Genomic DNA, 118,391 nt, shown 5'->3' on the forward strand with positions numbered 1-118,391 from the left:
CTACAGTTTTAAGCCGATTCCGAACGGCAGATATTTTTTATAAGGAGCTTTTTCATGGCAGAAACACACTCGGAGGTTTACGACAATGTTCAAGCGTTGCATTTCTTCGCAATAATTAAATTTTACACAGAACATTTGTAAACATTTTCGACATCTTGTTAGTTATTGTGTTAAATATCTAGGTGTTTTCCAAACTTTAGCTATTTTTAATAATAATAAATATATTAATACATCTTTCAGTTTAAATATTGAAATATCAAGTAAAATATTATCAGCTCGAAATGTCCGTTGATGCAATAAATGTAATGGGACCAGTGCTCAAATGATATGAAGTGATGAATAGATTACCTTTCTGCATGTTAACGTAAATATTAAAAATAAAAAAATAAAGAGATAAAAATAAATTAGAGAAATGAATTGTGTGCACAAGCAGAGATGTGCTCTATCCTGACTACAAGAAACTGAAGAAAGACGTTAATAGAGTTGTTTGAAGCTAGCAAGCGGTTAAACTCTAAATTAAAAAGGGTGTGACTTTTCGCCTTTACTACAGTTTTCGAAGTGCAGTTTTTATTTAGGCACAACTGAATTTATATAACATGTGTACATACAATTATAGTGTAATCTATTTAACTCTTAAACCTGTGCATGTTCGTTAGTTGTTATTGTGGCATATTTTGCCGTTATCGGTTCACTTAGTAAATAGATAAAACTAATTGTGAAGCATACATAGGTGAACGAGGAGAGTAACGATAAATAACTGAGCGAAATGAGACAACTGAAGCGTGGACCACTGGATTAGACCATTACGAAGCAAAGAAAAATTACAATGTGCAAGTTAACAATAGCCCTTGACTCTCAATCATAGATTTACGGGCATTATCAATTAATAATAACAGTAATAATACATTCCATAGGTATGTAAAACCGATTTTCCAAATACGCCTGGTGATGACTATAAAAAATTTGTTGAAGCAAAGGGCCGCCCATGTCCTGCATTACAATCATGGCTTACCCCCATTTATATATTTTATCCCGAAATAATGTTGGAGTACTATTAATTGATGAGCTATCCCAATGCATTTTCATCACTGTGTCATCGGTCCATCGTATACCAGTCATTTTGACTGGTGCTGGTATAAGTGTCAATAACAAAAAATATATTTGTTACGAATACGAGTATACCTATACATATGTATAAAATAATATAAAGTTCATAAAACTGATTCTTTAGTTATAGCTAGTTATAGCTATAAAAGTCATGATATCATTATGGAAAGAAAATGTTACATGCAGCAAGAATTTTTAATTTTGGCTGATAAATGTAGTGTTAATAGAAATTGCAATTGAAAATGAAATTCAATATGCCTTGAAAAAATCCAAGATCCAATTTGAAGGTAAACAAATTTTAAAGTTAGAAATATCTAGCAAGAACTAGAATTAGGATAAAAATATTGTAAGCTATTAATAAGATGTTTTTGGAATAAAATAGAAATCGATTTCATATGCGGAAAAAGGTGGTCGTTTCTATTTTTTAAAAACGTTCACCGTTCTCACATAAAGTTAATTTGCAGACCTAGCGGGCACCTTCACTCTTTAGGTGAACGCAGCATCGTTTCTACGTTAACCCTTAGGCATACTCCCCCCCGTTGATAGCTTTAAGCGCTTTGAACTTCCTATACTAGCAGCAGGCAAGGCGAGAACAAAAGAGCCAATCGCTCTACGAAGATGATATTTTGTTAATTAATCGTTTTAATGTGGCTAAGAATGAATCCGTTTTTAGATCCTTGAATAGCTGAAAATGAGTAGCCTTTTGAGAAACATCTGAACACGCAGATGTAGCATTTCGTAGGTAGCCTATTTCGCACTTCGGATTTGCATAAATTTGCGGATTTTAGCCGCAAAAATCTACCCCGGTAGAGTAAAATGGCGTTGAATCCGCACTCGCTCAATTTGTAGATTACCCATAATATACCGCATGAGTATTGGTTTTGCGCGAAAAAATCGCAGGCATCTGTTGTGTCAGTCACGGCCAAAGTGGATAGTGGCTAGCAGCGCTTGGTGACCAGAATGTAACGGCTTCTGATGAAAGTGTTCAAAGATAATACTTGTTAGTGGATGATGCTTTGGTAGCATAATGACGGGCCTTGCGTTCAAACTAAGAACTCGAACTTACGCGGCCACGAGCCAGGCAAAGTGGAAATTGTGTGCTCAGTTGGATTGTTGACGCTTTAAAATTCGTCCTTTCGAAGAAATTGGCAGCAAGATCCCACGAAGCCAAATATTGAGTAGGCGCTTCTTTTTCCCATATCGCTTGAATGCCAGTATCCGCTTTACTGATGACTAAGTACGTGAATAAACCGTCCAGAAATTCTTCATTTGTAGCGACAGTTTGTAATGCGCGCAAGTGACTGGTGGTCTTGTCGCTCACCTCCCGTAAGCAAACTGCCGAACCATCGGCATTACTTTATTCAACCCGAAAATATCTACCTATTTTAATGTCAAATCGTGTCTTTAATAGTTTTACCACCTTTTCGTAGTTGGAATCATTTATTTCCAAGGAGAGGAATACATCCAATACGATGCCTCGATGGCAAGATCTCAAGTGTTGGAACTTCTAGAAGTTGGTCGGTGTCGATTCTTGATCCATGATGGCATGAAACATGGCCCAAAATTCTGGCCATTCTGTAATCATTTCGTTAAATAGGGGCATCTGCAAAACCGGCTAACTCGACTTAACTGGACTCGATGATGTGTACACACCTAGTTCATGCACCATAGAATACTTGCGCGTAGATCGCCTAGCGCATGAGACTGAACGCGAACCAAGTACAATAGTTTGGTTATGTTCGCTTCGATGGTCAGAAATGCCTCCCAAAATTTCACACTTCATTCGCCTGCAATTTTCATGAGGTCTTCCCTCTCAAGTTGAGACTGCGTTTCTTCGAATCAAGTCTGTAGCCTGTTAAGTTGCTCCAACTTCACTACCAATGTTGACTCATCGAGGCGTTGAAAGTTGTTCCCGTCTGCTTCAACCTTTAATGTGTGGATTTGTTTGAGGACCCTTAAGCTCTTTCGTCTTAAGAACATATCGCTCTAGTTTCCTACTGGATCACTTATATCACGCCTTTTGTGAGTTCTTGGCATTTTACTCGCACTTGTATGTAGGCTTCAAGCTCCGCTACCTATCGCGTTTAAGAAGAAAAAAACAAAGCGATTGATAAGCTAAGAGGACTCGTCAGGACCAGAACTCAGATTACTTTCTTTGTTTACATTTTATTTTATTTGACAGCGCAAGCATGGGGTGAAAGTGTCACACTACGGCTAAAAATTGTATTTTCTCGTTCCCTTCATAGTGCGTGATTCTGTAAATATAGTTGATCTGTTGGTCAAGGTCTGGCCCACTACGTGGCTGGATTTTTATATCTAAAAGTGTGCATTGCGTACATAGTGTTTACTTTGATTTTATACACGTTATGATATCCTGCTGCATCCAAAGCAACCAACAAAGTTTTTCAAACAATTAAGAACTCATAAAGAACTTTGCTTTTATTGACGCACAATAAAAAGAAACACTTAAATTCAAGACAAAGGCATTTGTGCTTACTTATGCACATGAATACAAGTATTATACATTTACGCTGGCACTAGCAGATTAATTCGATGCTGAAAAGTAAGCGAGTTGGTAATGGGTTCCGCTAAAGGAACTGGGAAATTTTGTTTTAAACCTGCAATTTTACCATACCATCTTTCATATGAGAAAAGAACAACAAAAATCGAACACTTTCACAGATTATGTATGTATTGAATTTAATAAAATATGCATAAATTGAACGATTTTTTTCCATTTTTTGTTACAATTAAAGTTTTTTCACAACTATTTTGACAAACTTTTGTACATAGATAATTTAAAATAAGCTGTTAATTTAATTGATAGTTTAAAATTAGTTGTTCACCTTTAAACTTCCTAGGTCATCGCTAAGTTAAAATTCAGCGATGATTTCAGCAGTACAGGTAGTATTCCACACCTATCCTTTAAGTTTTTCCCGCATTCGCCCCCTATGCGTCAAAAGATAAATTAGTGTAACTTTGTGAAAACACCTCCATAAGCGACGTTCCAACGCCCAGAAGGCTGAAATTAGCCAAATTTTTTAAATGTGCTCAGGCGTTGGTGGCTACACAGATATTTCGAACATTAGTTCTAGTTTGATGTAATCGGTAACTGTTCCTGCACTTTGTACAAGTTTTGGATAAAATTGAAACAACCAAATGAACAGAAACATTGATTATTAAGCTAGTACGTACTTGAAATTGTTTGGAATAATAGTTTTATTCTTATCAGATTCATAATTTTTTTATTCCATAAATTACTTGTCTGAAAATTCTTCTCTACACTTTTGTACCGTTTGGTTATTTGTACGTTTCAGTATTTTGTTTGATATTTAAGCGTTAAAATGGAGAGCAAATTAATATTATTATTAAATAACACTAAAAAGTGGCAAATGCGTAGACATTTATAACAAAAGAAAATAAACTTTGCGAGTAAATGTCACGCCTGAAAATTATCGTATGGAGTTGCCTATTTCTTATGCATGCAACGCTTATATGCGTCGAACAACTTCAAAAGCCACAACGCCTGAAAGGACTGATGTGGAGCACAGGAGAGAGAATTAATAAGGTGTGGTCATCAGACCGTTAACCGACTCTCAGCGATTTTGAAGGAATCAGCTGGTTTGCTGACGTAACATGGGATGTGGCAAAACTGAGATTGGTGATATACGAAAAAATCAACGTTGCTCATTGCACTTCGTTACCTAAACTAATTACTACTGGCTAAACTAATTAAAATTGTTGTAAATACGAGTAAGATGTTTTATTCTTATCCAATTCAAATATTTTTCGTCTATAAATTACTTGTCTCAAAATTCTTATTTACATGTTTTGCTAGTATACATTTATATCTACAATATGTACATACATTTTGGTTATTCGTACGCAGCGGTAGTTTAATTGATATTTAAGCGTTAAAAATAGAAATCGAATTTATATTAATATTAAATATAACCATTAGCCTTAATATCTATCACAGCAAAGTTTTTCAAACAAATATGTAATAAAATGGTGTCAACATCCACAAATATTCGTTGCAAAAAGTAAACATATTGAAGAAATGCTTGTTCGTCCTTCTAACGCCAATAACGCCTGTAATGTCTGAACAACTTCGAAAATCACAAAGCCTGAAAGTGCTGGTGTGGAATTGTAGCTTAAGCCCCTCCTTTTAGTGCTTATCAACCAATTTTCATTACCTTTTTTGCTACTGGGATAATGCATTTTCTAACACTTAGGGTGTCAGGAAAATTGCCAAGGCAGAAGTGCCACGCGTATGGATGTTTTTCTTAGTTTTTTAATTAATTTGCCGACATATTAAATATTGTAAGTACATCTGCATGTGGGATTAATGCAAATAAGTTTAAAACTACGTTTTTTGAGTTATTTACAAATAATATTAGCTGCACTTGTTTCATAGAATCAATTGACACATGTATGTATTTATCATTTGACCAGTAATCGGTAATAGCAAGGATGACTAAATTTAATTTTTTTCATCATTGGTAATCAGACGAAGGGGAGATCAATACTTTCATATATCACATACGAGTCTATACAGGAATGGTAGAGTATACATAAAATAAACAAACGAAAATAAGAGGATGAATAAACGAAAGGATGATCAGATTGGAGATACTTTTTCCAATAAGGTTCTTTTGACAAATCACGCGTGACTGCTGTCAAACTAAATACATAATTTTTTTCAGTATTCATTGATACTCGTACTCGTATTTCATCATGGGAATACTTACTTCTCAAAGCTCTGTGAAAAGTGTTCATCGGCACATATTTCTTCAAAGACGAGGCTGGTACCAATGTAACAGTGAATGGCTATAACTATAACAACATTTGGTTCCAACAAGATGGCGCTACTTGCCATACAGCCCGTGAAACAATAATTTTACTGCGTTGTCGTTTCAGTGAGCAATTTATCTCTCGTCTCGGACCAGTGAATTGGGCACCAAAATCGTGTGATATCACACCTTTGGACTTTTATTTGTGGGGAATGTAAAGTCTAAATGCTTTGTAGATAAACCAGCTTCGATTGAAGCATTGGAAACCAACATTAGTAAAGGTATTCGCAAGATACCGACGGAAGTCCTCCAGCGAGTCAATCCAAATTTGTTTTTACGGTTGACCGAATTACGGCGACGTTGTGGCTAACATTTAAAAGGGATTGTCTTTAAAAAACAAATGAATGATGATTTACAAAAATAATAAATATTGCCCAATTAATTTAAATTTTTATTGTTTTATTTCAATTTAAAATTCGATACCTCTAAATTGACCAGCCTTTAAAACGCTAGAAAAAATATGTCACACATCTATACTAATATTATAAAGAGGAAAACTTTGTTTGTTTGTTTGTTTGTTTGTTTGGTTGTAATGAATAGGCTCAAAAACTACTGGACCGATTTTAAAAATTCTTTCACCATTCGAAAGCTACATCATCCACGAGTAACATGGATTATATTTTATTTTGGAAATAGGGCTCGAGATATAGGTCAAAACTTAGACCCGGGTAACCTTCGGATGTGTATGTACAATATGGGTATCAAATGGAAGCTGTTGATGAATGCTTTAGTCCAGAGTATTTTTCATGCCGCTCCGTGACTAGGGTCTCGAGATAGAGACCAAAACGTGGACCCTAGAATGTGTTTGTACAATATGGATATCAAATTGAAGCTGTTGGTGAATGCTTTAGTACAGAGTATTTTTCATGCCGCTCCGTGACTGGGGTCTCGAGATATAGGTCAAAACGTGGACCCGGGTAACCTTTGGTTGTGTATGTACAATATGGGTATCAAATGAAAGCTGTTGATAAATGCTTTAATACGGGGTAATTTTCATACCTATTGATGACTAGGGTCTGGAAATATATGCCAAAACGTGGACCCGCCGTGTCGTTGCACCGAATTAAACCAAACTTACACACATTGTTAAGGAGGTATTGAAGATGGTGTCCGTATAGTTTGGATACCTATTGGTAGATAGGGTCTCGAGATATATGTCAAAACGTGGACCCGGGTAACCTTCGGATGTGTATGTACAATATGGGTATCAAATGGAAGCTATTGGTGAATGCTTTAGTTCAGAGTATTTCCATCCGCTCCGTGACTAGGGTCTCGAGATAGAGACCAAAACGGGGACCCTAGAATGTGTTTGTACAATATGGATATCAAATGAAAGCTGTTGATAAGTGCTTTAATACGGGGTAATTTTCATACCTATTGATGATTAGGGTCACGAAATATATGCCAAAACGTGGACCCGCCGTGTCTTTGAACCGAATTAAACCAAACTTACACACATTGTTAAGTAGGTATTGAAGATGATTTCCGTATAGTTTGAATACCTATTGGTAGATAGGGTCTCGAGATATAGGTCAAAACGTGGACCCGGGTAACCTTCGGATGTGTATGTACAATATGGGTATCAAATGGAAGCTGTTGGTGAATGCTTTAGTTCAGAGTATTTCCATCCGCTCCGTGACTAGGGTCTCGAGATAGAGACCAAAACGTGGACCCTAGAATGTGTTTGTACAATATGAATATCAAATGAAAGCTGTTGATAAGTGCTTTAATACGGGGTAATTTTCATACCTATTGATGACTAGGGTCTCGAAATATATGCCAAAACGTGGACCCGTCGTGTCTTTGCACCGAATTAAACCAAACTTACGCACATTGTTAAGTAAGTATTGAAAATGGGTTTCGTAAAGTTTGGTTATAATTCGGAGCACTGGCTACGGGTACAGCGTTCTTTTGAACCAGCCATAATGTCGCTTACTCTTTTAACGCTTGGGGCGGAACTGAACTGTCAAATTGACAGTGTGAGTTACAATGTGTCAATATTTCTTTCTGATTTGGATGCCATAAGGAAAAAACGTAAGTGCAACATGTAAAAATTGTTTGTGAATTTTTTTGGAGTGGATTTTGGAACAGTGAATAATTTCTTACGAAATTTGAGAATTTAATGTGAAATCCGAATGAAATTATGTGTTCGTGGAAAAAAAAATTTTTTTCGTTTTTTTTTTTGAAAAATATAAATGGATAATGGTTAAAAAAGCTCCAATGCTTAATAAAACATATAAATTGAAACGAAAAATTCATGGATGATCAGGAAAAAAGACGATTGTTTATTCATATGCGTTGATTTGAAATTTAAAAACAATCTTCTTTTTTCCTGATTTTCAATTTATATTTTATATTTACTCAAAAACAAATAGAAAAACAAAAAATATTGCTTGTGCCAAAGCGCTTGAATAAAGAATAAAGAAATAAATAATATGAAAATCATATATTTTCTGTTCTAAACCATATCTATTCTATTTTAGTGTGCCCAGCGAAGGGGGCCGGGTTTGCTAGTTAGATATACGTACATAAATATGTAAGCACATGTGAATAGAAGCTTTACTTATTTTTTCCATATTCATTGTAAATGAGATCAAAAAGCCAATGCATTCAATTAAAAATAATTTGTAGCTGACCATACACGTACAAGAATGATAGAGTAAGAGATGACGCCTTCCGAATTCGATGCGTATGATTGGTTGTAATCTTTACTGTGGAATTTTAAAATTTTATAGTGTGAGTTCCATCCTGGTTGTATTTCTACTATAGCAGATATTTGGTGACTTGACTTCATTGAACAGCTTGAATTCAAACTTCTTCTTCTTAATTGGCGCTATAACCGCTTACGCGATTTTGGCCGAGTTTAGCAAAGCGCGCCAGTCGTTTCTTTCTCGTGCTAACCGGCGCCAGTTGGACACACCAAGTGAAGCCAAGTCCTTCTCCACCTGATCTTTCCAACGCAGAGGAGGCCGCCCCCTTCCTCTGCTACCACCAGCTGGTACCGCATCGAATACTTTCAAAGCCGGAGCGTTTGTATCCATTCGGACGACATGACCCAGCCAACGTAGCCGCTGGATCTTTATTCGCTGCGCTATGTCTATGTCGTCGTAAAGCTCATACAGCTCATCGTTCCATCGCCTGCGATATTCGCCATTGCCAACGTGCAAAGGTCCAAAAATCTTACGCAGAATCTTTCTCTCGAACACTCCAAGCGTCGCTTCATCGGATGTTGTCATCGTCCACGCTTCTGCGCCATACGTTAGGACGGGCATGATGAGAGTCTTGTAGAGTGTTAGTTTTGTTCGTCGAGAGAGGACTTTACTGCTCAGTTGCCTACTTAGTCCAAAGTAGCACTTGTTGGCAAGAGAGATTCTACGTTGGATTTCAAGGCTGACATTGTTATCGGTGTTAATGCTGGTTCCTAAATAGACGAAGTCTTTTACAACCTCGAAATTATAACTGTCTACAGTGACGTGGGTGCCGATACGCGAGTGCGCCGACTGTTTGTTTGAAGACAGGAGGTACTTCGTTTTGTCCTCGTTCACCACCAGACCCATTCGCTTTGCCTCTTTGTCCAGTTTGGAGAAGGCAGAACTAACAGCGCGGTTGTTAAGGCCGATGATGTCAATATCATCGGCATACGCCAACAATTGTACGCTCTTATAAAAAATTGTGCCTGAGCGATTAAGTTCTGCGGCTCGTACGATGCTCTCCAACATCAGGTTAAAGAAGTCACACGACAGCGAGTCACCCTGTCTGAAACCTCGTTTGGTATCAAACGGCTCGGAGAGGTCCTTCCCAATTCTGACGGCGCTGCTGGTGTTGAGCAACGTCATCTTACATAGCCGTATTAGTTTTGCGGCGATACCAAATTCAGACATCGCGGCATACAGATAACTCCTTTCCGTACTGTCGAATGCAGCTTTGAAGTCGACGAAAAGATGGTGTGTGTCGATTCTCCTTTCATGGGTCTTTTCCAAGATTTGGCGTATTGAGAATATTTGGTCGATGGTAGACCTTCCAGGTCTGAAGCCACACTGATAAGGCCCAATCAGTTGGTTGACGGTGGGCTTCAGCCTTTCACACAATACGCTCGCTAGAACCTTATAGGCGATATTTAGAAGACTAATCCCGCGGTAATTGGCACAAATTGCAGGATCGCCCTTCTTATGGATTGGGCAGAGTACACTTAAATTCCAATCGGCAGGCATGCTTTCATCCGACCATATTTTGCATAGAAGCTGATGCATGCACCTCACCAGCTCCTCGCCGCCATGTTTGAATAGCTCACCCGGCAGTCCGTCGGCGCCCGCGGCTTTGTTGTTCTTTAGCCGCGTTATCGCTATTCTCACCTCGTCATGATCGGGCAGCGGAACGACAATTCCGTCGTCAACGATTGGGGTATCGGGATCTTCACTTTCTCGGTGACATGCGCAGCTGTCACTGTTTAATAAGTTCGAGAAGTGTTCCCTCCATAATTTAAGATTGCTCTGTACGTCAGTCACCAGTTCGCCGTCTTTGTTCTTACAGGAAAACGCCCCGGTCTTAAAACCTTCTGTAAGCCGCCGAACTTTCTGTAGAATTTTCGGGCGTTGTTCCTGTTGGCCAGCATCTCAAGCTCTTCGCACTCACGTATTTCGGCCTCTCGTTTCTTCTTTCGGATAATACGTCTCTCTTCCTTTTTCAGCTCTCTGTAGCGATCCCACATGGCTCGCGTTGCGCCCGATCGCAGCGTGGCTCTATAGGCGGCATCCTTTCTTTCTGCGGCAGCATGACATTCCTCGTCGTACCAATTGTTTTTTCGGGCTCGCCGGAATCCGATTTCTTCTTCGGCGGCGGTACGTAGAGAACGAGAAATGTTGCTCCATTGTTCGTGGATGCCGGTTTGTTGGGCAGTACTCTCTGAGAGCAGGAGTGAGAGTCGAGTGGCGAATCTTCTGGCTGTCTGTTGTGATTGCAGCTTTTCGATGTCGAACATTCTTTGCGTAGGTAGATGCACGTTTTTTGCTGCACAGAGGCGTGTGCGCAGTTTGGCTGCAACAAGGTAGTGATCCGAGTCGATGTTGGGTCCTCGGATCGTACGTACATCTAATACACTAGAAGCGTGTCTTCCATCTATCACAACATGATCGATCTGGTTTCGTGTTTTTCGATCAGGCGACAGCCAGGTGGCTTGGTGAATCTTCTTATGCTGGAATCTGGTGCTGCAGACTACCATGTTTCGGGCCCCGGCGAAGTCGATCAGCCTCTGTCCGTTACCGGATGTTTCGTTGTGCAGGCTGAATTTTCCGACTGTGGGACCAAAAATTCCCTCCTTGCCCACCCTGGCGTTGAAGTCGCCAAGCACGATTTTTATGTCGTGGCGGGGGCAGCGCTCATAGGAGCGTTCCAGGCGTCATAGAAAGAATCTTTGGTCGCATCGTCCTTCTCTTCCGTCGGGGCGTCGGCGCAAATTAGCGATATGTTAAAAAAACGGGCTTTGATGCGGATTGTTCCGAGACGCTCGTCCACCGGAGTGAACGACAGTACTTGGCGACGAAGTCTCTCTCCCACAACAAATCCGACACCGAATTTGCGCTCCTTTACATGGCAGCTGTAGTAGACGTCGCAATGTCCTATGGTTTTCTTACCTTGCCCCGTCCATCGCATCTCTTGGATGGCAGTGATGTCAGCCTTTACTCTCACGAGGACATCAACCAGCCGGGCAGAGGCACCTTCCCCATTAAGGGACCGGACATTCCAGGTGCATGCCCTCAAATCATATTCCTTATTTCGTTTGCAGGGGTCGTCATCAGCATAGGGAGGTCTCATCCGAGGCTTTTTCAAACTTTTCATTGGGTGGGGATTTTTAAGTGGCGGGTCCCAAACCCAACGCACAACCAGCTATCCTGGAATGTTTCTCCTTCTCACGTTAGCTCACTCCCGAACGGGTGTTCGGAAGCTACCCAGAGGATACGTGGGCTAATCCCGGCCGTTGTGAGCTGCTTGAACCATATGCAGAAGAATCGTCCTGGCCATTCCCAAGTGAATGGCGATCAGTAACTTTCCCCACTTGCGTGGACTTCTACACATGGAACCATCCTCCAAACTACTTAATACATATTTCAGGTATGAATTGATCTTTTAATTATCGTTCCTTTATTGTTCCTTGATTAAAATTCATTAAGTTATTACTAATGATTTCTGGGTCCTCATGGTCTGGGACCCAGACTAGTATATTTTATTAATATATCATTCTTTATGGAGTTTAAGGGTTTCAAGGATTTCAAGGCTTTGAATGGTTTGATGCTTGATGATTAGGCAGGTGGCCATTGCTGGCAGTCTTTGTAGGGGGAATAACGCAAAGGCCTTCGTGGACTTTGTGCCGTAACTGCAAGACTGTCGGAAGTGCGACTATTTCCTCCCCGTGGTGGCCACTGGAAACAGGATACCCCAGCACGGTCATGTCTCTGTTGGGGTCCTGGCTAATATAGTCGGGCGGGAAGAGTAAACTTCCTTGGGTAAGTATAAATCCCCAATCCAAGGTGGAACAGCATACGCCGAGGGATGCTTGGCTAGAGGGGGATCTAGTCGCTAGTATGCGGACTTGGGGCGCCCTGGCGAGGCCCCATTTCAAAAATGCCTTCCTGCGCTACCGGGGCACTGGCGCAGGTGACCGATATACCCCTTTACTCGTGGGAACAAAATGAATACCAGCAATCAAAACCAAAAAAATGGCGGAAGCGGCCAAGAAGGCTTCAACCAAGAGGCGAACAAAAAACCTCAAAAACCAGAGGCGGTCACACCTCAACAGGAAGAGGCCACCAAGCCTCAAACTAATAAGGAGGAACGGTCCGCAGTTGAAGGCGTGAGAACTGCCGAGACGACTCCAAACACCGATGGCGAAGGGCCGAAAACGGAACAGTCAAAAAGGCTCAGTGGTGCGGGCAAGAGAAGACTTGTACACTTCCTAAAAAAAGGGCTAACCAGAGAAGAAGCTTATGCTAAGGTTCTGGAGCCCATGTGCAAAAACACAGGAAAACCAACGACGGGGCCGAAACGACTAAGGTCGGTTGAGGACACACCACCCGAAGCAACAGCAAAAAAGCGGCCTAAAGATGATGGTCCACATCGAAAGACGCAGCTCTAAAGAGTAAAAAGTGGCAGCCCACTGCCACATACAAAGACATAACAACAGGAGTCAGGTTGGCAGTACTTGCTAGGGACTACCCCAACACGGTACTGACAACCGAACAAATGGACTCCATCCAACAACTCCTGTTAGACAAAATACTGGCGGGGAAAAACATGGCCACAAAACCAGCGTTCTTGGGCACTACTTACAAGGCAGGATACCTTGTCCTGCATTGTAAGGAGAGCACTTCGGCGGAATGGGTCAAGGCGGCCATTTCTAATGCGTCGCCGTGGGAGGGTACAACACTGTGGGCCACAGAGGAATCCAAAATTCCTCACTCTCGGATCGCAGTGGGGTACTTTCCCAACTCAGTCAAAGTCGAGACAGCCAAGATACTGGACTTTGTGCAGGGGCAGAATAAAGGCCTCAATGTTGATTCCTGGCGCCTGCTAAAAAGAGCCGAAAGAGGCTCCAACGTAACGCTAGTCGTAGCGGTAGACCAAAAATCAGACGCCAGCCTGAAGGAGTACAATGGTAGGGTAAACTACCGTTTCATACAAGTGACCCTCAGGCTGAAATCTGAAAATATAACGACCGAAGAGTTAGTTGACCAAATGGAGTCAGTGGAGTTACAATAAGAGGACGAAAGTCCTCCCAAAGACTCCGAAAACCAACCGGCGAAATGAGGTGCCTCCAGGCAAATCTTCACCATGCTAAGGCTGCCACCACTGAGCTTAGCAGAAGACTTGCCGGAGGAATCAACATAGGGCTGATCCAAGAGCCCTGGATCTACAGAGGCCGTCCTCAAGGCCTCAATGTCCAAAACACACAGGTAATTTATGACAAAAGCGCTGTCAAACCTAGGGCTGCGATAATCATAGATACCAATATTAAATTCTTGCCATTCACAGAATTCATGGATGGCGACACATCAACAATACTGGTCGAAGCGGAGTCTGGCGGAAGCAAGAGAGAGGTCGTAATCGCCTCAGCTTATTTCCCCGGAGACGCCGACATAGTACCACCAGAAAAAATAAGAGGCCTAGTGGAGTATTGCCAAACCCACAATCTAACCCTCGTAATTGGATGCGACGCCAACTCCCACAATGTGGCATGGGGAAGCACAAATACAAACAACAGAGGTGAGTCACTCCTTGAATTTTTATTACTTAGTAATATGACAATAGTAAACAGGGGTAATAAACCCACTTTTGTAAACGCAATACGACAAGAGGTACTCGACTTAACTCTAATTACTAACAAATCTTTGAATATGATCAGTAACTGGAGAATCTCGGATGAGGACTCAATGTCTGACCACAAACACATACTCTTTGACCTAAATGGGGTAGTAAAGTTCTCCACATTTTACAGAAGCCCAAAAACAGCAAACTGAAAAAGATACAATGAATGTCTTTCAGCTAAGCTTAATAACAGCGTAAGCAAAATAACATCAACAGAGGAACTAGAAGAGGCAGTAACAGAAATGACTGACTCAATCATGGCCTCATATCAAGACTGTTGTCCACTAAAAATTAAATCCTCCACGAAGAGGGTCCCCTGGTGGAACAACGAACTTGACAAACTTCGGAAAGCAACGAGAAAACTATTCAACACTTCAAAGAAAACAAACAAATGGGACGAATATAGGAAATCCCTAACTAACTATAACAAAGAACTAAGGAAATCCAAACGAAACTCTTGGAAAAACTTCTGCGAGGATCTAAAAGATACTCCAGCAACAGCTAGAATCCAAAAATCACTTTCCAAAGGTGACTCAAGTCCCATAGGCACACTAAAAGGTCCAAACGGAACTATTACCAACACATTCGTAGAAACACTAGAGCTTCTTCTAAAGACTCACTTCCCAGATTGTAAAAGTCATGACCCATCAATCGACAATAGTCTAGACATGGTAACTCACCATCAACGGAGATCTACGGACTCATTTGTCAATAAAATCATAAATTTCGAAAGGGTAGAGTGGGCAATTAACTCCTTTAAACCCTTTAAATCACCAGGGCCGGATGGAATATTCCCAGCACTTCTATCCAAAGGCACTGTGGAACTGATCCGAGTCATGGTGAAAATCTTTAGAGCTAGCCTAATATTGGAATACATTCCAAAGATATGGAGGAAAGTGAAGGTAATATTTATCCCTAAGGGAGGTAACAAACCCCCTGACTCTCCAAAATCTTACAGACCAATCAGTCTATCATCGTTCATGCTAAAGACAATGGAAAAACTACTCGAATACCATCTAAGAGAAGAAGTAATCTTCAAAAAACCCCTTCATAAGCTGCAATTTGCTTACCAAAAAGGGAAATCCACAGTCACAGCACTGCACACATTCGTTGTCAATATAGAAAAGGCCCTAAATCAAAAAGAAATAGCCCTATGTTCCTTTATGGACATAGAGGGAGCCTTCGACAACGCAAATTACAAATCCATGGAAACAGCACTCGAAAAAAGAGGTGCAAACCCAATATTAACTCACTGGATAAGCCAAATGCTTAATCAGAGGATTATTAAAGCCTCGTTAGGCCAAGCTGAACTTAATGTCACAACAGTAAAGGGATGTCCGCAAGGAGGAGTTCTTTCTCCACTGCTATGGTCCCTACTAGTTGATGACTTGGTGCAGCACCTAAACAATAAGGGATTTATAACCATTGGTTATGCAGATGACATATCTGTTATAATAAAAGGCAACCATGAAAGGACACTAACAGACTTAATGCAAAATGCCTTGAACGCAACATGGGAATGGTGTAAAAATGAGGGGCTATCGATCAACCCTAACAAAACCACAATAATCCCCTTCACAAGAAAAAGAAAGTTAGAGTTTCCTGCATTGAAACTAAATGAAACAGTGATAGAACTAAAGGAAGAGGTCAAATATCTAGGTTTAACCTTAGATAAAAAACTCACTTGGGAATCACACATAAATAATATAACAAAAAAAGCCACGAAATCCTTGTGGACAACCAAACAACTACTAGGGAGATCCTGGGGCCTCAGCCCTAGTATGGCCCTCTGGATATACACCCAAATGGTTAGACCAATCATACTGTATGGGGCACTAGTATGGTGGAGCAAATCTATCCAACAAACAGCGATAACCAAACTGGGAAAAGTACAAAGGCTTGCTTGTCTATGCATCACAGGGGCTATGAGAACTACCCCAACAGCTGGCATGGAAGCACTCCTTAATCTCCCACCACTTCATATAGCAATCCAAGAGGAAGCAGCTACGCAAGCACTCATGCTACACATGAAAGCAAATTTCAAATTGGGCAACCTCACCGGTCACCTAAATATCCTAAATAAAATCAAAAACACCATAAGCATGGCTCAAGTTTCAGACCACATCGACCCAATCCTCTGTTTCACAAAAGGATACACAGTTACCTTTCCTGAGAGGATCGAGTGGAAAACAAACCCAAAATGGATGAATGATGATTCACAAAAATGGTACACTGATGGATCAAAAACACCTTATGGTGTAGGAGCAGGTGTAGTGGGGCCCAGAATCCACAAATCATACACTCTCACCAGGGACACCACTATCTTCCAAGCGGAACTATACGCAATAATGGAAGCAGTAAACATCATGCAACGCAGAAACCACAAGAGAGTAAGGATTAAAATACTCTCGGACAGCCAATCAGTCCTAAAAGCTTTAGATAGCTATACATACAACTCAAAAACCCTCTTAGAATGCCACAAGGCACTCAATAATCTGGCATCCAAAAACAATGTATCATTAATTTGGGTACCGGGACATGAGGGATATGACGGCCACGAAAAGGCAGACTTTCAAGCCAAAAAAGGGGCAGATGAAAACTTCATCGGACCTAGTCCTATGTTCGGATTCAACAAAAACAACCTAAAACAAAAAATAAAATACTGGGCCAAAACTCTATTAAATCAGCATTGGAACAATGTAGAGGGTCTTAGACACTCCAAAAAGTTCTTAAGTTTCAACGCTAAAAGAGCCAACATGGCCCTCACGTTAAACAAAAAGAGCATTCGCACTCTCACAGGCGCCCTCACGGGTCACTTCACCTGCAACAAACACTTACATAAATTAGGCATAACTAACACCAGCACCTGCAGATTCTGCTGCGAAGATGAGGAGTCTATGGAACATCTCATTATCGAATGTCCGGGGTTGACGCACAGAAGGAAAAGGTTTTTAAACAAGTTCATGCTTACAGATGAAGACCTTCAATCACTCCCTCAGAAGGAGCTGGTACAATTCATAAGCATACTTAACAGTCAATAGACAGCATAGGGTGCACAATAGATCAATATGGTCGCAGTGCTAAAGGGCTACTCCTTAACCCTTTACAACCATTAACCATTAACCATTGATGATTAGGCAAAGAAAACTGGGCTTAAGTAGTTTTACGGTTATGTGACTGTAAATGTTATGTGACTGTAAATCAAAATCAATTAGGTGAATGAACCGGTTTATGTGTGTATGTGTTTGGTTGTATCTACACAATGTTGCCATTGATATTTTTGCTTACACACTTTTTCACACATCCGCGTTATCAGTTACAATTTTTCATTGTTTAATAAACTAAAGCCAAAAAACAAACAAATGCAAACATTTATCTATAATTAACATTATTCAACGGTATTTTTAAGCTATTTTAACAAAAATTATAATTTTTCTAAGCCTTATTTTGTAAATGATTTCGAAATGTACTGCTTGGCAACACTATGTGGTGAGAGAGCAATCAGCTGAGTCGGTATTGCGGGATTTTTTTAACAATCGTGAAATAAGATCTACGGTACTACGATACGGAAGGAAGGAACTTTTCATTTACATGGGGTGTGTTTATGGTGTTCACTGTTTTCAGCAAAAGAACGCAGTTGTTCTCTACGGGATGACTGCATACGTCAGTCACTGTTTTCAGCATTAGATTTGGCAGCGGAAATTGCGTATGTAAATTTTGCTGCTGTTCAAAAAGTTACCAAAAATGGTAACTTATGACAAAGGTGGCAGCCGTGCTTAATCATAATGAGAAGCAGAGAACGTTTATGTATACATTGACCCGATTTACACGAGGAGACATCTGGAAGGGAAACATTTTGTTCGGGGGTGAAGGACGGCCGCGGAAGAGAGAAGGGATTTTGTCTCCCGTACTCGGCGACACGCTTTGCTCTTCTTATTCGTATTTCCAATCTTTCCAATTTTTGACAGTTGCTTCATTCGTTTTTTTCTTTTGTGGGAGAAGGTTCTGAGTTATGTGTTGGTTTTCAAGCAAACGGAAGATAACAAAGATGACAAACATACGAACACTGCTTGGGAAATGCACGATTATTTTTGCTAGTAAAGTAGGTATAATTTAAAATATATTATGGGGCATGTTTATGTTGAATTCTAATTTTCCTCGCATTTCTAGTTACTCAAGTTAATTTTAAGTTAATTATTTACATATGAAGTATTTTTAATTCAATTTTTTTTTATTCAAGTATAAGAATTTATAAATATATTTCAATAAAAAAACAACAAATTATTTATTATTTAACCAGTTTGAATTTTTCATTCATATATTTAAGAAACTGTTGTCGAACGCTCTCTGCTTTACATGTAAGCGCGTACTAGAATACATCCGAACCAGACGATGCTAAAGTGTTAAATGTCAAAATGTCGCGGAAACATTTTTGCCCGTGTGAACGCGAATGAAACTTTAAAAGAGAATTTCCAGTGTCTCCCTTCCAGATGTCTCCTCGTGTAAATCGGGTCATTAACGTTCTCTGTGAGAAGAGTGACCGAATGTCAAAAGCGTAAGCGAAGGAAGAAAACACGAAAAAGGCTGCTGAGCGTGACGAACTCTGCACTCTTATATATTGCTCGCTAACCCCTCAACGTCAGCTTGTGAGCTCCAGCAACAGAAGTTGTTTGGTATGAACTGGCCTTAAAGCGGCCGTTTTCGTATTGACAAGCAGATGCCGCTCTAATAGCCGATCTGAAAGCAGTTCTGCCAACTTGGTTTTGTTCTCATTGAACTCGTTTTGTCAAATTTTCTTCAAACACCGAGAAAGGTTGGAATTTTATTCAGGTAAATAATCGTATGAAATAATAGGCATCCGATTAGATATTTATTTAATAATTGTGATTTGTGAAGGCCAAATTAGAAGCTATTAATTTACTATATTTATTCTCTGTCTAATAGGCTATATACCAATTGTCTTCCCAATTAAATTATTTAATGAATAGCTTTTGTTAAAATTATTTTTTTCCTATGTAGTAATTTTAATTTTTATAGACTAAAAGAAGTACCATCTTTATCATGACCGCGGAAGTTACTGAAATTAAAACTGATGCTGCTGCTAGTGCTAGTGCTTGTGAAATAAAACCCCCAGAGGTGCGCATTGAAGATGATGCTAGCGATTGCGGGTCTGAAGACAGCATCCCTGAACTTGAGGATGCCGCTGGTGGTACAACACAGTTGGGCGGCGGAGCTACTGGGCTCCCAGTCGATTTAGTCTCGAAGGCTAAGCAATCCCGAGGCGAAAAGAAGGCACGAAAAATAATGCTTAAACTTGGTCTGAAACAAATTCAAGGTGTTAATCGTGTTACAATTCGCAAGTCAAAGAATATTCTTTTCGTAATCAACAATCCAGATGTGTACAAGAATCCACACAGCGACACATACATCGTATTCGGTGAGGCGAAGATAGAAGATTTGTCTCAACAAGCTCAAGTTGCTGCTGCCGAGAAATTTAAAGCACCAGAAGCAGCAAATATTGCAGAGACATTGGGTACAACTACATCTGTAGCGCCTATTGCGGAAGAGGATGAGGAAGAAGTTGATGAGACTGGCGTAGACGAGAAGGACATTGAGCTGGTAATCACTCAGGCGAATACAACTCGCGCTAAGGCCATAAGAGCACTTAAGAAACACAATAACGATATCGTTAATGCAATTATGGAGCTTACGATGATTTAAGCGCATGTGTGTAACAACACGACGTTGGCATCGCACGTAGTCAAGAGTACCCGCCTTACGATACATTTGGAAAGAATACGCAACAACTGTAATACTACATACAAAAAATTTAGCTACAGAAAAACATTACGACCAGGCCAAACAGAAGAAAGTTACAAATGAATTAAATAGTTTTAGTTTAGAGTCGCTAAGCTAATAACTGTATTGCTGTTTATATCCTATTGCATTGCCATAAATGCAGAGGTAAAATGCAAAATATCTTTCTATCAATTAAAATCTAAAATACCAAAAGTTCATTAATCTTAATTGGGCGTCAATGTGGTCGAATACGAATATAAGAGAAAATACTATACATTAGCGAAACTGATGGTAAATCGTTCTCTAGGAATATTTTTTACTGTGTCTTGTAGTGTTTTTCGTGTGACACAATTTTATCGCAGTTACATATCAGAATAAGATGCGAAACTTTTTAAAATGATTCGTCATATTAACTATTTTATATTGACGCTTAATATACCCCGAGAAAAACATGTGACTCGTTACTCCTCAAAATATTAGCTTTCGAGTTTAAATATTTGGAAAATTTTGAGAAATTAAACAACAATTCTGAGCTCAATGACGTATTATTAGAGAGCTTTTAAGGAAAACAAGTTCTCCGATTTTTGTTGTTTTTGTAGCAACTCACCAAGCCCGTTCGGTTTGGTGTAGTTACCAGTCGACATCGTCTATCTCATCTAACGGATACCCAAGAAACATACCCACAGGGCTGGTGCTTTCTGTATCATCCCAGCAGGAATTGATTGCTGAGGATCTTACCATGCCTCTTAACTGTGAGCAAAGTAGCATCGCTGTGGAGAGCAGGCGACCAAATCGGCGTTGCATAATTCTGAACCGGCCGGCCAATTTATCTAAATTCCGTCAGCAACATTTCTTCGTTCTTGTCCCAAGTGCCAACGGCTAGTTATTTGAGGACCTTGTCACTGTTTTATGCTCTGGTCTTTTAAGGAAAACAAGTTCTGTGGTCCTGGTTGTTGTTGTAGCAGCAATACTAATACTAAAATACAGTGTAGTGTAAATCAGCGGACTTCTTCGCCTAGCTCATCTAACAGTAGGTCCAGGGAACTTGCTGTTTCGACAGGTTAGGGGCAGAGGGAGAGAGGTGTTAGATGCGTGGTTCTGTTGGGGTTGGTCCACATGCTGGAAATATGTTTGGTATGTCGCGGCTAATTCTGGGTAAGTAAGAGTTTAACCTGCTACAATATCCAGAACGTAGTTGTGCCAAGGTTACGCGGGTCTTTCGGGCTAGCTGGAGCTTTTCATCTACAGTGCGTGATGATTGGAATAGTTGAAGAGGTGCCTCCTGACGTGCCTGGAAGGCGGCTCAGGCTCAAGCAGGTGTCTACATGGGTGAGACCTACGGTAGCGCCCTAGCAGAAACTATTTGCTGAGCAGTTCGTTGGCATCCCGTTGCTATCCGAATAGCAGCGTTTTGGCAAGTCTGAAGCTTTATCTACTGCGTGTCACTAGTTCCAGGCGACCAGACAGGCGCAGTGTGGTTTAGAAAGGCCGGCCAATTGCCTTAAATGTCGATAGCTACAAGTACTGCCGGCAAACGGTTTGAGGACCTTTTTGCGTTTTTGGACTTGTGTGCGCATAGAAGGAAAGCTAATTGTCGAAGTGTACACCCAAAATTGTGTGGTTGTTAACAGTCGGAATTGGTGTGTCGTCCACTTTGACCTCTTTTGTCCAGATTGTTAAGAGGGTCGTAGTGGACTTTGTGGGGGAAAGTTGTAGATTCCTTGCAGTGAAAAAGCGAGAAAGATTGGTGAGATAATCGTTCACTTTGGCGCACAGGCCATCAATGTCTAGTTCTAGTTCAGTATAGTTCTCTGGTCCTGTTGTTGTTGTAGCAGTATCTTCGCCCTGTCAGTGTAGTGTAATTACCGGTCGTCTTCGTCTAGCTCATCTAACGGTAGGCGCAGGAAACTAGCTGTTTCGATGGGTTGGGTCCAGAGGGAGAGAGGTGTTAGATGAGTGGGTTTGATGGGGCATGTGAAAAGGTGGTTAGTGTCGTGCGGGGTGCCTTCACATGCTGGACATATATTTAGTATGTCGTGGTCGATTCTGGATAGGTAGGAGTTTAACCTGCTACAGTATCCAGAACGTAATTCTGCCAAGGCTACGCGGGACTCTCGGGGAAGCTGGAGCTCTTCGTCTGCAATAGGTGGTGGTTGGACTCCGATAACGGCATTCGGAGGTCGGGAACTTAAGAAAGTGGTAAGGGTCTCCCGATGAATGTCGTTAATGGCCTGTCTGTACACTGTCTGATCCTGGAGTGGTCTGTCTGTTGTGTTTTGGACCTCATCCACGTAGTTGAGGAAGTGTCTCCTGATGTGCCTGGGAGGTGACTCAAGCTCGAGCAGGTGTCTGCATGGGTGAGTGCACACATTAGCCGTGGTTATGATGGCAGTCTTTAGTTCGGCGAACACGAAATGTGAGTTTTAGTGATTTGCGATATTTATACCCAAGGGTGATAGAATACAAAGTTTGACCATCCGATTTGTTTGACCACTCACACACTGATCTACATATATTGAATATATTTCAATAATTTAAAGCACTTAGATTAGTATGTTTTACAAAAGCGAAAACAAGCGAAAATTTCAATCATTCCTTTTTTTTTTTTTTTTAATTCATGAAATTTGTTGTTGTTGTTGTTGTTGCAGCAGCATAAACATTCCCCGAGCGTATACGAGAAATGCTGCTGAAGTGACAGTCCTCGGCCGGTTACAATCTCGAAGTTTTGATGATGCATTTCAAGTAAAATAAGGTGGATTTTTGGAATATAGCAGCGTTGCAATTATGTACATAATCAGTAGTGTTCACATGTTTTAACACAATTCAGGTTCCATTAATCGGGCATTAAACAAACTTCACTTAAAACATTAATACTTAACAAACAAGAAATCAAAATCGATAGTGTTAAACTAGAACTTCAGCCGACAAATCTTATAACTGAATAAAACGCTGAAATACGAAGAGCCAGGAACACTTGCATGTTGTTGTTGCATCATATTCCATACAAATACGGAAGTAACAACCATTGTGTATATACATATATTATATAATTTGCGCGTACACCCTTTTTGGGTGTTTGCCGAGCTCCTCATCCTATTTGTGGTGTGCGTCTTTATGTTGTTCCACAAATGGAGGGATCTACAGTTTTAAGCCGATTCCGAACGGCAGATATTTTTTATGAGGAATTTTTCATGGCAGAAATACGGGGTTTGCCATTGCCTGCCAAGAAGCGACGGCTATTAGAAAAACTTTTTCTAAATTTTGGTGTTTCACCGAGATTCGCACCGCTCTTAATTCCGAATGGTGGTCACGCACCAACCCATTCAGATCCGGTTACAAAGAAACGACGATCGTGGAATGGTATGGAGTTCTAGCTTTACACAACTTTTACACCTTTAACTTATATACATTAAATACAAATATTTTATATAAGCATATTTGTTATATTGTTAATACAGCCATAAGTCACAAAATACTTTGAATTTGAAATGTGAATTGTTATTAATTTAAAATTTAATACCACGAAATTAATCTTTAATATCATACTTATGCATATCTATAAACAGATATATATGTAATATCGTGTAAATTTGACACTTATGAGTCGAAGCCTTATATAAGGCCTAACATAGATAAGTTCAACACAATTGCGTAACTATTTGACTTTTTAAGTACTTGTACTAGCTTTCAAACCTAAGCATACGTACTTGGCTGCGTGACTGTAAGCGTATGTCGGCCGGAGCTTGCATCCAAGGCTCGCCATCAGATTGCATGGGACAGGTAGCCCTAACAACAATCTGACAGACATGAAATGAAAGTTTTTATTAGCACATTTTATAAATTTTATGTATGTTGCATATGAATACAAATGACTTTCTTACTCGTATTTGCTTGGCTTGGCCAATGCGCACCGGTTTGCTAATGCCGCACTGTAACTGTGCCATGTGAAAAGAAGACACAAGTCCAAAAACCTCCATCATACCATCCGAAATAGAGTTATATATTTTCGTCTTTGCATCTGAGTTACTAAGATCTGCAAATACAGACATTCCGCACATTTCAAGTACTTATAAATTTTTAGTCACAATAAAACGTACCACATAGTTTACAGCCAGCTCCCCATGAATCAATATTAAGGAAGATAATCGATTGCAATTCAGGCAGATCTACAAGGTGACCGTCCAAATATATGTCCAATTTCTGTTCAATACGCTCACAATCGCGTTGAACAATTTGTTGCGTGCCGAAACCGAAATAAATTAGCTGAAAATTTAAAATTTACTTACTGCATAAAACAGATAAACAAAACAAATTATAGTCTACCTTATTAAAAATACGACTACTTAGTACGTAAAATCTAGATTCACGAGTTTTGTGAAAATTATATGTGACCAGCGCATCCACTCCAATGCTAAAATAGTTATAGACATGTATCGTTTTGATCGGATGTCGTTGAATAGGCAGGCGATAATGCAGTCTCTCAATTTGTAAATCGAAACGATCCAAATTAACAGAGCGCGCCTGTTTTATCTGAAAATCAAAATTTTTAGATTGCTTAAAGAAAATAAGAAGATAATACTTACATTCCTAAGTATTGTAGTTGGATCTAAAATTGAAGGGGGTTCCGGTCCCCAACCCATCACACGTGAAAGATCGTTACCCGTACCCAGTGGTATTATGGCAACTGAGGGCATAGGCTAGAAAACATTGTATATTTATGTATTTTTTATTAATTTCTTTATAATATGTATATAGCCATACAATATATTCATACATAATGTTACCTTTATATTGAGTGCGTATATTGTATTTAGCACCCAACCCACTGTTCCGTCGCCACCCGCCACCAACAATCGGCAAGGCCGTGGACTGGCCTTTGCTGCCCATTGCATGGCATCTTGGGGTCCCCGAGTACCCAATTCCATTACTTGGAGAGGATGGAGAAAACCGCGAAGCAAAGATACCACATCCGAACTTGTATTGCTACCAGATTTTGTATTGGCAATAACTATTAGAGGCTCCCATCCTTCAATGCTTGGTGGTTTGATGCCAGCTAAGTGCAATCTTACCGACTCACGCGTACGTGCAGCAACAATGCAATATGGTGGAAAAATCATGTCCCGGAATTCACCTAGATCACATTCTGCACGAGTATCTATATGTTTGTAGCAGTTGTTATGGTAACAGCGTTGACACCATGCACACCTCCAGCCATAGAGGCCCGCAGTAGCATGGTAATCGATTTCGTCGCTACAGGCAGCGCAAATCACCGCCAAAGGCAAATTGCCACGAACCCATAGATGGCGCATAGATTTTTCATTTCGCAGCCATTTATCTTTGCAACGATAAGTGATATCTATTTTTTTGGTACAAACGTTAGCGTTATGGGTACAAATGCCACAGCAATCACAAAACAGACCAGCCGAAGGGGTTAGAAGGACTTCGCAAGCATTGCAGTAACAAGCCTACGCAAATAAATAATATTGAAGTATATGTATAAAAAGGTATGTTATGTTGTATGTATGAATGTGCACACTACAGAATGTAGCTCGTATATTTAGCCCGCGACAAGCAACACATCAACATTGTGACCAGTTTTTAACCATTTTTCTTTCATGTTTTATAAACATTTGTTTTATAAAAGTATATTCCTTATCTTTCAAAAACCATATAAATCTAGAAAAATCTGGAAAAATTTTTGGTATGCAGTTCTTTAGCTTATTAGTTTTTTAATTACATATGTACATCCAAGAAGTGTACTTCTTAATGGATAAAATGCTCAACACCGTCAAGGAAAAAAATTATAAAAAATCAAATTTAATAAGCTCTGACCGCATAGCAAGTTTTTTCTTTACTTTGGCATGAAATTTAAAATTTTAATATGATTTTTACTAGAAAAGTAAAATGGTCGAAACTGGGGAAAATATTTATGTGCTCTTGTTATGTCGCAGGGTGTGCACATATTTTGTAAACTAGCCTTTTCTAGGATTTTGATAGACTTCCAGCTATGTTTAGTTTTCCCTGGTATGCAAATAACGTCTTCCACCAATAAACTGCGACAAAAAACAAATAATGCGCATAATGCCAATAATGATCCAATTAATGCCTCCGAACTTAATTCAAAGCTGGTGAGTTGTATATTCATTTCGAAGTTATATTTTACTCCCGCATGTATTTGGTTAATTTATAACTTCTCCGGGACTGGAATTTCATTTTGAGTAAACCATTAGCCCTTTTCTGAACTATTTTTATCTTCCTTGTATTTCGTGTTTTTAATATGCCATGGAAATTTTATTGATTTATGCTTCAAAAGCATCAAAAACTGGCAGCTGTCAAATTTCGCGTAAGGATTCTCATTAAAAACAAAAGTAGACATATATCAAGGCGAATTCTTGGACTCATATGTCGATAACCAAGGCGAATTGAATACTGAAGGTAACGTCTTCCGAAAATGTCACTTTGTTTTTCCCGATTTTGACAAGTCTGACTTGAGACTCCTTTCCGATACAAAACCAACAAAAGGAGAAGAAATTACATGTTTCTCAAAATTCAGTAAATGGTTTGGTAGTATTTAAAGAGATTTAAACTAAGAGATTTAAACCAACCAAGCTAATGAAAGCGAAATGGCGCATGTTAAATTGCCAAAGCACAAATGAATATAAAGCCTCTAATTGTATTTTTATTTCGTTTTTATACGGATGGCGCCGTGACAAGAAAGTGTGTGTGTACATATGTATACAATTTCTAGTGTTTAGAAGTTTCTATTGCTTTCGCCTACTCTTCCTCTCACAAACAAGTAATTTCCTTTCCTTTTATTTGTTTATTCATGGGCTCTGAGGAAACAGTGAATTCGGAAGGCAACATTGTATTCCACCATTCTTGATCAGAAATGCCACAAGAAAAGAAAAAGCCGAACTATGTTGTATAGCCCACATTACGTTGGAGCTAGAAGCAACCGACTATGGTGCGAATGGAACTACTTTTCGAAACTTTATTTTAGGCTGACATCCGAATGTACACGCCAAAGAAAAAAAAACACAAATCAACCCGTCTACCGCTACTACCTTGAATAGATTTATCTTGGTGATAACAGTAGTACAAAAATAAAAAGTTACATGTATTTTATATTTCCTTCCGGTACTCAAATGCCAAACCGATTATTTACAAGGCGAATTGATTGAATTAAGAAAAGAAGACATGTAAATAAAGTATTTCGAGATTGAAATAACTGTTAATAAAATCTTACACGAATTAGTAAGTAAGCAAGAAGTATGGGGACGTTTCATTTAAAACCCCACCCATTGGAAAGAGGGTAGTCTATTACAAATCTGTTTATATGTGATGGCATACGCATATAAGTAAAAACATACATGCATTTTGTTTTTTGCTTTCTGGATCCAGACCACTTGTCAAGGAAAAGTCAAAAATTAATGGCAACACAACTTGCTTTACTTTATTTCCAATACTTAGATGCCAACCAATGTCAGCAGCACTAGTACTTTCAATTTGTTTACTTCATTTGAGGGTCTGACTCAAGGATCGTCTTGGGTCTTGCTCATAATCAAGCAAATCGCTTTGATTGTCGAGATTCCAGCACTGATAATTATTTTATCTGGCCAATGATACTGTTGCGAAATCAATACGTTTTTATCCAAACAAAACGTTTGACAATAATTCTTCTGAGTTCGATCACTAGATTGCTAAATAAAAGTAACAACTAATGGAAACACAACATGCTTTATTTAATTGCAACAGTTAATCGTTTTACCCTACTTTACACGTTCTCACGTTAACTTTAGACTGAATACCCTATGCGCATGCACCTCTGCTTAATAACTCGTAATATGTATCTAGATTTGGTATAAATTTGGTATCCCCACAAAACGAATATGGCTTTGCAAGATGTCGTTGCTCAACACCAGCAGCGCCGTCAGAATTGAGAAGGACCCAAGGCGAATTTATTAAGGTGACAGCATTCACCCAGCTGAATTTTTCACCGTAGGTATGGCTTATGTCAAAATGATATGCTTTGTTTGTATGTATTGGTATTGTGGGGGACTAAAACCCCCACATATGCTTTTTATTTTATATTAACACTCTTTATTTGTGATGTTTAATTCAAGGCAGTTAAAATAAAACTAATAACTTATAAAGGAACTCTAGTTTTTATATGTCTTGTCGTTTGCAAGAACGCTTCTCGAATGATCTCTTTCTTAGAGCGCATAACGACGTTAAAATTAAATTGAATAATGAATAATGAATTCAGTGTGGCCAAAAGGATAGGTATAGGTGTGTTCCCGTACGACACTTTCAGCTGTGTTCCCACACGACTCCCCCCAAATGAAAGCCTTATCTGGGAACCAATAAGGTTGAGTTTAATGCTTATGATTAATCCGTGGAGCGGGTTTCCACCTAGTGTTGTACGGGGAGGCTCGTTTTGGCGCAAGGCTGCTGCGAACTCCCTGATCTGATGAGAACGCGTCGGTGGCCCAGTGGTTGGTATTACAGTATTTGACGGAATGCTTGGCTGCCGTGAGGTTGGATGAATTACCCAGCAATTCCGGAAAGGCTTGAGCATGGCTGTAAATTTGTTGGAGGTGAGCTGAAGTCTGCGGGGGCGGCAGATGAGCTTGAAACTGCGGCTGCGACAGATGAGCTTGAGATTGCGGCTGCGGCAGATGAGCTTGAAACTGCGGCTGCGACAGATGAGCTTGGGTCTGCGGGTGCGGCAGATGAGCTTGAAACTGCGGCTGCAACAGATGAGCTTGAGATTGCGGCTGCGGCAGATGAGCTTGGGTCTGCAGGTGCGGCAGATGGGCTTGAAACTGCGGCTGCGACAGATGAGCTTGAGATTGCGGCTGCGGCAGATGAGCTTGGGTCTGCAGGTGCGGCAGATGAGCTTGAAACTGCGGCTGCAGCAGATGAGAGTGGGTCGGCAGATGAGCTTGAAAGTGAGGTAACCGAAATATCCGCGCCGGTATCGACGAGCAATTTCGTACCTGTTGTACGGTGATATAGGAATCATCGACGAGGAATTGTCTTGTCACCAGTATCCACCGTGTCTACTGAGGGCGACTGGCGTTTTCCTGGAAGGCACAAGGCTGCGTGCACTTGTTGGCACGTGCGCCGAATCTCCGATGATAACAGCACGTGGATGTTGGTTTTGCATTTTCCATGATGCGTGTTGGTAAGTCGTAGGGGTCACCAATTATGTGGCTTTTTCCATGATGCGTGTTGGTAAATCGTAGGGGTCACCAATTATGTGGCTTTTTCCATGATGCGTGTTGGTAAATCGTAGGGGTCACCAATTATGTGGCCTTTTCCATAATGCATGTTGGTAAATCGTAGGGTCACCAATTATGTGGGGGACTAAAACCCCCACATATGCTTTTTATTTTATATTAACACTCTTTATTTGTGATGTTTAATTCAAGGCAGTTAAAATAAAACTAATAACTTATAAAGGAACTCTAGTTTTTATATGTCTTGTCGTTTGCAAGAACGCTTCTCGAATGATCTCTTTCTTAGAACGCATAACGACGTTAAAATTAAATTGAATAATGAATAATGAATTCAGTGTGGCCAAAAGGATAGGTATAGGTGTGTTCCCGTACGACACTTTCAGCTGTGTTCCCACAGTATGTTTACATTCGTATGTTTACATTTGCTTGCTGATTTTGACGTGATGGTTGCACCAAACGCAACAACAAATACATGTAGGGTTTTACTTATATGTGTTTGCTGTCACCTGTAATAAATTCGCCATGGAAGGACCTCTCCGAGAGGTTTGGTACCAAACGAGGTTTCAGACAAGGTGACTCGCTGTCGTGTTACTTCTTTAACCTAATGTTGGAGAACATCGTACGAGCCGCAGAACTTAATCGCTCAAGCACAATATTTTATAAGGGCGTACAATTGTTGGCGTATGCCGATAATAACATCCGTTGAAGCGACGCTTGGAGTGTTTGAGAGAAAGATGCTGCGTAAGGTTTTTGAACCTTTGCACGTTGGCAACTGCGAATATCACAGGCGATGGAACAATAAGCTGTATGAGCTTTACGACGACATAGACATAACGCAGCGAATAAAGATTCAGTAGCTACGCTGGCTGGGTCATGCCGTCCAATGGGTACAAACGCTTCGGATCTGAAAGTATTTGCTGTGGTACCGGTACTAGTTAGTGGTAGCAGAGGAAGAGGAAGGCCTCCTTTGCGTTGGAAAGATCAGGTGGAGAAGGAGTTGGCTTCACTTGGTGTGTCCAACTAGCGCCGGTTAGCACGAGAAAGAAACGACTGGCGCGCTTTTTTAAACTCGGCTGAAATCGCGTAAACGGTTATCGCGCCAGTTAAGAAGAAGAAGAGTTTCTAGATTTGGCAACCCGAATCTTCTGGACACTTCTACCTAGCCTTGTTCTGTCTCGTCATCTGGTGCTAAGGCGAACTCACACCATGAAACTAATGAGGGCCCCGTGTAAATGAATTCCCTCCACCATTCCGTTCCGTAGTATCATAGATCGTTGTTTCATCGTGTCAACTGATACGGGTGTACGTTTACGTTGGTGAGTGTGAGCACCATTAATATCTCATTCGCCCGCTATTGTCAGTGGGTTCCCGTAGTTTCTTGGTTCGCTGCAATATTACAACGCATACATGTATGTATTTACACAAGATTAATTAAAAGTAGAATCCGAAAAGGATATAAAAGACTTTGGGGAATTCTAAAAACTCAGTTTACTTTGAATTTTTCAATTATAAGTATTTAAATAGCGAAATTTTTCCATTAACAAAAAAACGAAGTGTTTTCGTCAGTTATTTTTGGTGCCCTTTGTGCCCATTTACACGATGTCTCCTCTGGAAGGGAAACATTTTGTTCGGGGGTGAAGGACGGCCGCGGAAGAGAGAAGGGAATTTGTCTCCTGTACTGGCGACACGCTTTGTGCTTCTTATTCGTATTTCCAATCTTAAAGCAATTTTTGACAGTTGCTTCATTCGTTTTCTTCTTTCGTGGAAGAAAGTTCTAAGTTATGTGTTGGTTTTCAAGCAAACGGAAGATAACAACGATGACAAACATACGAACGCTGCTTGGGAAATGCACAATTATTTTTGCTAGTAAAGTAGTATAATTTAAAATAGTTATGGGACATGTTTATGTTGATTTCTAATTTTTCCCTGCATTTCTAGATACTCAAGTTAATTTTAAGTTCATTATTTACATATGAAGTATTTTTAATTTAATTTTTTTTATTCAAGTATAAGAATTTATAAATATATTTCAATAAAAAAAAACAACAAATTATTTATTATTTAACCAGTTTGCATTTTTCATTCATATATTTAAGAAACTGTTGTCGAACGCTCTCTGCTTTACATGTAAGCGCGTGCTAAAATACATCCGAACCAGACGATGCTAAAGTATTAAATGTCAAAATGTCGCCGAAAACAATTTTGCCCGTGTGTCCGCGAATGAGACATGAAAAGAGAATTTCCAGTGTCTCCATTCCAGATGTCTCCGTGTGTAAATGGGGTGTTACATATTTCAACAAGAAGTACTGCCAGATTTCTGTAAAAGCAAATTATATATACAAACCATATATTTATATATCGCACTTGTTACGTTAAAGCGTAACAACTCAAAAAGAAAAGGAAAAGAGTAACAACTCAAAAATTTGTTATTTTAGCGCAACTACTGAACAGAGAGGAATGAAACAACCGTTATATTGTTTTTAATGATATTTTCGTGCAATTACATATTTTTTTCCTTGTAATACCTATATTATTAATATTTACGGAAACAGTTTTTCGTCTCTACTGAAAATGTTCAGATTTTGAGTTGTTACGATTTAACGTAACAAGTGCGATATATCTATATATATCTATATATATATATATATGTGTATATATAATTTGCTTTTACAGAAATCTGGCAGTACTTCTTGTTGAAATAAGTAACCAAATTAGGAGAAGTGTTGGTAAGTTTTACGAACTTGGAAATCAAATAACTTAAAATCTATAACTTTCTTAAGGGTGGTGGTTTTTGCTTTTAGAGTATGGAATACCTCCTCTACCCACACTCCTATAACTTTTTTTCAAAAACGCGGGCCATTAATATACAATTTTTCCTTTGGTATTGATAAACAATATTTTTATAAACAATTAATGGAAATTTGAAAAACTAGTAAAAATATCGCGTTTCTACTTATATGACCACGGGTATATATGTACATACAATAATCAGAGTTTAGCTCAGAATTATTAAATTACTTTTGCGAAGCTTAAAAAAATTTTATATTTTGAAACGGACTACGTTATTATAACAACGGTGAATAATTATGAAAACAAGTCAATAGGGACATATTTTTACAGAGTTCTTTTGTTTTGCTTTTATTATAGCGTCTTCGTCTGGCAAAGTTAATCCTCTACATTAATTAAGAATTCATCAAACAACTGATAAAAACAGACGAAAGTAGCTATTTACCTAAAATAAAAAAGATAAAATATAAATACATATGGTAAGAAATGCGGTGTCACGAAAGCCACAGGTCGTAAGCGGCTTTTTATTGTTGATCATTACGATTGCAGACATGTCGGCGGAAGGTAGTATCAGCCCGGATAACAAAATCGGGGAATGTGCTGTTCCTACAGCAGAAGCTGGGGAATCCCTAGCGTACTTTGGAACCGATAAACTCTCGCATGTACACGAGGATCTGGCTCGGTATGATCACTACCGTGTATACAATGTTGAGCTGGATACAGATCAGCACGTCGACATTTTCCAAAAAATGGAGCAGCAGAGTGATAGTTTAACTTTTATGGGGCATGCGCGTGAAATTGGCCAGAAACTGACCATTTTGGTAGCCGCGCATAAAGTGGCTGATTTTGCAGATTTGCTGAAGACATACGGGGTAAAGCATCGCATATTGGTGAGTTTTCTTTTATAAATAAGTGTACGCATATACTGAAAAAAAATTAATTACTTTATTCGACTTGTATCGTTTCAGACATTTAACTTCCAGGAGAAAATCGACCGCAATATTAAAGAAGTTCTGCCCGCTGACACTGCAGCTCCTGCGCTCGACTGGCGACACTTCTTCCATTTGAAAACTATTTATGCGTGGTTGGAATATATGGTAGATCAATATCCCAAAGATTTGTCCTTAATTGAAATGGGCAACAGTACGCAAGGTGTCCCCATTAAGGGTTTAAAACTATCACGAAACGCTTCCAACAAAGCTATTTTCATAGAGAGTGGCATCCATGCACGCGAATGGATTGCACCCGCCGTAGCTACATACCTTATCAACGAGCTGCTAACCTCTAAGGAAGAAGCAGTGCAAACGTTAGCAAATAACTACAACTGGATTGTATTTCCTTCTGTAAACCCAGACGGCTATAAATATACATTCGAACATGACCGTATGTGGCGTAAAAATCGGCAATTATTTGGCATATGCCGTGGTGTTGACTTGAATCGCAACTATCCGGATCACTGGAATACCACCGGTGCTAGTGGAGACCCATGCCGTTATGATTACTCTGGTCCAAGTGAAGGTAGTGAAATTGAAACTAAGCGTTTGACAGATTTCCTTCAGGCACACGTGGATAAGGAGCAAATTAGAACATATATAGCATTGCATTCCTATTCACAAATGATTATGTTCCCATATGGCTACACTAAAAAACATGTATCCAACTATGATGATTTACAAGAGTTTGGTCGTAATGCTGTCGGGGGTATACGAGAATTAACTGGTCGTAATTATACTAGCGGTAGTATAATTGAAACGATTTATCCCTCAAGTGGCGGCAGCATGGACTGGGCTTACAGCAAAATGAATATACCAATTGCATACACTTTCGAGTTGAGAGGGCCACCAGATAGTTCGGACATGTTTATATTACCTGCCAATGAGATTGAGCCTACGGCCCAAGAAGCGTTCGTTGCCATTAGAACAATCATAGAAGGAGCCACAAAGAAGGGTTACTTCAATTAATTTTTTAGAAGACCATTTGAGCATTTGTAAATTATAAAGCAAAATATAGCAAAGCACAAACACATATGTATATGTATTTATACTTTTAGCTGTAAAGGATTTCCCCCAGTGCATACTTTATATATTTGCATACTTTATTGCTTTGGAGTCAAGTAGTATTTTGTGAGTAACTAATTAACCCTCATCCATCATTAATTCATTGCCACGAACTAGTTGCGTAATTTTTTTTTTTGCTGTCGTCTTACATTCAGTGACATCTACCGGTTAAAACGAGCGTTTGCTTAAAAGTATATGTGTATATGATTTCTCGTTGAGACGAAATCCCAAGATAATTCGAATACAAATAGTAAAGATATATGTATGCATGCACTTCATTTTGAAAATTGTGTAAAATTGAGATAAGAAAAGTTTGAAGGTTAAACGACTATAAAATATATAGCTTGACGTTTTTTTGTTTTTATTGGCTTTGGAAGATAACTAATAAAAAACAAATAACAAGCTCGCTGCACTATGTACAGTTATACATTCATCGTATACTGTTATGTATGCATTGTACCAACGCATTTCCCAGTTATATGGTAATTATAATACACGGATTCATGGAAGGTGACTTCGCTAAATTAACAATAAAATTTACATGTATTTTGTTTGTGCAATTTGGTAGTAGGTAGTGTTGTAGTTGTAGCAGCATAAACATTTCCCATACATATACGGGGATCGTTGCTGAAGTCACAGTCCTTGGCTGGATATGAATCCAGGTCGTTCCGGTTACGTAGAACCGACTGTCGTGGGAAGGTCAAAAGGTGGTTAGTGTCGTGCGGTGTGCCTTCATATGCTACATATGTATGTTAGGTACGTCGGGGTACGTAGGGCCGCAATTGGCCCAGAGTTACGCGTGTCTCGCGGTTGGTGAAACATCATTTTCATTTCGTTGGACTCCGATGACGGCATTGAGAGGTCGGCAGTTTAGGAAGGTGGTAAGTGTCTTTCGATGGATGTCGTTTAGTGTAGTAGTTGTAAGTGCGTTTTATCCTGGATCTCGTCAGAGTACTTGAAGATATGCCTCATGACGTGCGTGGGAGTGTCTGCGAGGTTATACCTACGGTAACATCCAAGGAGAAACTACTTTCTGAGCATTTTATTGTGCTTCTAAACAGAGAGTATTGATGCCTGATTGTGTAGGTGTTGTAGGGAGAACATCAAGAGACAATGCGTGGCTCTTAACATATGTATGTTTTCATTATAAATTAGTATTATGTTCTAATAAATTTAAAAGTATTTGTAAGGTGTACGCCAACTTTATGGGCTAAGTGTATATAAATAATTCATAATTCTCTATTATGAGTCCAAACACATTATTCTTATGATGCTCACTAATGAAAGCTCCATGTCAATGAATTCTCATCAACGTTCTGTTCCGTAGTATCGTAGATCTTTGTTTCATCGTGTCAGTTGATACGGGCGTACGTTTATGTTAATGAAAGACCCATGTAAATGAACTTTCATCAGCGTTCCGTTCTGTAGTATCGTAGATCGTTAACGTGGGATTTTGGATTGTTTCCGTATAATTGTGCTCTCTGATTGCTCTCTCACCACACAGTGTTGTCAAACAGTACATTTCGAAATTATTTACAAAATAATCTTAGACAAATTTTAATTTTTTGACGTGATAACGTCTTATAATTCGATTTAGCCGGCTGCACGCACGAAAAAATGTGTCGTTATCTTGCTCATTCGTCGTTATCTTGCTCAATGGTCGTTATCTTGCTCATTCGTCGTTATCTTGCTCAATCGTCGTTATCTTGCTCAATCGTCGTTATCTTGCTCATTCGTCGTTATCTTGCTCATGGTCGTTACCTTGCATGGACTGCAAGCGAAAGCGCGGAACGAACGACAAAGAGCACAACGTTCGACATTTTGCTCTCTCCTACTTAAGTGAGCGTATATATGTATGTATATGCGCATTTGTATATAAATTCACATACTTGTATTTGCATATGCCTTCTTCCTGTGTGCATGGTAATGAACCATTTCTCTGTTGAGAATAGGACGATGATAGAAAAAGTAGGAATTGAAAATCGGTGATGTTGCCTCTTAGTGTTGTTGACTTATTAACGTCTGATGCACAATATAAATTGAACATATCTTTCATGAATTTGATAAATGTTTCGTCATTTTTCACGTTTGTGTAAATGTAACTTGACCTATTCCATTGCAATTCCATTTATCTCCTCCTCTATATCCATACAAAATATCTATCAAACAAATAAAATTAAAATTTTGTTTTGAAAATTGCTACCATTACATCAGTATTTTCTTATGACGTTGTCACATTAAACTATCGTCAGTAAAGCGACTTTACAGACAACCTCTTTTTTTTAAATAACTTAAAAACAATGTTGAATAATGTTAATTATAGATAAATTAACTGTTTGCATTTGGTGGTTTTCGACTTTGGCTCATTAACCAATCAAAAATTTTAAACGATAACGCGTCTGTGTGTAAAAATACATACCTATGTATGCAAAATTATCAATGGCAACATTGTGTCGATACCACAAAACCCACACCAACCGATGTATTGTGTAAATATGTAACCAAAGGAAAGCAGTTGGTTTCTACGGGCTAAAGTTTTGCTCAATTTCGTGTATTCTTCGGGTAACGGAAAGGGGACTACGATACATTGGTGAGTGGGAGCATCATTAGCCATTTGTAAAGATTTTTGAACGTACTTCAATTAGTGTTGTCAATAGAAAAAAACAATGCTTAAACTAAATTTCATTTTCCAAATTGAAACTCTGTAACAAGCTCAGAATGTTAATGAAATGGATTAATGATCTGACTGATTAATAATCTGACATAACCACTCCAAGAATGAAAGAATACAAAGTTGTGGCTTCCAAATTTGCTATGACGTCATCGCTGCGAATATTCAAACAAAAGAAGGAAAATTACTTGTTTGTGTAGAGGATGCAGAGAACGTTTAGGTAACTTATATATGTATTATATACTTATATATATACATTAACGTTCTATTTCTGGAGGAAGAGTAAGCGAAAGCAATAGAAAATTAAGCACCTTAAATTATACACATACTCGCGCTTTCTTGCCACGGTATCATCGGCAAAAAACACAAAATAAGTCCATTTATTGCAACTCTGCAACATGAGTTATTTACAATCTATTACAATCGGTCCATTATACCAATAACTAGTAGGTCTTTCGCACTCATGTATTTCTTTCGCAAGAATCCTCGTTGACGGGCTATCTTTAGTTGACGTGTCTGTCAAAATTCTATGGTGATCACCGCCAGACGGTGTTAAATTTGTGTTAAAAGGGTTTAATGATAATACAAGAATAATTATTATATCTGAGTTAATCGAGAAAATTGTGTATAAAATGTACAAATTGGGTAAGCATTTTAAACTTATATCAGGAAAATAATAAGAGTATGAGGGTAGTCAACGTGTGAATACCATTGCCGGCTGAAAGGAAGTAGGCCTCTTCTTTCAGTTTGTTAAAACCGGCAAAAAATAAAATTTTGTAGCTTAGACAATATTGTTCGTAATAATAAAAATTATTTTTTTCATATATTTATATAGTACTAATATACGCTACGTTAGCGTTATCTTGGAGTTCGATAACATTTGGAGCGCGAACGGTGCCGGGGCACCTAGGTCAAAATGACCTCCACCGTTTGGAACGTGTATTTGCCGATGGTTTAACATCGAATGACCTGCAATCTATTTACTATTCTACACTAAATATACAAATGAATGACGCAAAGGAATCGACGAAATTGTGTTCGAAAATACGTACACTTCATCAGGAATCTAAATTAAATGTAAGATACCTTTTAGTTACATGTATTAAAGATTCCTATACAAATATTCACTTTTCGTTGTAGGCTTATGAGAAAGATTTTTACCTTATTGGTTCTGGTAAAAATCTGAATTGTAAAGATAAGTTATCGGAAACAGTATTGGCGAATGTGTATAGTTCTTTAAAGTCCGAACTGAGTTCATCCCAGGAAATATATTTCCGTGTCGCTACCAACAAGCTTCTGGGAGTTCTGGTTGATGAACAAAGTACTGATAAACTTTTAAAAACTCTGCACGACTTGTTAAAGAAAGATGATTCAATAGTTAGCCTTGGATATGCTTTCAATGTTGCAAGTGAATTAGGTACTGGTGCAGCATTTGTTGCAGATCGTGTCGAAGATGCAGTTGTGCAAGCCGACGAAGTCGATGGAAAGATGCTTCAATTCGAAGGGGGCCTCAGCATTACCGCTTTAGTCGTGAATGGCATATTCCGAGTATCAAATATTTTCAATAAACCAGCACCCATAAATGCGGAGCAAGCTGTGAAGTTTGCTACATATTTTCTCAACAGAAGGTCTGTACAAACAGCAAAGGGCGCACATGTACTTATTGAGGCCCTGAAAACATTGGGTGGCGCCGGAAAAATTGCACCGATCTGTATTCAATTGATTGGAAATGGTCAATTACAGGCTGACAATCCAGTATTGAATGTGGCCGTCGTCGATTTATTAGGCAAGGCAGTAGCAAGTGCACCACAAAATATATACGGAAAAATACTGCTTAAAAAAGATAATACGGTTTTAGCTGAAAAAGTGCAGCTGATATCGAAATCATCGGATAAAACTATTTTCGCGGCTCAGCTTTCGAATTACAAGCCAACGCGAGGCATATATTTAGCAGAAATTAACGCAGACAACACTTACACACAAACACTACAATTCAAGGTACTCGGGCGAGTAAAAGTGCATTCGTTGGAACTTGGTGTAGCTGAATCAGATGCGAGCTCGTCAGTAAAAAAACAAAATGTTATATATCCACAAACTCTGCCGGATACGCTAAAAGCAGATTCCACTCAAAAACTCGTACTGAAGTCTGTACTCATCGATGAGGGCACAACGAAGGTACTTAAAATTTGGGAAGACAGACTGGTATATGCTACCTTACAGACAACAATAGCAATGATCCCTAAATTTTATATCTATATTACTCTTATAACGGTGATATTTAATACATTTTCGCAGGTCATAACAGTTCATCAGGCCTTCGTACGCCTCTCCAATGTTGATACAAATGAGGAAATAATTTTCGTCGCTGAACAAGACAGTAATAAAGCTTATAAGTTTGATATGGATGTTGGCGCGCATGGGGCCGAATTTGGCTACAAGTCGGGACAATACGAACTCTATTTGATTATTGGTGATGCTTCAATTTCAAATTCATTCCAATGGCACGTAGCGAACGTTCAATTGAAATTTGCACACGAATCTGGTAAATGTTAAAAATTGTATTAAATTATCTTTTTACATTGTCAAATAATTATTTAGAGATATCAAAGAAGCAGGTGATTCGTAGTACGCTGTCCGAAATAGAGCATATGTTCCGTCCACCAGAAAAACGTCCCCCCCGTTTTGTCTCGGATGTTTTCACCGGTTTATGCTTAACTCCTCTGGTGTTGCTATTTATTTTCTGGGGCAAACTGGGAATCAACGTCTCTAACTTTTCGTTGTCACCTAGTACAATTGGCTTTCATGCAGGATTAGGTGGTATTTTGGCGCTTTTTGGAGTTTTTTGGCTGAGTTTAAATATGTTCCAAACACTACGCTTGCTTATCCCTATAGCAATATTTACATTCCTATGCGGAAATCGGCTTTTGCGGCGTATACATGCCCAACGTATAATGAAGTCACCGTCAACTTTAACCACCAGTGCAGCATTCACTTAAACACACTTTGAGTAGGAGTATTACTATAACAAAAATGTCTGCTCCATTAAAAGTTAATTAGAAAGAAAAAAAGAAATAAATAACTGTAAGTTTAGTTTCATTCCGAAACTATTCTTAAGAAATGGAGGTAGAGCATGATTTAAAATCTTACTTTCATTATTAGCTTATTTCGAAGTGCTTCACAACGAAAACGGAAAAAGAAAGAAGTTTCTTTTTATTTTTGTAAAAGTATGAAGACTTTGAATAAAGATCGTAAAAAAGAACTATTATTAGAACATTATGATTATTAGAAGAACTAATCAATTAAAGGGTTAAATTAATTAAATTCTAAGGGCTAAATTTCCCTCCAATCTATGACCAAAAATTTAAGCAAATATACGCGTTGTCACAACAATAGTTCGTATCAACACTCCTAAATATTCATATATACATATATTTGTTTCTGTTTTTTGCTATTTGTCTTTGAAGATAAGTTTCAGTACAGAGAAATACAATCAACTAAAGCTCTTGCAGCAATATATATGAGGAGAAATGTCGTAAACAATAACAACTGGATGTGGCGTTCCCACTATGATCGGTTCTACGCAACCGTAACGACCCGGATTTACATCCGCCCAAGAACTGTCACTTCAGCAGCATCCCCCGTATATATATGGGGAATGTTTATGCTGCTGCAACAACAACAAAAACACGACATTTATAAAAGGAAGCTTGGTTATTTTTTATGATCAATATTAAAAAATTATCTATAATTAAAATAATGGCTGTAATCTTTAAATAATGTAGTGGGTACATTTCGTATATTTCAATTACATGTTGTAAAGTATCGAGCTCGTTCATACAACTTCTGCTAGGAATCCCTCATTTTCTTCAGTTACGATTGCATCAATATTGTAGAATATGGCATGTAATGAGATCACAAAGCAAGAAGCTCCTATCAAAATACAAATGTTGCAGTTTAGAGCCATATTTTTTTTTAGAATACTAACCCAGTGTCCAGAATAGTGCCGCGCCCGCTCCTGCAATTAAAAGTATCGGCATGGAAGCAATGTTGACAGCTATTATTTGATGATTGGTTGATAATTGGTGTCCAAAAATATTAACAGGTGTTTTAGCCTTCCTAATTCTATGACTTACGAACGCCACTACCGCCAAAACCAGCAAAATCAGTGGTGAGGTAATGCTTCAAATTCATTGAAAATAAAATAAAGGACTAAGTGTGATAAAAGTTTCTTCGTATCTAGCACTTACAGACAGTATATCATCAATATTACAAATATGAAAATGTAATTGCTTTGGAAGTAGGTGATGTTGCGAAAAAAACGACTCGTCAAACGTGGCATACTCGCTGCAGTCTTGAAATTAGCTGTGTTCATAAACTCAGACCATGGTCGTATGTATTTACGTGTTAGCTGTATAATCTCCAATGGGCTTGGTATCTTTTGGAAGTTTGTGAGACTAAGGATTTGATTAAGACAATAAAAATTAGTTGTCGTTTTAATTTAAGCCACAATTTTAGAATCGCACCTGCTAAAATCAAACTGAGGTCTTTGTTGATCTTTTGGAGCATTCATTTCTCCACTGATATCCACTTTAACTTCATCCATTTATATTACTTTTAATTTATTCGATTGTACAGAATAGGTCTCGGCGTAATTGCTGCTGTATATACAGGTTTGCAATTTGTGTTTGTTTTAAGTATTTTGCTGACGCTACCTTTCTCCCTATTTGTTTTCTTATATTATTTTTAATTGAAGTTTATTATTTGCCTCTATTAACTGATATTCGTCGAAAGCTGAGCAGCACTACTAAGCAAATTAAGGAATGACGTGTATTTCTTCGTCATGTAGATTTTTTATATTACATCAAAGTAAATAAATTCCATGTTGACATTTTATTTACTATATTTTAAGAATGAACATCCACGGAGAACTATGCACAGCCCTCGAAAGTTTGACAGCATTACAGGGTCATCTATGATTACACGCCTGTCACATTGGATTATTTGTGTCATAGATTTCTTTTGAATGACGTGACGTGTAAAACACACCGTAGTGCCACAATGAAAGTATTGCCGGGTATTTAAAAAAAAACATGTTTTGTCGTGAAAGCAAATATATTGTGCATAAAGATATTTTTATTGGATGTGCTCTATATTATTAAATTGAAAACCGTTAATAAAAATGTAAGCTATTATAATAATAATAATAATAATAATTCAAGACGAATTGAATACAGGTGTCTTTATTTACTTTAATTTTCGCGATTTTGACAAGTGTGGCGTCAGTACCTGAATAATACATAACAAACAATAGGAGGATAAATTTAAAAACTTCAGTGAATGGTTGGGTAATATTGTGATTTGTAATATATGTATAAACTAAACAAACTAATGAAAGCGAAGTGCCGCTGGCTAGAATTTAGTATAATGCCGATCGCTTTGGAAAAAACGGTAAAAAGGGGGTGATAGAGGGGTGTATCCCCATCTTAAAACTGAAAACAGAACCTGCCGGAGGCTTATAGTTTTTAAGTAATTTAATGTTAAAGTTCTATAATTTAGCGAAAAGTTGGTGTTGCCATACACCTGAAATGAAAACGAAGTTCGCACGCAGGGATGTTCAGTGGAAGGTTCATTGTAAAACTGCAGTATTTTTTGCTGTAATTTAAAGTTGAGAAATGAATTTGAAAATAAAAACATACAACTCATTTAAACTTAAAAACAATGATATTAAGCGTATCACAAAAAATAATAAAGTAATTAAAATTAAATTAAATTAATTAACACAGTATTTTTGCGTGGAACTCTTTATCGCGTAGGCGGCCTTCGGCCGCGCTTCATAAAAATAACCCTCATCAGTCCTACTCCGGCTACGCAATCCACAGTATTTTTGCGTAGAACTCCTTTTCGCGTGGGCGGCCTTCGGCCGCGCTTCAAAAAAATAACCCTCATCAGTCCAACTCCGGCTACGCAATCCACAGTATTTTTGCGTAGAACTCCTTTTCGCGTGGGTGGCCTTCGGCCGCACTTCAAAAAAATAACCCTCATCAGTCCAACTCCGGCTACGCAATCCACAGTATTTTTGGGTAGAACTCCTTTTCGCGTGGGCGGCCTTCGGCCGCGCTTCAAAAAAATAACCCTCATCAGTCCAACTCCGGCTACGCAATGCACAGTATTTTTGCGTAAAACTCCTTTCCGTGTTAAAACCATTGAACCCAAAATTAAAACGTCATATGCGTGTATGTAGTAAGCAGGCACAATAACCCCCATTCCCATCATTAACACTAAACTCAAGTACTTAATTTTTGTTTTCATTTGCAGGCATCCGGCAACACCATACTGTTGTAATTCCAATCTTCTTCTTGTTCGCGCTTAAAATTGGAATGTGATTGCATAGGCAAATGAATTTGAATTTAATTTTAATAGATATAATTAGAATATTAGCATAAAAATCGGTACAAACACGCGTGTGAGTGTATATTTGGTGATTTATAGTGAAATGTTAAAAAATATAGAGTGTAATGTGGCAAATTATACTGATGTTCCCAAGGGCATTTTGAATGTAAATAATTAAAAAATTATTATTTCCCGATTAATTTAAAGTTATAAAGAGTGTTCCTTAACACCTCACTAACATCTCCACCAAGTTTCATTAAAAAAAACATTATAGTTTGCCAGAAATTCCAAGATCGGCATTGTTCTAAATTCCAGCCGTGCCGCTGGTTAAACTGTGAAAGTATGAATTTTTAAAATACCTCCAAATGCAGTTCATGCAGATGATGCCGTATCTAGAAAGATTGTGAGTGTGTATAATTTCTTATGTTTGGTAGGGTACGTTCGCGATGGCAATCAGAACAGCAGTGTTGCAAATTTTGCAAAGTATCACGTTCTTCTTGAATCTGTGGCAACACTCGCAAAAGTCAAACGTTCTATTTACTCATCACGCGCGCAAATAACCTCAATAACCGGCAACACAAAATTTTTGTCTGCAAGCTTAACACAAATGCAATGGAAAAAGAAAGGTAAGCGTAATTGTTATGTATTTAATGCTGAGTATCAGCAGTGTAGTGCAAAATAAGCAACAGGGTTGCTGTATTGCTGCAGTTATACATTATCGCGAACGTACCCGTAGTTTCTACTGCTTTCGCCTACTCTTCCTCCAGAGAACGTTAATGTATTAATGTATAATATGTATACATTGACGTTCTCTGCTTCCTCTTCAGAAACAAGTAATTCCCCTTTCTTTTGTTCGTTTATTCATGGGCTCTTACGGCACAGCGTATTCAGAAGAAGCAACGGGTATATTCAGAAACGCATTATAATGCGCAACGTACTTTTGCAGTGTTGGCAATGCGTTCAGAAATGCAAATATGGCAGTACTGCAAATGCATCGCGTTCCAAAACGCCATTTTTGTATCAAACGTCACGCATTATTTGCAGGAAAAATTTTAATACTGCCGCTGATTACGCTAATATGATGTCTGATGAAAAGTGAGCATAAAACTAATTTTTTTAGCTTTTAATGCAAAGATATACTAAATATACGTTATTAAAACAATATTTTATTACATTTTTCTTGATTTTAGCGATTATCTAAGTACATCGCAAGTAAAGTTGCTTCTCAGAGTCCGACTGAGCATGGAAAGTGAATTTGCTTCAGGGAGGAGGAAAAAGAGTGTTTTGTGGAATAAGGTGGCGGAAGAAATAAAAAAAGTGAATAAAGATTTGAAAATAGACGGGCAAATCGCGCAGCGAAAATTTTCTATTGTTTCCAAAAAAGATTTTTTTTTTTTTTTTTGAAAATTGGAAAAGTAATGAATTACAGTCACAATAAATTAAAAAGCATTAGCGACTAGGAAACAAAGATTTATTTTTGGGAATTTTTCGTTTTAATGAACATCTTACTATATGTGATCTTCTTTTTAGCTTTACACGTCTTTTTTTCTTAAATTTAGCAAAAAACTATCACTTTTTACTTCAAATATATCGTCAACAACTAAACTCAATAATACTTCCATTTTAGTGTAAAAGGCGTTCATAAATGCAACAAATCTTCTTGCAAATCGTTAACAAATCTATCAATTGCATCACTTGTCACATTGGCAGTGTTGCCAGCGCTGCAATTACTGCGCATTTATAATGCGTTTCTGAATATACCCAACCTTTGCTCAAATAGCAGCTATGGGAGTAGGAGTAGCGCAACAGAAGCGAAAGTAGTAGCTGTGGTACATGTGAAGTACAATAATTTCGTAGGTAGTGCTCCGGCCAATTCCAAGTTTTTTGCTACTACTTTTTTTTAACTTTTACTTGGAGCAAAACATGAAGCACACCCTGCTTCTCAATTCTTAAATGTTCTCTGTGCATGCACCCAAATATGTGTCCAAATACCCTGTAAGATAGCTGAATATCAATAATTGCCTATATTGTCATTATGCATAATTACAAGAATGCTTAGCAAACTACTTTATTTTGCTCTAGCCTCAGGAAAAACTGCCATTGTGATTATATTTGTTTCCCTCTCTGCTGGCTATAGACTGCTCATTGTTGTCATCACAAACACAGTGTTAATGTGTTTAGTGGTGTCTTGTAGGGTATGAGTTCTAAATGTTTTCTAAATGGTTATGGACACCACAATAGATTCTGTGTATTTAAGTTGAAGGTGCCACATACGTACCGTATAAACTCAAGCTTCGATAGGAACACCTAAATAGAGGACGCCTTGTTATATATAGCTGACAATCTGGGCGAATGGTAGTTTTTTCCTTCATCAGGTTGAGAAGCAAGTCGACATCTTTTTTCATTCTGATAGTTCTTTTTAATTCTTCAGTGAATCAGAAATTTACCCTGAAAAATCAATGTGTCTTCCTATCTCGAAGTTTGGTTGCACCCACTGTCTACGGCTACCATTTATTCTATTAAAACACTTTTATGCTTCAATAAGCATCAAAATTATTATTATTTTTATTATTTCAATAGCTTCCATTTTAAATATTGTACTTTTTATTTTTATAATATATGTATATCACATTTAATGTTTTGAATTCCTTAGACTTAAAAAAAAGTCTCATTCTTCTTGTGCTACCAACTTCCTTAAGGGGTTATATACCTTGTGTTTTTCAAAAAAATCAAAATAAATTTTATTTCTTTATCGTAAAGTACAATCCCTTGAGAACATTTTCCAAAAATTTCATAGAGATCTGAGCAATAGATCGAAAGTTACAGCGTTTTAAATTGTGCGTCGTCACGTCCTGAGCGTACGGCCTCATGCGGCGCTTGAAACTTTAAACGCGATTATCTCAAAAACGTGTTTTTCCAAAAATGCTTTTGCGGTGGACGTGATTGCAAAAAAAGTATTCAACCGATTTTTATAATTTTTTTTTTAAATTGTTCGTAATTGATGTCGCCTCTTAGTGAACGATCAACTTTTTATGTATAAATTTTTATTTTGCAGATATGAATTTTTTAATGCCAATTTTAGGACTGTAGAAGTGGAGTTTTTTAAAAACATGTTCCTATTTTCACAAAAATCAAAATATTTAATATATTGATCGTTCACTAAGAAGATATAACCCTATACTAATGAAATCTTTTCGATTTTTTGATTTCAGTTGACTTGGTGGACTTGAATCGCGTCCACCGCAAGCCTCTTCCAAAAAAAGGGTCTTGGGGGAAAACGCCATAACTCCGCCATTTTTAAATATTTTTACACAAACAAAGCCTTTTTTTTTCTTTAAACATTGTAATATCCAATAATAAAAACTTTTATGCAATAAAATTATTGCTACATATCTTTAAAAAAAACCCAACTTTCGCTAATTTCACCGGACCACAAGGTATATAACCCCTTAAGCATTAATGCATACGCTGGAACCGCTCTTTATACCCAACGAAATATAATATTTGATTTCACAACATATGTTTTCTGTTTATATGCGGCAATACTTTCACTGTGGCACCACGGTACGTTTTACACGTCACGTCACGTCAGTCAAATGTGCTGCCAATGCATCGAATCCATTGTGACAGACCTATTAACTACCGTGCGTCAAACGCGCGCAAAAGCATATACTAAGATGCACCAAAAAAGCTACACTTTAGCTTATTGTTGTCCTGTTTTTGTGCTCCCACAGTTATTAAATTTTTGCAGTTTATTGAATATTTTATACATTAAGAAAACTCACAAAATCGTCAACCTGGTATCCCTGATCAGAATGTAAACAAACAAACAAAATAACAATAAAAAACATATCACTTTGACCCATGATGCAAAGAATAATGAGATGGCGCCCATCGTGGTCCCGTTACTTTGCGCTCAGCGAATTTGACAACTAGTTACGTGATTTTAGCTCCAGTATGGCCAGATTACCATTTTCGTAACTTGATTTATGATTTTTTTTTTGTTATTTTTATTATTTTGTGTCTCGGAGTTTTAGTTCTTTCTTCATGACATTTTTCTAGTTGTTCTAATTAAAATGTCATGTTTATAATTTTGTAAAATATGCATTTTTTAATAATTATTTAAATAATTCACTCAGTTTTATTTAGCTTTACTTTTTTTTAACATCTGGTGGCATTGCCCGCGAGTGCAGGTGTTGTTGGTGTTCTTCTGCTTTCGGCAGTCAAATCTCTCTCTCGCTACTGCAGTGTTGCCTAGCTTTGGATATAAAAACGCATTAAAATGCCCATTCAAAGAAAATAACCCAACAAATTTTTATTGAATCACTTAAAGAACTTTGTATGCGTGACAAATTGTCTTTAAAATGTGGGTTTTTTTAAGGGAACGGCTTTTTTGCTATATTTGAAGTTATGTAACTAGATAAGGTACTCTTTTTGTAAAAATGTCAGTATGGTTTCTTTAGTATTTTCTGGTAGTTTGTGGCTTATTTTTACAATGAATACAACTCTTAATGTCCTATGTCTCACTAAAGATTTATGACCGGAAGAAACAATTACACCTCTAAGGTTTTAATTCGCATTCAATAAATTCAAAGGCTTTTTAAAATGTGTAAAAAGGTTTTCAATCTTAAGAAGAGTTGGGAGCGGGGCAAATAATATTTTTGCATAACCTTAAATGGAGCCAAAAATTAAATTTGCACTTTCAAATTATCAAATTTTATAAGAGTAAAAAAATTTTCATTAGCACTAAAATCTTCTCAGAGATCTGGTCACATTGCCCATGATTGCGGTTATTGTTGATGTTTATGAATATTCGTTTCTTATTTGAAATGTGCGTTAATAAGAACAAACGGTAACAAACGTTTTAGTAAATATTTACGCAAAAATAAGATATTTCGTGAAAGTGTACTCGTATAAGTGAAAAATAAGAAAACATGAAATGTGCAGTGAAAAATTGTGCTAGTAAGAACCTCAATAAAGCGTGTGATATAAGCTTTTTTATATTATATTTCCAAAGGATGAGGCGCTCTGCAAACAGTGGATGCATTTCTGCCGGCGAGGAAATGCCTTCAATCGAAAAACGAGCTTTATATGTATGAAGCATTTTACTAGTGATAGCATTGAAGCATTCGGTAGCTTTAAATTAAACGCAAAAAGAAACAAACACGAAACTTCAAAATTTTCGCATTTTCGGTATAAAAAAGCACTAAATTTATTGCGAAGAGCAAATGGTTGGCAATACTGCACAACTCAGCAAACGTGACGACACGTACGCTCTGATGGGCGCAATCTTGTTTATATCATTCTTGACTTTGACCAAACCACCAAATTGCAAGAAATAACAAACAAAAACAAATCAGCTGTTCTACTTATATCACCTTGCATGAATGCGTCTTGCAATCCCACAAAGCGAAACGACTGACGTTATGTTTCGCAGCAGTAAATTTATCATACCCTACTTGAAATTATGCATGCAAATATATGTTTATCGCTATCAAATTAATACAATTATTGTGATTATTTAAAAAAGGTGACGAATCACCATTACATTAAAAAATAAGCACCTGTAGCAAAGGTCTTCCATTAAGAATTAATTAAGAATTCACCTAAGCAACCCAACGACTAATTATTATTTGTATAGATTTATTTATTTGCTATATTTTTCCTAAAATATGTGAAATATAATAGTAAGTACAATCATACATCCATAGACAAACATCCGATAATTATTTTGTAATAAATATTCAATAATCAAATGTTTATTTTTGTTATTGTAAGTATTTTTGTTTACAATGTTTGTATGCCTTTTTTGTGACTATGACTTTTGTGTACTTCAACCGATTTTTAGTTCCACATTCTATATATTCCATTTTGATTATATTAGTTATATGTCATATACATAAATGTGTACAGTATTTATTGGTATGTTTATTATAGCTTTTCATGATAATATATACCATTAAAAAATTTTATTGTTTCATTACTCACTCGAAAGCGCACACGTCTTCTTATAAATAAGACTCTTTTGCATGGAAACTGTCTTTACCATAGCGCTGAATTTTGTAAAATGTATCCAATAATAACCGCATAGTTTAGAGCAATGCATGTATACTTCTTTCTATTTAAAATTAAATCAAATTAACGTATTTTGTTTCTTTCAAATTTTAAAATAAAAACGAATATTTTTTCTTAATATATGAATGTACATATATATACATATATTACTTTTGTAAGTTATATGATTGTTAGTAAAGTATACACACATACATACATATATTTGAGTACAGTACTATCTCGATAATCCGGACACGCGGTAGTCCGGTCACATCTATAATCCGGACAACTGCTAAATTCGGACAGTTTAACATTTTTTACTCTATAATCCGGACATTTTTCAAATTTGCTTCGCAATATGTACATACATATGTATTTTAATTTTTAGTTTGCTTTGTGAGTTTTTCGTAAAGTAGCGGTACTTTAACAACAATATATGTATACGAAATGCAACAGCATAAATCACGCGTTGTGTTTATTCTTCAGTGACAAACTGAATTGAGTGGACATTATTATTATGAAAATAATAATATAGAAGCTGATTCTGATTGAACCATAGTTGAAGCGGTAAATACTATAAGTAGCGGTGAAGCAAAAAATATTTTTTCCAAGGCTATACAATGGGCAGAACAAATTGACGCTTCGGCTATGGATATTTTAGTTTTAAGACTGCAGATAAAACTGCAGATAAAATGTTGCTGCTGCAGATAAAATGTTGCTGGCGAACTCGCAGCAGACCAAAATTAATAATTTTTTTGAAATAGTACATACTAAATAAAAAAAATGTTTGATTATGTACAGATGTACATATTATTATGTAAGTATGATTGTACTGTATTTAATAAAACTATTTATGTACATACATATATCTGAATTGCGTTATGTTCATTTCAAAAAAACAACGTTTAGTTGCAAAAAAAAAATCATCTATAATCCGGGCACCCCCATAATCCGGACGACCCCTAACATTAAGGGTGTCCGGATTATCGAGATAGTACTGTATATGCATATTGATATACATATGTGGTATATGGTATACAAAACTATGTGGTATACAAAACTTCATGCAGCTGCCGTAACATAGATAGTATAAATTTATTACTTCCGCTCCATAGTGAATAAATCTATCCCTATCCAATAAAATTCTTTTTATTTCGTTTCAGTTTAATTCACTTAATATTATTTCATTCTCGAGCTGTCTTCTTCAAGTGTGCGCTGGATGTCACCTCCTGGAGGATCCCTAATGTCTTGTGCAGGTTTTCTAAGTGTATGACCGACCCAATTCTATTTTATTTTCAGAATATTTGTTTTGATGAGCACAAGGTTAGTCAATTCCCACAGCCTGTCGTTGGATATATGTAGTTTCTGACCACCTTATCTTTAGCTGCGCCTAAGGCAACGATTTGTAAAAGATCGCAGGTGTTGTATAAGCCGTGGTGCAGCAATCCATGTTCTACATCCGTATAGTAAATCGGATGCGACGTTGGAATGAAATATTCTTAATTAAGTGCCACGCGACAGGAACGAGGAGCTCTAGATGTTTTGCAGTTGTCCGAATGTTTGCTGCGACTTATTTATTCTGGTTTCGATGTCTTCAGCACAGCCGCCAGAGGTCGAAATAATGCATCCTAGATAGCAGAAACTTTGAACTTCCTCTATGGGTATTGAGTTTAGTAGGGATGGACGGGTGCTGTTTGTATTTATGCGCGTGACCTTGGTTAGGTATTAATATATTTACTATGTATTTATATATTAGTACTACCAAAACTGGCCCAGTGGACTCGATGTATATTTCTCTCGGAAATATTACGATGCGTTCATTAAAAATATTGGGTTTAGAACCCAACAAAGGTTATTATACAAAAGATTCCGCGTTTTGTTTCCAATTTTAGCAATTTAATTTTAGGAAAATTTATTAGCAATTCAATACATAGAATAATTTTTAAAACTGAGATAAAAAAAATATTAACTCCCATTTTGCTCATCAACCGATTTTCAACTTTCATATTTCGAAATCTCAGGATATTTGTTTGAAATTATTGTATTATCTTATTGTATTCATTTCAAATCTCTCTACTCTCATCTTTCTAAAAGAGAATTGGTATTTTATTGTGGAATTACATATTTCGTTGGTTATATGAACCACTATTATATTCGTTTTTTTCCTTTATTGTAATAATGTACACATATACATTCATATATATGTAAGATGTTTATATGTATATTCAAGTGTATATTCATCCTTTAAGGACATTTTTGAATAAGTTTAAATTACACATTTAACACAATAATTTATTCTTATTTTGATATATTTCTAAAAGAACAGTGTTTCACATTCTTACACTTTTTGTAACTGTATATACATATTTTTGTTAATTAAGTTGAGAAATGCATATACACAAACACATTTTTTTATAACATTTCATGTTTTGAAAAGAATATTAATTTTACTAGGGCAGTTGACAATTAAATGCAAATAACTTGGCATAATGGTATTCGCAATAATTTACAAATGTCTTGATGCCAGGCCATTTGCACTTATTTGTGAATTGCCCTATTACGTTTTAATAGTTTTAAATTCACTCAATATTATTTTTTTTTTATATAAGTATTTTTATACCTATATTTAAGTATACAATATAATAGGGAAGATAGATACATAACAGAATTATTCATAGCATAAATACAACGAAAAACTCTTCGTTTTGCCCTTTACACTGTCCACGAGCTGCACGTTTCCAATAAAAATATAATAATTCTTTCTTTATGTTTATAAGTTTAATATATTTATTGTTCTTGCATTTATAGTCCGATTTCTCGCATGGCACTGTGTAGACACGAATTCTTCATACACTCTCTAGGTCCGAGTTGTGGGTTGAGCGTTCCACGCAATATCATTAATATGGAACGTGCTGCTGCTTGGCAATCATTGTTGTTACCACAAATGGAATCAGCCTCAGTCAAATACTGATAGTCACAAGCCACTTGTGAAGTGCTCTGCAATAATTATGTTTAATAAATTTGTATTCAATATTTTTGCTTGCGCTCGGCAGTTCTTCTTCTGACTTACACATAAATAACAAATCTGGTGTTCACCACAAATAGGCAGAAATTCTTGATTTATATCCCCACTTAGAAGGTCTACACCACGGCAACGTTCAATAATCGATTCAATTAAGGGACATTGATGTGAGCCAATAATATAGTTCTTATTGCCTAGATATGCGTCGTTCAATGACTCATAACGGCCGGTTTCGATATCCTCGTCCACATTCCTGAATTCATTTGGCAATTCTGGATAACGCAAATATCCATTGCGCTTTTTTTTGTGTTTTTTTACTTGTTCAAATTCCTCTTTACCGTTCGATTCGGCAATTTTATTGGTCGATTCAGCCGAGTTGGTGCTCATCATGGCGTTCGAATGGATACCATTAGTTTTCTCATTGTCCGTGGATAAACTTTAAATAATACGGTAGATGTTATTTTTGTATTTAAAAATTATGCTGAACTTACTCAATATTTTCCAATTCATTCAAGGGTGCCTGCTCCTTCTTCACAGATAAACGCTTGTCAAGCTCATTTTCGCTAAGATCATCTGGCTCAATTACATTACGTAGTAAATGATTCTCAGCTTCCACGGTTTGTCGCAATTTCTCCAATGCGCGACGCATTTTCTCCAAACTATAAGCCGTAGCTAATCGAGAGAGTACATGGTCCTTCAGGCGTCGTATTTCATCGATATTTGCGATTCCTATAATGATGCGGAAAATATTAACAAATGAATTACTTTGACTTAATACAAACTACGAGTGACAGGCTTACCCTCATGCGCTCCTGTGTATTTAATAGTTTCATCGATAATAAAGTTCTCGATGGATTGCAATTTTCTATCCATTTTGTCTAATTTCGTTGGGTCTAATTCACGTTTCATTTTATCCTGATCTTTTTGGTCGGCATCGTCATTGATAGTGCTACGCTTTTTTATGTCAATGCTAGGACAGCGAATAGTATACTAGTTACAAAGAATGTCTATTTGTTTTATGTGTTATAGTTCTAGTATTAAAAAAGTAGTCTAGTAAAAAAAAGGTTAGCGAGATTTCAGACCGAAGGCTTTCATGAAATCTAATGGGACATTGGGTTGGAGCGAATGTATTTGCTTTTCCTTTGGTTATACTGATCCAAGTTGTTTCTCTATTCTTGGAAGCGTGTATTGCTGCTCGGGGGATGAGTTGCAAAAGCGAAAATGTGCAGATGATTTCGGAGTCTGCAATGAAAGAATTTATTCTTTGGAAGTTTTGTAAGAAGGATACACTCTGAAGTACACCCTCTGGGCCTTTACGCTCCTCTTTGGGAATTTTGCATTGTCCCACCGTCCTCTTTAACCAACCTATCGTTCCAGAATTCAGAGTAGCTAAATATGATTTCGCACTGCTGGAAGGTTTAATATCTCTTTTCTTTCTAGAACAACTGAGGACTTCACCTCAAATATGATATAACCGAGAGGATGTATTTACTGTCATTTAGAATGGTGATGTGCTCATTACAGTAGTTTCTCCGCTTGAAATATGCAAGGATTATTGGCCATCGGATGAAATATTTTTGTCCTGGAACCAAGAGCCCGTCTGTTTCCATTATTGATGGAAACCGATATTTTAAGTGGTGATCAGGTTCGGAAAAATTCTCGTAACCAATTTATTAAAATTTAGTTGCTCGGATGCGGGATGGTTTCAATGAGGCGTCAAATGAATAAGGTTCGCTGATCAACGACCTCTGGATTTATTCTCCCTAGCAATCAATCGTTTGGTATGGTAGGCGAACCCTTTGAAAGAGTTACCCTAGAGTACATACTGGGAGAATACTCCGAGCTCTCTGATACTATAAAGGATGAGGAGTATCTCTTCCCTAGATCAAATGAAGAGAACGCTACCCAAGCAGTGGTTGGTTGCCCTCCAACAACAGATACCAGCGAGAAGGGAAGCTCTAGACATCTAAGTAGTAGAAGCCCGTTGTAAACCGCAAACGTACAGACTGGGGAATGCTTGAAACGACATTAGACAGTAATCTCTCTGGCGCGATATAAATAATTAACTCCAAGTTACAGCTCGACTAAAATGTTTGTGCATATCAGAGGAAAGACTAATAACAAGTTACCACCTTCCCAACTTGCATACAGCAAAGACATTATTTGTCTACATCGAGGGTGCCTTCAATAACATATATGCGGAAGGAATAATAAGAGCGCTAACGGAAATGGGAGTAAACGGTGCACTACTCTCGTTTATAAAACGAATGTTATCGGGCGGATGAAAAGCGCAGATTTTGGGCGAAACATCCATCGAAAATTTTCGGTCAGGAGCACACCACACGGTGAGGTAATCTCTCCACTTCTGTGGAACGTGACTCTCAGTAATCTTCTCCAGTAACCCGAAAAAAATTGTAGGAAAGATAATTTCATACGCTGATGATATTGTAAAAGCAGTCACTGGTAAACACCTTCCATTGTGTGATTTTCGACAAAGATTTCTCAACAGACTATCTCTTTGGAGTAAAAGTCGAGGGCCCGAAGTAAATCCGGAAAAAAAGGGATCTGAAAGTCTTTACCAGGAGATATAAAACACCTGCTCCTAAAAAAATATCCCTTGGGAACCCCTTAGAGTAACAAAAAGGTCTAAATATCTTCGTCTTGTCCTGGATAGGAAGCTAAATTGGAGGCTCAAGGTTGCAGATAGAGTACGCATAGCAATGACGGCTTTATACTCCTGCAAGAGGCTAATTGGGAAAAATTGGGGGTTGAAACCCAGAATAATATATTGGCTGTGCACAGTGGTAATTAGGCAAATTCTCCACTAATGTATTGTAGTGGACATTAAACAAGTTGACAATGTTCAAAGACTCGCATCTGTTCTCATAACCGATGCAATGTCAACCACACCATCGAAAGTATTATATGCGACATTAAATCTCCTTCCAGTGGATGTTCAGGAAAGATATAACGCGCGCTGAGTGGCAATAAGGTCGAACGTCTAAAGCAAATGGTTAAACACGGGCTACAATTGCCATAACAATATTCATGACCTTCCTACTCTCAAGCGAAGATTAGAAACGGGACGAAGTAAGACATCCGAGTATATACATACATGGCTCAAAGTTCAAAGGCAGCCTGGTCGGAGGTGTGTGTTCTGAACATCTGGTGATCCCGTTTAGTTTTCGGCTTCCTGTCTACTGTAGCATCTTTCAGGCTGAACTGATGGCAATAACAAAAGCCGTAACAATGGTAAAGTGTGATGCAACACCTGGAGATGATATCTACATTTTCAGTGATAGCCAGGCGGCGATAAAGTCTCATAATGCAGTCAAAAACCTCCAAAATAGCCATGAAATGCCGCACATCTCTTAACGAGATGGCTGAGTCACTTCATCTAAAGATAACATGGGTTCCTGACCTGAGAATGGACGTGACAACACATGACTTCTACAGAAGCTATCTCGGTGAGGAAAGCTGATCTAGCACCCCCTGCGGAATTGCCCTGCTCTATCCAGACGAAAATTTACCATTTTAAGTGGATAATTTTTAATGAACTGGAAGATCTCAACACTGTGGATTCAGGGAACTTCTGAAACCTAATCTAGCCTTCATATTCGTTCGGGGACATTTCATTTTCACATACGGTCGGCAATTTGATTGTACTTTTGGAATATCGAACGTGAAAACTATTTATGGAAATACTCAGAATGAAATCTTACCCTGCATTCTCTAATTTTATAGCCTTCTTCTTTCTATCTATGCCAAAATATTTTGACCAATCGATGGATTTCTTTTGTCGCTGAATATTGAAGTGGGAGGATGGGACATGTTCGCCTCGAAATAATTCCAGATTTAAGAGCTTCGCTGCTCTCAAATCACGCTTCTTTTTACGTTCTTCGATCTCTTCTTCCTCGAATTCTATGGGAAAAGAAAAAAGTCATATGTACATGTGTATGTGTGTACATATTTTTGTATTTCTTTATATGTATGCACCCGACATTTAGTTGGTTTTTAATTTCATTAAGGCCAATCTATTTTAAATTTATCTGTGAAAATTTACAATAGCAAAGCTTCATAAAAAATTGTAAAACTTGAACATTTAACAGTCCGATAAATTTTAAAATTAATTGGCGAAACTGGGTGTAAGATATTTTATTGTAAGAAATTCAAATATTTTACCTTCTTCATCCTCCTCTTCACCTTCATCGTCCTCATGCTCCTCGGATTCGGAGCCTTCTTCATCCTCATGACTTTCGTGTGAAACATGATGATCGCTGCGTTTACTATGCTTTTGTTCTTTTTGTGCATGTCCACTATGGGCATGCTCGGATCTGTGCTCATGCTGACGGTGCTCGTGTGGATCTATCGATGGAACAGTAATTATAGCAGTCTCAGTAGCATTATTTTTCTTAGACGGTATCTCCAGTACGATATCATTTGAAGTAGTCGATGTTATACCGGGAGCGAGTGTTGAAGAAGTCTGTGTTTGTTCATCAGTTGAGCGCTTCTTTTTCTCATCACTTGTAGAGGACACGGATGAACCAAATAGCTCACTCAACTCTTCAGCTACCTTATCATCGGTCTTTCCTAAATTTATATTCTCGTTGGGCGCGTGTTTGGTTGAACGTTTCGCGACGGGAAAACGTTTTCTACGTTCTGTATATGGTAGCCACGGAAGGACGGGATATGAGCGTTTCTTCTGCATCAACATATAGTAGGGAGGCATTCGCATGCGTTTTTTTTGCTCAAACAAATCATCTTCTATTTCATTTTCCTGCTGTTGATACTTTTCCCAAAGATTGCGCAAGGCATCTTTGTAGCGCTCTTCGCGTTCTCGTTCCTGTGCCTCTTCGATTTCGCGTAAGAACTGCTCAGTCAATTCAGAATGCTCGGGAGTAGTCATGCCATCTACGGGAGTAGCTTGAGTGTCACGTTCACGAAATGCCGAGATAGGTTCTGATTCTATAAAATGTATATGTAAAAAAAGTGATTACGACCACAATTTAATGAGATATAGTGAGAGTGAGAGGATGGTTCCATGTGTAGAAGTCCACGCAAGTGGGGAAAGTTACTGATCGCCATTCACTTGGGAGTGGCCAGGACGATTCTTCTACATATGGTTCAAGCAGCTCACAACGGCCGGGATTAGCCCACGTATCCTCTGGGTAGCTCCCGAACACCCGTTCGGGAGTGAGCTAACGTGAGAAGGCGAAGCATTCCAGGATAGCTGGTTGTGCGCTGGGTTTGGGACCCGCCACTTAAAAATCCCCCCCAATGAAAAGAATTACAAAGCCTCGGATGAGAACTGCCTTTACTGATGACGACCCCTGCAAACGAAATAAGGAATATGATTTGAGGGCATGCACCTGGAATGTCCGGTCCCTTAATGGGGAAGGTGCCTCTGCCCGGCTGGTTGATGTCCTCGTGAGAGTAAAGGCTGACATCACTGCCATCCAAGAGATGCGATGGACGGGGCAAGGTAAGAAAACCATAGGACCTTGCGACGTCTACTACAGCTGCCATGTAAAGGAGCGCAAATTCGGTGTCGGATTTGTTGTGGGAGAGAGACTTCGTCGCCAAGTACTGTCGTTCACTCCGGTGGACGAGCGTCTCGCAATAATCCGCATCAAAGCGCGATTTTTTAACATCTCGCTAATTTGCGCCCACGCCCCGACGGAAGAGAAGGACGATGCGACCAAAGATTCCTTCTATGAGCGCTTGGAACGTTCCTATGAGCGCTGCCCCCGCCACGACATAAAAATCGTGCTTGGCGACTTCAACGCCAGGGTGGGCAAGGAGGGAATTTTTGGTCCCACAGTCGGAAAATTCAGCCTGCACAACGAAACATCCGGTAACGGACAGAGGCTGATCGACTTCGCCGGGGCCCGAAACATGGTAGTCTGCAGCACCAGATTCCAGCATAAAAAGATACACCAAGCTACCTGGCTGTCTCCTGATCGAAAAACGCGAAACCAGATCGATCATGTTGTGATAGATGGAAGACACGCTTCTAGTGTATTAGATGTACGTACGATCCGAGGGCCCAACATCGACTCGGATCATTACCTTGTTGCAGCCAAGCTGCGCACCCGCCTCTGTGCAGCAAAAAACGTACATCTACCTACGCAAAGAATGTTCGACATCGAAAAGCTGCAATCACAACAGACAGCCAGAAGATTCGCCACTCGACTCTCACTCCTGCTCTCGGAGAGCACTGCCCAACAAACCGGCATGCGCGAGCAATGGAGCAACATTTCTCGTTCACTACGTACCGCCGCCGAAGAAGAAATCGGATTCCGGCGAGCCCGAAAAAACAATTGGTACGACGAGGAATGTCATGCTGCCGCAGAAAGAAAGGATGCCGCCTATAGAGCCACGCTGCGATCGGGCGCAACGCGAGCCATGTGGGATCGCTACAGAGAGCTGAAAAAGGAAGAGAGACGTATTATCCGACAGAAGAAACGAGAGGCCGAAATACGTGAGTGCGAGGAGCTTGAGATGCTGGCCAACAGGAACAACGCCCGAAAATTTTACCAGAAAGTTCGGCGGCTTACAGAAGGTTTCAAGACCGGGGCGTTTTCCTGTAAGAACAAAGACGGCGATCTGGTGACTGACGTACAGAGCAATCTTAAATTATGGAGGGAACACTTCTCGAACCTGTTAAACGGTGACAGCTGCGCATGTCATAGAGAATGTGAAGATCCCGATACCCCAATCGTTGACGACGGAATTGTCGTTCCGTTACCCGACCATGACGAGGTGAGAATAGCAATATCACGGCTAAAAAACAACAAAGCCGCGGGCGCCGACGGACTGCCGGCTGAGCTATTCAAACATGGCGGCGAGGAGCTGGTAAGGTGCATGCATCAGCTCCTATGCAAAATATGGTCGGATGAAAGCATGCCTGCCGATTGGAATTTAAGTGTGCTCTGCCCAATCCATAAGAAGGGCGATCCTGCAATTTGTGCCAATTACCGCGGGATTAGTCTTCTAAATATCGCCTATAAGGTTCTAGCGAGCGTATTGTGTGAAAGGCTGAAGCCCACCGTCAACCAACTGATTGGACCTTATCAGTGTGGCTTCAGACCTGGAAAGTCCACCATTGACCAAATATTCTCAATACGCCAAATCTTGGAAAAGACCCATGAAAGGAGAATCGACACACACCACCTTTTCGTCGACTTCAAAGCTGCATTCGACAGTACGGAAAGGAGTTACCTGTATGCCGCGATGTCTGAATTTGGTATCCCCGCAAAACTAATACGGCTATGTAAGATGACGTTGCTCAACACCAGCAGCGCCGTCAGAATTGGGAAGGACCTCTCCGAGCCGTTTGATACCAAACGAGGTTTCAGACAGGGTGACTCGCTGTCGTGTGACTTCTTTAACCTGATGTTGGAGAGCATCGTACGAGCCGCAGAACTTAATCGCTCAGGCACAATTTTTTATAAGAGCGTACAATTGCTGGCGTATGCCGATGATATTGACATCATCGGCCTTAACAACCGCGCTGTTAGTTCTGCCTTCTCCAAACTGGATAAAGAGGCAAAGCGAATGGGTTTGGTGGTGAACGAGGACAAAACGAAGTACCTCCTGTCTTCAAACAAACAGTCGGCGCACTCGCGTATCGGCACCCACGTCACTGTTGACAGTTATAATTTTGAGGTTGTAAAAAACTTCGTGTATTTAGGAACCAGCATTAACACCGATAACAATGTCAGCCTTGAAATCCAACGTAGAATCTCTCTTGCCAACAAGTGCTACTTTGGACTAAGTAGGCAATTGAGCAGTAAAGTCCTCTCTCGACGAACAAAACTAACACTCTACAAGACTCTCATCATGCCCGTCCTAACGTATGGCGCAGAAGCTTGGACGATGACAACATCCGATGAAGCGACGCTTGGAGTGTTCGAGAGAAAGATTCTGCGTAAGATTTTTGGACCTTTGCACGTTGGCAATGGCGAATATCGTAGACGATGGAACGATGAGCTGTATGAGCTTTACGACGACATAGACATAGCGCAGCGAATAAAGATCCAGCGGCTTCGTTGGCTGGGTCATGTCGTCCGAATGGATACAAACGCTCCGGCTTTGAAAGTATTCGATGCGGTACCAGCTGGTGGTAGCAGAGGAAGAGGAAGGCCTCCTCTGCGTTGGAAAGATCAGGTGGAGAAGGACTTGGCTTCACTTGGTGTGTCCAATTGGCGCCGGTTAGCACGAGAGAGAAACGATTGGCGCGCTTTGTTAATCTCGGCCAAAATCGCGTAAGCGGTTATCGCGCCAATTAAGAAGAAGAAGAAGTGAGAGTGCAGGGCACTTAGTGACTTACGTCCTATTAAATTAAATTTCATAAGCTTGACAACGTTTGTTGAAAGACATTGGAACAGCCAATATACATTTTTGAGCTTGGATTAGCCTATATATTACCTGCCTAATAAAATACGACAGAACTTTCCCTCCAACCCAATAGTATTTGTAAACTACTACATAGACTGAAGAGACAAATCATTACCAACCTCCCCGGCTGGCATTCAAGAAATTTTATAAAAGCAGTTCGTATATGAACTTATTTTTTAATAAGCAATCATTGGCGCTTATGTAGTAGCTCATCTTGCTGCCTGATCACAGGGATATAGCAGGAAACTTCGTCGGATGATCTAGCTAGACAGGGAACCCGATGGGTGGTTTCCCCGCCAAATGAGAAGATTGTGGTCGCTCCTAGAGCTAAGATTTAGACAGATTGGCTCTCACTTCTTTGTCACGCCTTCTGATTTAGGGAGTCCGTAATTTAGCCATTGTGCGGTAATTTGAAAAAAGTTAATTGCTATTCAAAATTTTCGATTCCTTCATTTTGCGCCAAAATTTTCAACTTCCCAAAAAGCTCCATTTTTCCTCCTTTGAAAAATTGAATTCTAATTTTCTTCATTCTTGGAAAATGGAATAATCATCCTCTTATGAATTAAAAAACTCAATTCCTCTAAATATTTCTGCCACCGGTTTATCCCTTTTGATGCAGTAATAAAGAACTGCACTTTCTGAAACATATGTTTGGAATAGTATCATATTTATGAGTTTGTTGCAGTCATGGCCAAGGAAAACTTCTCCAATCGGGAGAATAATGTGTTAACAAATCTATCTAGGTAATACTAAATAACCTATATTGGCGATAATTGTTGCAGAATGACATACAAGTTTTACAATTAGCACATCTGGGATGTCACTTACTAAAACTGCTCTGAAAGAGATATCATGTCCGACCATTACGCTTGTACCTCGATACCTCTAAGAAGTTATAAAATACTTAGAATATTAGTGCATAATATTCATTTGTATTATAATAACCAATTATGTTGCTATTGAACATTATATCTTTAAAAGTATTATATAGGCCATCCACAGTGAATTTAGTGTATATTGCGAGTATATCCACAGGCTTTTCCCAACCTGCAACGCTATCTTCCTGGTAAAACCGTGCACGCATATATTTGTTAAGGCCGATGATCATGCTCTCGTCAACCACTATATAAGTAGAAAATTTATTTACTTTTAATTTGTCCACTAAATTATTCTTTTATGCTTTTGCTATTCCATATTTTTATTTATATAACTGGCGCTTTCTTCTTCAGACTTGTGGTGTGCATCACGATGTTGTTCCATGAATGCGGTGACCTACAGTTTTAAGTCGGCTACGAACACTCGAAAGTTTGCCCTTGCCTGCCGAGGGGTGACCGCTATTAGAAAAAACTTTCTATAATTTAGGTCTTTCATGCACGGAGATTCGAACCTACGCACTCCCGAATGGTAGTCACGTACCAATTTATTTGGCTACGGCGGCCATTTTTTATTACGTTTGTAAACTTGTTTCTTTCTGAATATTTTTTATAATCTCAGAACTCTGAAGCAACGTGCCTCAACCTGGGTTCTGTTTTGTTTTTCATTGTAAGTTATTTATATATATATACAGTAGGTTCTGTTTTTATGCGGTAGATACGTTCCGCAAGAAACAGCATAAAAAAAAACAGCATAAAAAAAGCTACTAGTTCTATAGTAAAACTATAGATACGTTTCAAATGCTAAAACCGCATAAATCTGAAATAATGTAATAAAATCGCATAAAAAAGGGCACTAGTCCCATATTATAACTATAGATACGTTCCATAGACCGCATGAATCTGAAATAATTAAATAAAATCGCACAAACAAAATATTGTATTTTTGAAAATTATATCTTTATTTAAGAAACGTCAGAATCGAAAAATAAATTTAAGTCAGAAATAGAATCAGACAATACCCACATGTTGCGCGTTCGTTTAGGATTTGGCGTAAAATCACTTTCGTCACTTGAGGAAATGTGCACGTCTGATCTAGATAGTTATGCAGGCGGTTCCATACTTGTAGGGTTAGCATTTCTGATGTAATCTGTGATGAGTTTTTGCTTAGCTGGTTTAGAATCTTGTTTATATGTACAATTCCCGATAGGTCGACATGCATTTTGTAATTAAAAAAAAAACCGCACTATTTCAAAACCGCATAAAAAAAAGCCGCATAAAAACAGAACCTACTGTATATATATGTTACGTGGACTTCTAGCTTACTAAGCTCTGACAATGCGTTGTAGTCACCGATCTCCTTCGTTTAACTCATATAACGGTAGGCCCAGAAATCGTGTTGTGCGACAGGTTGGGTTGAGAGCGAGGAGGTGTTAGGTCAGTAGGTTTGATGTGCCTTGCGGTGGGCCTTCACATGCTGGACATATATGGGGTATGTCGCGGTCGATTCCGGATATGTAAGAGTCACGCGAGGCAACTGAAGCTCTTCGTCTGAAATAGGTGGTTAGCCTTCGATAAAGGAATTCGGGGGTCTGGAGTTTAGGACGTTGGTAATAATCAACAGTAGTTGTATTTGTGTTTTCTCCTCGATCTCGTCAGTGTAGTTGAAAATATGCCTCTTGAGATGCCTGGGAGATGGCTCAGGCTCTAGCAAATGTCTGCAAGGGGTTATAGGATGTTTTCGAAAACTTATGCATGTACCTATACAATGTAAAAGTATCGTATCAATACTGTATGAATACCGTATTTATACATTGCATTAGTAAAATATTGATACCTTGTAAAGTTATGCTTCGCAACCCTGTTGGCGTTTTGGAACATTTTATTTATTTTGATTACAAATATCTTGTAATGATAAAAATAGTTTCATTAAAATTTGCTTTTCTTCCTTCTCCGCCAGTTTTTACTTTGTACATGTACACATTGGTATCCGCCATAGTCGAATGGGTTGGTGCCTGACTACCATTCGGAAGATGTAGGATCGAATCTCCGTGAAACACCAAAATGTAAAAAAGTTTTTTCTAACAGCCTGATAAATTTAACAGTCTGATAATGTTTAAATTTAATTGTTCACTTGTCAAGAATTATGAGAGCGGCCATAAACAAGTTGAAGACCTTTGTGAGACATCCTACTGCCAATAGACTCGGTAATTCAATCAGGGCACATGGCTTTAGAAGCTTTTGCTTGATCGCTACTTGAACCTGATCGCTGGGGAAAGCAAGTGGGGCACGGTTGTTCGGCAATTTGTGAAGCAGCCTGGTGGTATGACGCTTGGACCTATCGACAGGAGAATGTACAGAACTGTCCTTCTCTATTACTTTCAATATTAAATCAAATTTGAATAACTTGAAAAGTTTAGTTGCATTGACAAAAAAATTATATACTGTTTCCAAGTGAATGTATTTAACAACTCACCTTCCTCACTCATGTTCGGTATTGGATATGCTACAACATAAAAACAAAAACCTACTTTCGTCAATGTAATGCAACTTAGCGGAAAAAATCGTAAGGGGAAATACGTGTGCTCTTCTGAAACCTATCCATTGCCTTACGTTTCGTTACGGAACAAAAGTTGGCTTGCATTTGCACACTTCTCCATATTATCCTAAGCACTTTTATAATTCACTAAGTGAGTTTCAAGCGTTTTACTTTAAAGTACTTGACTTACCATATTTACTGTTACGCTCTCTAAAGTATGATGAACGCTTATTTTCATCGGGCTCTATGAAGAGCTGGTTATTATCCTCATCATATATGTAGCCACCGAACGGTCCTAAGCCAATACCATCCTGATCGGGTTTATATTTTTGTCGTTCCAAATATTTGACAATCAATTTATTCAATCTGTGACTATTGCTGTTTTTGTTGCGTGTGTTTATAGGGAAATCTGAATCTGAAAGTGGGGGAAATATAGTGTTAAAGTGCCGTAGAGTGAGAAGAAAGTAAATTTTAGGTTGATTTATGTACTCGTATATATGTATGTACGTATGTATGTAAGTATGTATATTCGGCGGCCGTAGCCGAATGGGTTGTCCGTGACTACCATTCTGAAATAAAGTGATTCGTAACCCTAGAAAATGTTTTTTCTAATATCGGCTGCTCCTTAGTAAGCAATGACAAACCTCCGAGTGTATTTCTGCCATGAAAAAGCTCCTCATAAAAAATATCTGCCGTTCGGAGTCGGCTTGAAGCTATAATTCCCTCCATTTGTGGAACAACATCAAGACGCACGTCACAAATAGGAGGAGGAGCTCCGCCAAACACCCAAAAAGGGTATACGCGCCAATTATATATGTATGTAAAGAATTAAAAACCATCTGTTATGTTAGATATCCAAATGCAAAGAAGAAGGAAGTTTATTTTAGCTAACATAAGTAAGCTGCTATTAAATATTAAGCCTCGTTCACATTTACAATATCCCCTCTGAACGAGATATTTTTACAATATGTTGTGACATAGCTTTTCAATATCCTTATACTGGTTCAATTACATATTTTAATACAAAGGCAAGATACATAAATCAGTATGTAAATTATCAATTTAGTCCAAATTTCTTTGAAAAATATTCTAGTTTGATTTTAGGTAAACTTTTTTTCAAAGCATCATTTCATCGGAAGATACATGAACTAACTTTAATTCATTATTGTTAATTCTTTTATGCAAATACTTAAGTTTGATGAGTACGTGATTTCTAGAATACGAGTATGAAATGTTGTTGGCCTTATCCTCAGCTCTTTTGTTGTCACAGTACAAAATGGTTAGTTTCGAAGTTGCTGTTGCAACATGCTATATCCGGCCTGGTCAATTCTTCTGAGACATTTGTTCAATATCAGCTGTTTCCGTTGGGCATTGACTTTTCGTCAACTTTTGGTTCGGGTCCAGTGGCGTCGAGATTGGATTGCAATCTAACATATTAAAGCGATTCAATACATCAAGTAAGTAATGCTTTTGATCTAGTAAGATAGTCCTTTGATCTTCAATACGCGTTATTCTAATTCCTAGTATTGAGCTGGCATCACCCAAGTTCTTCATTCGAAAATTGTGGCACAAATTAGATTTTAGCTTGTCTTCCAATACTCTGTCGTTGCTTAGGATGAGTACGCCGTCGACATAAATAGCGATAATCAAGGTTTTCGTTTTAATTGGAAGGAAGTACACACATTGATCGATTTCACTACGAACCACACCAAAACGGAGTAGCGAGTCATTCAAGCGTTCATTTCAGACTCTACTGGATTGCTTTAGTCCATATAAGGACCGCTTTAATTTACAAACGCGTTCCGCCCCATCACTCTGGTGGTTTCATGTAAATGCCCTATTCTATATAGTTTACCATTGAGGAATGCTGTGACTGCGTCCATTTGCCGTATTCGTAAGTTAAGTTTTTCAACCATGGCAATGAGTATGCGAAGTGAGGTGTATCGCACAACGGGGGCGTAAGTTTCCTCGTAGTCGATGCCTTCAATTTGCGTATACCCCGTCGGAACAACTCGTGTTTTGTATTTACACACGTTACCATCTGCATCACGCTTCACCTTGAAGACCTATTTAGAGCCAATGGTCCGCTTCCCGCTTGGAATATTGACTAACTCCCATATTCCGCATGCTTTTAATGCATCAAGCTCTGCTTTCATGGCTTCTTTCCAATGCTTGGAAAGCGCTAACCTCGCTAAAAGTGACGAATCATGGGTACATGGTTATGACATCGAAACCAAAGCCCAATCGTCCAAATGGAAGAGTACGGGAGAGCCAAGACCAAAAACAGAACGCTAAGTTCAATTAAATGTCAAGGTTTTATTCACTGTTTTCTTCGATTACCGTGGCGTAGTGCACCAGGAGTTCTTACGGTAAATAAGGAGTATTATTTTGAAGTTATGCGCCGTTTGCGTGAAGCAATACGAATAAACGCCCAGAATTGTGGACAAAAAATGCATGGCTTTTGCATCATGATAATGTACCTGCTCCCTCACCTTTGCTTGTTCGAGATTATTTGGCCGAAAACAACACCGTTATCATGCCTCAGGCACCGTAGTCCCCAGATTTGGCCCCTTGCGACAATTCCCTGTTTCAAAGGTTAAACAGACCCATGAAAGGACATAAATAAATATTTTGTGAAAAAAAATGAAAATTCACCTTTTTTTTATACACCTCGTATAGGAGAGCATCAGCGTAGCTTTTCCCTGACTTGGCCCCTTGCGACATTTTCCTGTTTCAAAGCTTAAACAGACCCATGAAAGGACATAAATAATTATTTTGTGAAAAAAAAATGAAAATTCACCTTTTTTTTAACACGCCTCGTATAGGAGAGCAGCAGCGTAGCTTTTCCCTGACTTAAATCTGACCTGATTGAGAGCAATTAATTAAATCCGCATAATTGTGAAGGCGGCCGCCGTAGCCGAATGGGTTGGTGCGTGATTACCATTCGGATTACACAGAGAGAACGTTGGTTCGAATCTCGGTGAAACCAAAATTAATAAAAACATTTTTCTTATAGCGGTCACTCCTCGGCAGGCAATGGCAAACTTCCGAGTGTATTTCTGCCATAAAAAAGCTCCTCATAAAAATATCTGCCGTTCGGAGTCGGCTTGAAACTGTAGGTCCCTCCATTTGTGGAACAACATCAAGACGCACGTCACAAATAGGAGGAGGAGCTCGGCCAAACACCCAAAAAGGATGTACGCGCTGATTATATATATTTTTATATATATAATTGTGAAGCTTTAAATATTTACTGTTATTTTTTCCAATAATTTTGGCAAACAAGATATAAAAGAAATACTAAAGGTCGATATGATTTTATTTGATGGATATTTGAATTAGTTTCTTTGAATAGATACTACGGTTCCAGGACAGAGGAATCATTCTTATAGTGAAAACAATATTGTACTAGGAACAATACTGATCAACAAACTCGACAATCCTATCCAGATCGAAAATGGTTTCACTATCGGATTTTACTTTTTCTTCCGAAAATTATGTTTACTTTGCCACAAATTTGGGAAATAGGAAAAATTAAGCATTTCGTTCCTCCCAGGTGGCATGTGGCAATCACTAATGGATTTAATGCAGGAAATTTCCCTTTTAATTTTTCTTCCGAAAATTATGTTTGAATTTGAATTTGAAAAGGTCGAGCCAAGGAGCACCAGGAGATTTGGTGGCTCCTAAAACACTCAGGCCACAGAGCCCATTGTATTTAAAGCTCTGGAAAGGGGGTAGATAGTCAAGGAGGGAAGGAGAAAAGTATCAGAGAAAGAGATAGGAAAGAATAGAGACAGAGATAGAAATAGTTAGTCCTGTGAGAATTTTCCAGATTCTTTGGAAAATCTGTAAATATCCTCTAGTTTTAGAGAACGAATATTACTCATTCTCATGACATCGGAACCCGATACTCGTAGCCTTGCTCTAGCAAAGGCAGGACACTCACAGAGAAAGTGCTCAGTGCTATCCGCCTCCTCCAAGCATGACAGGCATACCGGGTTTTCGATGATTCCAATGGTGGCCATGTGCTGACCCCACGGGTTGTGTCCTGTAATGATGCCGACCATCAACCGAATATCTTTCCTTTTAAGTTTTAGTAGAAAGTTTTACAGTTTTTTGTTCGGACTTGTAACAAAACCCTTTGCAGTTCTGCAGCGTTCCAGACCGGACCATCGCTCTTTATGTAGATTGCCTACACAATCGCTGATCCAATTCTTGATTCCTGCGGGACTGATTTCGATTATTGGCTCTGGCCCCTGTGGGGGCACCGCTGATCCACGGTTGGCCAATTCGTCGTCAATTTCGTTTCCTTGAACACCGGAGTGTCCCGGAACCCATAAAGGTACAAGCCTGTTTTGTCTTGCGACAGAATTAAGCTTCTTCTTACATTCTTGAACAATCTTTGACGTTTGCTTCGCGTTCTCCAGGGCCTTTAATGCAGCCTGACTGTCCCTGAAGACTCCAATCTGTTTCCCGCTCCATCTCCTCTCGATTATTCATTCGGCTACTTTCAGGATGGCAAAAACTTCTGTTTGGAAAACAGTTGCCATTCCCCCCATAGCATAGTGATACTTATTACTATCGTTTAAGTACCATCCGGCTCCAGACCCTATTTCATTCGTGGACCCATCGGTAAAGAAAATATCCGTCAAACCTCCCTGCATGCATTCTGGATTGCTCCATTGCTCACGCAATGGAAATCTGACATCAAATTTCCTTCCAAATGAAACTGTGGGTATCAGGTCATATTTAGGTGCCAAAAACAGTGGATACTGCTCCGACAGCAACTTAAAGATTTCTCTGTGTCCCGAAGTTCCATCTTCGTGCCAGAAACCATATTTATGCACATTGCTTTTATTGCTTCCTGTTGTATCTTAAGATCCAGGGGGAGCAAATCAAGCGTAGCATTTAGGGCATCACCAGAGGTTGTACTCATGGCACCCGTGATGCATAAACATACACTTCTTTGCAGCCTGTATAGTTCCCGGATTGTAGACTTAACCATGCTCCGTCGCCACCAGACCACAGAAGCGTAAGTGGTGATTGGTCTGATAAGTGCTGTGTATATCCATAGGACCACAGCAGGTTTCAGACCCCAGGTTTTGCCAAAGGCTCTATGGCATTGCTGAAAAATCTTCAATGCACGATTCACCTTCAGTGAAACATGTGTCTCCCAAGTCAGCTTCTTATCCAAGATTACTCCTAGATATTTAACTTCGTTGGAAAGACCAAGTGTCACACCTTTCAGTGTTGGAAGACTGAGTCCATCAAATTTCCGTTTTCTCGTAAACAAGACTATGGTTGTTTTGTTCGGATTAACGGAAAGACCTTGTCTCATGCACCAGTCATCGATTCTGTCAAGAACCCTCTGCACTTTCGTGCAAAGCCTCCTTAAGGATTTATCCGATGTTAGCGCACAGACGTCGTCCGCAAATGCTTGGACGTGAAAACCGAGTTCCTGCATCTCCACTAATAGAGAGTCTACGAAGAAGCACCACAGCAGCGGAGAAAGAACACCGCCTTGGGGACATCCTTGCTTGGCCCTGACTGTGATTTGTTCGTCACTGCTCCCACCAGTGGTTAACAGCCTCTCAGAGAGCATGGAATATATCCATTTTATAATGGCTTGATTAACTCCGTGTCGTTCGGCAGAATAATATATCGAGCCGAAAGTGACATTATCAAAAGCGAACACGACCATTGTGTATTCGTCAACTTCCAGCCCGACTTCAATCTTGCTAACAAGATCGTGTAAGGCTGATTCACATGATTTTCCACTCTGGTAAGCGTGTTGATTTCTACTAAGTGGACTTCTCGGCAATACCCCCACTCGAATAGGTTTCTCCACCACTCGTTCCAGACTTTTCAACATGAACGATGCTAGGGAGTAGTCATCTTTTCCTGGTTTCGGAATAAATACCACTCTTACGCGTCGCCATTTTGATGGTATATAACCAACTGCAAGACAGGCTGTGAAGATCCTTTTCAGGGCCTCAATCAGCCTGTCTCCTCCTTTTTTAAACATTGCTGGATATATTCCGTCAGGTCCAGAGGACTTAAAGTTCTCAAAGGAAGACAAGGAGAACCTTATCGATTCCCTTGTCACTTAAATTATGTTTACTTTGCCACAAATTTGGGAAATAGGAAAAATTAAGCATTTCGTTCCTCCCAGGTGGCATGTGGCAAAAAAGACAAAGAAATGCTTGTAATATCATTATGTGTGAAAGTACCATGTGTGAAAAAGTGTGTCGGCTTGCCCTTCTTGAGAATACAAAGGTTGGATGCTGTAACGGCTCTTTCTACTATGCGTCCCCGACTATTGGTATCAAAGGACACTGGGTGTTCCAACTAGCAATGGTATTAAGGCAAAGTAATTGAAAGAATTTAGTTCATTGCTTCTTGGGGTGGAAGATATGTAAATGGAAATTATGAATATTTTTATTTTAATATCAATTTCAATAGAATATTTTCCTTGACAAATAAAGCAATACCTTGTTTAGCACAAAAATTAAGGATAAGGTAAAATAAATGCCATTTTATCCTTATGGTGGGAGAGGTTTGAAATTGTTGGTGCAGTGAATCTCTTTTAAGGCAATTGTGTTTGGATTGTAATCTTTTAATATAGTTCTCAGTTCATCAAAGTTATTTTTCGAAAGTATTTCGAGTATTTTCGATTGAGACATGGTGAACAGAAAACAGTTACTTTATTTTTCGCAATTTTGTCAAGTGTGACGACAGACACATTAATAATAAAGGATGGTTAAATTTCAAGAGTCGATGTTGAATGTGAACCACACCTAAATGCCATGTTTTTTTCTGCATTTCATTTGGCATTTTTCAATTTCAGACTAACTCAATTTGAACCATGACAAGATACACAATCGAGCAACGCGTTAAAGTTATTCAGGCTTATTATGAAAACGGGCGTTCAAATCAAAATGCATATCGCGCACTTCGTGATTTTTTCATCTTCAGTGATGAGGTACATTTTCACCACAGTGGATTCGTCAATAAGCAGAATTGCCGCATTTGGGCGAATGGTAATCCAAGAGTGATTGCCCAAAAACCAATGCACCCACAAAGAGTGACTGTTTGGTGCGGTTTATGGGCCGGCGGCATCATTGGGCCGTATTTTTTCCAAGGCCTGTCAGGCAGTTACTGTGAATAGTGTTCGCTATCGTGAGATGATAACGAACTTTTTATGGCCCGAATTGGAAGATACGGATGTGGACGATATGTGGTTTCAACAGGACGGTGCCATTGTAATAGTTTAAAGTCTGGAGGTCACTTGAAACATTTGAAACTGAAACACATTTCTTAAAATTATAAATTATTAGATAATAGGATTTTCAGTTTTAGAATCTGGGTATGGTTTTAGGATCTGGATTATGATTAAATCTCAAGAATGTTTCGCCAGCCCTCTACGTTCTTCTTCTTCTTCTTAATTGGCGAGAAAATCGCTTGCGCGATTTTGTTCGAATTTTTCAAAGCGCGCCAGTTGTTTCCTTCTGGCGCTAACCGGCACCAATTGGACACACCAAGTGTTCTTTCCTACGCAGAGGAGGCCTTCCTCTTCCTCTGTTACCACCAACTGGTTCCGCATCGAATACTTTCAGAGCCGGAGCGTTTGTATCCATTCGGACGACATGACCCAGCCAACGTAGCCGCTGGATCCTTATTCGCTGCGCTGTGTCTTTGTGGTCCTAAAGGTCATATAGCTCATCGTTCCATCGCCCGTCCATCATCGCCCACTCTTCTGCACCATACGGTAGGACGGGCATGATGAGAGCCTTGCAGAGTGTTAGTTTTGTTTTTCGAGAGAGGACTTTACTACTCAGTTGCCTACTTAGTCCAAAGTAGCACTTATTGGCGAGAGAGATTCTACATTGGATTTCGAGGCTGATAGTCGAAGTCTTTTCCAACCTCAAAATCATAACTGTCAATAGTGATGTGGGTGCAGATTCGCGAGTGCGCCGATTGTTTGTCTGATGACAGGAGGTACTTTGTTTTGCCGTCGTTCACCACCAGACTCATTCGCTTTGCCTTTTTATCCAGTTTGGAGAAGGCAGAACTAAAGTCCTCTGCGTTATCCTTAATTGATATAAAACGTATGAAATTGTAGGCAAGACGTCGGAAGTCTACTCTCATTGTTCGCGTAATTACAGCTACATTTACAATTATATGCAAGCGACTATGCCAAATTGAATTTCCTACAATTCTAATTGCATTTGTTGAATTGTTCTCATAGCCGTACAATTCATAAATAACCCTTCTATACTCGTACAATAGCCAAAGAAGCTCCCAGTAAAATTCAATTATTTTGCTACTCGTAGTTACACAACATTCTAATGGAAAGAAGGAGTGCTAAAGAAGTGGGTGAACCAGCAATTTTCTCCGCATTAAAGCTACAAAGAATACTTAGTGAGTGTATACATACCCATATTTACGCAAGTATGAAAATTTAAGTGGGCACAAAATAACGGGAAAACAATTTGAATGAACATCTACGAGTGCATGCGTTGTGTCACGCTCTTTCTGTGTTGAATATGTATGTACATGCCCCGACGCAAGGAAATGGTAAAGTTTTCACCCTATTGTGTAAGGTGAAAAATCGATCGACCGTATCTGGACTTCGTATAGTTTTGGACAATTTAGTAACGACCCGCTCACCTAAAGTTCCAGTTGGGGCTGGGCAGTTATCCTTGCCGGCATAAATGTTAAAGTCATAAGTAACGATTTTTCCAATAACTGGTGTTATTTTGATATTCAAAGAAAAATGCTATATTTTAATAAACATGATCGGCTGTTTATTTCATTATAAAGAGTTAGGTATGCAGTTAATAGTGGAAAATAACATCAGGCAAATGACCCCCACGACCACGCTTACAGGACAATATCCTTTTCATGAATATTTCCATAACCGAATTGCAAAGTGACTGCCCTATATCCTCGATAGCCTCACGAATTCTATCTTTGAGGTCTTCAATCGACCCTGGGCTGTTGGCGTAGACCTTCTCTTTTACGTGGCCCCAAAGAAAAAAGTCACAAGGTGTTAAATCACAAGATCTCGGTGGGCAATTGCGATCACCTTTTCGAGGGATAACACGGTCCGGAAACTTTTCCCGTAAAATATCAATGGTTTCATTGCTTGTGTGGCACGTAGTGCCGTCTTGTTGAAAGTAAACGTTGTCCAGATCAATACTCTCCAATTCCGGCCATAAAATATCATTAATCATCTCTCGATAGCGCATTTCTATTCAAAATAACACCTGTTATTGGTGTCACACACTTTATAAGAGTCACACCTTTGCCAAATTTTAATGCCACGTTTAATCTGTTTCATCGAAAGATACTGTTTTAGCGAAGGCGTGCGTTTTAACTTAGCCATGGATTCATCAATGCTCTGACGGGGGCAATCGCTGCGAGCTTTGATAAATGCATATTTCAAACCATTGACAACTTCCTCTATACATGTAATAAAGTTTAGATGCCGTTTCTGATTGCAAAGGAAAATTAAAATACAGTTTTAACATTAAATTTTGCTACCGATTTCGCGCAGTCGCCTTTTTTATACACGCGTTTTCCATGGATTTGTTGTGAGGTCAATAATCAGGAATCTCAAGAAGTCGATTATAGCTCACTGAGCGCTAGTCTCTCATTTGTGCACTGTGCGATAAAAATAAACAAGCATTCTGAATATATAAGTACATTTACATGCTTGGAGCTTAAAATTTCTTGCAATTTTAGCCAATATTTCTTCAGTAACGGAACGTCGAGGACGAAATAAGTCCGATGGTTCCTACTACATTGCAGGTGCCTACCACACTTCATTAGGTAAATTGGAGTTACCATTAAGCAACATTGTTAAATTATTACATATCATTCTCTGAATCTTCACCATACTGCTCGATGGTTCCTCCATCCCTTCATTGGTTGCTGTTATTTACCAGCGCAACACCTTCACCTTCCGTCAAACTTCCCCCAAAGTTGTTTCTATTTATTCTACAACATCTTCCTATACTAATTGGATAATAAACCCCGTTAACGTGGCTTAAGCCATACTACATATAATAGCCTAGACAGACGGCGATCCCGATTAACGCCACCGTCTATCTACGTTGTAAGAATCTATTTGTAACATATTATTGCATATTGCTTGTTTAGAACACTTATAGTATATTGACACAAAATAACTTTGAGGTGTAGAAACACTTATTTTCACTCTCAGATCGATGCCGTTTCCAATAACAGATCCACATTCAATAGAGGTTGTTGCTAATTATTTGCTATACAAATTGATGCACTATTTAAACGAACCTAAAACAGCTGATTATGAAAACAAAATATTTATAGTTACGAACGGAACAAAATGCTTATTCAAATATAGTGCGAATTGCATTTTTGTAAATCTATTTATTTATTTTTTTTTTTTTTAAATTAGCAGTTAAATTTTTTTTTCGGCATATTGAACGTTCAGAACTTTTTTATGACCAGACTTGTAAAATTTTTCTACTTAAATTTGTGGATATGCTAAAAATTGTGTAACATTATTTTGCATAAATAAAAAATCACCTCCTCAATCGTTGTTTTACTCTTTTTAGCGTACTGCTTTGTGTTTGTCGTTAGTACCTGTTTACATGAAGTCTGATCAACAGTCGCAAGGCGAAATTGCAATCATTCTCGAGCATAAGTAAAAGCACATAAGCTCCACATATGTTTGTGAGTTGTTTTCGCTCATGAGGTTTTTATTTTCTCCCTGGTTGTCTTTACTCACCGTCATCCCAGTAATCTTGGTCGACAGCAGTGCCCAATGCTCCGGTAAGGTAATGTTGTTGAGATGGTGGTGCATTTAGTGGATATTTGGCGGCTTCTCGGCGATGCAATTCATCAACTGCTGCCTGTAGCGAATAGGGTGAACGCTGCGCTTGCAAGCCAGATGTCATGCAAATAAGGTGCAGTAGGAACAGAAAACAAGCAGTTCCCGTCATACTGATTCTGGTTTCTTTCCACAATACTTGCTTTATTTGCTGTGCTTCGCTCTTTAATACGTTTTCCTTCAAGTATGGATGAAAAGTATCTGAAGTCTGGAAATGGTATTAGAAAGCTACATTTAATTGGAAATCTTAGGCGTTAATTGAAGGTTTATTAAACTAAATACAAGTATATACGTATGGGTATGCGTATATGTAGGTTTGTAATGAAAATTAATGTTATTATGTGAATTTATGGGAAGCTTTTTTAATGAGAACAATGAAATGCCTTAATGTTGTGAAATCACTTAATGCTTCATGTCCACAGTGGATTGTATGGATTTACGAGTCACAAGAGTTCATTGCAGCAATATACTCGGAGGTCTGCCATTACCTGCCGAGGGGCGGCCGCTATTAGAAAAAACTTTTTCTTCATTTTGGTGTTTCACGGAGATTCGAACCTAAGTACTCCGAATGGTAGTCACGCAACAACCCATTACTTTAGTTGTAGTACTGCATTTTTTATTTAAGGAATACTATAATCGAATCTTTCTCTCAAACACTCCAAGCGTCGCTTCATCGGATGTTGTCATCGTCCACGCTTCTGCGCTATACGTTAGGAGGGGCATGATGAGAGTCTTGTAGAGTGTTAGTTTTGTTCGTCAAGAGAGGACTTTATTACTTAGTTGCCTACTTAGTCCAAAGTAGCACTTGTTGGCAAGAGAGATTCTACGTTGGATTTGCAGGCTGACATTATTATCGGTGTTAATGCTGGTTCCTAAATAAATGAAGTATTTTACAACCTCGAAATCGTAACTGTCAATAGTGACGTGGATGCCGATACGCGAGTGCGCCGACTATTTGTTTGATGACAGGAGGTACTTCATTTTGTCCTCGTTCACCACCAGTCCCATTCGCTTTGCCTCTTTATCCAGTTTGGAGAAGGCAGAACTAACAGCGCGGTTGTTAAGACCGATGATGTCAATATCATCGGCAAACGCCAACAATTGTACGCTCTTATAAAATTTTGTGCTTGAGCGATTAAGTTCTGCGGCTCGTACGATGCTCTCCAACATCCCAATTCTGACGGCGCTGCTGGTGTTGAGCAACGTGATTTTGCAAAGCCGTATTAGTTTTGTGGGGATACCAGATTCAGACATCGCGACATACAGATAACTCCTTTTCGTACTGTCGACGAAGAGATGGTGAGTGTCGATTCTCCTTTCAAGGATCTTTTCCAAAATTTGGCGTATTGTAAATATTTGGTCGATGGTGGACTTTCCAGGTCTAAAGCCACACTGATAAGGTCCAATCTATTGGTTGACGGGGGACTTCCATTCACACAATACGCTCGCTAGAACCTTATAGGCGATATTTAGAAGACTAATCCCGCGGCCGCCGTAACCGAATGCGTTGGTGCGTGATTACCATTCGGAATTCACAGAGAGACGTCGGTTCGAATCTCGGTGAAAGCAAAATTAATAAAAACATTTTTTTAATAGCGGTCGCCCCTCGGCAGGCAATGGAAAACTTCCGAGTGTATTTCTGCCATTAAAAAGCTCCTCATAAAAATATCTGCCGTTCGGAGTCGGCTTGAAACTGTAGGTCCCTCCATTTGTGGAACAACATCAAGACGCACATCACAAATAAGAGGAGGAGCTCGGCCAAGCGCCTAACAGAAGTGTACGCGCCAATTATTTATTTATTATGTATTTAATCCCGCGGTAATTGGTACAGATTGCAGGATCACCCTTCTTATGGATTGGGCAGAGCACACTTAAATTCCAATCAGTAGGCATGCTTTCATCCGACCATATTTTGCATAGAAGCTGATGCATGCACCTTACCAGCTCCTCGCCACCATGTTTGAATAGTTCAGCCGGCAGTCCGTCGGCGCCCGCGGCTTTCTTGTACTTTAGCCTCGTTATCGCTATTCTCACCTCGTCATGGTCGGGTAGCGGAATGACAATTCCGCCGTCAACGATTGGGGTATTGGGATCTTCACATTTTCTGCGATATGCGAGGCTATCACTATTTAGCAGGTTCGAGAAATGTTCCCTCCATAATTTAAGTATGCTCTGGATGTCAGTCACCTAGTTGTCGTCTTTGTTCTTACAAAAAAAAACGCCCTGGTCTTAAATCCTTCTGTAAGCCCCCAAACTTTGCGGTAGAATTTTCGGGCATTGTTCCTATTGGCCAGCATCTCAAGCTCCTCGCACTCGTATCGTATTTCGGCCTCTCGTTTCTTCTTTCTGATAATTCTCTTCTCTCTTTGCTCTCGGTAGCGATCCCATATGGCTCGCGTTGCGCCCGATCGCAGCGTGGCTCTATAGGCAGCATCTTTTCTTTCTGCGGCAGCATGACATTCCGCGTCGTACCACCTGTTTTTTAGAGAACGAGAGCAGGAATGAGAGTCGATTGGCGAATCGTCTGGCTGTCTGTTGTGATTGCCGCTTTTCGATGTTGAACATTCTTTGCGTAGGTAGATGTACGTTTTTTGCCGCACAGAGGGACCAATGACAATGTATGGATTACTTTAGTTGTAGTACTGTATTTTTATTTAACACTTATAACGAAACATGATTTTTGTGACACTAAGCGAAACATAAGGTAATTTTGACCGAAATCGTTACTTTTTATGTTTTTTTATTGTTATGTTTTTTTTTCAGTTAAAATGAGGTAAATAATAAGGTACTACAATAATTATTAAGCATTTACAATCAAAAAAAGTTTTTATTTTACATAATTGACATGTCAATCATTAAAAAAAACATGAAACTGAAATTAACGAAACCTATAAAGCTTGAATACAAACACACGGTAAATCTGACCGACCGAAATCGAACTTGGGATGTGCACAAGACAATAGCGTCACGCCAACTAAATGAAAACCTGTTCAGTGGCGATGGTAGGGGGAGGGAGGAAGGTAGGAGGAGGGGCAGCTGTCAAGGTCAAGCAGTTTAGCCACTATTCCAGCACGAAATTCACTATCGGTCATTTTGACCGATGTTTCGTTATGAGTGTTAAGGAATACTATAATCGTTGCGAAGGATTGCTTTTACAAAATATCGGTAAAAATCATTGTTATTAAATTACTTCCTTAAGTGAATTTAATCAGCTTTTTTCCGCTTAACGCTGCCATCTTTATATGGAACCATATTTTAAATAAATTAGAGAGCTTCAATATTAACACAAAAAATATATATATATCTATAAAATATATATATAATAAAGGAAAAACTCAAATAACAAATATAGCAATTAAATACTAAATTTTGGAATTACTATTATGAGGATGATAAGAGAATCGATTCCGAATTTAAAAAAATAAATAGCATTCTCAAAGCCTAATATTAAGTTTTTTATTGAATTAATTTTTGAATGGTAATTTTTATCATTGGTTACTAAAATTGTTTGTGTTGTTGTGTTAATATTCAAGCTTTCTAATTCATTTAAAATATGGCTCTATATAAAGATGGCAGCGTTGAGCTGAAAAAAGCTTATTAAATTCACTTAAGAAAGTAATTTAATGCCAATGATTTTTACCGATATTTTGTAAAAGCAATCCTTCGCAACGATTATAGTAATCCTTAAATAAAAAATACAGCACTACAACTAAAGTAATCCTTCATTGTGATTAGTCATCCACGAGATTAGATTACGGTAACAATAATCGTAAAGTCGACTTTTTCACAATTACAATCGCTGTAATCGTAATGCCAGTTCATTCGATCAGCGAATGTATTAATTTTACTAGGGTATTCTTAAATTTTTTATAACAATTTTTTAGTCGTAGTCCTTATCGCCCAGCTCTGACATGCACACATAGTCAACAGTTATAACCACTTGGCTTATTTACTTCTTGAGGTATCCGCAATTGCAAACTAAAAATTTAAGATTTTTTACAAATATTTTAATGGTGAATTTAATTTTAAAATAACCATATTACTCGCTTCGAAAAAATAACAAAAAAAGAAATGTGGATGTTATGTCATGTGGACAAAAGTATTCGTCACTAAGAATATGAGTAGTGTATGATTCAATTGAAATCCTTTTTTTAATAGTTTCTATGTTATATATATTTTTGAGGATTTCTTGTAGTCGGTTCAGTATTTAATGTAGAAGCCTTTTTGTTACCACGTAATCCATTTTTACAATACAACTTCATTGAGGTTATGGGGTGTACAACCTTTTACGCAAATGATCTAACAAATGTTTAATGGGATAAAGATCCTTTGATTGGGGTGGAGTGTTCTAAGTGTGAAGTATATTATAAACGATGCACAAGCGAACGATTTCGTCTGTATGCTTCGGGTCATTTTCCTACAGAAAATAATAATCAAATTCAATGCCAAGCTTCCGTGTAACTTTTCGTATTTAAGTTTATTCATTTTTATTTTAAATATTTTATTAATTTTATTATATTATCTATAAACGCAAGCTCTCATCGACATACCTTCTGCTCAAATATGATCGAGACGTTATCAATAAAACGGTCCGCGGATGACATATGGCAAAAATAAATTTTTCGTTTTTTGGTAGGACTGTTATAAGCTTACATGGCAAATTTCAGCGTAATATGTCACATAGTTTGTTTTCTGTGCTACTGTAAACAAGTCAAGCTCGAGTGTGTTCTTCGAATTCTCTTTTATGACTTCAATTGTCTCAAAATGTTTTGCACGGAGCGGCAACTTGAGCTTGGGAAACAGGAAAAAGTCACATGGAGCCATATCAGGCGAATACGGTGCTTACGGAACGATATTAACATTATTTTTGTTCAAATAATCGCGAACAAGACGTGATGTGTGAGCTGGTGCATTATCGTGATGCAAGAACCATGACTTGTTGTCCCACAATTCCTTCCTTTTAAGAGGAATGTTCTCGCGCAAACGCTTTAAAACGTCTAAATAATATTCAGCGTTAACCGATTTTGCGATTTGTGCGATTTTCAAGCACAATTTCCTTTACTTTTCCGATGTTTTCGTCGTTTACTGATGTTGCTGGACGACGTTCATGAGGCTAGTTTTCAACCCTCTTTGAACGATTTGTACCACTGGAAAACACGAAGCCGAAATTTTGTTGGAAAACAAAATTTCAAACAAATTCTTTATTCAACTTGAATTTCCATTGTTAAATTCGAAGAATACACTCGAGCTTGACTTGTTTACAGCAGCACAGAAAACAAACTATGTGACATATCACGCTGAAATTTGCCATGTAAGCTTATAACATTCCTACCAAAAAATAAAGATTTATTTTTGCCATATGTCATCCGCGGACCGTTTTATTGATAACGTCTCGTTCATATTTCAGCAGAAGGTACATCCCCACAACATAACTTCAACACAGCCGTGCTCAATCGTAGTATGAATGTGCTTATGTATTTTGTATCCAGACCAAAGAGAACCATCGAACTGATAAACACAAAATTTACTCTCATCCGTGAAGATAACTTTATCACAAAAAACATTTGAGTTGTTTGTATGCTCTTCATCAAACAATATAAGCTTTGTTTAGTTCGCCTTGTTTATCAAGAGATTTTCTTGTAAACTCGGCCATCATAACTGACCCGACAACACTCTGCAACACTCCACGAACAGTACGAGTGCGTACATACATAGATTTCAGCCATATCCTTCACTATTCCAGCGATTGCCGATAATAGAGTTTTTGCTTCCCACGCAATATTTTTTATTATTTCAGGTTTACGCGGATTGATAGTACCTGTGCTCCCGCTCCTCTGACGACTTATTAAGCTAGAAATGGATATTCGGGAACAACACTAATTCACTGATTTCCTTTATAGTTCTGTTTATAAGCAATACTCGTAGCTTTTCGCCTAGATTAATCAAAGTTTATTTTAGTGTTTGGCTCATTTTCACAGTATTTGCGAATAACGCGTATCTAAAAAAACATAGGTAGAGGAAAACACAGGACTATCAGTTTTTAATGATGTGGCATCAATCGCGTTTTTCAGCGCTCGTAATTTTTAACTCAAACTTTAAAGTGTAATTCAATATCTTTTTATTTTTAAAACAATTATACGGTGGCTTTCCCAGTGGTACATAATCTAAATGACGAACTGTTTTGACCATGTATACGAGTATGTATTTTGTTTTATTCTTACAAGTTTATGTACAGTCCGGTTCACTTGGTTAGAGGCAATAATTTTTATGGAAGAAAATGGCTATTAAATTATTTAACATAGCAACACAAGGGTTTCTGATAATTCAAGGTAAGACTCTACTTTGCTCGAACATAAACATGCATGAAAATGTTAGTCCATCTAACGGTATTTCGCAGCAGAAAAACTTCAGCAGTTGTAATATTGTGCTTGATTTATTGGTTCACTTGAATAGAGGCACTCAGTTTGCCTACATTACGAGTGTTTGCCCATTAAAGTTGTGAAAAAGTATCGCTTTTTTAAGCATTCATTGTGTTTGCTCGAAAAATTTTTTAATTCTAATAAAATGGGTAGGCAGAAAGGTTTATCAGATCGTAAAAAAGGACAAATCAATATCTTAACCTCAGATTGCATCAAATTTCGCCCTTCCAATAGCAAAAAATAAAGAAATGGCAAATAATAAAGCCATCAAATTCACCATTCGAAAGGCTACTCCAAAAGCACCACATTTGAATCATAAAAAATTGCAAAAAAAAACACCTTTGAATAAATTTCTATTTTTGAGTTCTGTTACAAATAACGATCCGGTGAATGGAAAAAGTAGTATTAGTGACGAAAAGGAGTTCAATCTGGATGGGCGGATGGATATAATTATTATTCCCATGACTTAAAAAAGGAGGAGAGGTAGTTGAGTCGACATCACAGGTGAAGGTGATGCTATGGTATGGGGAGCAATATCGTACTATGGCGCGTTCGAATTGAAAATTTAAGACTACAAAACGACGGCAAACAGCTATGAAGCTTTGGTGGAATCATCTTTTCCCGAGGTTCGGGAGACATTTATACCTATTAATTGGATTTTCCAACTAGATAATGCACCTATACACGCTACAAGTTTGGTCAAAGCTTGGATTGAAACTTGAGCATGGCCAACGTATTGCCCAGATCTGAACATTATTGAAAATCTACAAAGTTTATGAGAATGGGCGACAGTTTGAAGACAAAAATGCTTTAATTTGAATAATTAAAATGGCCTGGTATAAAATTTCATTAGGATATCTGGATAATTTGTACAAATACATTCATCAACGTAGCAGCACAAACTATTAAACTTTAAATAATAAATGTAATAAAACAAAATTTCCTATATTTGTTACATTTTTTTTTCTTATTTGGATAGTGCCTCTATTCAAGTGAACTAATAAATCAAGTACAGTATTGCAGCTGCTGAAGTTTGAATAATATTTTGATGCATGTTTAAAAATGATTGCCTCTAATCATGTAAACCTGTAAACATGCCTTTTAGAGCTGTATTGTGATATTAAAATTTTGTTTGTGAAGCCAAAGTAACTCATTTACAACTTTCCTAATAAAATAGTTCTTTGTTAAATACGTATTCATTGCTGACGATGGTCGCTTCTTTCTAGTAGTCTAATTTAATTACTATTGTTTTATAAGTAACCAAATATGTAGTTTGTGATCAAACTTTGAAACATCAAATGACTTTTTTTTAATAGTTACAACTTTGCTTTTATGTTGTGTAAAAAATTAATCTATTAACAATATCTCAATGGATGAAAATGTGCCTTTACTTATGTATATTTAGTGATGCATGGTAAATCTAAAACTTTGAAGGTGTTTGTTTTTATATCAATAGCTTTACTGGTACATAATGCCGCACTAAAAAACCGCATTAGTGTTAATATCCCAGGATAAATACAAGGAACCCCCACTTTTAATATATCCGAAACACCTTATACCTTTTCAGTCCTATGCTCCGACTAGGAGACATGATATATGCAGAGAGATGTTTTTATAGTAGTTTTTAGTTTTTTTTAAATGTCAACTAAAAGTATATAACATCAAGGAATATCGAAAGAAATATTTTGCATTTGCGCTGAGTCTTAAATGCGGTGAGATAACTTGCGAACATTACCTTTTCAAAATGTGCTCATGGTAAACCATTTATTAAACATAATTATTTAAATCAAAGGTACTGTGTATACCCAAGTTTATTAGTGTTTGGTAGAGGTTTCTAAATTTTTAATAATCGTAATCTTTTATATCAAAATTTGAGCGAAATTCATAATTGTTATTGATTTTGTCCATTTCCCATACAAAGGATATAATTTTGTGCCGAGCTTTGTTGAAATATATCAATTTTTGCTCGAGTTATCCGTACAATCAATTTTGGTACAATCAGGTGGATCACGAAATCGATTCCTCTCATGATTCTGAATATTGCGCGTGCACCCTTTGTTAGGTGTTTCAGTTTAGACTTAGCTCTTCCTCTAATTCGTGGTTACGAACAACCGCTAAGTGAACAAGTTTTTTCAATAGGTATAAGAACAGATATCGTGAGTTTATGAGTTCTTAGCTACCTATCGCAGTGCCGAGGATGGTAGATTACAAGTTTTGGGCATCCGAAGCAAAATTGGGAGAGCAACTTCAGCTGTCATATTATAGGGGGATCGACAGCAGAATTTTGTGCGCTCTTTTCACACTTATTCTTACATTCGTCGAATTAGCCATCGTTTACAAGGATGATGGATTACAAATATGATCACATCATAAGAGATTCGGCCGCAGAATTTGGCCGCTCATTTCACACGTGTTCTTGCTCCCGACGATAATCCCGATGATTTTCTTTAGAAAATGCGAAACAATGACAATATGCTTTTGAAAAAATAATTTCATTTGCTTAATATACTGGTATAAGAATATTGAAATTTGAAGCATATTCTCCAGTTTCCACCCTCATATATTTTACTCCTCGGATTGCCTAATAGTAGTTATATATGTTTACATACATACATACAGGACCCTCTAACTCCAGTTGTTGAATTTTCGTCAAATGTTTATTACTGGCTACAAGTCAGTACAAACAATAAGCAAGCAAAAATAAGACGAAGAGTAGCTAAATTGAGTGGAGAGCCATAGAATAAATCGTTCACCCATACATACATTTAAACACAAAGGTTTGTTTATTTTCTGCCCTGACGACACTGAATTATCACAAATAAATTGGCGGTTTTCGGGATGCCCCAACTTCTGTATTCTCTAGATAGTAGTGTCTATCAGCTATCTTCGCTGTTCTCTCTAAACTGAGGGAAATTTCAAATGGTTCCTAATTTGACGAATTTGATTAATATTCATAAAAATTCAATTAAATTACACCTTAAGCATTTTTAATGAAATACATTTTTTTAAATAATTCAATCAATTTTTAAAAGTAAGTTTTTAAATGACACACATTTTTTATGAAAAAGGTATACAATTCAAAGTAAGTAAAGTACAATATTAAAAATACGTCAAAAACAAACTGGCGAGTAATTTAGACAAGAACGCGAACAGAGGTTTGATTATGCATACTTAGCAAAACTTATCGTATTTGACAAGAAAAAATGTGGCCAGAAAACACCTTAAGACAGCAGTTCCTGCCGCTAGTCCAGGACTTGTCGCTGAGACTGGCTAAGTTGAAGTTGAAACTGGCAAGGAGAATTAACCAGGAGAATTTAGTGATTGTTGTTACGGTAGTTGACAAGGCGAATTTGCAGATGTGGACTTGGGTAAAGCAACAACAACATTTAAACGTAGTTTGTTTTTGCAATTTATTGTTTTGATTTGATTTGACTATCAAAATTTGAATGAGAATGTAAATGTAAAATATTCCAAGCAACTGCTGCTAATCGATACTCGAAGAGCTACTAGATCTCTAGATAAAAATCTAGTGTTCTTGGACCGGTACTATACTCAGTTCACAACTGATAATTGTTCTTGCGATTACTGCCCCACTGCGAATCAGTCCGATTTGGACGTGATGTCCCGAATCGGGGAGCAGAATGTGTAGTGACCATCTCAACCATATGTACTCTGACATCTCCAGGCTCACCTTTCCCATAAGGATGGCCCTGATGGTCTGCCAAATATTTAAACATTTCTGTTTCTGTTTTATTTGTATTTTTTCTATTCAGCTTTATTCTACATATAAAAAAAGACACCAAAAAATTACCACTCGAATAACTTTTTCTTTTTCACAGGAAAATTGTTTTTGTTTCGAAATCAACTATGCCATTTATAAAGTCATAAAAGTGAACCTCATTCATTACAAACTAAAACTTATTTTTAACACTATAGTAATCCAACCTTCCAATTTAGACATACATTAAATAATAACAAGAAATAGATAATGTACATACATAGGGTTAAATAAGTTACAGAGATATAATCCACTATTAAGATAAATAAGAGTAGTAATAAGAACATGGTTGAGTGGCTGCGTATTAAATGTCGGCAAACTTACCATAAGATTTATGTCACTACAGCGAAAGGTCTGATTTCTTCGCATCATGAGCAGCATTACACCCACTCACATCAGAAGAAAAAATATATATTGACAATGCATTCATATAAGCACATATACATGTATTCCTCCTTGTAATCAAAGGAATTTAATAAGTGAAATTCTTACTGACGCAAGACGTGTTGGCTGATGCGCACTTCTGGACAGATGAAAGCGTAAAAACCTAAAAGCCATGCGAGCTAATATTCCAAATATTTATTTATATGTAAATTGTTCGAGAGTACTATTAAATAATAATAATATGGATAAGAGTCCAATAAAGGAGCGCGAAAATTTCTAATGTAATGAGATTTACTATAAAAAATTTGCCAAGAGAAGGTGGTGAACTTCTGAAATTCATTTGCGACCAATCTGTCATCTCAAGAAACATATAAGTATATAACATATACATAAAAAACTTATATATAAAAATGCATAGTTAATAAAATATATATATGTATATAAGTATGTAACTGTATAACTGGCTGCATATCGTTTGCTAAATGTTTTGGCAGATTTTGCTCCGAATTGTCAGCTTTTTTCACAAGTGGTAACACTCGTATGTTTTCTAATGCCTGCCGAGAGGCGTTTCTGCTTTTATTCTGCATCTTATCTCAATTGTTTTTTTTTGATTATGTCACTTTTGCAACAAAACAGACAATACGATCGCGTAGAGGGAGAGAGTTGAAACTACGTTCATACATACATACACATACATATATCGCTTAGTTTTTAGTTTATCAATTTTATTGTCTTTTTAATTTTCTGGAGTCACTATTAATCGGTAGCAGAGGACGGAATTTTGCAATTGTGATGCATATGTATATACATATATATGTACTCATACATAAGTATTGTATGTTTTGCAAAAGATAGGTTTAGTATCTTTTTCCCAACACCCAATTGAGTAAAGCTAACATTTTGCGACAAACCAATTACATACTATTCATGTTCACATCACGCAAAAGTAATATTAAATGCGAATTCGTAGTATTAGCGGTGCACTCAACCTAGATACTTTTTAACTTTCATACCCTTACTTAAGTGAATAGAACAATCAAATTCAACTGAAAACTACTCGTACTTGTTGATTGCACAAACTTAGCATGACATCTATGTTTCAACGGGTTGAGTTCAAAGGGAGAGGGATGTTAGTTAAGTGGGTTTAAGGGCGTATGTGAATAGGTGGTAAGTATCGTGCGGGGTACCTTCACCGTCGTCCAGTGTTACTCAGGCGTGCAAATAGGAAACTGTAGGCGCTTTAATTCAAATGGAGCGTCAGTAGATGTCATAGAAATTCTTCTTCTGTGATTTCGACCGATGTTCTATCGTTTCGTTGGCATTTTATCAACTGTAGACTTTGAAATAGTAATATGAATCAATCATCATTCAAATAGTATTTTGCCTTTTATGAATAATTTCGTTGTCGTTTGCCGTTCTCACAATTATAACTCACCTTAAACACAATAAAAGTCTAAACGCCAAGTATAAGGGGTTTTTGGCGAAAAATTGGTGTGGAATACAAATAGTTCAACTACGGAAATACATACAAGCTTTTTAATTTTGTGAATTTATTCGTTTCAGGTTTCTAATGAGCTGTGAAAAGAATTAATTTTCGTTCCGATAAAAACTTTAATTCTCATAAACATTAAAATAATATTGTCAATAAGAAGTGGAACTGTCAAATTTTACTGATCAGGCATGATACCGAACTTAACTCGTCCATTTAAACTAATTTGCTTCAGGGCATAGCTGATTCTATAAGCCTCACACAAGCCGACATTCATTTATACATACATATGTACATATCTACATACGTGTGTAATATATGTAAATATAGCAGGAATCGCTGCACTTGTATATTTATACATATTATTGAGCGCTTACATATGTAAATATGTGTGTGTAAATGGAATGGATCCATTTCCAACGAAAATGTGTATAAATAAATATTGTATCCTGAGCATGCGAAAACATTGCAACTTTGGGATGTATATATATTTTCATGAATATAAAAAGTCGTTGTTTTTGCACAAATTTAATATATTTCAGCTGCTAAACATTTTGACACTTGAGGCCACTTGTTGGTATTTACTTGCTTCATGCTATGAATTTGGCTCAATAAATTTGCTAAGTTAGAAATTTGCGGAGAAGGTATTACAAAAAGATTACATTTCTTATACGTTCTACATATAATACAATTTTCTTTAATTAACGAGGCAGAAATTCTCTTTGTGTATTCCAAAATAAATAATGCGTATGTACATAGGTAAGTGAATACGTTCGCAAACTTCTCAAACTATTGGTACTAATATACTTACTAGCCAAATTAATCAATGGCGTCTGTCGGTTATTGCGAATTCAAGACACTCTTATGTATGTACTCACTCGAGAAAACAAAAACTCACACCTATTTCTCCACTAAGCTTTATTTAAATAGCAAAAAAATATTTAATTCACTCGCACATATTAAGCAATATAAAACTCTTATTCCCGAAATAAAATATTTTAATCAACTCTAACTCACCCGACAAACAAAAACATCTGCAAACAATTTTCACTTTAAATTGCCAGTTTTGTCTCTACTACAAAAGCTTATATACATAAGCAGTCATTTAATGTTATTATCCTTACGGGAACATATCTTAGAATACCGATTGTTCTTGCAATGTTACCGTATTTTATAGCAATTAGTGCCGAATGCACACTCGTAACGAGCGCTCGTGAAAGCTCAGGAATTCGTTTTGCCATTTTTCGCCTACAGAAGGAATCTTGTTGGCCTTGTCTTGTTCTTATTGTTGTTGTTGTTGTTGTTGCTGTTGTTGTTGCATTGACGATGCATAGTTAAGCGTATTAAAACGAAGTGATGGACAATATGCCAAGAATGTGAAAAGTATAAAAAAGAGAAAAAGAGAATGGATTTGAATGTTTGCTTCTAATCACTTTTCAAGATAAACTTTAACTCTTAAAAAATTTAAAACTTTTGCTTCATAATAAACAAATATAGTATGTAAGCATTTTAGATTTATCACTTTGATAGCAGACGTACAGAACTCCCTACTAATAGTTAAAAATTCATATTTATGGATTTTATTTATAAAGCGTGATTTTTTAAGAGCTGTAGGAAAGTTGTTCAAAAAAAAATACGTAAAATTCAGAAAAATGCATGAACTTTTTATTTAAATCGATAGTAAAGTCCATATAATTTAATGTTTGAAGATTATTTCCTGCAAATGTTGACCGCGACTGCGCTTCAAATGGTCCATCCACTTAGTAGAATTTTGGCATACTCTTTCCAATGTTTCGGCCGGTATCTCACATATAAATGCTTTAATGTTGTCTTCCAAGCGTTAATTGAAGCAGGCTTGTCTGAATAGACGAATTTTTATAATGAAATTCAATGATTTGCAAGCGTTGTTCGTTTGTAAGACAATTCATGGTTAAATTATAGACCAAACTGAAGATGTTTCACAGTGAAACAAAACACGAAACGTGCGTCAGCTGTTTAAGCCAACTGTTTACAAAGATAATAGCTAAAAAATCACCCGTTATATGTAAGTACGTGTGTACTTATATACGAGGTGTGTTCAAAAAGTATCGCGAATTTTGAATTATCGCAGGTTACGTATATTCGAATTTCGATTTTTTTTGGGCGATATGTTTGTACTCATGTCTCTCACTCATGCCGACGAGTTCAGCTATTTTGAATGTTCAGTTAATTGTTGGCAACTGCTTTGCTTTCACGTGTTTCGGCTCGTCTTCGATTTTTACCTATTTAAAAAGATGGATCAAAGAACCTGTATCAAATTTTGTGTGAGAAACGAAATTAAGTGCGCGGATGCATTCCGAATGTTGACTGTGTCATACGGAGAAGCCACTTTGGACCAAAGCAACGTTTATCGGTGGTAAAAAATGTTCTCAGAAGGCCGAGAAGATGTTAATGACGAAAAGCGTGCCGGACGCCCGAGCACTTCAACAACAGACGAAAAAATTGATGAAGTGAACAAAATGGTATTGGCCAATCGTCAAATCACCGTTAGAGAAGTTGCTGAGGACCTAGACATATCGATTGAATGGCACGAATTGGATTTTTTTCAATGATTTGGGCTTGAGACGGGTCGCCGCAGAATTCGTACCAAAACTGCTCAATTTCGTAAAAGTTTTGCTTACCGTTTTCTTCGATTACAGGGGCGTTGTGCATCATGAGTTCTTCCCACAGGGTAAAACTGTTAATAAGGAATATTACCTGCAAGTTATATGCAATTTGCGCGAAGCAATCCGCCAGAAACGCCCGGATTTGTGGAAGAACAAAAATTGGCTCTTGTATCACGATAACGCCCCTGCTAAGACATCGTAGCTTGGGCCCGACATTTTGGCCAAAAACAACACACTAATGATGTCACAGCCACCGTATTCCCCAGATCTGGCCCTCTGTGACTTTTTCTTGTTCCCGAAACTGAAGAGGCCCATGAAAGGACGACGCTACACTACGATTGACGAGATAAAGACGGCATCGAAGAAGGAGCTGAACAAGATAAAAAAATGAATTTTTGAAGTGCTTCGTAGATTGGAAAAAACGTTGACACAAGTGCATAATATCTCATGAGGATTACTTTGAAGGGGCAAAATAGATATTAATGAATAAATAAATAATTTTTGAAAGAACACAAAATTCGCGATACTTTTTGAACACACCTCGTATATATATAAGTATGTAAGTACATACTACATACCAATGTATATACATAATAATACATTTTTTTTGAATTTGTGTGGGAAGAAGCAAAAGAAAAATATTCACTCACGTTATATGCACATACTAAATAAAACGCACGAATAACGAAGCGAACGCGGTCCCCTGCCAACCCATGCACTCAGCAGTTAGGGCGAATCCTTAATTTTGAATCCTAATTCTACCATCGGACACCCTGTACAAATTTATGTGTATATAGGGTATGCTTACTTGCATCCATATAAACATTTATTATTCAAATACCTTTGTCTTCATACTTTTATATATTTAATTGTTTTCTTTGGATATTTGCACGTAGATTTATGGTAGCCGACATTTTCTCGATAATTACGGCAGCACGTACATACATACATACATATGCCCGTTATGGAAAGCAATTTTGTTTCAGGTCAGCTCAAGAAAATTGAGCAATGGTATGCAGGAGTATTATGATTTTTATTTAATTCGCCGAAAATAATTGCAAAAATTATAATCGAGGCTATAGAATACATTGAAGCATGCATTAAAAGAGGTCTTAAATTTAAATATAAACATTTACACTTGTATTGTATACAACGGATTTCTAAATTTCGGAGCTTTCTGGTATGGTTATTTGTAGCTTTTTAAGTTGCCTCGAATCTGTCATGCGCAATTCGTCTATTTTGTGAGAAGGTTAAACTAAACGCCTCTCGCGATTCTCTCAGTGAAAAGTACTTCCGTACATACATATTTATGTATGCACATATATTTACTTCTGCGTATGGCTTTACCTTCTTTAAAAATAAAACATCTTTGATTTTCATTGTTTTTTTGTATTACCTTTTTCTGCTCTTTATGTAAGAGCTGGAAATGTGCCCAATGTTTAGGGTTATGTACGTTTGTACTCTAACGATTTTATCCGTTTAGGAGACACCTGTTACATATTTCACATCCTCAAAATTTATTGCCATAGTACAATACGAAAAAGCCGGCTCCAACTCGACATTGTTTAAGATAAAGTTTAAATTAAAGTACCTATACTCTAACTTATTCAGTGTTATGTAAAATAATAGTGAAGTATCATTAAATTTTGTTCAAAATAAAAGCTAATTATTTGTCATTAAATACCGTAAATACACCCCCTATATTACAATGAATCACTTGGATTTCAAAGATCGGAAAACAAACTTCCCAACTCAATAAAAATATCGTCTCCTATCCAATGATCAGAATATACTTTCCGAAAGGGGTAGTTGAGGTAAAACAAAGGAAATTTCTCTATGAAAATGCAGAGCAGTTGGATATAAAAATGTATGTCATCAGCAAGGGAATAGTTCTAGAAATTGCGTTCTGGTAATACTTATACTATAGTTGTCGAACTTGAGAAACGCTCTGATAGAACAAACGTCGCACGTGCCGATAATATCATGGGAAACATGTGGTCGAATTGGCATGTGAGCAGTGCTCAATAAGTAAAGATTAGCCAGAAAGCCATGAAAGTTGCGTAAGGCAAATAAGTGGGCCGACGCCGTGAGAGCATGGATGAAAGATTCTAACTCATAAAAATATCTGCCGTTCGGAGTCGGTTTGAAACTGTAGGCTCCCTCCCAGAAATTTATAAATTAAATAATTAGAAAATGTTAACTTGCACAATTCGAGTTTAGCAGCAAATACGAGTTACATAAATATAATCAAAAATAAGCTAGCGCAGTCGAATTATTATTATTAATTATAAAATAAGATTTGTTGTTGTTTAGAACGCAGTCTAAATACATTCAATTCATACAAAAAATAAGTTTTATTTTGACTTTATTCATACTTTTATAACAATTCATACATGCTTTCTTATATACATACGAAATAGTATTTATTTCGTAATTAACCTCAGTAATAACAATAAATACGACCTCAAAAGCAAAATTGAGTGTCTAAAAATGATATATTTTCTAGCTTTAAAAACTAAAGTGTGAACGCAAATGCAAATAAATTATAAATAAACATATTTTGGTCATTAGAGTATACAAATGCGCTTCATTATTACAAACGGAAAAGTTTATTGCAAGTTATTTTACTGTTACTTTACTGTTAGGTCCATATACTACTTGTGAATACGTAAGATGTTACGTTGTCATTAAATTTAAACGAGCCCAATTTCGTATTTCACAGTAAGTAGGTAAAGTAAAGTCAAACTGGTTATTTGGTTTTAATCCTTCAAAAAGTTCAGTTTTACATTTTCCTCGGGGTCTTCTTAGTTAACATACAAGATATAAGTTTGAAATTCAATATTTCTTTTTTTTTTAAATTTCTTTTTTAGACAAGAATTACGATCTCTTTCAGTTCTACCGTTTTCACGACGGATTTGATTAAATTCAAATAGTAATTTCACGGCCCTCAAAGCAGGATCTACCCTTGATAATGATCATTATTTGCTTTACAATATCATTGCAGTATTCTTACATTCGTACATACATATTGGATTACTAAATCATCGCCTTTGTTCACTTTGATTATTATATTTTTATCAGTCCAAAGTAACTGCGATTATTGGCATCCTTCAAAATGACATTTCGATCACTATGGAAATCGCGCAAATGAATTGTTTCACTCTCCTTGAGAAAGATAAGTCCGCTGGTATGGCACGTGTGTATCTTGTGCGGTATATTTGTCGGTACTGTGTTTAAACATTGAAGGAATGGCTTATGACCATGGAATATTACAAAACCATTTTGGTCGTGAGTATTGTTATAGCACACCTGAGCGTATACGTAATAAAGACCCGGTTCATGCACGGTTAATATGCCATTCTCTACTTTGAAGTAGTTATCCACGTCAATTTCATTTGACCAACTTGGGTGGCCGATGTACATGTCACCAGAATATGCTGTTGAGTACAGAGAAAAAGGTGATATCGTATTAAGATATGTTGCGTGTGCTTAAGTACATATGTACCTGCAAACTGCTGTGTTTTAGGGAAACAATTCTTATCATTTAGAAATGTTTAAAAGTGTATACAGTAGGTTCTGTTTTTATGCGGTAGATACGTTCCGCAAGAAACAGCATAAAAAAAACAGCATAAAAAAAGCTACTAGTTCTATAGTAAAACTATAGATACGTTTCAAAAGTGCTAAAACCGCATAAATCTGAAATAATGTAATAAAATCGCATAAAAAAAGGGTACTAGTCCCATATTATAACTATAGATACGTTCCATAGACCGCATGAATCTGAAATAATTAAATAAAATCGCATAAACAAAATATTGTATTTTTGAAAAGTATATCTTTATTTAAGAAACGTCAGAATCGAAAAATAAATTTAAGTCAGAAATAGAATCAGACAATTCCCACATGTTGCGCGTTCGTTGAGGATTTGGCGTAAAATCACTTTCGTCACTTGAGGAAATGTACACGTCTGATCTAGATAGTTATGCAGGCGGTTCCATACTTGTAGGGTTAGCATTTCTGATGTAATCTGTGATGAGTTTTTGCTTAGCTGGTTTAGAATCTTGTTTATATGTACAATTCCCGATGGGTCGACATGCATTTTGTAATTTAAAAAAAACCGCACTATTTCAAAACCGCATAAAAAAAAGCCGCATAAAAACAGAACCTACTGTATATGTAGTTTGTTTATTCATCTCAAGAAAATATTCAAAAAATGTTAAAACTTTCACGAAAGGTCATGCATTATTGATTTTATTATTGCTTTATACTTACAATCGACTTTAATGCTAGCATAGCGGTCTGGTATTTTACGATTTAAATGAAAATGTGCCGCTGGGTTATTGGAAGTGGTCTGTATTTGTCGCGTGGATTTAGCTGAAACGAAATTAGAGTCGTTTAGAAAGATTCGATGATTTTCGCTGATGTTAATGTGAGTGTGCAAGTTGCTTCAATTAAGGAGCCTAACGACTACCGAAAGTACTTAGCGCCCGTTGTCTATGGGCTCAATTTTTATTCACTAAAATAGTTAAGAATTTAAGTTAAGGAAAGAAGGAGGATTCAATATTTTGTAGAGTTATTTGTAATTGGTTTTAAAGAAATGTGGAAAAAAGAAACCTACCATTTTTTACAATAGCATTTTTATATCTACGATCATCCAAATTACGCCTATGAGAACGTTTTGGTCCCATTTGTTCTTTTGTAGACCTTCCGTGCTCAATTTTGCCATCCGCTTTGCTGCCTTGAGATGGTCGTCTATAAATAAAGACTCAATGTTGCGTATAAAATTGTATCGGTTAGAGAAAATATAAAACTGTGCACTAGCTGAAAGCACACACGTCCTGTTCTGGATAAATCTGGTTACATACATATATAGTATAGGTGTCTAGATCTTAACCGCATAACTCAAAATATTAGCCTTGAGCTTTGTTGATGACGATTAAGAACGCAAAATTCTGAAATCTGAACTCAAAATATATCTTGGGTAATTAATTTTCTTCTATCAGCTAGAGGCTTAATTTCAAGATTTTTACGTGTCACCAGAAAGTAGATTGTTTAAAGCAAGCATTTTCACAAGCAATATCAATGCGTTTCCAATGTCCGGTCAAGAGCCTTATAAGATCCCACTGTGCATGCCTAACGTATAATATTATACGTTTACATTTCTCAATAGCTGATGCTTTGAAATGTTGGAAGTGGGGGCTGCAATAGATTGCAATTTAAACGGCAGTTCAATTCTACTACCTGTTCTTAAATAACTTAGGGTTGACACCATCTTGTAATAATATGTAAATAACTTGGATATATTTAAATTATTTTAGATAGTTGGCAGCGCTGTTAATATATATATCTGTATTAAACCCTCTTTATTTGATACGAATATTGTATGTTTATCTTCTACTCTGTCGAAAAGTGTACCTTCATTGTTACTAAGAATCACAGTTTTGTATATATCTCCAAAAGAACCCTTTCTGAAAAAACACGTTTAGAATAATAGACCAAATTGTTACGAAGTTTAGTTCGCATAGAAATTATAAGAATTACTTAGTTTTATATATAACTATTTTAAATAGTAAAGTCAGTAAAAATTTAATATTCCATAAAATACAGCCTTTTTTACTCTTAACTAATAGAGTACTTTCTGAAATTTCTATCGGCGTGGGGCTCTAAAGTTAAAAAAAAACAAGCAAGCGTATACTGCATTTTTACTTATAAAAATACAATATTTTCTGCCTTATCATGCAATATTCTAGTATACTTGGAGTCACTGATCTAAGCAAGTTGCTTGAAGCATTGAGTGAGTAATAACAGAGAAACTGTTCTCATTTCACAAACCACCTAAAACAACAAAAAGATGGTAGCACTGCACTTATTTTTTGTTTTGACAAACTGTTATGTAATTCGTTCCTTTAGCCGAAAGACCGGTACTGGCAATACTTTTGAGGAAGTAACTGAACAACTCTTCCCTGTCAGAGGCTGCAGAATTTAGTCCGAGGATTTTCTTCTGGCAAGTTCATGAAAAGTGACAAACGATCAGTTGCCGTGCAGAACAGAACGGTGTAAGCCAATATGTTGAAAACTGAGAGCCAACAACGAAATATTTGAAAATGTAATGTCTTTCAGCCAAGTCAGTGTGATACCAATAAGACTTTGGAAGTGTGAGCTTAATATAATATATAGCTGCCTTGACCTCGTGTCTGTTTTGTAATGAACTGTGAACTCTTCAATTATATTAGACAGAAGCACCTATCCGATTTTCGAAGTGTTAGGAAAAAATTTTCTGCCATAGATTTATTGACCTTTAAGCGTTAGCGACGTCGATTACGACAGACAATAGAACGATGAAATACATAAGTTTTAAATGGCTTAGACATAGTTCAAATCAAGTTGTGCAAATAAAGTGAAATACCCCGGCGTTGGAAGTACTAAGCGGAGAAGGATTTAATTTCAGTCGGGATATAGAGAATGTATAAGGTGGCACCTTTCGAAACCCGCTATTTCATTTTTGAGGAGTTTATTAACTGAACGTCAGCCCCAAAAACAAACAAACCGGTGTGTGCAGATGTATATGTGCACGATTATTCTATATTCTTGTCTTTACTTACTTTCGCGTACTCTTCCTCTTTTTTTGTTTGTTTAATTTCTATGCTGATGTCACCGTACTTGAGAAGACACAATCTTACATTATATCATTCTTGAGTTTCTGTTGCTGTTTTGTCTCCAGCTCGAGAAAAAACAAAATAATAGCGCTGTTAGTTGAACTCATCCAAATCGCTTAAGCGATTATAGCGCCAAAAAAAAGGAGATGAAGTGCAAATTTAATAACATCTGTGATTAAAACAAGACAATCAAATGAATATCGACCAACTTGTCTGATCGCATTCCCATGAAAAAAGTATTCATTGAAAAACTTCTCACTCGAAATTCAGTACTTCGTTAAGAGTTATTTTTAAGGCAATAAAAGTGTAAAGTAAAAAAAAAATAAGAGAATATTATTCTTATTAGACTTACCTAAGCACCAATATTTTCCCTTCCTGATTATGTGATTGTTTTGCATTATTGCTTCTGTTTCTTCCGATTTTATAATTATCTTTTTTTACCTGCTCTTCGTTGGAGTATTCTGGTGAAATAGAACGAGATTTGCGCACGCTAAAAAATAGAATGCTTTGAGTACCAAGACTGGTAGACGGTTAAGAAAGCACTAATTTACCTCGTCTTTTTCTTCCGGGTAGCATTGAATTTGGAAAAGTCATTAAACACATCTCCATCGTCAGGTATGCCTATTTCCTCTTCACTTTCATCATCTTTCTCTTCATTTAAATCTGCATTAGCTACAATAATATCGTCTTCATTTTCATTTTCATCCTCATAGTTCAAAGCAGCTAATTTCTTTCTAAAATCCTCATAATCGTATTCATTGTCATAATCATCGTCGTCGATGTCTTCATCATTTTCCTTATCGATTAATTTCTCGTCGTCATCGTCCAATATTGTTTTTTTATCAATAAACACTCGATTATACTAAAAATAAAAAAGAGTATAAACAAACGTTAATTGGAAATTAATACTTTGAGTAGTTGCATTTTGATGCACATTCTCGCTATCAACAAGTTATACGAGATATTCCTTCACATCTAGACTGTTCGATTGAGAAACCTTAAGATAAGGTTGTTTACGTCTATACCGAGGTTTTGAAAAAGCGGTTTATCAAGGATAACATTCTTGCATTACATAGGGCAGGATATTCACAGAGGAAGTGGAAGATAGTTTCCTGTTTATCCGGATGATCACAACTATGATAGTATATACTTTAAGGGATGCCCATTTTGACTGCTTGCTCTCCTATCAACTAGAGGGCATCCCTTCGTTTCATATTTATCACTGTTGTCTTACTTTTGATTGTGGTTGTAGGTGAGCTATAACGTTCTGCTAACTTTGCATGCCGTCTGACCTCTAAGTCTACAAATCGCGATTCACAAGTATTTTGAAGAGATTGCGGTTCTGCAAGAATGTTTTTCACGGCAGATCCCCGGTTCATGTGCTTTTTCGTTTTCTTCAATGTTCCGATGTCTCGGGACCCAGATTAAAGGTACGTTATGGTTTCAGCTTAAGGTGGAAAGGCTGTTCCTGCTTTGTTTCATCAGCTTAGAGGGTTGTGTAGCCGAATCCAGTGCCTGGATTGCAATATGGCTATTCGAAAGAGCGATATTGCCCTTAAAAGAGAAGTCTGCGATTATTAGTCTACAAGCTTCTCATATTGAAAGACGCACCGATTTTTCAATTCTAAATCTGTGAGAATATATAAAGTGTATAGACCATCGCACCATCTGTATAGACTGTAGTGTCGAAATTGTATAGTGAAAGTCCCTTATTCCATTCCTTCTGATATGGAAAGAGAGGGGCAAAATTCCTATTGATTGTCACCGTTGGGACGATGTAATCAGTCCTTCCCGAGGTGTACTGAGTTTGTCGCAATAAAAGACTGGCACGACCATAAGTTTTGTCTTTCCACCGATCCTAAATGCTCTCATGGTGCCTTATCTACATAGCGTGTGTGTGCGGTGCGTCGGTTAAGTGAGTGTGTTTTTGCTTTTTGCCGCACATATTTTTTGTACCGCACATAGCATTCATTAGAATTGAATACATTTGGGTCGTGTGTGTCTGGGCCGATTATTATGAAATTTGGTATATATATATATTTTCCCAACGGAGAAGGTTAGTATAATATGCTTATTGATTCCACTCGCCACCAGGTGGCGCTGCCGAAGGCCAAAACGAGGACCCGGGTAACCCTAGGATGTGTTTTTACATTGTGGCTATCAAATCAAAGCTACTGATGAGTGCTTTAATACAGAGTATTTTTTAGGTCTCTGAGTGACCAGGGTCTCGAGATATAGCCGAAAAGGTGGACCAAGGTACCCTTGGATGTGTTTGTACAATATGGGTATCAGATGGAAGCTGTTATGAAAGCTTTTAAGTGAAGTAATTTTTACTGCCCGTTTCCGGGATAAAGAATGGAGATGGAGCTGGAGATGGAAGAGGAAAAGCTATAGCTACAGGAAGAGGAAGAGAAAGATAAAGAGGAAGACCACTTATTATTAAAAATTAAAAAAAAATTCTAAAAAAATTTTAAAATGTTACATATACGCTTATTATATAAACGTTAATTCATTGTACCATTGCCGGCATGATTTGTGATCGTTTCCTTAATTTTTTGCAGAAAGGTTATGCTAATATGAGATATTATATCATTCATATATTTACGTATTACCTGTGTACTCACAAATATACGGTTGAAGCAAATATATGTCAGTTTTTTTACTTCGCCTGGAAAAGTTGATATAAATTTAAGAAGAGTAAATAGAACTTATTTTATATCAGACTTCACGCAAAAAGTCATTTGCACCTGAACACATCGCTGGGTTAAAGCGGAGGGGAATAGAACAGTTCTCTTCTCCTTCTCCGCTTTTTCGTACACGACGAAGTGTATGTATCATACGATTGATGTTGTTGTTTATGTGTAAAGGGGAGCGCATCTATGCAAATGCAGAACGGAACAACGACGCGCTCAAACTTTCTTTCTGATGTGATTTTCAAGCAAACAACAAGTGAGTATTTTTTCTCCAGAGAAAACCACGTTTTTAAAATTGTTTTCTGATAAAAACAACCATTTGAGTAAATATTTAGAATATTTTGCATCTATTTGATAGGAAACGAAGATTTCCTGAAATATTTAAAAATTTTCACGCAAAATTGTTTCAAAATATTATTTGCCGCGATAAAGCCGGAAAAGAAAGAAATTTTATTTTGTTAGTGCAAAGTGAACAGTTGTAAATTTACGTGAGTATATACACAAGTTTTTTCTTAATTGCCAAAAAGATAGCGAAATATTAAAATTATTTCAAACAAAGAAATAAAATCAATGTTGATCAACATTTATTCAATAGTGACGTCATATTGTGGTTACAAAAGAAGATAATTAAAGTGATTTTTTGAGCGTCATCGCGTACTGTAAAACGGACAAATTGTATATACCACATGCTCTTCAAAGTAATGCGTTCCGAGAAAAAAACAGTATAACGGTAAATTTGCGTGAGTATATACATGCGCGAGAATTTTTATAAAAAACACGCAGTATTTTTCGGCTTAATTTAATTAATTAATCTAGATTTTTTTAAAGACGACCAGCGGAACGGGCGGGTTTTCGCTAGTGCAACCATAAAGTTTACTTAGGCTGAAGGCCCCATCTTCTTGCAAGCATACATTTACAAGCATACTGAGCCATTTCTGCTTTCCTTTCCCGTTCTTCAATGTTCAGTTTCCAGCTAAGTACTTTGCGCTGGTTGAAATTGAGAGAGTTTGTCCATCAATACAATTATGGAAGCAGCAACTAACTGAAAAGTGTCTAAACTTATGATTTAACAAATTTCAGATATTGATGAAATTGAAATGATTTTTAGACGTTGAAAATTCGCAAAAACGTGGACATAATATTGCCATTTCCTAAAAACCCTTTATTTGCTTTCAGGGAATACATATGTACAAGTACTATATTATGTATATATTTAAGTATATAACAATAGACGTCAAATCAACTTTTTTTCTGGGTATTGGATCAAATAAATTTTTTTTAGAGATTGAGTCGTAAGAAAAAAAGTAATTTCTTCGGTTTTAGAAGCTAGCTCCCGAAATCGAGATATGGGTTTTCGAAGTGCGAAATTGCGGTTTTAGTAAAAAATTATTTATGTATGTATTATTATTTTTTTACTTATTATATATGTTTTAAATACTTAGCAATGTATCTCAGTACATCTGGACAAAGCTACACAACTACTGAAGATCAACACGTTCGCGGAAAATGGCCGAAAGAAAATTACATCGGCTTCTCCACGACACTGAGTTCACCGATAGAGGGCCATCAGACTACCTTCAACATCTCAAAAGTTTAGCTCCTGGCATAGTAACCGAAAGCATCTTGAAGCAAATGCCGCAAAACCATCGTTGCATTTTAGCTGTCACTGCCACCAGTTATTTAGATCGACCCTCCCTATTAGCAGATGAAATATTCATAAGTATATGAGGTATAAAAAACACCAATATGGTTGGATAGTGACCATGCACTGTCCAATGATGCTGCAATACGCAATGCGCCAAAACCACTTACACGCTATCGATTCACCAGCCACGGAACTACAAGCGCCCACTATATAAATCAAGAAAAGAAAAAAAAAAACACGAACGACGAGAGAGCTAATAAGGTTTCAAAAGGTATGCGGTACTATCATTTGTGTTTCGGGGCAAAAGCTAAAAAGTGTCTATAAATCAATGATTTGAAAAATCATCTTACATTCCTTATCATACCTATTAAAAAATGCTTTTTCCAGTAAACGACTCAGGTGCTTAGCCAATATCAATGAATATGGATCTTCTTCGAATTTTCAGCTGACACTTCATGGTCATGATCTTCATCTAACCACAGACCATCGCAGTTATCGAGTGCTGCAGTATCAACAGTAGAGTGACTAGTAAGATCAATGCACAATAAAAAGCCCTCGTCTCCTCCATATTTCGAGGTTTTGCATTGTTTACATCGAATACATTCCGGTGGCGTCCAAAACACTTCAAAACACTTGAAGAACACATGAAACACCTTTACTTTAAAAATTTTAAATTACTACTTCACAAATTACAAAACTAGTTTGGTCGAGGAAGGTATACATTTTCATTTACGATAATATAATAAAGGAAAAATATTGGTTATATAAAATTATTAATGATACCTATGACAATAGTTTTATTCAAATACTACTACCTTTCGATAATCGTCTTCGTCATCTAAATTTGTTAAGCCCAAACGTTTCTGCATGCTGAGTATGACTTTGTCCAACTGTTTAACTTCAGTTTCCAAATGGGAAATGCGTTGAAAATGCCAAATCTGAAGAAATAAAATACAGGAAGTTTTCAATATCAATTTCGATATTGTAAATACCATAATTTGCATACATACATACATTAAATATTAAATTAAGTACATATCGACTGCAGAATATCGAAAAAGGAAATAGTTTATAAATAACGTGGTCCACATTAAGCGAACAAAAACAATACTTGCTCCAAGTGTACATACAAACCTTCATATGTACTACATAAAGGAATTAGCAAAAGACTATGATGAACAAAATCTTCTTTTGAAAATGAATCACAAATAAAACTAATATAAGTGAAATGATGAGCAATTACTTGTATAAAAATGGTATTAGATCTTGCACCCATTTCCATTAAATTTGAATCAATAAAGAGACCGGCCAATCAGTTTTAATCATTTCGATTTTTATAACTTTATGCCTTACAAATGCCTACAAACGCCACTACACAAATATGTGACTACCAAAAAATTCAGCAAATAATTGCAGTTTTACACGTCTCCGGGCATGAAACACCATGATACATAGCTGTTTCTAATAGCAGCCGTCCCTCGGCCGACAATGGGTATTTCTGAGTGTATTTCTGCCATAAAAAAGCTCCTCATAAAAAAATATCTGCCGTTCGGAGCCGGCCTGAAACTGTAGGCCCCTCCAATTGCGGAACAACATCAAAAAGGGTTTATGCGCCAATTATATATTAGGTGCGCAACTAAGGTCTCGCTGTCTTTTTGATGAAAATACAACTTTATTGAAAAAAAAAAAATGGTGACAAGTGAATCATTGAAAGTATTGTCCATCACTGCCTACTACTTTTTCCCATCGTTCTGGTAGATCTCATATACCGTTGCGGTAAAACTGTTCATCTTTGGAGGCCATCCACGGATCAAGCCATTTTTTGATGTCTTCATATGAATGGAACTGCTGGTCAGCTAGACCATGTGCCATCGATTGGAACAGGTGATAATCGGACGGCGCAATATCTGGAGAATATGACGGGTGGGGTAGGATTTCCCATTTCAGTGTTTAAAGGTAGGTTTTAACGGGTTTGGCAACGTGAGGCCGAGCGCTGTCATGCCGTAGAATCACTTTTTCATGCCTCTCCGCGTATTGCGGTCGCTTCTCGCGCAATGCTCGGCTCAATCGCATCAATTGAAGTCGATGCCGATACCCCAGTGATGGTTTCGCTTGGTTTTAACAGTTCATAATAAATAACACCAACTTGGTCCCACCAAGTATGTACATAGCATAACCTTCGCAGCGTGAATAGTCGGCTGAGGCGACGAGGTAGAAGCATGACCGGGCAGTCCCCGTGACTTCCTTTTCTTTGAATTGCTGTAATGAATCCATTTTTCATCACCCCTGACGATGCGGTGAAGAAAACCCTTCTTTTTTTTGCCGCTGAAGCAGTTGTTCAGAGGCGAAAAACCGATGTTCAATATCCCTTGGTTTTAACTCATAAGGAACCCAAGTCCCCTGTTTCTGAATCATTCCCAAAGCATGCAATCGCCTGGAAATGGATTGGCGGGTAACTCCTAATACTGAAGCAAGCTCTTCTTGCGACGGATCCTCATTGAGCAATGCCTCCAATTCAGCGTTTTCGAAGGTTTTTGGCCTTCCTTCACGCGGATGGTCTTCAACATTAAAATCGCCGTCTTTGAAGCGACGGAACTAATCTCGGCACGTTGTTTCACTTAAAGCAGCATCTCCATAAACTTTTTGTAGCTCTCGATGCGCTTCAGCCGCCGTTTTTTCCAATGAAAGAGGAAAATCACTTCCCGCAAATGGCGATTATTCGGCACAAAATCAGAAATTTTCACAAAACCAAAAGTATATGATACCAAAACAAAATCTCTAATGTGTCGAAGCAGTTTGTTTACCATATGTCTAAGCTTGGTTTATGACGTTTAGGTTATGTTAGAATCAACTAGCACACACTGCTGGCGGCATCTATTGACAAACAGCAGGAACTTACTTACGCACCTAATATATAACTATTTACATACTCAATTAAACATAATCCGTGTTCGGATGCATATCTGAGTAAAAAAAAGCAAGATTTAAAATGGCTAGAGGGTTTAATTAGAAGCATTGGTCGGTAATAAAAATTACGAATTCGTGTAGGACTTGAAGTCGGAACTAATATCCTCGAACAGAAAAAAATCGAAATTGAAGATATAAGAAAAATAAGGATTTTAAATAAAAAATACGTTTATTTTCTCAACTTTTTAACTACTTATATAATAGGTCTATAATAATAATATCATTGATATCAACGCAACAAACATTCCCCATATATGTAATTGGCCAGACAATCCGCTGGCAATGGAGCCGCCAATTTTCAAAAGAAGCTATTTTTAATTAATGCAAAGTTAATATGGCAATACAAATTTGTGCGGAGGATTACGAAGAATATCTTTTTTATATCTACTTTTTACTCGATTGACAATGTTTGCTATTTCGCCAATTATGAGTTATAGATCAATATGAATGATTAATACGAGTTATAGATCATTATTGTCAGACACGGACGACACTATTGTTTTAGCTGGGAAAAACATGAGTTATCGTGGAGACCAAATTATCTACAATACATTTTGTAAGATTTATCTAAAAGACCAAATTTCGTAACAAATTATCCTGGTTCCACAGAAATTTTTTAATGTGGTAATAGGGAAAGTTACTATGCCATTTTTTTATATGGTTATCAAATTAAAACTTCCGAAAATAAGCAATTAAATTATACTATACTATTATATTAGAAAACCTATTTTATAAATTTTTTCTAACTATAAGTATATTTTCTCTATTTTCTACCTTCATAGCCATAACTCTCTCTCTTTTTTCGTATTATTAAAAGATAGCTTCTTCTAAAATTTTGGTGCACAAAATTGGCCTTAGGGCTATGCTCTAATGAAGTTTTTTCTTAGAATATAATGTAGAATCCAAATGGGCTTGAAACGAATAGACTCGCCCTAATATAAATATATATATATATATTATATATTGTATGTACTTCTAATAGCGGTTGCCTCGACAGGCAATGCAAAATTCCAATTGTGTTTCCGCCATAAAAAAGCTTCTCTAAAAAAGCCAACTGCTATTCGGAGACGGAGTAAAGATTTAGGTCTCTACATTTGTGGAACAAATTGAGACGTTCAACAAAGCATCCAACAAATAATTTGTGTGCTAATTATTTATACAATATTTAAAGTGCATGCCTGTCTGGCCGTCTGTCCATAAACATGCTAGCTCAGTAAAAATTGATACATATGGTTGAGCGAAGCTGCGATTTTTAAAGGCAAAAATTCTAAATTTCAGTAATTTTCAGAGCAAATGTATGTATTCAAACTTTTCAATCGAAATGATGTATGTACTTATACAAGAAAAATAAATGCGGTTATTTAAAAATAATTTAAAAAAAAGGGCGTGTAGTGCAGACATTAAGTTTAAACTTTGCCCATACACATTATAAACGGCCTAACGGAATCAAGATGCATAGACACATGATAGCTCTAGTAAAACATATGATATCTGAACGAAACTTGGCTATAATACACATACATATATACCATGCCCTTGCCCAAGAGTGGGTGATAACTGAAAACGACAAAAAGGCGGCATATCAAAGAAGAAAAATGCGCTTATTTCAAAAATTTCATTGATGCCTTTTTATCAGCTATTCTACTGTTATGATCTTGTATTGATGCACCTTGGTTTCATTTGTATATCTAGCAGTTGGATCAAACCAGCTATGTCAACTTAAGCAGAAAATGCGGAGTTGTTGCTTTTCATGTAATTCGGTAAATTTCCCAATACCGACTATGAACTGCAAATACTTTTTATGAGGAGGTTTTTCATGGCAGAAAAAAACTCGGAGATTTGCCATTTCCTGCCGAGGGGCGACCGGTATTAGAAAAAATCGTTTTCTTAATTTTAAGTTTTCATACGGAGATTCGAACCTATGTGCTCCGAATGGTAGTCACGCACAACCCATTCGGCTACGGCGGCCGCCAAATTGTATTATATGCCTAACAAAAAAAGGAGGTTTAATTAATTCCTTTCCTTAGTCTAGATGCTAATTGAATTTGTCCTCCCCACCTAGCTGTGTATACCTTCGCAGTTTGTTAAGTATAGCTACTGTCAGGGTCAAATTCATAGTACTGGCAGTCAATTTCTTGATAGTTATGTTTAGTTCGTTCGGTAGTCAATTCTGGACCAACCGCTGGCTACAGCCACCTCCGAACGTCAAATGGTTTTTTTATTAAATGCTTTTCCAACAAGTGCTGTCCATAATATGTTTCGAGCCCGGCACCAAGCGAATGGACGAATTGGCAACCACGGCCACCTGAGATGGCTGCATATAAATGCCTCTATATAATGGCAAAGCTGCGTATGTACACACATATGTACGTTGAGTAAAACCTCACTGACATAAACTGCATATACTTTTATAAAGATTTTCAATCCCAAATTAAATTCCTTTTTGACCACGCGAAATTAAAACACTAGCATTTTATTGAAATAATCCATGTGTTCAAATTTTTATCGTAAAAATTTATAAGCAATATCACATAATCATGTAATATTTAGAAAACCAAATTGCAGTCGCGACACACCGAGGCGTAAGTGGGGTAATACTCGTCTTACGTTTCACTAATACATAGTAAAACGCTCCGGTAATATAATCTTTAGTTCGATTGCGTCCTTACCTAAACCATTCTTTACTTTTACATATGCATACATTCTTATATAATAACAATTGAATAAAAAAATACTTACAAAATAATTGATCCCAACGATCCGTTTCAAGTAATGCCCACATATTTTTACCCACAGCAGATCACCAGATACGTAATATTATATATGTACATCGGTGTATATGCACATTCAGTCATAAATTTGTACTTTATATCCATTTATATTTTCAAATTAATGTCTTTTGACAATAGAACAAGATGTTAATTTTAATTCATACATACATATACGTTTACGCACATACATATATTTATTGTGTACACACAACATAGCCGTAGCCGAATGGGTTGGTGCGTGACTATCATTCGGAATTCAGAGAGCACGTAGGTTCGAATCTCAGTGAAGCACCAAAATTAAGAAAAAGATTTTTCTAATAGTGGTCACCCCTCGGCAGGCTATGACAAGCCTCCGAGTGTATTTCTGCCATGAAAAAGCTCCTCATAAAAAATATCTGCCGTTCGGAGTCGGCTTTAAAATGCAGGTTGCTCCATTTGTGGAACAACATCAAGACGCACACCACGAATACGAGGAGGAACTCAGAAGGGTGTACGCGCTAATTATATACACATATGTATATATACACACCATGCACGAGGTTTGTTAAAAAAATAAGGTGAATTTTCAAATTTCGCGGGCTACGTACATTCGCCTTTCGATTATAATTTTTGGTATGGTATACTCGTCTCGAAATATGTTCACGGTTTTGGCAATATAGCATGATTAATTTGTTTGTGAGAGGCATAAATAACACGAGAATTTTACGTGTTCGACGATTTTCTGCCATCGAAAAAATGGATCAAAGAAGTTGCATAAAATTTTGTGTAAAAAAAGAGCTTGTCTGTAAAGTCGGTTTACTGACGATAGTTTAACGTGATAACGCCATAGTTTAACGTGATAACGTCATAAGAAAATACTGATTGAATGGTTGCATTTTTCAAAAGAAAATTTAAATTTTATTTGTTTGATAGATATTTTGTATGGATATAGAGAATGAGGTAACATTAACATAACATAACATAACATAACATAACATAACATAGCACAACATAACATAACATAACATAACATAACATAACATATCATAACATAACATAACATAACATGCTGTTCAAGCAAGGCAACGACGCATGAGTAAGATAACGACGCATTTTTTGGTGCGTGCAGCCGGCTACATAGAATTATAAGACGTTATCACGTCAAAAAATAATAATAACATTAAAACAACAGGTATTATTAACAAACTTGGTTTTATTTTAAATTCTTCAAGTAAATCAAATTAATAATAATCAATAAGAAGGCATATGCAAATACAAATACGTGAATTTATATATGTACATATGCGCGTATACATACATACACTTAAGTAGGAGAGAGCAAGATGTCGAACGTTGTCGTTCGTTTGCTTTGTTCGTTCCGCGCTTTCGCTTGCAGTTCATGGTAACGGCAATGAGCAAGGTAACGACAAATGAGCAAGGTAACGGCAATGAGCAAGGCAACGACAAATGAGCAAGGTAACGATAAATAAGCAAGGTAACGACAAATGAGCAAGGTAACACTAATGAGCAAGGTAACGACACATTTTTTCGTGCGTGCAGCCTGTTAAATCGAATTATAAGACGTTATCACGTCAAAAATGGAAAAGTGCTCAAAAACACTTGTAATATTTACAGTGGCATACGGTGAGAGTACTCTGAGTCAAAAAAATGTTTACAAGTGGTACAAGCTTTTCTCAGAAGGTCGAGAAGATGTGAATGACGACGCTCGCTCTGGACGCCCCACCACATTAACAACCGATGAAAATGATGAGAAAGTGAAGAAAATTGTTACGGAGGATCGTCGAATCACAATTAGAGAAGTTGCCATGCAATCTTTTCGGAAATTTTGGGCATGAAGCGTGTAGCAGCGAAGTTCGTTCCAAAATTACTGAATTCAAACCAAAAACAACGTTGCATGAGCATCAATAAGGAACTGTTGAACGACGTCAACGATGATCAAGATTTGCTTAAAGAGTCATAGCTCGTGACGAGTCATGGGTATATGGTTATGACATCGAAACCAAAGCCCAATCGCCCCAATGGAAGTGTTCAGGAGAGCCAAGAGTCGATAGCAGAAAATCGCCAAACACGAAAAACACTTGTCTTATTTATACCTCTCACAAACAAACTAATCATGCTATGTTGCTAAAACCGTGAACATATCTTCGAGACGAGTGTACGAACATACCAAAAAATAATAATCAAAAGCCGAATTCCGAAGATGCGAAATTTGAAAAAAAAACGCAACTTCTTCTCTTGAATTATAAACAGTTGAGTTATAGATAATTTGCTAATACATAAATGAATTTAGGTTAACTACGTTGCTTTCCTTCGATTGAGCTGTTGTTTCTGAAAGTCATTACTAATCATGTCAAGACGCATTCTTGTAGATGGCCATTTTACATGTCTCACCGCTAAATACAAAACTTGTTATCATATCCACTCTTACATGGAAAACGTTAAACAGCAAAAAAAATTAATTAATGTTTAAAACGATATCAACCTGAAGTTCTATGAAAACTTATAGAGATACAGTTACGAGCTCTAAAATAATAATTACTATAACCACTAAGTGAATTCAGAATTTGAGTAGGCCCTTAAATTTTTGAATTTTCATAAATACATACATGTGCACAAATGACAAATTATATGTAAATGAAAATAAATTGCAAATATAAGATTTTTGATCTGATAACAGTACAGACAGTTTATTTTTTACTGGTCGTAGTGCCGGTAAGCGTAGTTGTGAATTCAACAAACAAAATCTTGAACCAATTACGCCCGTTCACGAAATAAGTATGCCGTGTATTTGTAATTGCGTTTTTGGAGAAGGCTGCGGACCTCACACACTTTGGTGGTGCGTGGTTTCCGATTTGATAGTAATTTTTTCGGGATTTTTTTAGTATTTTTAAACGTAATTATGAAATTTTAATGCACCATTTTCTATATACATATGTACATATGTATTTACATATCATGGTGGTGTACATTGGTAACTTTCTCGCTCTAGCTTGACAAGTGGCTGCCTTAACAAATTCAATGTTGCTTGTTTACAAAAATAGGTGCATGTGCAGTTCAAAAAAATATTAACAAATTTAATTTTCCGTACAAAGCAATCGGCCGACAACACTGGTCGTGTGTGACTATTTGTTTTGAATTTATTCGTTGTCGAAAATGAACATATACCTATTTCCCAATTGGTGGTGCTTTACGATGTAGCCAATTTATTTTAGATGAATAATATTGATCTTTTTTCCGGCAAATGGCTTAATATTGGGTAGTCGAAAAAGTCTTTTCATATTTCTAATCAAACTTCAACTCATTTTTTTTAATATTTATGATGAACTTTATTAAACCACATATGTACCATTTTGGTCGACCACCTTTTGCAATTTTTCTTCTAGAGACATTATTCCATCAGTGTAAAACTTTTCTGGTTTCTCGGCGAAAAACTGCACAAGTAATTTTCACAGGCTTTTCTTGAAGCCAACTTTACTGCATTACGGGAGTTCTGCATTGACCGAAACAAATGGTAGTCCGATGGTGCAAGGTCAGGGCTATATGGTGGATGCATTAAAACTTCCCAGCCAAGCTCTCCCAGTTTTTGCCGAGTCATCAAAGATGTGTGTGGCCTAGCGTTGTCCTGATGGAAGACGACGCCCTTTCTGCTGATCAGTTCTGGCCGTTTTTTTTCAATCGCTTGCTTCAATCTCATCAGTTGTTGACAGTAAAGCACAGCATAACCTTTCGAGGCATTAATTCTGGCTTTGCGACCATTTGTTGAGCTTCACCACCCTTGCACCACGATCTTTTTCGCACATTATTGTCGTATTTGATCCACTTTTCGTCTCCTGTTACCATTCGCTTCAGAAATGGTTCGATTTCATTTCGTTTCAGCAAAGAATCGCAGATGTTAATTCGGTCCATTAAATTTTTCACAGACAATTCATGTGGTACCCAAACATCGAGCTTCTTTTTGTAACCAGCCCTTTTTAAATGGTTCAAAACCGTTTGATGATGATGATGGCCAATCTTTTCCATAATTTCATCGACTTTTTCAACGACTAACGACTTTTTCTAACACCATATGATATGACACAATGTGATTGGTAGCACTGGAGATAGATGACTCCAACGACATCTATTGACAAAATACGAAAAGACTTTTTCGACTACCTAATATGACAATGCTGTATGTTCTTTTCAAATGTAACATATTTTTTGTAATTTATTTTTATAAGTTATATAAATAATAAAAATGTCCTAAATGTGAGAATTTGAGCGTGCTTGAGTAAGTATTTTAATTAAGAGCAACAATTTTGCAATAAAATTACCCATTTGTTAGCACTCGACTCTTGAGTAAGTAATAACGGGTTGGTGTCGAAATTCTGTATGTACAAAATTCTAAAAACAAAATTCTGCTTTTTAAAATTCTGCTTTTTTAAAATTCTGCTTTTTTAAAATTCTGCTTTCTAAAATTCTGCTTTCAAAATTCTGTATTACAAAATTCTGTATTAAAATATAATAATAACAATGTTAAAGAGGTAATGTAATTATTTAATTTATTATTATTATTATTTTTTATTATTATTCGAGATATTAAATAAAAAATAATAATAATAATAATAATCATTTTTTCTTCAGTTTCGATAGAATCCACAGTATCTTTGCGTAGAACTTCTTTTCGCGTGGGCGGCCATCGGCCGCGCTTCAAAAAAATAACCCTCATCAGTCCAACTCCGGCTACGCAATCCACCGTATTTTTGCGTAGAACTCCTTTTCGCGTGGGCGGCCTTCGGCCGCGCTTCAAAAAAATAACCCTCATCAGTCCGACTCCGGCTACGCAATCCACCGTATTTTTGCGTAGAACTCCTTTTCGCGTGGGCGGCCTTCGGCCGCGCTTCAAAAAAATAACCCTCATCAGTCCAACTCCGGCTACGCAATCCACCGTATTTTTGCGTAGAACTCCTTTTCGCGTTGGCGGCCTTCGGCCGCGCTTCAAAAAAATAACCCTCATCAGTCCAACTCCGGCTACGCAATCCACAGTATTTTTGCGTAGAACTCTTCTAAAAAACGAACCGCTGCGAAGGATTATTAAGAAAAGAACTGAATTAAGTCACACTAAATGTAATTGGCTAAACTAAAATATTGTTATCGCTTAAACATATACATATGTATGTATATTTATGGAATAAATGTTTATTTTGTTACTTCTTGTATGACGAAAATCACAAAACTTGAATAAAGCAGAATTTTTCGCATTAAACATGCAGAATATTGAAAAAGAAGAATTTTAGAAAGCCGAATTTTAAAAAGCAGAATTTTAAAAAAGCAGAATTTAAAAAGCAGAATTTGTTTGCAATTTACAGAATTTTGTCACCCAGAATTTTGTAATACAGAATAATGACACGCTCCCAGTAATAACATAGAGTCATAACCTCAAGTAAAAAATATTTTGTATTCCCACTTGAACATATTGAGCGTTTAATGTTTGTAAAGTAAGAAGTATGAAAAGAGGAGGAGGGCATATTCTCGTACATACGTATAAAAAGTTGCCAAAAATAATACAGCTGTTGGATTTTGCTAAACATTCGTTTCTTGGTGGGCTAGAGTACGTTGAACTCGAAAATTAAATTCGTTTTTTATAGTTTTTATATTTTCGATAAAATTAAGACTAAGAGGAAAAATATAATTTCTTCTTTCTGAAGCATCCCAACAATACCAAATATGTTTATATTTGCGACAACAAAATTTTGTTTTATACGCGCAAGCAAGTGGCGTGCCGCGTGCACAGAAAAATATCACGATTCTCTAAAAATACTCAAGAGATTGCATTTGTTATCATAACCAAAATGTATATGTAAACATAAATATTATATGTTACATGCAAAAAAAATCCGTACTCTTGTTTCAAAGTAAATTTCTAAATCACGGCTACAGCCGTTGATAAATACTTAAGAACGATGCGTTGGCAACCACAAACGCGCATCTTTCAACAAGTACGGAGCCATAACGGTGCTTTTTGCAATTGAATATATTTGCTGTGAGCACATTCATCGAAATGCGTTCATTTATCTATTTCTCTTGAAGGGTTCGCATTGATTTTCTGCGGTTTAGTAGACGTTTTTGTGAGAATTTTTTTTATTCCATTTGCATTGTAACTAGTTGACAATAAATAAACTAACGAGCATTTTTCTTTGGCTCTTGTATAATACAATACAATAATCTACAGGTGTCCCGTCGTTTCATGTTTATCAATGTCGACGATTGCTTGAGGTTGTAGGTGGGCCATAACGTTCTGCTGATTTTGCATTTCGTCTGGTCTCTCCATCTACAATCTGCGATGTGAAGGTATTTTAAGGAAATTGCATTCTTGACCGCACCTAATGGTGTGAATACTGGTAGTGCAAGAACGCTATTCATGGCAGATCCCCCTCTCGCCAGTTCATCAGCTTGTTCGTTACCTTCTATGTTCCGGTGTCCCGGGACCCAAATTAAGGTTACTTTATGGTTTTCACTCAAGTTGGTGAGGCTATTCCTACTTTGTTCCACGACTTTAGAGATTGTTATAGCCGTCCGGTTGTTATTGCAGCTTGGCTATCCGAAAGAATAGCGATATTGCCCTTAAAATAGAAATCTGCGATTAGTAACCTACAAGCTTCCCCAATTGCCAGTACTTCCGCCTGGAAGACACTGCTGGTATTAGGGAGACGCACAGATTTTTCAATTCCCAGTCTATGAGAATATATACCAGCTCCAACACCACAATCCATTTTACTGCCATCTGTATAGACTGTGGTATCGAAGTAGTTTAGACAGAATCCCTTATTCCATTTTCTTTATATGTAGGTCTATTGGAAGAGTGATAGTGAAAGAGTTTGTCCGTTGATATTTGGTAGGGTAAAAGTTGGTACCTTGTATCTGGTGGTAAAAATCGTAAGTTCTGTTTTACGCGGGTTTAAACTAAGGCCACATCCTGCGGCCCAAGAGTTAAGCTCGCCTAACACCCTTTGGATGATCCCACTGATCGTATTGGGACACAGTCCTGACACCATTAGCACCACATCATCAGCGTACGCCACCACTTTTACCCCACCTCCATTAAGTTTTATTAAGATTTTGCTGATCACACAAAGCCAAAGAAGTGGAGATAATACTCCCCTCTATGGAGTGCCCCCGTGGACCTTCTTGGTTATGTTGATATTACCCATATTAGCTTTGATGATCCTGGTTTCTAGCATGGAGATGACCCAATTACTAATGCAACTGTCCACCTCTAGGTCTATCAACGCCCGTTGGATGGCATCTGTACTAACATTGTTAAAGGCGCCTTCTATATCCAAGAATGCCGTCATGGTATAATGATTGCTCTCGAGAGAGCCCTCTATTGTTCGGATTACCTCGTGAGGCACTGTCTCCGTAGATTTGCCTTTAAGGTATGCGTGTTGTGCAGTTAATATACCAAAGCCCTCCAAAGAGCTTCTGAGGTGCATATCCAAAAGTCTACAAAAGTTTTTAACAGGAAAGGCGAAAAACTTATTGGCTGATTCATGCCCCTTCCTACCTACTTTTGGTATTTAAAACGGGTACAAATGAAAATATTTTGTGTTGGTTAAACTTTGTTACATCAAAGTTGCACTTGGCTTAATTTCACAGAGTAAAGTATCGATTACTTATTTCATTTCGAGGTGTGAACATTGACTGAGCGGACTTTGGAACAAAGGATAGATAACCTCTCAATAGATAAGAAAATCCGTTTGTAATAAAATATTTATTGGCAGAATAGAAACAAACAGTCTCCATTAAACTTGATATTGTTGCACAAATGGAGTTGCCTATAGATTTATGCCATTTCCGAATGGCAGATGGCTTTTATGAAAAGATTTTTCGTGGCAGAAATAGTCTCAGAAGACTTCCATTGTCTACCGAGGGGGGCCACTATTAACAAAAATCTTAACTTAACCTAACCTGGGCCCTAATAGTCACGCACAAATCTAATCGGCAACGGCGGCATATCTTTATATACCGAACTCAGTGGCAATAGATTATGCATGGCAAACAATGAAAATAAAGGTAATGCAAAAAATACTCACCGTAAAACCTAACAAAAGTAAACTCAAAACCAGAGTTAATGTCCTTAAAATGATCGGACTGAGGTTGGAGCTGTGTTGACAGCGTGCCGCTGTTCCTGGAAGCATCAATGAAGAATTATCAGCACAGCATGGTGCGGATATAAACGGCTTGAGTGTTTCTGTTGTCATCACTATAATAATTCGAAACAAATGGGTGAAGTGACGCCTCAAGTGCGGGGCTTGCTTTTTAGTTGCCTTTCCTAATTCTTATAAATGTTGAGTTATAGTTTTGCGTTATCTCTGTTCTCAAAACATAAGCAATCAGTATCTGGGAATTTAGTTTTGAGGTATAACGTACATATATACAAATGTACATGGACTTGTGCTGCCGCAGTACATAGTCACTTATTATATTACGAACTATATTTTTATGAAAAAATAACGAAATTAATTTAACAGGAAAAATAAAGTGATCATTGTAAAAGGTTAAATGATTTCATAATATGAGCATGTATACATAGATATGACATCTGTTATTGTCACTCCTGTTAAAAGTCTAGACAACTGCTTGTAATTTAATTAATCTAAAAGTCGTTGGACTCAAGTATTATTAAATTTAATTCACTTGTAGGTACACCCTCGTGTTTGTTGTTGTCAAACCAATATTTATTTTTTTATTAGTAACGTTGCAATTAACTCAATAAAAATATTTATCGCTGATAATTGGTTCCGGTTGTCTCATGCAGCATATTATTTTATTTTTCTCTCTCAGTATGAAATTCACTATCGCTATCGGAAGCATTTAGTTGTGTGCCGGTTTCATTGCCTTCGCGAAGCATGTACTATATGCTTAGTTTTATCTCTACGCTTAGTTCTATCAGCGCGAACTTCTATTATAAAATGTCCGAACCTCTCAATATTTTACTTAAAACTGAGCGCTCTTTCCTCAGTACATTCATTCAATGGTCACAAAAGTTTTTATGTTACGTATATGTGCATAAATCCGCCATTCGTACCCTCTAGGAAAAATCTGCACTCACACGCAATGGCCGGGGCAAGGATGATAGATTACCACATTCGGCCTTCATCTATGATGAAAAAAAAATGATGAGGGTAACTTCGGCATCGTGGTGAAAAAAATTTAGAAGACGTGGTCAATATTAGACCGTTAACCAGCTCTCAACGAATTTGAAAGAATCACCTGATTGGCTGACGACACCGGGGTCATGACGGCGAGGTTGTGTCGGTGATATTCGAAAAAAACTCAAATTAACCTTCTCCCATGTTGCTTCCTTGCCGTCTGAACAATAGATAATAAGAAGCGAAACTCTCTAATTTTATGTGAAAGCGCGCCCAGAAATTTATTTGTGTACTTGACTGCACTGCCAATCCCTGGGCTGATGAACAGCTGCTGACGAAATGGCGGAAATGGTGAGAAATAAGACACCAAATATAACTGACGAAAGCAGTTCGTTTTTACTCTAATGGAAAAGTATTGCAATTTACATATGTATATTTAATTATTTGTTTTAAAATAAGTTCAATTGAAACGAAATAATTTAAGTGAAAGTTTTAATCAAAGGTTGTTATTAAAATTTTCACAAAACCTCTTATTTCCTTTTCAGCTTCTAGTTTTAACTCATCTTGTGTGCATGTATGCATTATTGTATATTTCTTCTGAGAGCACTGTCAAATTCAATCACACTTGGCTAAATATATTTTGTGTATGTATTTCATCCTAATAAGAACTGGGTGTTTGGGGTATGTAAATATGTATATGTTATTTGCAATTATTTTATATTTGGCTTTTAGGGCATAGGTAATTAAATTGAATTTGTGTTTTGATCTCCTTAGTTTGAAATATTTTACAAGCATAATTTTTGTTACATTTTTATGTTATAAAAAATTAAAGGTTATCTTCATTAATCGTTACTTTTATTTTTATTGTGCTTTAATTTAGTCTGTTCGTTGTTTTACAAACATGTTTTTGTTTCCGACTTTTTATCTTAAATTCAAAAATTGCAATATTTTATGGATTTCTTTATAATTATTATTATTTTTTTTTTTAACATTACTTTTGTGTTTAAATTTTGAATAATTTCATTTAAATGTTAATTTTTGAATATTTTGGTTATTTATGTATTTAATACTGATTTTGTTTATTTTTATTGCTATATGGATGTGTATATGTGTGATATAAACCTACTGGGGAATCGCGCACTAACCTCAACAGTGGTGTGGAAACTTAAAATTCCCAAATTTTATTTTAAAAATCCCCAATCAATGTTTCTTCCGCAGATCACTGACGAATGTTATAAAAAAATACACATTAGTTATCAATGGTCTGAACTGTGGTATCCGGCTGTCAAGCTGACGTCAATGGGGTCACGAACCGGTTTGATAACGAAAAAACTAAGATTGGGTTAGTGATATATGAAAAAAATCAATATAATATCACTTCATTGCCATCTGAACAACGAGCGATTTCGCTAGCGAATTCCTCGTTATGTGGGAAGTTCCCGTCACAATTTTCTTTTTCCCTATAGTTATTGGCCAAACCTTATAAATCTATCCTCATTGGTCTCAATACTAGTTCGGAATTTTTGAACGTAGAACGTTAAAACGTACTTGATCTTATCCGTCGATTTTAGTACTTTTTTGTTGTTGCAGTAAACTAAACCGTGGCAATACGGAATAATCACCTAGTGTCATGGTCTAAAAGTACGTTCACATATACAGTAATCACCAATAAATCCAAAAAATTAATCTATCCGTTCACATATGCCAGATTACCTGCAAAATTGACAATCAGCCGCTAACGCTGTTTTGGAAGATGTTTCTACATAGAAATGAAGAAAAGACAAGGAGAAGGAATTTAATTGCGTAATTGGCTGCTAATAATCATAATAATAAACAGTTGGAGGAAATCCGTCAACGACGTTTACTGACGTTGCAAAAAATGATGGCAGCAATACACATCCGAAATTCGATATTACATTTTTTAATAAGCAATAACAGGCCAAAGCGTCTATGGACATAGATGTTTTCCGGTAATATGAATACATAGTTAATAATACCAAACAAAAAATTTATTAGAATTATGTCTACAAACCTGTTTTCTTTGCCGGCATCCATTTTATTTAGTTTTTACTTTGACGCCTTTCTTTACACGCATAAAAATAATGATCTATTACACAGAAAACCCAGGGTTGCATGTAGAAACGTATGGTTATAATCTAGAATTATTTTATAATCTCAGATTTCTGGAGAATTTTGTTCTGGAAATTTTGTATGGGTAATCTCGTTTTTTAATTACGGATTGGGTGTTAAGCACGAAAAAGTAGCACGTATTATAATTCATCTAACGCTAGGCCCAGGCAACGGGCTGTATCGACAGTTTTGGGTTCAGAGGGAGAGGGGTGTTAGGTGAGTAGGTGTGCGTGGGCATGTGAATAGGTGGCTAGTATAGTGCGGTATGAGGAAAAATAGGCGAAAGCAATAGAAACTGCCAAACCCAAGAAATTATACGCACACACACATACTTTCTTGCTACGACGTCATCCGCATAAAAACGCAAAAAAACTGCATTCCGAGGCTTTATATTCATTTGTGCCCTCACAATTTAACGTAGGGGACCTTCATTTCCATTAGTTTGTTTAAATTATGTCTTTAAATCACAATATTAAGAAGTCATTCACTGAATATTTACAAGAAAGTAATTTAGCTTCCTTTTGTTTGTTTTGTTTTATATGATGCATGACGGAGCTCATTGCCAAATTCGCAAAAATAAAGTAACGGCTTTCGAAAAGCGCCACGGTCCGTATTCTATTCGCCTTGATAGATTTGTATGTTTATTCCGCAAAGTG

General features: G+C 37.4%; 9 protein-coding genes and 2 long non-coding RNA genes across 22 annotated transcripts; 7 read left to right on the forward strand and 4 right to left on the reverse strand.

Moving 5' to 3' along the window:
• The first annotated feature begins 13,247 nt into the window (after nt 1–13,247).
• LOC128868723 (uncharacterized) lies at nt 13,248–13,712 on the forward strand. Its single transcript, XM_054111149.1, has one exon. The coding sequence runs from the start codon at nt 13,248–13,250 to the stop codon at nt 13,710–13,712; it is 465 nt and encodes a 154-aa protein (XP_053967124.1).
• A 5,327-nt stretch (nt 13,713–19,039) lies between these two features.
• LOC128866293 (nascent polypeptide-associated complex subunit alpha) lies at nt 19,040–20,330 on the forward strand. Of its 2 annotated transcripts, none has more exons than XM_054106897.1 (2): nt 19,040–19,148; nt 19,356–20,330. In XM_054106897.1, the coding sequence occupies exon 2, from the start codon at nt 19,380–19,382 to the stop codon at nt 20,037–20,039; it is 660 nt and encodes a 219-aa protein (XP_053962872.1). In that variant the 5' UTR covers nt 19,040–19,148; nt 19,356–19,379; the 3' UTR covers nt 20,040–20,330. The 2 variants fall into 2 exon arrangements, with proteins under 2 accessions (XP_053962872.1, XP_053962874.1); XM_054106899.1 differs by having other exon boundaries at nt 19,049–19,148; nt 19,338–20,330.
• Nucleotides 20,331–22,502: 2,172 nt separating this feature from the next.
• LOC128866292 (diacylglycerol kinase epsilon) lies at nt 22,503–26,474 on the reverse strand. Its single transcript, XM_054106896.1, has 7 exons — nt 26,095–26,474; nt 24,902–25,582; nt 24,701–24,814; nt 24,441–24,647; nt 24,215–24,380; nt 23,999–24,150; nt 22,503–23,914 (listed from the first exon to the last, which is right to left on the reverse strand). The coding sequence occupies exons 1-7, from the start codon at nt 26,260–26,262 to the stop codon at nt 23,798–23,800; spliced, it is 1,605 nt and encodes a 534-aa protein (XP_053962871.1). The 5' UTR covers nt 26,263–26,474; the 3' UTR covers nt 22,503–23,797.
• Nucleotides 26,475–28,659: 2,185 nt separating this feature from the next.
• LOC128868724 (paraneoplastic antigen Ma6E-like) lies at nt 28,660–29,130 on the forward strand. Its single transcript, XM_054111150.1, has one exon. It carries the CDS (start codon nt 28,660–28,662, stop codon nt 29,128–29,130), a length of 471 nt encoding a protein of 156 aa, XP_053967125.1.
• Nucleotides 29,131–32,163: 3,033 nt separating this feature from the next.
• Nucleotides 32,164–34,173, forward strand: LOC128867539 (zinc carboxypeptidase). Of its 2 annotated transcripts, XM_054108845.1 has the most exons (4): nt 32,164–32,435; nt 32,507–32,625; nt 32,696–33,036; nt 33,115–34,173. In XM_054108845.1, the coding sequence occupies exons 3-4, from the start codon at nt 32,698–32,700 to the stop codon at nt 34,105–34,107; spliced, it is 1,332 nt and encodes a 443-aa protein (XP_053964820.1). In that variant the 5' UTR covers nt 32,164–32,435; nt 32,507–32,625; nt 32,696–32,697; the 3' UTR covers nt 34,108–34,173. The 2 variants fall into 2 exon arrangements, with proteins under 2 accessions (XP_053964820.1, XP_053964818.1); XM_054108843.1 differs by having other exon boundaries at nt 32,507–33,036.
• A 3,172-nt stretch (nt 34,174–37,345) lies between these two features.
• Nucleotides 37,346–40,133, forward strand: LOC128866065 (dolichyl-diphosphooligosaccharide--protein glycosyltransferase subunit 2). The gene is made up of 5 exons (XM_054106557.1): nt 37,346–37,519; nt 37,710–37,951; nt 38,015–39,049; nt 39,170–39,416; nt 39,473–40,133. Exons 1-5 carry the CDS (start codon nt 37,507–37,509, stop codon nt 39,868–39,870), a joined length of 1,935 nt encoding a protein of 644 aa, XP_053962532.1. The 5' UTR covers nt 37,346–37,506; the 3' UTR covers nt 39,871–40,133.
• Nucleotides 40,134–40,437: 304 nt separating this feature from the next.
• LOC128866066 (prenylated Rab acceptor protein 1) lies at nt 40,438–41,844 on the reverse strand. Its single transcript, XM_054106558.1, has 4 exons — nt 41,398–41,844; nt 41,122–41,328; nt 40,860–41,053; nt 40,438–40,804 (listed from the first exon to the last, which is right to left on the reverse strand). Exons 1-4 carry the CDS (start codon nt 41,475–41,477, stop codon nt 40,707–40,709), a joined length of 579 nt encoding a protein of 192 aa, XP_053962533.1. The 5' UTR covers nt 41,478–41,844; the 3' UTR covers nt 40,438–40,706.
• A 445-nt stretch (nt 41,845–42,289) lies between these two features.
• On the forward strand, nt 42,290–50,570 carry LOC128865876 (uncharacterized). Its single transcript, XR_008454905.1, has 3 exons — nt 42,290–43,604; nt 43,699–43,890; nt 50,482–50,570. It is a non-coding gene; the product is annotated as an uncharacterized LOC128865876 (long non-coding RNA).
• On the reverse strand, nt 48,891–88,221 carry LOC128865875 (DNA ligase 1). Of its 4 annotated transcripts, XM_054106265.1 has the most exons (10): nt 88,115–88,221; nt 74,926–75,235; nt 64,342–64,566; nt 56,523–57,305; nt 56,063–56,261; nt 53,141–53,310; nt 52,832–53,069; nt 52,389–52,776; nt 52,119–52,315; nt 48,891–52,046 (listed from the first exon to the last, which is right to left on the reverse strand). In XM_054106265.1, the coding sequence occupies exons 2-9, from the start codon at nt 75,137–75,139 to the stop codon at nt 52,121–52,123; spliced, it is 2,412 nt and encodes an 803-aa protein (XP_053962240.1). In that variant the 5' UTR covers nt 75,140–75,235; nt 88,115–88,221; the 3' UTR covers nt 48,891–52,046; nt 52,119–52,120. The 4 variants fall into 4 exon arrangements, with proteins under 4 accessions (XP_053962240.1, XP_053962238.1, XP_053962239.1 ...); XM_054106263.1 differs by having other exon boundaries at nt 48,891–52,315; XM_054106264.1 differs by lacking the exon at nt 88,115–88,221 and adding an exon at nt 87,909–88,050 and having other exon boundaries at nt 48,891–52,315.
• Nucleotides 88,222–92,090: 3,869 nt separating this feature from the next.
• Nucleotides 92,091–115,533, reverse strand: LOC128867331 (protein eiger). 7 transcript variants are annotated; one of them, XM_054108454.1, is made up of 8 exons: nt 114,547–115,533; nt 101,549–101,674; nt 96,950–97,260; nt 96,751–96,888; nt 94,361–94,494; nt 94,015–94,116; nt 92,768–93,179; nt 92,091–92,701 (listed from the first exon to the last, which is right to left on the reverse strand). In XM_054108454.1, exons 1-7 carry the CDS (start codon nt 114,712–114,714, stop codon nt 92,809–92,811), a joined length of 1,350 nt encoding a protein of 449 aa, XP_053964429.1. In that variant the 5' UTR covers nt 114,715–115,533; the 3' UTR covers nt 92,091–92,701; nt 92,768–92,808. The 7 variants fall into 7 exon arrangements, with proteins under 7 accessions (XP_053964429.1, XP_053964428.1, XP_053964427.1 ...); XM_054108453.1 differs by having other exon boundaries at nt 92,091–93,179; nt 114,547–114,945; nt 115,223–115,532; XM_054108452.1 differs by having other exon boundaries at nt 92,091–93,179; nt 114,547–114,945; nt 115,151–115,532.
• A 629-nt stretch (nt 115,534–116,162) lies between these two features.
• LOC128866463 (uncharacterized) lies at nt 116,163–117,639 on the forward strand. Its single transcript, XR_008454937.1, has 3 exons — nt 116,163–116,249; nt 116,824–117,246; nt 117,314–117,639. It is a non-coding gene; the product is annotated as an uncharacterized LOC128866463 (long non-coding RNA).
• The last annotated feature ends 752 nt before the right edge of the window (nt 117,640–118,391 follow it).

This window comes from Anastrepha ludens, chromosome 6 (assembly GCF_028408465.1).
Source record: "Anastrepha ludens isolate Willacy chromosome 6, idAnaLude1.1, whole genome shotgun sequence".
NCBI lineage: Eukaryota > Metazoa > Arthropoda > Insecta > Diptera > Tephritidae > Anastrepha > Anastrepha ludens.

Coding starts and splice junctions, on each gene's coding strand:
- LOC128868723 (XM_054111149.1), top strand. CDS start 13,248: ATGGCCACAAAACCAGCGTTCTTGGGCACTACTTACAAGGCAGGATAC.
- LOC128866293 (XM_054106897.1), top strand. CDS start 19,380: ATGACCGCGGAAGTTACTGAAATTAAAACTGATGCTGCTGCTAGTGCT.
- LOC128866292 (XM_054106896.1), bottom strand. CDS start 26,262: ATGAATATACAACTCACCAGCTTTGAATTAAGTTCGGAGGCATTAATT. Junction 25,583..26,094: donor CTATCAAAATCCTAGAAAAG/GCTAGTTTACAA, acceptor TTATTTGCGTAG/GCTTGTTACTGCAATGCTTG. Junction 24,648..24,700: donor CAACTACAATACTTAGGAAT/GTAAGTATTATC, acceptor TTTGATTTTCAG/ATAAAACAGGCGCGCTCTGT.
- LOC128868724 (XM_054111150.1), top strand. CDS start 28,660: ATGAATTACCCAGCAATTCCGGAAAGGCTTGAGCATGGCTGTAAATTT.
- LOC128867539 (XM_054108843.1), top strand. CDS start 32,623: ATGGTAAGAAATGCGGTGTCACGAAAGCCACAGGTCGTAAGCGGCTTT. Junction 33,037..33,114: donor GGGTAAAGCATCGCATATTG/GTGAGTTTTCTT, acceptor GTATCGTTTCAG/ACATTTAACTTCCAGGAGAA.
- LOC128866065 (XM_054106557.1), top strand. Junction 39,050..39,169: donor TCGATGAGGGCACAACGAAG/GTACTTAAAATT, acceptor ACATTTTCGCAG/GTCATAACAGTTCATCAGGC. Junction 39,417..39,472: donor GAAATTTGCACACGAATCTG/GTAAATGTTAAA, acceptor ATAATTATTTAG/AGATATCAAAGAAGCAGGTG.
- LOC128866066 (XM_054106558.1), bottom strand. CDS start 41,477: ATGGATGAAGTTAAAGTGGATATCAGTGGAGAAATGAATGCTCCAAAA. Junction 41,329..41,397: donor CCTCAGTTTGATTTTAGCAG/GTGCGATTCTAA, acceptor TCAAATCCTTAG/TCTCACAAACTTCCAAAAGA. Junction 40,805..40,859: donor GGCACTATTCTGGACACTGG/GTTAGTATTCTA, acceptor GTATTTTGATAG/GAGCTTCTTGCTTTGTGATC.
- LOC128865875 (XM_054106265.1), bottom strand. CDS start 75,139: ATGACGGGAACTGCTTGTTTTCTGTTCCTACTGCACCTTATTTGCATG. Junction 56,262..56,522: donor TGAAGAGGAGGATGAAGAAG/GTAAAATATTTG, acceptor CTTTTCCCATAG/AATTCGAGGAAGAAGAGATC. Junction 52,316..52,388: donor ACCAGATTTGTTATTTATGT/GTAAGTCAGAAG, acceptor TAATTATTGCAG/AGCACTTCACAAGTGGCTTG.
- LOC128867331 (XM_054108454.1), bottom strand. CDS start 114,714: ATGACAACAGAAACACTCAAGCCGTTTATATCCGCACCATGCTGTGCT. Junction 97,261..101,548: donor AAGACGATTATCGAAAGGTA/GTAGTATTTGAA, acceptor TTTTATTTTTAG/TATAATCGAGTGTTTATTGA. Junction 96,889..96,949: donor ACCCGGAAGAAAAAGACGAG/GTAAATTAGTGC, acceptor TCTATTTTTTAG/CGTGCGCAAATCTCGTTCTA.